This window comes from Delphinapterus leucas, chromosome 18, assembly GCF_059928025.1.
Source record: "Delphinapterus leucas isolate spDelLeu-1000000601 "Yukka" chromosome 18, BTC_Dleu_Yukka2, whole genome shotgun sequence".
NCBI lineage: Eukaryota > Metazoa > Chordata > Mammalia > Artiodactyla > Monodontidae > Delphinapterus > Delphinapterus leucas.
Window position 1 is genome coordinate 55,530,895 of NC_143146.1, and position 127,465 is coordinate 55,658,359.

The 127,465-nt window shown below is 40.6% G+C and overlaps 1 protein-coding gene across 3 annotated transcripts; it reads right to left on the reverse strand.

Annotated features, from left to right (window-relative positions):
• Positions 1–19,483: 19,483 nt before the first annotated feature.
• EPSTI1 (epithelial stromal interaction 1) lies at positions 19,484–119,886 on the reverse strand. Of its 3 annotated transcripts, XM_022574911.3 has the most exons (10): positions 119,604–119,874; positions 103,084–103,142; positions 100,396–100,479; positions 96,087–96,160; positions 87,958–88,041; positions 78,347–78,420; positions 63,485–63,578; positions 31,985–32,058; positions 26,909–27,008; positions 19,484–20,027 (listed from the first exon to the last, which is right to left on the reverse strand). In XM_022574911.3, exons 1-10 carry the CDS (start codon positions 119,780–119,782, stop codon positions 20,019–20,021), a joined length of 831 nt encoding a protein of 276 aa, XP_022430619.2. In that variant the 5' UTR covers positions 119,783–119,874; the 3' UTR covers positions 19,484–20,018. The 3 variants fall into 3 exon arrangements, with proteins under 3 accessions (XP_022430619.2, XP_089755636.1, XP_022430620.2); XM_089899510.1 differs by lacking the exons at positions 26,909–27,008; positions 31,985–32,058 and having other exon boundaries at positions 119,604–119,882; XM_022574912.3 differs by lacking the exons at positions 19,484–20,027; positions 26,909–27,008; positions 31,985–32,058 and adding an exon at positions 50,839–52,709 and having other exon boundaries at positions 119,604–119,886.
• Between the last annotated feature and the right edge of the window lie 7,579 nt (positions 119,887–127,465).

The window sequence follows — 127,465 nt, forward strand, 5'->3', positions numbered from 1 at the left end:
TGCTAAGTGCAATAAGCAAGTCAACAAGAAGGGCAAATACTGCATGATTCCAATCATATGAGGTATCTAAAGTAGTCAAACTCATGGAAGCAGAAAGTAGAATGGTGGTTGCCAGTGGTTGGGGGCAGGGGAAGAAATGAGGAGTTATTGTTCAATGGGTATAGAGTTTCAGTCTATGAAAAAGTTGATAAAAGATGAAAAAGTTCTAGAGATCTACTGTGTAACATTGCACATAAAACTAGAAGTACTGTGCTGTACACTTAAAAATTTGCTAAGAGAAAAAAAAATTTGCTAAGAGGGTAGATTTCATGTTATGTGTATTTTTAGCACAGTAAAAAATTTTAGGGACACATCTACATCTTAATAAATGATTTTATAACCAAGAAATTATTCATTGAAATTTTTAAATTCACTGAATAGGTTACAGAAGAATCAGCTCAAGACAAAATTAGTTAACTCCAAATACATTTGAGGAAATTATACAAAATACAGCACAAATAGAAAGGAATATACAATCTGCAGGAGGGAGTAAGAAACAAAGACTAGAAAAAAAGGTTTAACATATATCTAGTAGGATAATAAGAGAGAATGGTGAAAAAGCAATATTTAGGTCTGACTACTCACAGGACTCTATTCTCCTGGACACAAAGTTTGGCCCGAGGGTGAGGATATGTTGAAACATGTCTAAATAGAGTATCTCCTTAGGGTAGATATATGATGTTGGGAGATTTAAGAACTTTTCACTGGATTGCAAGGTACAATGTCAGAATCAGGGTATTGTGCTTTGGGTGGTGGGGGGTAGAGACACGTGCAGCATGAGATGGAAACTTTTATAATTCCGTAACTTTGTTCCATACCTATTTTATTCTTTCCTTCAACAAGTTACATCCAGGGGGAACCCAAAAAACAAAAGCACACACTTCTGAGCATGCACTGTGAACCCAACACTTTCCTAGGCAATGGGAATAAGATGAGTTAAGACCTGATCCACGGAGAATCAGAACATCAGGGGCTGAAAGGGACCGAAGGCAGCCTCCTGGTGTCACATTCAGAGCTCCTCTGCTCTGTCTTCCTCCCTCACAATTCTAGAGCACCGTGTGCCAGGCATGACAATGATTGAGAGCTAAATAAAGGTATTTTAACCTCCTCTAGACCCTGGTTTGAGTTCATAATGAAATGAAATGCGCCAGCCTCCCTCTGGTAGCCAGGGTCGCTCTCCCCGTGCTCTTTTGGCAGAAGCATCTCATTTGAAACAGCTTGGCCTCCCTGGGCTCTTTGTAAGGATTGGTGGGGATGAGTTTTGATGTTTTACGATTGTTGTGAAAAATCCTCTGCTCACAGCCTAAGAGAGAGCAAGGCCATGCATAGAGTGGGGGCCAAATCATCAGGCACTGGGCACGCTGGAACCTGTAGCCAGATGACCCTGGATGGCAGTGGGGTCTGCTGAGTGATCAGGACGGGGCAGCAGACACAACGATTAAATAGGGACTGTTGAAAATGAAAGAAGACACTGCAAAATAAAAAAGCACTGCCGTACTACACTCTAAACAAAATGGATTAAAGAATCCACTTAAATCCTTTTGCACTTGAGTGAAAATTCAAGTAAGTCAGCTCAAAAGATTTCTGGATCAGCAGCTTACCTTCAAGGCGGCTAAATGTAAGTTGCTCTTTCTTCCTAGAAATCATTCCTTTAACTTCATTAGACATAGGGTGACTTTTTAAAAAATTTGCTTAGAGACAGTCTTAGTTTATATCTGTGTGTCAGGTTTATCTTTTTCAGCACCAGTTCCGGATTTTTTAAACAAAGTATTATTATTAGCACTATTATTATTATTTGCATTAAAGTTAGCCAGGATGGGCTTAGTAGACTTCCAGTGAGATGCTGTGATGTGACTCTCAGAGCTCCCATCAGAACTGAAAGACTATTCCCTAACTGCCAGGAGGGGCTTCTGGCAGAAAGCCCCATGAGGCCACACCCCCTTCCCAGGGTACCCACGCCCAATGACTGGTTTATGTGAAAGTACAAATGTCCAGCCCCCTCACCCAACTTCAGAGCTCCCTACGGGGTTGGCCCATGTTGAGGCTGCCTCATAAGCCAGCTTCTCCTTCTGCCCAATCCTCCTGTCTTTTCCGAGCCTATGGTCCCAAGAGCACTCCCTAACAAACTCCTGCACCCCAGTTTCCATCTCAGCAGGCCACAGCCTCTGGCAGTCACCACTTGGTGCTTTTACTTCCTACCATGGGCTTGCCTAGTAGCATATGAGGCACAGATAGCGTGTTCTCACTCTGGTTAAATCCAAGGATGCTGAGATAACCCATCTCACTTTTCCCAATCTTATTCAGCCACAACACGTGACGGACAAAGTGATGCCCAGACGGCTCTTCAAAGAAGGATGTGCTGCCTAGCTGTGGGCAGTGCAGTGAGCAAGACGGCCTCTAGCTGTCAGCTTCAGGGAGTGCCTCAGCTGCAGAGAGTGGCCCCACCAAATGTCATGCCCCTTCCAGGACAGCCCATACTTGGTGACCAGGTGAGGTGTGCGTATAAAGATCCAGCCACTTGGGCCCTATATGGGACACCTCTGATGGGCCACACTCATTCCAGAACTCCCAGCCAGGTTAGCCAAGGCATCGTCAAGCCTGCATTGAAGTTGGACAGCTCCCTCTGCCCAGTCTTGCTTTTCCCTCTTCCTTTAGTGGAACCCCTTGAGCCCCAAACTTCCTCTCAGCAGCTGCTTCTGGGTAATTCAATCTGCAACACAACACCTCTCTTTTCAGGACAGCTTATGGGGTGTCCACTTAACAAAGAAAGTGTGTTAGGAAACTAGCAGCTAGGAACAGCTCCTTCCCATCTGGGAAATGGAGAAAGAAGATTTGGTGTTGCTGCCTCTGCTGGCCCCTGGGATACTAGCCAGTTGTGGGGAGAACACTGTTTTAATTTGAGAGATGCCTGCTATCAGCAGGCCACCATTCGTGCAGTCTGTGGAAAACAAGTCTAGGTATATGTGAAATATTTATGGAAAATAAAGACTGAGTAGTCCTCTGTCCCATAGAAAATAGAAAGTAATATAACTGCTCCTGCTACAGTGGTATGCTGCATAAATCTACAACTATTCTGTATTTATTTGGTAACACTTTTAAAATTGGCAACAAATATTTTCACATTAATGGGCTCAAAAAAATGAAAGGGACTGTTTAATCAACAAATACTCCATTCATGAGAAAGTTGATGACAAACCTATAAATTTCAAAATGTTTATCAACACTGACGACCTACCATGGGGACCATATAATACCACTGATTCCACAAAATTCAGAAGACACAAAAATGCTGAAGCATCAACACCAGCTTCCAAAGATTGTGCCTGAAGACAGTGACCTAACACATACACTTTTGGAAAGCATGTGGCAAAGCAAGACTTTGCATTTAGACCAAATAGCTGTTTCTCTAAATTCATTTTACTCTAAATATTAATTAATATATAACATTAACTTTATTCCAGTTTTCTTGTGCACATACCAAAATTGTAGCTGTTAACGCACTGGCTCCAACGCAGAAACACAATTAAGTGATGCCACTTTCACATCAGTGTAATCAGGCCCTGTGTATTGGAAAACGATTATTTTTCAATAATGATTCAATTTTTTACATGTCATGGTACCAAAGTAAAGTATTTGGAATTTCATCCTGTGGAAAGTAAAACATTTGACATTCCTAGAGCGAGATGCCATTATAAACTCTGTTAAATGAATCAGTGTTACTGTAAATTCAGTGTTTAAAATGTTCAAACTAAAGTTATCCTTGCATAACAATATAAATACAAATTTTGATGGAGCATAGTGCCATGGTAAAACCATGTTCTTTCTAAAGAAATTTATGGAGTAGAAATGTGCATGGCATTGGGTGTGCTGCAACATAATTTATCTTTGCACTCAAGTTGTCAAATAGTAGCAGTAGCTATAAAAATTTATAAATATTACAACATATACATAGTTAGAATAACTGAACTACACATTTTTTGTGAAACAACCTGATTTTGAATACAAAGCAGTATGTGTTTTTCTCCTTGCTGGCTGCCATAAGTAGGATTAGAGATATTTGAGCCTTTGAAGAAATAATTTATAAATGAATCTAAGTGCCCTATAATGGTATTGAACTCTATATAAATGAGCCTTCTAAATTTGGGCTATATTTTTCCAAAATAGTTTTGGAAAATTTCTTATCCACATTTTCAATGAATGAAAGATCAAAAAGCTCCAGTTTTCCAGACTTTCAGAAAATGGGGATTATTGGTAACAAGGTATTAAAAACAGCAAGACACTAAAATTGGTCCCCATAAAGAAAGGAACTGAACAAATTAAATGGTGAGAGCTCGGTAGAGGAAACAAGATGGTGCAGTAGAAGGACGTGCTCTCACTCCCTCTTGCGAGAACACCAGAATCACAACTAGCTGCTGGACAGTCATCGACAGGAGGACACTGGAACTCACCAAAAAAATACCCCACATCCAAAGACAAAGGAGAAGCCGCAATGAGACGGCAGGAGGGGCGCAATCACAGTAAAATCAAATCCCATAACTGCTGGGTGGGTGACTCACAAACTGGAGAACACTTATACCACAGAAGTCCACCCACTGCAGTGAAGTTTCTGAGCCGCACGTCAGGCTTCCCAACCTGGGGCTCCAGGAACGGGAGGAGGAATTCCTAGACAACCAGACTTTGAAGCCTAGTGGGATTTGATTGCAGGACTACAACAGGACTGGGGGAAACAGAGACTCCACTCTTGGAGGGCACACACAAAGTAGTGTGTGCATCGGGACCCAGGGGAAGGAGCAGTGACCCCAGGGTAGACTGAACCAGACCTATCTGCTAGTGTTGGAAGGTCTCCTGCAGAGGCGGGAGGCGGCTGTGGCTCACCGTGGGGACAAGGACACTGGCAGCACAAGTTCTGGGAAGTACTCCTTGGCATGAGCCCTCCCAGAGTCTGTCATTAGCCCCACCAAAGAGCCCAGGTAGGCTCCAGTGTTGGGTTGCCTCAGGCCAAACAACCAACAGGGAGGGAACCCAGCCCCACCCATCAACAGTCAACTGGATTAAAGTTTTACTGAGCTCTGCCCACCAGAGCAACAGTCAGCTCTACCCACCACCAGTCCCTCCCACCAGGAAACTTACACAAGCCTCTTAGCCTCATCCACCAGAGGGCAGACAGCAGAAGCAAGAAGAACGACAATCCAGCAGCCTGTGGAACAAAAACCACATTCACAGAAAGACAGACAAGATGAAAAGGCAGAGGGCTATGTACCAGATGAAGGAACAAGAAGAAACCCCAGAAAAACAACTACATGATGTGGAGATAGGCAACCTTCCAGAAAAAGAATTCAGAATAATGATAGTGAAGATGATCCAGGACCTCAGAAAAAGAATGCAGGCAAGATCGAGAAGATGCAAGAAATGTTTAACAAAGACCTAGAAGAATTAAAGAACAAACAAACAGAGAAGAACAATACAATAACTGAAATGAAAACTACACTAGAATCGATAGCAGAATAACTGAGGCAGAAGAACAGATACGTGACCTGGAAGACAGAATGGTGGAATTCACTGCTGCAGAACAGAATAAAGAAAAAACAATGAAAAGAAATGAAGACAGCCTAAGAGACCTCTGGGACAACATTAAACACAACAACATTCGCTTTATAGCGGTCGCAGAAGGAGAAGAGAGAGAGAAAGGACCAGCGAAAATATTTGAAGAGATTATAGTCGAAAACTACCCTAACATGGGAAAGGAAATAGCCACCCAAGTCCAGGAAGCACAGAGAGTCCCATACAGGATAAACCCAAGGAGAAACATGCCAAGACACATAGTAATCAAATTGGCAAAAATTAAAGAAAAAGAAAAATTATTGAAAGCAGCAAGTGAAAAACGACAAATAACAATACAAGGGAACTCCCATAAGGTTAAAAGCTGATTTCTCAGCAGAAACTCTACAAGCCAGAAGGGAGTGGCACGATATACTCAGAGTGATGAAAGGGAAGAACCTACAACCAAGATTAATCTACCCAGCAAGGATCTCATTCAGATTCGATGGAGAAATCAAAAGCTTTACAGACAAGCAAAAGCTAAGAGAATTCAGCACTACCAAACCAGCTCTACAACAAATGCTAAAGGAACTTCTCTAAGTGGGAAACACAAGAGAAGAAAAGGACCTACAAAAACAAACCCAAAACGATTAAGAAAATGGTCACAGGAACATACATATCGATAATTACCTTAAACGTGATTGGATTAAATGCTCCAACCAAAAGACACAGGCTTGCTGAATGGATACAAAAACAAGACCCATATATATGCTGTCTACAAGAGACCCACTTGAGACCTAGGGACACATACAGACTGAAAGCGAGGGGATGGAAAAAGATATTCCATGCAAATGCAAATCAAAAGAAAGCAACACTCATATCAGATAAAATAGACTTTAAAATAAAGAATGTTACAAGAGACAAGGAAGGACACTACATAATGATCAAGGGATCAATCCAAGAAGAAGATATAACAATTATAAATATATATGCACCCAACATAGGAGCACCTCAATACATAAGGCACCTGCTAACAACTATAAAAGAGGAAATCGACAGTAGCACAATAATAGTGGGGGACGTTAACAACTCACTTACACCAATGGACAGCTCATCCAAAATAAAAATAAATAAGGAAACAGAAGCTTTAAATTACACAATAGACCAGACAGATTTAATTGATAATTATAGGACATTCCATACAAAAAGAGCAGATTACAGTTTCTTCTCAAGTGCGCACAGAACATTCTCTAGGATAGATCACATCTTGGGCCACAAATCAAGCCCCAGTAAATTTAAGAAAACTGAAATCATATCAAGCATCTTTTCTGACAACGCTATGAGATTAGAAATTAATTATAGGGAAAAAAAGTAAAACACACAAACACATGGAGGCTAAGCAACACGTTACTAAATAACCAAGAGATCACTGAAGAAATCAAAGAGGAAATCAAAAAATACCTAGAAACAAATGACAATGAAAACACGACAATCCAAAACCTATGGGATGCAGCAAAAGCAGTTCTAAGAGGGAAGTTTATAGCTATAAAAGCCTACCTCAAGAAATAAGAAAAATTTCAAATAAACAATCTAACCTTACAGCTAAAGGAACTAGAGAAAGAAGACCAAACAAAACCCAAAGTTAGCAGAAGGAAAGAAATCATAAAGATCAGAGCACAAATAAATGAAATAGAAACAAAGAAAACAATAGCAAAGATCAATAAAACTAAAAGTTGGTTCTTTGAGAAGATAAACAAAATTGAAAAACCATTAGCCAGACTCACCAAGAAAATGAGGGAGAGGACTCAAATCAATAAAATTAGAAATGGAATAGGAGAAGTTACAACAGACACCACAGAAATACAAAGCATCCTAAGAGACTACTACAAGCAACTCTATGCCAATAAAATGGACAACCTGGAAGAAATGGACAAATTCTTAGAAAGGTATAACCTTCCAAGACTGAACCAGGAAGAAATAGAAAATATGAACAGACCAATCACAAGTAACGAAATTGAAACTGTGATTAAAAATCTTCCAACAAACAAGAGTCCAAGACCAGATGGCTTCACAGGTGAATTCTATCAAACATTTAGAGAAGAGTTAACACTCATCCTTCTCAAACTCTTCCAAAAACTTGCAGAGGAAGGAACACTCCCAAACTCATTCTATGAGGCCACCATCACCCTGATACCAACCCAGACAAAGATAGTACAAAAAAAGAAAATTACAGACCAATATCACTGATGAATATAGATGCAAAAATCCTCAACAAAATACTACCAAACGGAATCCAACAACACATTAAAAGGATCATACACCATGATCAAGTGGGATTTATCCCAGGGATTCAAGGATTCTTCAGTATATGCAAATCAATCAATGTGATATACCATATTAACAAACTGAAGAATAAAAACCATATGATCATCTCAATAGATGCAGAAAAAGCTTTTGACAAAATTCAACACCCATTTATGACAAAAACTCTCCAGAAAGTGGACACAGAGGGAACCTACCTCAACATAATAAAGGCCATGTACAACAAGCCCACAGCAAACATCATTCTCAATGGTGAAAAAGTGAAAGCATTTCCTCTAAGATCAGGAACAAGACAAGGATGTCCACTCTCACCACTATTATTCAACATAGTTTTGGAAGTCCTAGCCACAGCATTCAGAGAAGAAAAAGAAATAAAAGGAATACAAATTGGAAAAGAAGAAGTAAAACTCTCACAGTTTGCAGATGACATGATACTATACATAGAGAATCCTAAAGATGCCACCAGAAAACTACTAGAGCTAATCAATGAATGTGGTAAAGTCACAGGATACAAAATTAATGCACAGAAATCTCTTGCATTCCTATATAATAATGACCAAAAATCTGAAAGAGAAATTAAGGAAACACTCCCATTTACCACTGCAACAAAAAGAATACAATACCTAGGAATTAACCTACCTAGGGAGATAAAAGACCTGTATGCAGAAAACTATAAGACACTGATGAAAGAAATTAAAGATGATACCAGCAGATGGAGAGATACACCATGTTCTTGGATTGGAAGAATCAATATTGTGAAAATGACTACACTACCCAAAGCAATCTACAGATTCAATGCAATCCCTATCAAACTACCAATGGCATTTTTCACAGAACTAGAACAAAAAATCTTAAAATTTGTATGGAGACACAAAAGACCCCAAATAGCCAAAGCAGTCTTAAGGGAAAAAAACGGAGTTGGAGGAATCAGGCTCCTGGACTTCAGACTATACTACAGAGCTGCAGTAATCAAGATAATACGGTACTGGCACAAAAACAGGAACATAGATCAATGGAACAAGATAGAAAGCCCAGAGATAAACCCATGCACCTATGGTCAACTAATCTATGACAAAGAAGGCAAGGATATACAATGGAGAAAAGACAGTCTCTTCAATAAGTGGTGCTGGGAAAACTGGACAGCTACATGTAAAAGAATGAAATTAGAACACTCCCTAACACCATACACAAAAATAAACTCAAAATGGATTAGAGACCTAAATGTAAGACCAGACACTATAAAACCCTTAGAGGAAAACATAGGAAGAACACTCTTTGACCTCAATCGCAGCAAGATCTTTTCTGATCCACCTCCTAGAGTAATGGAAATAAAAACAAAAATAAACAAATGGGACCTAATGAAACTTAAAAGCTTTTTCACAGCAAAGGAAACCATAAACAACATGAAAAGACAACCCTCAGATAGGGAGAAAATATTTGCAAACAAATCAACAGACAAAGGATTAATCTCCAATATATATAAACAGCTCATGCAGCTCAATATTAAAAAAACAAACAGGGCTTCCCTGGTGGTGCAGTGGTTGAGAGTCTGCTTGCTAATGCAGGGGACACGGGTTAGAGCCCTGGTCTAGGAGGATCCCACATGCCGCGGAGCAACTAGGCCCGTGAGCCACAACTGCTGAGCCTGCGTGTCTGGAGCCTGTGCTCTGCAACAAGAGAGGCCACGACAGTGAGAGGCCCACGCACTGCGATGAAGAGTGGCCCTCGCTTGCCACAGCTGGAGAGAGCCCTCGCACAGAAATGAAGACCCAACACAGCAAAAATAAATTAATTAATAAACTCCTACCCCCAACATCTAAAAAAAACAAACAACCAACCCAATCCAAAAATGGGCAGAATACCTAAATAGACATTTCTCCAAAGATGACATACAGATGGCCAAGAAGCACATGAAAAGCTGCTCAATATCACTAATTATTAGAGAAATGCAAATCAAAACTACAATGAGGTATCACCTCACACCAGTTAGAATGGGCATTATCAGAAAATCTACAGACAACAAATGCTGGAGAGGGTGTGGAGAAAAGGGAATCCTCTTGCACTGTTGGTGGGAATGTAAATTGATACAGCCACTATGGAGAACAGTATGGAGGTTCCTTAAAAAACTAAAAATAGAATTACCATATGATCCAGAAATCCCACTACTGGAATTATGGTTTTCTCTGAACCAGTTTGCAGGGCATAAGTTGAGACACAGATGTAGAGAACAAACGTATGGACACCAAGGGTGGAAAGCCACAGGGTGGGGCGGGCGGTGGGGGGGATGAATTGGGCGATTGGGATTGACATGTATACTCTGGTGTGTATAAAATTGATGACTAATAAGAACCTGCTGTATAAAACAATAAATAAAATACAATTCAAAAATTTTTTTAAAAAACCTAATACTAAACTTTCTTTGGGTTATTTGTATGGAAATATGTTAATATAAATGTTTCAGATATTCCATGAAATTCCTAAAAATCTTATATGTTCTGGTATAAAGTTATAAGTCATAATTCTAGTTATTTAAAATGTATATCTCAGAAATAACTAAATTTCCTTGTCGACTGCATTATTATGAACTTGCATCAAATCTTTAACCGTGGTCATTTTTAAGTCTGTTGTCATTTACAGACAGTTCTGGGTGTACTCTGACGCTTTTGCCAAAATGTTCCTATAAAAGGGTTTCATCTTCAGGGAATTCATGTTAAAGACTCTGACAAGTACAGGTTTCTGGTAACTGACTATACGGCTGAACTGAATGAATAAGCATTTTCAGAACTCTAATGGAAAACTGATGAATTCATAAAAGTGTTAACAAAGATCAAGATGTAAAAAAAAAAATTAATTACATGGGACTGAGCGAACTGATGAGGATGATTATAATTTTTGTGACTTTCTGTTTGAATGAAAAAAAATGTGATGTAAATTTATGTAAAAAGAACTTAATGTAAAACAATGCCACTCTTCTCACATATTTTCTCTTGTTTTGGAAAATATAGATATTTTCTGTTAAAAACGTGATTTATGCTGACACGTAATAGGTTGATTCTTGTTATTATAAATGAATTAATAAATATTTTTAAGTTTCCAAAAATAAAAAAAAAATGGTGACAGCTCAAATGATGTGCAAGATTTAATTCTGAAATTCTATAACTGCCCTTTGGAATATCTCACATTGTAGAAAGAATGTTTTTTGTTTTTTGTTTTTTTAAAATACAGCTCCTATCTTTCCTGTACCAGACTAGGGGAAAATTGAGAACTAAATTTTGCAAAATATAAACTTGGCAAAATAGAGAAAACTCATTTGACAAGCTTTGCCTTGCAAAAATACTTTCTGAAGGAAGGTATTCTGAATGGAGGTAAAAACTACCCTTGAAAATACGTTAGAATTGAGAATATCATCCACTTAGAATTTGTTCTGATCCTATGAAGTAGACTAGGGAGTATATTCTCCAACATAATATGGTCTACAGTGGTCCAGTGAGGGTGCGTTTCAAATTTCTTAGCCACAAAATGTAACTTCAAAGAAAATTTCAGGTAATTTTCTTTAAAAATTTAACACAGCAAGACCACATGGGGGAAAGAAAAACACATTCTTCAGAAAAATAAAGTAGCAGGGTATTTGAGATACATGTGTTTTAAGAAACTCATTAAAAGGGGGGATAACTATTCTGATTCCTTTTTAATATTGACTTTTCACTATGAAAAAAAGAAGTTTTAAAAGTTTACTTTGAGGTCGATCGATGGATGTGGTGCCGTCCCGCTCACCGGGGCCGGGCCTAGGCCGCGCCAGACGATGGACGGACGTTCATGGCAAACTGGGCCGCCCTTCTCGTTCTGCCCGGTGCCCCTCGCCTCTCCTCCGCGCCGGTCGGTGGTGTCGGAAGGCAGGGGTGCGGCGTCCGGCCCGAACCCCGGTCTCCCGACCCCAGCCTCAGAGCCTGGGCGCGCCGGCGTCCTCTGCCACTCTCGCTACGCCGCCTCAGCACGTCTCGCGAGAACCACGCGCCGAGGTGGGGTTTAGCTGGGGCCGCGGCGGCGGGATGCGTCCCTCGGTGCCGGAGTACGTCCTGCCTGGCCCTTGGCGGTGTTCCTGGAGCGCTCCAGGTCGGCGTTCAGGTGCCGGAGACCAAGCGGTGGCGTCGTATCCTGTTCCCTGTGAGCCCTTCGGGTCCCCACTGCGGCCGTGCTTCCGGTGAGCAGCTCTCATGGGGGGGTTGAGACGGTAAGGGAGGCACGGCTGTCCCCCTCGTGGGGCTGGGTACCACCTCGTCGCGGTAGTCCTCACTGCGTGCCAGGGGGCGGGGCGGGGGGGAGACTGTCAAAAGGTCTCCCTGCTTAGGGGAGTTAGGTGAGTCAACAAATGCGCACGTTGCTCAGAGCCTTGCACTGTAATCCATTCAGAACCGGAGACATCCGCGCACTTACAGCCTCTGCTGGGCTAGCAGAGATCCTAAAATGCCACAGTCGCTTCCTTACAAGATTCCCACCGCTTCCGTAACACCATGGAAGTGAGGTGCGGGAGGCAGGAGGACCAGGTAGTTCTTTCTGACAATGGCCTCTTTAAGACATACCGAGTGGGCTTCCCTGGTGGCACAGTGGTTGAGAGTCCGCCTGCCGATGCAGGGGACACGGGTTCGTGCCCCGGTCCGGGAAGATCCCACATGCCGCGGAGCGGCTGGGCCCGTGAGCCATGGCCGCTGAGCCTGCGCGTCCGGAGCCTGTGCTCCGCAACGGGAGAGGCCAGTGAGAGGCCCGCGTACAAACAAACAAACAAACAAAAAAGACATACTGAGGGACCAAGTCAGGTGGATGGCAGTAAATTGAAAGAAAGGGTACAACTGCTAGAGATATTGTGGAAGTCGAACTGATAACCCTTGGCAGTAAGTTATGCATGGATGAGAGGGGAAAAAAGACGGCTGAGTCCTGCAAGAGTCGATGGTGTTCTGTAGGATGGTGATAAAGTAGGGAGGAAGAAGAGCGAACACTTTTTTTTTTTTGCGGTACGCGGGCCTCTCACTGTCGTGGCCTCTCCCGTTGCGGAGCACGGGCTCCGGACGCGCAGGCTCAGCGGCCATGGCTCACGGGCCCAGCGGCTCCGCTGCATGTGGGATCTTCTCAGACTGGGGCACGAACCCACGTCCCCTGCATCGGCAGGCGGACTCTCAACCACTGCGCCACCAGGGAAGCCCAAGAGCGAACACTTTTAATATTGAAGAGCAAGGGTTGAGAGAGCCTTTTTCTATTTAATACTAATTTAGCATTTGACATTCCCTTACCTCGTACACTTCTTTACCTTTTAAGAGCACTTAGCCCATCCAGTCCAAAAACTGTCCTGTGAAGTAGACATGGAAGTAAGAGAGTAGTCCAGGATTTAAACATTAGTGGCTGACAGAGCTAGACTCTCACGTCTCCTGAGTGGTTCTCCTTTCTTTTTCCCAGATGCTATGGCTCATGGCATTGCTAATGATCTGTAGGCATTAAAGGACAGGCATCACCAGCATCCTTTTTGAATTACAAATAGGCAAAGCCAGCACTGGTTTGTGCCAGCAGCTGCCAGTGGCAGGGGCTGAACGGACTAGCTTAGTCTGGTAGCCTCGTCCCAAGAATTTTTCCAACCTTGGCTGCCACACTTGGGGTTGGTCAGTTAGCTATGAGAAATCCCAAAGCATCAAGAGAAGTTCTTTCAGAGTGTTTCTCCTCTCATAATTCTGATCTTCCCACTTCCTTTCACACTGAGCAACAACTGTATTAGTCCCCTAACATAGCTTTCCCCCTCACTCTCTCTTTTTCTCTCTCTCTTGCCCCCCTTCCCCCACTTCTCCTTCTCCCTCCTGTCCTCCCCTCCCACACACTTAACCACAACCACTGCCTTGCTGTGGGTTACTTGCCCTAAATGTCCCTGCACCCAGTCCTCTGCCAACCACCATCATACTTACTTCTCTTAATCTTTGAAAATCTTAACTCCTCCATCAAACCTATTCACTTACCAAATATTCACTGAATCCCTGTTATGCGCTAGGCACCATTCAAGGCACTGGGAATACAGCATTGAACAAGACAAAGTCCCTGAGCTCACCAGGTTTAAACCTATAGTCTTTAAAACTCTTTATTGATCACATCAGGGCTCCCTGTCCTCTGAAATACCACAGATTTTGTCTTTGTGGTCACATCACCATCAACACATTCACCCAGGCTAGAAATATGTTCATGGGTGGGAGGTGAGCTCCATGTCCTCTTACTCTGCCATCTTGGTCTCTCTCCTCTTAACTAGAGACCCAGGCTAGAAATATGAAACTCATCTCTCACTTGTCACTCTCCATCTATATTCAGTCACTAACAAAGTCCTGGTTTTTTATATCCTAAGAATTCCACATGCCTATTCTGTTCTCCCCATCTCTACTCAGTGCTCTAGCTTAGGACTCTCATCATGGGTCATTTGGACTGAAGCAGTCACCTCTAACCAGTTGCTCTGCCTCTGGTCTTGTCTCCCTGAAATCTGCCTTCCATGAGATCTCTCATGATTTATTTAAAACAAAAATCTAATCAGGTCCATTCTCTGCTCATAACCCTTCAAGAGCCCAAGCTACTTGATATGGTACACAAAGCCCTTCGACTTCCATCATGTCTTACACTTCTTGCCTCATTGCTTTACATAGTTCCTATCTCATTTTTTTCCTAAGTTCTCTGTGTGTGTCTGTGTCCCTAACTCAGAGTTTTTTCATGGCTGGTTTTGACATCTTTGTAGTCTTCATGCCTAGCACAGTACCTGGCATATAGTATCCCCTTAATAAATTTTTAACTGGACTGGGTTTCTACTGTTGTTTTGCATCTATATGTATGTCTTAAGTTTTCATGGGTGTTTCTTCTGCAACCTTACAGTGCATTTTGGGGGGTAGTCATTAGAACTATTTACAAATGTTCCTGTTCTCTTCTTCCTTCTGGGAACATTGTAGAATTGTATTTCCCACTCCCTTTAAAGTTGGGGATAGCCACGTGATTTGTTCTGGCCAATGAAATAGGAACAATAATAGCGTGCACTATTTCCTGGGAAAACATTTAATTACCCAATAGAAGATACTGCTACTATCTCTTGCCCTTGCTGTAGGGGAAGCACACAGGGAAATGGAGGCTTCATCAGCTCGGGCCCTTGAGGGACAAAGATGAGCAAAGCCTCTTGCTCACCTATACTTGAAGTGTAGCATAATCAAGAAACAAATACTACCAATCCACTGAGATACAGGGATTTACTAAGGTCGGTCGCAAAGCCTTGTCTATCCTGACCACTCCATTCCCTCAGGACAGGAACGGTACCATTTATCTTTGTGTCTCCATGATGCCATATTCAAAACAGACTAGAGGGACTTCCCTGGCGGTCCAGTGGTTAAGACGTCACCTTCCAGTGCAGTGGTTGCAGGTTCGATCCCTGGTCGGGGAGCTAAGATCCCACATGCCTCGCAGCCAAAAAGCCAAAACATAAAACAGAAGCAGTATTGTAACAAATTCAATGAAGACTTTAAAAATGGTCCACATCAAAAAAAAAAAACTTAAAAAAAGACTATAAATATTGTATTTAAATAATTCACAATGTGCAATTTCAGATATATCTCTCTCATCTGTTTCTGCTGTCTCATTACTAAAGCACACTTTCTGCTCCATTTTGGCACAATTCTGGTTTCTAAAATATAAAAATTAAAATTTCTAACCAGTTCATAGTCCAGGGTTGATCACTCACGTAACATTTTGTGGAGAATGAGATGTCTACCCTCTGATGACTGAGTGAACAATTCCTCCAGCTCAGCTGTAGCAGTGCTCTTCGGGGAAGTAAGGGAGGCTGGAGCATGGGTATGAAGCTCTGAGTGGTAGGGCAAAGGGATTATAATAATCAGCTTACTAGGGGAAGTGAGTGTTACAGCGCAGGTCTCCCTGTATCCTCTGCCCCAGCAGATGGCACAATAACATGTAATAAAATTTTTCTGCCATTTGCCTTTATATGCCTTAAAAACCCTCCGTTTTGAGCATATGATTCTGTGAGGAAAAAAAACATCCTCTTTCTATGATCCTTTTTAAATGCCACTGTTAAACAATGGACTATTCAAAAAGAAAAGGGGTGCAACACAGAGCCTCTACCTGAAATTCCTAACGTGTACTAATTCTCTCTGTAATCCTTACAGTAACTTGAAAGGCATATTTTTTCTTCCTCATGTAAGTATATTATTCATCACTCCAATCTTATTTCATGGACATTGGCCCAGAGCTACCTACTATGTACATTGGTTCATAGAATTAAAAACAAAAAGCCCACAGCCTTCTTACTATTTTCTTCTACCTATTAATAGTTCAAACACAATGTCTGTTTCCTCCTCTGGCAGCCACAGCTCCAAACACGCCCTTTCACAGGAGAAGGTCCAGCTAATCGCAGCCCATCTGTTTCATATTCTGGAAGTTAAAATTCAGCCTGCAGGCACTGTCTCTATGATTTATGTTTCCTAAAATCAATTAAAAATTTTTAGCTAGGGTTATCAAAACTTTGAATTTTAACTCGAAGTTTTCATTTTTATAAATGCCAAGTGCTTTATTTTGGAAGGAAATATTTCTATGTTTACTATAACTATAATGTAATTTCATAAAGATACTTTCTAAAAGACAAACAAATCTTCAAGTTAAAAATCAGCTTAGAGAATTTTTAAAATGTTTAACAAAATCAATCTATGGAAGGAATCTAATTTTTTTCAACCTAAACAAAGTGTTTAGGGACCACAGGAAATATTTCTTCAGTGTAAAAATATATAAAACAAACCTGTGAGCTCAGGTCTACGCTATGAACGGAGTAAGATCTTCTGCCCCATATCACCCATAACTACACCTAGGAGAAGGCCTTAATTTTCTCATTGGGTGGGTTGCTGCCTTGCTGCACATTTTAAAATCTATCAACATAACACCAAGAAGAAACCACAAAGGAAAAAGAATGATACATCCCCATACACAAATATTTAAAACCCAATACTAAATTAAATACTAAATTAAAAGATTTATAAAAATTAGAATATTTACAACGTAATATCTCAACAGAGAAATCTTTTACAAATCAACTATACACACACACACACACGCACACAAAAGAAGATAAAAAATGACGAGTAGACCTAAGGAAAAAGAAAAGAGGAGTTAAGCTCTCCAAATGACATTTTTCACTCAACATATAAGGGAAGATTTTTTTTTTTTACATCTTTGTTGGAGTATAATTGCTTTACAATGGTGTGTTAGTTTCTGCTTTATAACAAAGTGAATCAGCTATACATATACATATATATATGTATCTCCTCCCTCTTGCGTCTCCCTCCCACCCTCCCTATCCCACCCCTCTAGGTGGTCACAAAGCACTTAGCTGATCTCCCTGTGCTATGCGGCTGCTTCCCACTAGCTATCTGTTTTACCTTTGGTAGTATATATAAGTCCATGCCACTCTCTCACTTCATCCCAGCTTAACCTTCCCCCTCCCCGTGTCCTCAAGTCCATTCTCTATGTCTATAAGCGAAGATTTTTAAAAAATAGTAACAGGATGAGGGAGGGTATAGAGCATACTTCTGGTGGCAGTAAATACTGATGTCAACATTTGGGAAAGTAATTTAACTACATATATTAAAACCCCTATAAATGTGGATTTCCTTAAAACCACCAGTTCTGGGCTTCCCTGGTGGCACAGTGGTTGAGAGTCCGCCTGCCGATGCAGGGGACACGGGTTCGTGCCCCGGTCCGGGAGGATCCCACATGCCGCAGAGTGGCTGGGCCCGTGAGCCATGGCCGCTGAGCCTGCGCGTCCGGAGCCTGTGCTCCGCAATGGGAGAGGCCACAACAGTGAGAGGCCCGCGTACCGAAAAAAAAAAAAAAAAAGTTCTAATTCAAGGTATTTGTCCTCATCCAATCATTAGACAAGTATCTGTAAGGACTTTATTGCAGGGATTTTGATACACATACAGATAAAAATATCTGGAAGGACGCATACCAAAATACTAAGGTGTGAAGATCAACAAATAAAACCTGAAAAAAAACCATCACCAATTTTTTTCCTTTTTATTACTCATCTGTATGTCTCAAGTGTCTGTAACAAAAACTTACTTTTGTAACAGTTTGTCTCATTTTTATTCTCTTTTTCAGAAAATGTACTTTAAAAGCATAGAAAAGGTGATTGGAACTTTGGGATTCCTATCCAGGGTTACCCAAAAGTCAAACTGTATTCCAATCAAGAGCAGATTAAATATGAAAAGCAAAATGGTAGGCTCCCTTACACAGCAACTCTTGCTTCATTTCTGGTTACTTCTACCTACACAGAGAATTGTTCAAGGAAGGTGTTTACCATCCCATATGTAGTCGAGATAATTTGGGCCATAAAGTCACAATTTTCCATACCTGCACAATGATTTTTTTTTATGAGACCAGACACCTGAACAAAATCTTTGGGAATGCAGGATATGGCAGGCAGTAGAAAGGAAATTGACACCAACTTTCCTAAGATTCCCCAAAGTAAGAAAGCATCTCTTTCCCCTACATTGACTCCAGGTTACACACTGGAAAATAGCGGCAAGTGAGGAATGCCAAGCGTAGACACAAAAACCAGAACATGACCATGGACTGTGAGGTAGCCAGGCTGGCAGGTGTAGGACTGAAATGGCTGCATGCCACAGCAGTAAAATGCCTGTGACATCCACACACCTACAATCAGTTTGGCGGTGTTTCCAACCCAGGCTGAGGGATTTCATTTTCCCCATATTAGGCAGTGACAAAGATTTAGATGGACCAAACATTTTATATTACTGTCAACAGCACTAACGTAGGTTCAGCTGGCAGAAGAGAGGGAAACCAAGAGTGTCTGCATTATTTTCTCCAAAGAAACGAGCTGAGCACCATCTGCTGTCAGCCACCACCACCATCACCACCACCCAGTGCAGCTCTTTCTGTACCACACCCTCACCCCACTTCTGTGAGCTCCCTCAATCTCGGCCCAAGGACCTGAAATCCCAGTGTTGCCCTAAATATACGTTTAGAAAGTTACTTACGACAGAGCAGTTGGTAACACAGAAGATCTCTTAAATGCTGCAAAGTGTTGTCTACTCGTGTCCAGCTGCAAAAATTATCTACTCTTCCAACCTTCCTTCTAAGATTACATGCAATGCTACAATGCTTCGCCTACATAACGTGGGGGGATGGGGGTGGCCAGACCATACAGTGTGGAAAACCAATATTCTCACACTAGTGTCTATAAACTGGTTCAAGTTCATAAAAGTAGAACAGGAAAGCCTACTGAATTAATAATAGGAAATAGGTTGCATGAGCAAAGACAAGTTTCCAAAATACCTACAAACCACACGTGGTATCTGTGTCTAGCCGATTTTTTTCACGGCCTTTCAGGAAATGAACTATCCCACTCTGAAAAACCAGAAGAACAGTATTAGTAAGTCAGTCAAGACCAAAGCCAACTCCAATAGTGATTATAGTACTACATTTGATCTCTATGGACTGTAGAGGAGAATATAAGAATGAGACCCCTCAAGAGCTTTTCATTAAAAACCAAAAGCCATTTATACAGAAGCAGTTCAAATTTTATTTATAAATTTGTTTAAAAGCATATAAAAGATTTATTTTTTTCTTTTGCTCACATTTGTGCCCTGAATTAAGAAAGTAGGGATTCAAATCTAAAGGTGCCAAAGCTTCCCCAAACCTGATCTGAGAATTAGATAAGAATTAGCTGTTTAGAGAGACAGGCATGCAGCACCCACAGCTCTCACTAACCTGAAAGCATCAAATGATTCCCTCCTTTTCTATCTTACTAACACGTCTATAATTATACTTCCAATACGAGGTGAAACCAATTAGAAAAATAATGCAGCATTTCACTGGCAGTAGAGATTAAATATGAGTTCAGTAATCAGCTCCTACAAACATGCATAAATAACGACAGGGAGAAACCAGTCATCCCCAGCTGCTCAGCTGAGTGGGTGGGCAGTTGAAGTCAAGGTAAAAACAGTGAGGCTGAACAAAACTGCAAGAAGGAAAAACATCTCGGGTGGTTTTTCAAGGTCAGTTGACAAAGGCCAGTTGTAAGCAAATATTTCTCATATATCCTGGAAGAAAAAGAAAACAAAAATTAGTACCAGCAACAAAATTCAAAGCCTTTGTAAATCCAAAATGAAGTTCCTCCAAAAAACACTCTACCTGACTATTTTTTTAATGATTTCAAGTCCCAGTGAAATGATTTAATTTTCCAGTTCCATTTTGAGTCACAAAATGGTCTCTGTCAACAATGTAATGGCTTATTGAATGACAGCTCATCAGCTGTGTTCTGAGACATAGGCTAACACGGGTCACAACTAATAGTGTTCACAAATATTGTCACCCACCTCCATAGTTACAGCAAGGACAGGGCAAATGTAGTACGGGGCAGAGCAATTTAAATGGAACTGTGTGGAGTAGAGGCACACTGTATTATACAGCAGGAAGGTGACTTCTAAGGGGACGTGGAGGAAAGGAGACAGACTTAAATGAGTCCCCACCCCCCACTATGTGCAAACAGTCATGACATCTCCATCAGGCCTCCCAGACTGCTGGGCCAAGGTACACCTGGGATTCAGACTACTGGTGCTCTAACATTCTGGGAAACTAAAATTTCAGGTTGCCTCATGGGTCATGGCAAATGCTTAACCGCCTTTGAAGACACTGGAGTCAGCGTTGCAACAGCATCTCGAAGGGTCTCACCTACTGGTATCAGAGAAGGGATCGTTTGAAGTGATTCTTTAAACATCCTACCCTAGATGCATCATGAAAAGTAATAAAGGACTCTAGAAGACCAAAAACAAATTTTTAATATAAAAGCAATTTTAAAGTATCAAAGAATATGGTACTATGGAGAACAGTATAGAGCATCCTTAAAAAACTAAAAATAGAATTACATATGATCCAGCAATCCCACTCCTGGGCATATATCCGGAGAAAACTATAATTTGAAAAGATACATGCACCCCAGTGTTCACTGCAGCACTATTTACAATAGGCAGGACATGGAAGCAACCTAAGTGTCCATCAACAGAGGAATGGATAAAGAAGATGTGGTACCTATATACAATGGAATATTACTCAGCCATAAAAAAGAATGAAATAATGCCATTTGCAGCAACATGGATGGACCTAGAGATTATCATGCTAAGTGAAGTAAGTCAGACAAAGACAAATATCATATGATATCACTCATATATGGAATCTAATTTTTTAAAAATGATACAAATGAACTTACTTACAAGACAGAAGCCGACTTACAGATATCTAAAACAAATTTATGGTTACCAGAGGGAGGGAAAGGGATAAATCAGGAGCATGGGATTAACACACACTACTATATATAAGATAGATAACCAACAAGGACCTACTGTATAACACAGGGAACTCTACTCAATATTCTGTGATAATCTATATGAGAAAAGAATCTGAATAAGAATGAATACATGTATAACTGAATCATTTTGCCGTACACCTGAAACTAACACAACGTTGTAAATCAACTATACTCCAATAAAATTTTTTAAAAATAAAAATTATAAATAAATAATCAAATAACAAATATGTATTAAGTAACCTGAGAAGAATGTGATTTAAATTAGAAAAAGCTTTAAAAATAAAGATCGGTCTAATTTTTCTACCCAAAATATGCTGATCAAAGGCCTACTACTTAAGTGTCCATATGATGTTTCAAGAAACAAGTTTTTCTTTGGCTTTCATCATAGTTTTATCATATTTTCTGCCTTCCTCCTTTCTTTCTCTGTCTTTGGCTTTTTACTGATTCCAGCATATCCTCCAAGCCCCATCTGTGAGCCCTCCTCTCTCATTCCTTGTAGGAGCTTAATTGTCATCTACCAACTTCTAAACAAATGCCACATTCTAAATATATTCTGTATACTAACCTCTTGTCCACTTATTATTTATAAAACATATCCACACTAAAAGTTTAGTTTATAACTTTTCTTATTTTTGTATGGTGTCCTTTGATGAACAGATGTTTTATTTTAATGTATATTTATCATTTCTTTTTAGTTTATACCTTGGGTCTTATGAAATCCTCCCTAGCTCAATTTTATAAATAGTCTATTTTCTTCTAGAATTTAAAAAGTCTTCCTTTCTATTTATAAGCTTTACTCTACCTGGAATTGATTTTTTTAATGATTTCATGTGGGTACTCAATTGTCCCAACAGCATTTGTTGAAGAGTCCATTTTCCCCTTATGATGGGCTCTACCTTTTGTCATACAACAAAATTCTAGAAATAGTTGGGACTGCCTGTGCCAATTCTATACCATATTAAATATTTTATTAAGTCCCATATGTACTTCTATATTTTTAGGAGTGAATTGGCTATTCTTGGTTCTTTGCTCTGATTAGAATTTAACTAAATCAACGGATTATTTGAGACCTCATTCTTATCCATTAACAAGGTAAAACACCATTTATTTATTCCTTAATGTCTTTCTATAAAATTGTATATGTATTTTAAAGGTAATATACATCTCTGGTTTTACCTTTTTATTAGGTTTTTTTGTTGATTCTCTACGCGTAGAGACAAACTTAGTTCTTATATATTGATCCTCTATCTACCAACATGGCTAGGCCCTTGTTTATTCTAATAATTTTAATATAAATTCTTTTGGATTTTCTCAGTAGATAATTGTATCATCTGTGATTTATAAATATTTTCCTTTTCAATGCTTATATCTGATTCAAAAGAAAAGCTTTTGATGTGTTTTTATTATAGAACTTTGATCCCTGTATTAGCTAAAGAAATTTCTTTTCTATTCCTAGTTTGCTAGAAGTTTTTACTGCAAATGAGTATTGAAACTTATCAAGTGCTTTCTCTGTATCTATTGAGATGATCATATGGTGTTTCTCCTATAATTTATGAGGTAAATTATCTCGGAGATTTTTTGGGGTTTTTTTTGTTTATTTGTGATAAGCCAAGCTTGTATTTCTGGGATGAATATAATTTGATAAGGATATACTATGCTTTTTTTAAGAAATTCATAATTGAATCTGTCAAAATTTTGTTGTGATTTTTTTAATCTATGTTTATGAGTGAGACTGGCTATAATTTATTTTCTGTATAGTCTTTGATTTTGATTCATAGTTACATTCACCTGCTTAATCCTTTGGAAGAATACTCCCTCCTTTTCATTTATCTGGAAAACATTCTAGACATTTGGAATAATCTGTTTCTTGAACATTTAGTAAAACTTTTCTGTAATATGTGTAGGCCTGGTTTTTATTTTATGGGAAGACAGTAACTAATCTAGATATGGTTTAAATCATTTTGAATTCCCACCGACAAAGTGTGAAAGAAACTGTTTCCCCCATCTTGCCAACAGAGTATGTTGTCAGTCTCTTGTGCTTTGCCAAATAATAGATGAAAAATGATATTTTGGTTTAATTCTTAATTTGTATTCTTTTTGTTATAAATTCATTGGGTGCTTTAATTTCAAAGATTGTATTTTTTTATTCCTAGAAGTTCTGTTTTGCTCTCTTTGAAATCTTCCTGGTTGTCTGTATCTCTTGTTTTTGCTCATCGTTTCAAATCCAATATCTATTCCATCAAATGTTTTATACATAGTTACTTTAAATTCAGTATCTAATCATTTTATTATAACAAATCATTTGGTTCTAAATCTCTGTCATTTTGGTGACCTCAGCCACAACCACATGTTTCCCTGTGCTTGTGGTAAGTTCCAGTCACTGTGTTATGCTTGGGATATATCAGTGAACAAAACAGTCAAAGGGCCCTGCTCTGATGGAAGAGGGAACATAAATTACCACAGGGAGAGAATAAGAGTAATTAGTCAACAAAACATCTAAGAAAATGATGTTAGAAAATTAGGCTAGAAGTTGCAGAGTGCTACTGAATAAAGAAATGGAGACTGCAAAGAGAATGACAAGAGCCTGGGGTAAGGGCACAGGTGGCAGCATTAAATGAATGGCCAAGGAATTCTTGGAACGCAAGAAAATACTTGAAAGAGAACAAATCGTTTGGACACTTTGGAGAAGAGTACAGAGGGAGCAGCCAGTTCTTAAGTTTTCAAAGAACAGCCAGAAAGCTGGCATGGCTGGGAGGAATGAGGAAGAAGGGCAGTAGGAGGAGAGTGCCAGAGGAGTAGAGTGGGGTCTAGATCATGGAGCCCCTGTAAGGATTAGTAAATAGAAATCCTTTGGCTTTTACTCTAAGGACTTTGGCTTTTACTCCAAACATTTGGAGAGTTATCAGAGCCATTGGAGGGCTTTGAGCAGAGGAGTGACAGGGTCTGACTTATTTTTCAGTCTCATATTGAGAACAGACTCTAGGTGGGTAAGTGTGGGAGCAAGGAAACCATCGAGGAGACTATTTCAAGAATTGAGATGAGCAGTGATAGAGGTTGGGATCTATTCTGAAGGAAGAGTCAAGAAGATTTGATGATGGGTCAGCTGTGAGGATGTGAGAGATGGGTTGTACTGTTATGCAAACAGGAAAAAGTGCAGATAGAGCATTGGGGTAAAGAGGATCAAAGGTGAAGTTTTAGACATATTAAGGTTGAAATGTCTATTAGACATGCAAGTAGGGATGTTGGGTAGACAAATGGATCTGCAAGTCTAGAGGAAGAGGTCTAGGCTGGAAATTGAAATTTGGGAGTACAGAGCATATTGGTATTTAATTTCATGAGAATGAATGAGGCCATGAAGGTATTAAATGAATGTAAAGAAGATGGTCCAAGGTGGATCCCTGAGGCACTCCACTGTTAAGAGGACAGAAAGATACAGGGGATTCAGCAAAGGAGAACAGAAAGGAGTGGCCACTGAAATAGGTGGAAACCCAGGAGAGTACAGTGTCCCAGAAGCCAAGTAAAAAAGAGGTTCAAAGAGGAGGCAGTGATTCACCATGACAAATGATGCTGATCGGTCAAAAGATGAAAATTGAGAAATAACCATTTGATTTTGTAATGTAGAAAATGTCAGTAACCATGAGAAGAACACTGTGGTTAGACAGATATGGTCTAAATTCCGATTAGACTGGGTTTAACAGAAAAGGGAGGAAAGAAATTTGAGACAGGATAGATACCTCAAAGTTTTTCTCTAAAGGGGAACAAAGAAACAGGACAGTAGCAAAAGGGAAAGGGGCTTCAATACATAATGTATATTTATTTAAGTTTTCTGCTGATGGGAATTTTCTAGTCAAGATGACAGCTGACAGTTCAGGAGAGAGAGAAGAACATTGTTAGAACAAAGTCCCCCAGTAGGTGGAGGAGATAGAATCTGGTCCATAAGGAAAAGCAGACATAGAGGAAGAGATGTGTGTAGGTAAGTGAGGTGGAGATGGGAGACTGCGCAAGTTCTTACCTTTGTGTCACTGCTTCTTTCACGCAAGGGAGAAGCCAATATACACTTTGGACTTGGATATGCCTATCTTACTAAGGAATCTTCAATCATTCTCACTCACATCACATCGCGAGAAAGCAATGTTCCTCCCTTTTTATCTGTGAGGAACCTAAGTGGAGATTCACAGCTCACTTACCTAAGACCTACCAATAGTCAGTGGTGAGCCAGACTCCCATATCCTCATTCTCCTAACAGCAGCCCATGCAGTCTTCATTTACTCTCTCCCATCATCTTCCCTTCAATCCCAGGTATTTTTCTATGTATATGTACCTTCTAAATTGGTGGTGGTGGTGGTGGAGGAATTATTAAGTAGAGGAGAAAATATACAGCAAGTTTCCAAGTCCTGTCCAAAAGCTGAGTTTCAATCACATTTCACAACTTATAAATTCTATAAACTTGGATAGTCTTAAATTCACAATGCCCTATTTTCCACATGACTCTTACTCGTGTATTCTTATAAGTCAGTAATATGTCAATTTCACACAAGATGCAAAGACACTGTGTTTTGATTCTTTTTTCTCTCTTGTACATTGTCCCTATTCTGAATGCCATAGTGATACACATGAGCATACCTTATAAATAGACACATCCACTGTGCATTCTCTACAAATTTGTCTACACTTAATTATCTTCAATATATATATACATTTTTGAAATCTATCCATAAATTTTAACCACTAGATGCATTCCAAGGAAACATGCATATAAGATTTCTAACAGATTGTCTTCTCAAAAATGATCTTTTGTCCATCAGGTATTTGTTAAGGGGTGATCTCCTCTAGAGTTTCCAGGTCAGCAAGCATTTGATTACTTTGTTGTATTTTACCAGTTTAAAGGTTTCTATCCATTCTTTTTTTTTTTGAGTAGGTACATATACACTTGGGCTTCAATTAAATTGTAAAACCCACTGTAGTTAGTTTTGATTCTGTACACATTGGAAACCCCACAATCCCATACATTCCAAAGCTTTGGTGCTGTTTCAATAATATATTGTGCACACAAAACACATTACACACATATTACAACACAGTTGCAAGGTTTTCTTCACGGAAATCTGTAAGAACATTTCATTTTCAAAAAGTGCATTTTGCTGTAGGGGTTTTTAAAAATCATTTTGTAGTGAAAAATTAAATGCTGGTTTCTTTGACGTGCTAGTTTCACTGAAAGAATATATTACAAGAGAATGCTTACTATTTTTATAACCATATGTCACTGAAAATCTTCCTGAAAAAAAATGTTCATTTGTTTTTGTTTTAGGTCTGGGCAAAGGGTGACTTTTTAAAAAGGCTTGCAGTCCAGGCAATCACACAGCAAACAAAGGGCAGGTGTCATTTTTTATTGTGATTGGCATTGACTGGAGCTGAAATCAGGACCTTCTCCATCTCTCAGAAGCTATTGTGGAATTTACAGTAATCACCCTGGCTGACTGCCCATCACACAGCTGAATAGCACGCCAAAAAAAATAGTATCTGGGGAGAAGGCCACAACGTATTTTTAAAACTCTCATTGTTTTTATTCTTCAACTTTGAAAGATTTTTTTTAGAAAAAATAAAAATAAAACTCACCCAGCTGTTACCACTATTCATATTCCAATAGCCTCCAAAGTGCTGGAGGCCACCTGGCTGACTTTCACCTTGGAGTCGGTCCAGAAAGGCATTATTTACCCTTTAAAACAATGAAAGATGTGTGTAAGTGGAAAGCTTGCTGCAGGGCTGAGAGATTTCTGAGAACCTAATGTGCTGTCTGAACTGACTGTGGGGACTGCTGCCCCCATTCAGCTCAGAAGAAATCTACAGACACTTCTTTTCACGTTAACCATATGACATGCTGTGAGCAGTCCTTTGGTGGAGCCGGTGCCAGTCTTGCCTCAGACCAAAAGGGGCATAAATTCTTAACTTCAGAGTTTCACTTACCCACCTCTACCAGTTCTACAAGAGCCTTGGTCACCCAAGCAACCACACCCCTCAGGGCCATGCCAGGAGTGAACCCCAGAAGCTGAGGAAAGATGGAAGCTTCAGCAAGAACTAAAACATAAAGAGAAACCAAACATAGCTCTGTGGTGTTGTTTTTACAAGACATGTCCCTCCCATATATCCTGTACCCCATTGCCAGTCTTGCTAAGGTAAATCCCATTAGTGAAAAGTAGAAGGAAAATAGGAAGAGAGTGTGGGAAAAGGGAAATATCAGAAGAAGGAAGCCCAAACTTTCAAAAGAAGGGAGGGGTACATTTTTCCCTGATGTTTGGACATACTTGCAGCAACCAATTTCAGAAATTAAGTTTAACATATAGGAGGTAAAACGATAAAGGCAAGAAGTGATTCTCATAAGGGTCAGGATAAGGTTACCTATAGGATGATGGTTATATTCTATTCCTGGAGCTGGTTACCTGGATGTCCATTTTATAATTAATCATCCTAAATATTCATTTCATGGACTTTCTGTGTGTTATATCTTACACTTTTTGAAGTTAAAAAAGAAAAAGGCCACACCATGCTCTGAGTTGCCCATGTATGGCTGAGTAGAGTCAGGGACATGGTGGCTGGAGAAATGGCATTGTAACAGGTACCCTATGATGTGAACGGGTTATTGAGGAACAGTGTCATGAAGACCATAAGCTTCTCAGCAGAAACAGAGTGCCTGGAGCACAGCAACCACTCAATCCATGCTTGTGGAAGGGAGGCTAGGCAGGACCCAGTCAAGTTAGCCTCCTTTTTAGTCATGAAGTTTAGCGAATGTGGTCATGGTGGGTGGCTGTAAGTCAGCGACTGTGGGAGATTTGGGAACTTTGAGGATAATGACTGCTGAGTGGCAAAGTCAGAGGCTGGGGGTTTGCCTAGCGGTCTTGCTCAGTGTGCCAGCTAAAATGCCAACTGCATGTTGACCCACGTTAGTCTCTGGCTTATGGGGTTGCTGCTTTCTCCTCAACTCCAAGCCGCATCTGGCAGTGGTCACATCTTAGTTATCAGAAGACTTTTTTTAATCTCTCACCATAAAATCTACCCAGGTGCCATATTCTGGTCAGCCTGGTTCACTGCAGAACTGAATGTTTAAGTCACCTTTTCTAGACCTCTCAGCATGCAGGTCGAAGTAAGATACTTGAGCTGGAGACTTGAATATTAAGGAAGACAGAACTGACCTTGATCCCCCTAAAACTACACAACCAGTGGTATGCTGGGTGGTCCATACGCCTGGGGCTGTTTTTATCCAGTCTTTTTGTCAGTAACAAAGATGGGCTTTCCCTCAATATCCCCCCCATCCCACCCCACATCCAATCCACTAGAATTCTTGTTGGCTCCACCCACTAGACACATCCTAAATCACCCATTTCTTTTGATGACCACCATTCTAGTACAAATCCCTGTCGTCTCTCATCTTGCTTCTGCCTCCACTCCTGCCCTCTGCAATCTGTTCTCCATACAACCACCTTACTATAAAAGGGATCGTGCCTTCCGGAATTTTGTTTAAAACCCTCCCATGACTCCTATTAGTCTTAGAATAAAATCATTGGCTTACAGAATCTTCTATTTCCTGCCTACCTTTCTTACCTCATGTTGTATTATTCTCTTCCTCACCATCTATATTCAAATCATTTGGGACTCAGAAAGACCAAGCTCATTCCTGACTTAGGGCCTTTGCTTTTGTTCCTGTGCTTGATAAGAGGGGGCATTCCATTGCATGATTTGCGCCCCCCCATCTCTATGTGACCAGCTCTTGTTTTTGGATGTCACCTCTTCATTGAGGAACTATCGTCTTCTCCAGTCTCTCTCTTAACATCACTCTGTGTCGTGGTCCTCCTGGTGTGTATCACTGTCTGAAATAATCTCGCCGTTAAATTGTTGACTTCTGTTTCTTTCCTCCAGACTGTAAATTCCATGCAGTCAGGGACCTTGTCTGCCTTGTTTACGCCTATTCCCAGTGCCTAGAACAAAGGCTTCACAGAGTGTGCCCTGATATGTAAGAGGTGAATGAATGAATTGTCCAGGTGCATGGTCCCCACCTCGGCCTGCTTCTGTGACTGCAGCTGCATTGTGAAATTTCCCATGGTAGTGAATGTAGTTCACTGTCCACTGCACTCAATTCACTCAAACACTTTGAAGATGGATAACTTGTGATGCACACAAGGTGATGCGATTCACTTTTAAGCATGTTACTAAGAGGACAGCAGAGTGGGTCAACTAGAGATCATGGGTGGTAAATAGATTACCCTTTTCAATTTCTATCAAGAATTTGTAATAGGGAAGAATCTTTTGTATTCTACTACAAGTTAATCACTAAAGGGATGTTGCCAATAAGCTTAAATTATACAGAATGGCCCATTTTTGAGAACCCTTCCTCTCAGATAATGAGGTAAAATACCTGTTTAGCTCACAGAAAGCATCCTGACCAGGCCCACCTGTGAATGACTGCAGGGAGGAAGAAATTAACACATCCCCTCTGGAGGCTGACGGGAACCAGGAAATGTTTGACTTTACTCCCTCCCTTTTTAGTACAAAAGAAGCCTGAATTCTAACTCAGGCAAGATGGTTCTCTGGGACACGAGTCCACCATCTTCTCAGTTTGCCGGTTTCCAAATAAAGTCGCTATTCCTTGCCCCACCACCTCGTCTCTGATTTATTGGCCTGTCATGGGACGAGAAGTACGAGCTTGGACTCAGTAACAAATTCAAATAGGGGGAAAAAGGTACCAGTTTATATTTTTGTTTACTAGTGTTAGAAAATACATACATTTCATTGCTGTCAAGCTAGTGCTCTGAATTTTCTTCTAAGGATAAAAATTATTGTTCAAGGATGGTTCAAGTTTCAATAAATCAGTTCAGTTCATTCCAGTTTCCAGCTTGTGGCCCAGATCCTTTCAAGTCCTTGACCACAGTGCTCTGTCTTTTCCCACTGGAGCTTCAACTTTCTTCTCTTACTCAAAAAGTTACACTGGGTCAGATTCAGGTGCAATCAGGTTCAATCTTATGGGATTCATTGTAAAGCTTATTAGGAATCTACAAGCTTTCTATTATAAAACTCAGGGCTGCACTTTCTGCTATGTGAACTTCCAAACAGTAGGAAACACACTGTCTTTTTGTCTCCAATAAAATTATGTCCCTGGAGAAAACCTAACTTATGTCCCGTATGCTCAAACTACATAGTCTGTATTGTTGCCCTCAGCAGGAATGGACACAGCTATTTTATGCATTAAGAGACAACTGAACGAGTATTTTCATATAACATAGAAAAGCTCACTATAAACTCCAAAGGACAATACAAACATAAGCTTTTATCAAAAGCTGATAGAGAGCATAAAATATGTTTAAAGACTTGATCAGTTGTTTCAGAACTGATTACTGAGTTTATTATCCAGAGAGATTTCCTATTGGATTAAATTTGGATCTACATTTAATTAGAATCAATAGAAAGAATAGGAGATGTAGGAAATAAATAGTGCCACCAATATTTAGGTATTCAGCAATAAGGAAATAAAGAATAAGGGTCAAGGTTCCTGTAACAAAAAAAGTAATCTTTTCCACCTCTAATCAAATACCGCATTTTTATTGGGTGTCCATTGAAGATTAATTTCTTAGCAATGGGACCTATTAATGTGACATACCACTATCTTTAAAATGCTTAAAGCTTTATAATCCAATTCTCAGAAATTCAGAGAAATAACTGGCTACTACTAACCAGTGTTATAGAAATACAATATCAGGTTTTTTAATAGGAAGACTTTTAAAGAGAAAAAAAAGTAAAAGACTAAACTAATTCATGACCTACTTTATTATAAAATAGGTAGCAGTAACAGTTCCCCTTTACCCAACAAAATAGTCTAACCAGTGTATCAGAGTTTTTATGTTTCCTTATAACCAGAGAAGAACACATAAATTCACATTTGATATTTTAAAACTGTTCTGACTGGGCGATAGAAGCAGAAAAATCCAGTCAAAATAATATGAGTACACATCCACAGCTCCTTTAAATCATAAAAGCCTTTACATTAAATTCTTCTCCTGAGACAATCACACTGCAGTAAACTCAAATAACCCAGCTGCTCCCTAGGAAAATCTAGAATAATGATATCTATGGTAGTTATTAGCACTGGTCCAACATCAACATGATATTCTGGGTACTCTTACTGCCTGACATTAGAAATAAGATAGAGACTATTAAAAATTACTTACTGGTTCTATTTTAAGATTTTTTTCCCTAATATATTAGTCAACATAAAACAATTTTAACGGTAGTTCTTGTCTGAGCTTTTATATTCAAGTATAAGTATCTTGCCATCTGTACTAGTTCAATCATTCTAAAGTAGTCTACAAATGGTAAAGCATCATATCAAAGGATTAATACGCTTTGTTCCATGGAGGGAAAATTAAGTATGACCTAAATAAACATATAGCTTGAGAACTGATTTCACTTTCTAGTGTCAATTTATGCCACCAGTTCAGAAGAATTGGATATTGTACGTGTATGTGCGTGTGTGCACGCATAGCAGCTGGCATCCTCACACATACCACACCCCAATAATATAAAGATTAAAAGGTAATATACATTCCAAAACTGTATTCAATATTACTTTAGTGTTTCCCCAAAACATTGAAAAAACTTTATAGGTAGTGTTTTAACCAAGGATGCTCATTTTTTTGCCATTAATACCTCCTGTGTTCAGCCTGGTGGATTTTGGCTCTTTCTTCCTCCTCTTGCTCTCGTTTAAATTCCAGTAATTCACTCTAGGAACAATGAAATTTTAAAATATGGTTTTCAATTAACATGGTTGTACAGAAGACACCCAAATCAATTAAGTATTTGACCTTAGCTGGTACAATATTTCATTTTTGAAACTTTTACTTGAGTACCATTTCCATGTGAAATTATTTTCTTACACAACCAGGTAGCAAAAATAATTGTGCCTTAGTCAAATAATAACTCTGTGAGTGTAAACTTGTGAGATTAAAAAGCCAATGTGCATGTTCAAGATATTAGACCATTCAGTACAACGTAACACAGAGGAAAACACAATGTGAGCCAAACTCACCTGTGTCTTACAAAGAAAAACAAAACAAATTAGTTCCTTAACGAATGTTACACAATACTATTTCTTGGTAATTTCTCTAAAAAAAGCTTCTTTTTCCCAACAAATTCATGGCTACTTACAAATATATATTGGACTTGATTCTGTAGAGCAATTCCAAAAACACCTTCCATTCTGGAGAATAATACTCACCTATCATTGACTGGTTACTTCATATACTAGCAGAACTTTGGACTCCCTGAAGAGGATACTTTGCTTCAAATAGGAGATCATGTTACTAAAACTAAATCTCTAGTTTCTGACATTCTGATTATATTCTTGGAAGAGGCAACAACTTCCACACTCAGTTACTGTGTTTACAGTATTAAACCAAAGAACTAGGTGCCAGAGATTCTCAATACTCAACTGCGTACATCTTGAGGCAGACCAAGTTATAACCTCATGTCAAAGACAGAAAAAAGCAGAGGGAAGTTATCAGGCCCATGTCATAAGTTAGTGCCTAAGTCAAAGAGGTTTTCTGAGAGAGAAAATATTGTCACCTCTTGATAAACACATATGAACACATGTATTTTTTTAACCCCCAAACTTCCATGATGAAAAGTATAAAATAAATTCAAAGTTCAGATTGACATTTTATTCTTTTAACTATATTCAAAGGCCTTCCAATATTCTATAGTCTCCAGAATAAAAAGACTGGTTTCTTATACTATGATAATCCAAATATGCTACTCATTAATCCCTAAAGCACATTATTTAATTCTAATTTCTACCTAGCACCAATGACAAGGGTAAAATTGGAGACTTTTCTAAATAACTGAATAATATTCATTTAGCCACTTCACAAGTACTTATTAAATACCTAGATGCCAAGCCTTGTGCTAGAGACTCATTCTCTACAATGGCATAAAGTCTTTCATTTTAATTTTTGTCGCTATATGAACATAGTTTAAAAGTCTACCAAGCAACAGTACTACTTATACTAGGCTTATATTAAAATAAAAGAAGCTCCAGTCCTCTCCCTCACCCACACAATCATGTTCAATTTTTGTGTGTGGTTTCATCTGTCATTTATCTCCTTCAAAGCATGAATATTCTATTTCTTAATTTTAAAAAAAATAGTATTTTTTTTGGCTTCCTACCATGGAGAAGATTTATATCTATATTACTACGTCCATCCCAATTCCAGCTTCCCTTCCTGGTACGCAACCATCCTCATCCCTCATCCTTACAACTTTTTTTTTTTAAACTTTCAGTGAGGTGGGGGAAGGGTCCTAGGGGTCTTACCATTCCTGAGTTAGATTTCCAAGTCATCCTTCTTTCAACCCTAGCCCTCAGCGATACCAGCTGCCTCCAATTCCACACTTGTATCGGGACTGCTTCAACTTCAGTGTTACCACTTCTTGAAAATGAGTTCTGCCTTTTCCTGCTCTACTTTCCAGCTTGAAATTGTGCTGATATCCTGGTTTGTTTGTTTTTTTTGCTCCAGCCTCCTGGCCTGTTCTTTTGTTCTACATACTGGCTTATTGTGCCTTTTTAAAAAACATTTCGTGGGCTTCCCTGGTGGCGCAGTGGTTGAGAGTCCGCCTGCCGATGCAGGGGGCACGGGTTCGTGCCCGGGTCCGGGAAGATCCCACATGCCGTGGAGCGGCTGGGCCCGTGAGCCATGGCCGCTGAGCCTGCGCGTCCGGAGCCTGTGCTCCGCAACGGGAGAGGCCACAACAGTGAGAGGCCCGCGTACCGAAAAAAAAAAAAAAAAAGAAATGAGGGAGAACCAGCTTCCCCAAATATTAAAACATGTCATGAAACTACAGTAATTTAAACAATCTGATTGAGTCCAGGTAAAGACTTACTACATGGAAACACAGTTTACCATAAGTTTTTGTGCTAAACCCTTGCAGGAGAGATAGTTCAATGAATGATGATGGACTAGCCAACTACTGTGAGAAAATTAGGACAAGATCCTTTATTTTTATATCAAAATAAATTTTATAGAGCCCTAGGATTTGAATCTAAAAGATGGAACCACAGAAGTTTCCAAAGGAGGCATGGGTAAGTTTATTTATAAACTTGGAATGAGGAAGGTCCAGAAATCATAAAGGAAAAGGATTAATAAATTTGGCTGTATGAAAATTCAAAGCTTCAATTGGGGAAAAAAAAACTTAAAAAAATGTTTATGACATACATAGGCTAATTCAATTATTCTTTTATTCAGTCATTCAACAACATCTGAGTGCTTATTATGAGGCAGGCTTGGATCTACATGATGGAGAGATGATAATGAACAAGATAGACGAGATCCTTGCTCCTTAAGAGTTTATATTCTGGAAAAAAGGAAGCCCAAGAATAGGTGAGAAAAATACCCGCCCGTAATCCTATGCAGAGGATTAAACACACTGTCGTGAGGCTCAGTGGCTCAGTTCCTATTTTAGATGGAGTCTCAGGGAAGGCCTGAGGAGGTAGCTGAAGACCTTATATATAAAGACCATATATATATTTATATATATATAAACCAACAAGGAAAACACAACCACCAAACAGAAAAAGGCCAAGGATAGGAGGAGGAAGTTGGCAGGTAAACTACAGACTGCCTGTAAATTAAAAATAGTCATCATCTTCACACAAAGTCAAAGAAATATAAATCAAAACAATGAGATAAAATTTTTCTTCTATCACAGCGAGAGAAACTAGAAAAGTCTGATAGAGAATCAGGTACATCCCAGCACTTTGGTGGAGTGTCGAAGTTAATAAAAACTAATTTAGTTTTTGGAGAGCAATAAACATTGGTATGTAAAATGTACACATCCTTTGCAGAAGTGTTCAAAGATATGTATAAAAGGAGAGGCAAAAAAAAAAAAAGGAGGGGCATACTTGTATTATTGAAACAGTAAAAGTTCAGGAGAAAGTCTTAATGCACATTAAGAAGGACCTGGCCCAGGAAGGCAGACCGTCCACACAACAGAGTACTCTGCAGCAGTTACAGAGAATTAGATAGACTGAGGGGGGTGCCTGTGGCGAGATCTCTAAGACACATTAAATAATAAAAGTCAGTTTACAGCAGTTTTGTGGGGGACTCTTCCATGTAAATAGAAAAGATACACATACATCCATTTTAACTCATATGCTGGTGTACATCATATTTTAGACATTTTTATGGTAAACCACATACTAAAATGCTAACTATAACTATCACTGGAGATAAAAGCATAGCGAGTAGATAGGCAGAGGAAGGAAACTTTAATATAAGTAGTGGGTTTTTTTTAATTTTTGAACCATGCGAATATATTACGTCCTCAAACCATCAAGAAGGTTTATCTGTGTGGGAGACCATTTCTGTTTCTTTATGCTTTCCTTTATTTAAAAATCCCAGTGGATATACAGTTTTTAATATGTAAAAATGTAAAAGAGCAAAATACTACATCATGAAGCCAAGGACTCTCAGGGAAGAAGTAAAGAGGACGGGAAGAGAATAGCACGCAGCATCCTGTTACAGAGGCAAGGACAGGGGAGAGGAGAAAACAGAGCAGCAGGGAAGGGTAAGGGAACCGATGAGGCATCATCATGCAAGACCACTGCTCCAGGTGGCAGAAGCGGGGGCTCTAGCTCCACTGCACTCAGGATTATTATTCTATAAGCAGCAAACCATATTTACTAGGGAGAGGCTGGTTTTCCTTTGGTGCCGCAAAGGATTATTTCAACTAATTAATTTGTTCTGCTGAACTGACAGCCACTGCAGCTGCATCTGCGTGCTTTATAAGCGTATTCCTGGTTCATTGATGCGGTTCTCACACATAAGTGCAATACCTCGTTGGATAGATACAAAATAAGTCATTCCTGTTCCAAGGACTGAGCTTTGGACATTAAGAAAATCAAAACACTCTAAGCCAGAGGGACATGACGCACAGCATCTGAGACATGGTCAAATCTTATCTCACTCAACACAAATTTGTGAAGCACCAACCGTTTTCCAGACACCTGGATTCAGGCTGAAGGTACAGAAGCAAGGAAGACCCAGCTCCAACCTGAAGGAAATCACAGTATAATGAGAGAGACAGACCCAGAAACAACTGTGATACAAAACAAAAAGATGCATTACTGAATACAAGTTCAAGCAACATGACACAGGAATACGAAGGAAGGGATGCAAATGAGAGACAAGGAATAAATGTTCCTGAATGTTCGACGTTTTAAGTGCATCCATGAAGGCTCCCAGGGGAAAGAGTGTGTGTCTTCTCACTGCTCTGCTCATCTCCCTGCATTCAGACAGAGCTCCATACAGAGAAGGTACTTAAGTACTAGGAAAAACAAAATATCATCTTGGAGATGCCAAGAGCAGAACCTCCTGCAAACACTGGTCAATGAGGACAACACTGCAAACGGTGCCAATTTCTGTGCCCACCCTGCCAGGATTGCTCTCACTGGAGGAAGGGCTGCCAGGGATCAGTGCTGGGGGCCCAAGCTAACAGCAAGAAGGAAAAGGGTCGCCATCTCCTGCTAGAGGTTATAGAAATCACTTCTCTGTGTTGCAGTTTACCAAAGGCTCAACTATACAACAAACAGGTGTGTTCAAGGCTGGATGCTTGAGAAAGCTGATGAGTTTAAAGGCATGTTCCAAAGCAAGGCTGTAGTAACTGGAGACTAGGATAGGGTCATTTTAAAATCATGTTTGAATTCCGGTGGGACGTGTTCTGACATGGTTCAGCTTGACTGCTTTATGTCAACATGAAAGTGCCATCACACGGGCAGGACATACTTCTCCCAGGAGAGAGTGTTCTCTGAACTCAACAAGAGGAAAAGCATAGTAGAAGCAGGAGAGTTAATGCCATGAAGTTCAAGAACCCCTACTTTGAATGATTTTTAAAACAGGAGAAGAGTTTGGGGCCGGGGACAGCTTAGAGGAGTCTTGGTTCTGTGGCTCCCCACAGTAGTAACTTTGCCCAGAAGAACAAAGATGTCCTTGGCTATGGGAAAAAGTGGAAATGACCTCAAAATATCAAGAGGAGACCAACCAAATCCAAGGAAGTAAATACTCATGGGTAAAGTAGGAGAGTGAAAAAATAGCATTAATAATGTGTACTCCTTTCTTACTAGTTATTGTTAATTCTATCATTTTAATATAAAGAAACTTTCAGCTTTCTGAAAAGTCTACTATTGTAGACTTTCAGCTACAATAGTCATTGAATCACACAGCTCTCTATCTCCCACCCATAAATACTTCCTATTAAATTTCTTCTAACTTAAGAAATTTTTTAAGAAACTAAATTTCTTTCTAACTTAAAAAATTTTTTTCTCATAAAATTTACTTATATTGTCAAAAATGTAGAAAATACAAAAACTATGAAGGAAAACATAATAATCACTCATTAAAACCCTCCACCCAGAGATAAGCTCCTTTAACATGTCAGTATATTTCCTTCATTTCTTGATTTACATACATACAGAAATTATAACTGCTTATCGACACCTCGAGTCACACTTACAGGCTTCCACATGCCAGGCAATAGGATAAACTCTCCACGTGCTCTCTCTCACGTAATCTTAGAAACAATGTCATGAGGTAAATAACATCACTATCATCCATAACAGATAAGGTTTAGAGACACGAAGTAATCGACACACAAAGTACCATAAGAAGAAGACGTAGGCTTCTAAACTCACCCAGACTCTATTTTATAATCTTGCCTTTTTTCAGTTTCACGTAGGTGAGCATATTCCTACGTCATTAAAACACAGTAGTAATTGATGCATTGTATTCCAAACTTCAAAATCTTCAAATCCTCTACTGCTGAACAAATTGTTTCAAATTTTCCATTAAGATGATTTTTAAAATAAACACTCTTACATAAACAACTTGTGTGCATCTCTGATTATTTCCTCAGAATAGATGTATACCTTTTAGATCTAATACTTTTATATTTAGGAAACTCTTTAGAATTTGGTATCGTCAGATAGCCCTTCAGTTCCCCTTTTACCAGCAGCAGTACAAGGGAGTCTGTAATGTTTTTTAATAGCTAATAGTGTAAGCCCTCCTTGCCCCAGCAAACATACAAATTATTATCCGTATTTTTATAAACTTCTTGTTTAATTCTGTGCTTATTCTCCCAGTTGAAGTGTAGATATAGTTTTTCAACCTACATCAAATTCCATTGAGATATTTATTGGAATTCCATTTAACTCACTAATTAATTTGGATAGAACTGTAGTTATTACAGTATTGATTTTACCACTAAGGGGTATCAACCATCTCTACTTTATTCAAATTTACTTTAATGGATCACAGGAAAGTTCTCAGGTTTTCTGGGGGGGGGTTAGGTTTGGGGGGTTTTGGGGGGTTCTTTTTTTTTAGGGATTGAGCCATTTTTTACATGGTTGCTTTTTAAATCTTTTTTTATTTTTTATTTAATTTTATTTATTTGTTTATTTTACTTTTGGCTGCATTGGGTCTTCATTGCTGTGTATGGGCTTTCCCTAGTTGTGGCGCATGGGTTTCTCATTGCAGTGGTTTCCCTTGTAGCGGAGCACAGGCTCTAAGTATGCGGGCTTCAGCAGATGTGGTGCACGGGCTCAGTAGTTGTGGCGCGCGGGCTTAGTTGCTCCGTGGCATGTGGGATCTTCCCGAACCAGGGCTCGAAGCTGTGTCCCCTGCATTGGCAGGTGGATTCTTAACCTCTGTGACACCAGGGAAGTCCCCATAGTTGCTTTTTGATGAGATCTTTTTATCCCCTATTTTCTAATTAATTTTTTGCTAATATTTGAGGAAGTTGTTGATTCTTACATAAATGTTTTATAACCAACTCTATTTGTTGTAAGTATTTTTCAGTTGATTCTCTTGGGTTGTACGGGCAGATTGCTGTCATCTATAAATTATTTATTTCCAATAATTAGACAAACTCCTTTTTTTATTTTTGTCTTATCAAGTTGACTGAAACAAGTCCCAAACCTTGTTCCATGCAAAACTGAAGGTTTTTTCCCCTTCACTAAAAAGAGTTTTTCATCAAATAACATCGAGAAGCACTAGATTAGAATTTGCAGAACAACACTGGTTAGTGGTAGGGGTTGCAAATACCCTTATGTTGTTCACTGTTCTAATATTTTACCACAGACATTAATGTTGGTTATTGCTTTGGAAGACTATATGTATCTTAAGAGAAAAAATTTTATTTCTAGCTCACTATGTCTTTTTAATTGATAGATTTTAACTTACCAATGCCCATTTTTTACAACTACAGAGGTAGTCAAATTCTTTTTCTCTCACGACCTATCATATCTGCAGTGATATGATATAAAAAGTTATAATATATAGCTAGTCATCTTTGCACTCCAAGAAAAAACCTTACTATGTCTTGGTAAATTATTTAAGAGAAAAAAAAATCCCATTAGGCTAGAATTTTCTTTCAGATGTTAATATCTATAAATCTCTGGGTGTGTATGTGTGTGTGTGTGTGTGTGTGTGTGTTTGTGTGTCTTCTCCCTTTACCAGGTTGTGACATCATGGGGATGATAGTTAAATAATATTAATTCTAAATTATTTAATCTTTTTCCTTTCTCTGAAACAATTCGTAGAACATAGAAAAACAATCTGTTTCTTGAAAATTCTGATGAACTTGCCTGGAAAATTATCCAAGTTTAGCTTGTTAGGGAGAAGTAATTCTCAGAAAATTTTAGAAATCACTCACATCTTCATTTGTCTTTATTTTAATTCTTTGAATCATTTTAGAGTTTTACATTTTCTCATAAAACCATTCACTTAATCCACATATTCATTAGCATACTATTATATAGTAATATAAACTTAATCTTTTCTAAAACTGTGGTTCTAGCCACTCATTTCTACTGTTGTGTAGAAACAGTAGAAATGCAGTTGTGTAATCTTTTCTTCATTAGACTTACCAGAGATCTGTTCATTTTGTTGACCTTATCAAAGAACAAGCTGTTGGATTTTTATAACAGCTGTTTCTTGAAGTTTTGTTATTAATCTCTGTTCTTAATTACTTCCTTCAGTATAGTTTATTGTTCTTGTTCTAAATTCTTAGGCTGGATACTTAATTCATTTCTGTTTTTAGTACTGATTGGATTTAAAGTTATGATTTTTCTTTCTCTGAGTAGAGCATCTCAGGGTACAGCTTTGAATGCATTCCCCATAAAGTGCTCTCACCACGATTTCTAGTGTATTCTATGATAATTTTCTCTGTCATTGAATAATTTAAGTACGTTCTCATTTTTTGGTTTGTTTTTACTTTCCAAATGACTATATAAAATCAATAACCATGCAAAATCAGTAAGTGCACTCAGCCTATCAGAAAAAATTTTTTGAATTCCTAGAAGGTAGAAAGGAGACAAAATAAACTATACGGAGAAACAAGCATGCAGGATAAACCGGGGCTGAGTTAGCTGTGTTTCTGAAGGAGATCTGGGAGGCATTCATGAAGATGACCAGTTGGAGAACTACACTGAGATGAGCTTGGCAGTGGGCTCTTCCCCTCCCATGCTTGTGTACATAGCAGCAAGCACTGACACGGCCCCTTGGGTAACAGTGAATGGAGGAAGGGTGTCTGAGCTCAGAGAAACAGGACAATGTCCCAGTACCTGCTGACTTTAGGAGAACAAGAGGCTGCCACACGCAGAAGACAGGCTCCTGTATATCTCACTTGGCCATGTGCCCAAAGAAACATGAGGAGATAACCAAGAATCACCAAACATTCGAGAAAGAAAACTACACGAGATAAAACTTAAAATGGAAAGGAAAAAAAGTACTGCTAAAATAGTAAATAGAAAATTTTAATGGTTGTATAATTACCATCAATGAAGAGATCAGAAAGACTACTGCACTTATAAAACGTGGCTATGAAAAAGTAAGTCAGCAACCTTGGTAAATAAACAGATTTGATGCATGTGCCAAGTAAGCAGAATGGACACTCATGAAGTAACGCAGTGAACAGGATGATCTAGCTCAAGGTTTCTTTCAGAATGCAACGGAAAAGGCCAAAGAGACAGGAAGTATAAGAAAAACAACTAAGAGAGATACAGAACAGATATAGAATTTCCGAAAGCCAGTTGATACATAACCCAGAAATGGACAGAAGAGACAATACAGGGGAAGAAATGTGAAAGGAAAATAGAAATTTCCCTGGAGTGAGATTTATATTTTGAGCTTAAATAGGCCAACCAAAGGTCATACAAAATTAAAAACACTGTGAAATTTCTTATGATGGGGAGTAAAGGAGAGGAGAGAAAAGAGGAAAAATAAATAAATGGAACAGAAAATTCAGAGTCAAGAAAATAAAAAACAGAAAGCATGAAAGAAAATGTAGTTAAAAAGTAAATTATGTAGGAGGGGCAGAGTCAAGATGGCGTACTAGGAGGATGCAGTATTCGCATCTCCTCACAACTAGGGCACCTACCAGGCACCAGTGGGGGACCATGGACATCTAAGGGGATGGGAGGAACCCCCAGCAACCGGGTAGGATGTGGGGCATGGGGGGGGTGAAGGGGGAGGAGAAGTGGAGGTGGGATGGGACTGGTGGCCCTGAGGGGCGGCTGGGGGAGGGAAAAGCATCCCACGCCCTAAGGGGCAAATTGGGGAACCATTGGGAGGGCAGAAGATCAAAAGGGAGTGTGGCCAGGTTTCCACTGTCCATTTGGGCCCCCAGGAACCTGCTGAGATCCTGGGCCTGATCCTCTGCCCACCTATGCCTCCTCCAGCTGCATGGATCCTGAGGGAGTGGGAGGGAAGGAAGGGGGAGCAAAAGTAAAGGCCGGACCTCCAGGACCAACACCCCTGAGGGGTGGTTGGGGGGAGAGGAGGAGTTCCTGCACCCAGAGGGACCCACCCATGGTTAGGGATCCAGCAGTGACGGGGGAGACCCTGGGGGACATGGTAGGGGAGGGGCGTGAAGGAACAGAAGGGAATGGGGGCAGTGCTTTCCCTATCCATTAGTCACCGGGAAGACTGTTGGGCACCCAGGCCTAATCCTCTGCGCTCAGAGCCACCCTCCTGCCCCACAGAGCCCAAGCCCCACCCCTACACCCCCACCCAGGGCCCCACCTCTACAATTGGAGACCCCCTCTGAGACCCCCTCAAATGCGCTGGGGCTAAACCCCACCCACACAACCTCACTCAGTGCCCTACCTCCAAACTCTGGAACTCCACACTCCAGAGGCCCTCCTTTTGACATCTGGCCTTTCCCCTTTCGTGCAGGTCCTAAGCAGAGGCCCTGCCCCATGCTTCAATATCACCCCGACTAGGCCCTGCCCCCTGCTAAAACGTCACGCCCCACCTACCTAGGTCCCACCCCACCCTAAACCGCACCCCTGCCTAAGTTCCACCCCTGCTAAACTCCACACCAAGCCAAGGCTTCTTTTTTTTTTATTCCCTCTTTTACATTGGGGTTCTGTTTTACCTTGTTGATTCATTGTTGTTGATTCTTTTATATTTTTATTTTTCCTAATAAATCTTTTACTTCTCTAATTTTATTTAATTCTTTATACTTTGTTATTGTGCTCTCCTTCTAGCATGTTTTTCCTCCCCCGTTTTTTTTTTTCTTTTTTCTGTTGTGGTTTTATTTTACCTTGTTGCAGTTGTTTCGATTATAGTTTTATTTTTCCTAATATATTTTTTATCTTTCTAATTTTATTTTGTATTTTAATTCTTTGATATTGTACTGCTCCTTTTTTCTTTCTTTCTTCCTTATTATTATTATTTTTTTTACCATGCCATGAAGCTTGCAGGATCTTGGTTCCCAGGCCTGAGGTCGGGCCCAAGATCCTGTGGTGGGAGCTCCAAGTCCAAATTGCTGGACTAACAGAGAACCTCAGAAATCATGGAATATCCACCAGAGTGAGGCTTCCCGGAGGTCCTCATCTCAGCACCAAGACCCAGCTCTATCCAACTGCCTGCAAACTCCAATGCTAGACGTCTCAGGCCAAACAACCAGAAAGACAGGCATACCGCATCACCGATCAAAAGAAAAAAAAAATGAAACAACAAAATGATACATTACAGAAGAAGAAGCAAGGTAAAAACCTACAAGACCAAATAAATGAAGACGAATAGACAAGCTACCTGAAAAAGAATTCAGAGTAATGATAGTAAAGATGATCCAAATCTCAGAAACATAATGGAGAAAATATAAGAAACATTTAATGAGGATCTAGAAGAACTAAAAAGCAAACAAACAGTGATGAACAACACAATAACTGAAATTAAAAATACCCTAGAAGGAATCAATAACAGAATAACTGAGGCAGAAGAATGGATAAGTGACCTGGAAGATAAAAGGGTGGAAATAAATTCCAGCAGAATTAAAAAAAACAAAAAAGAATGAAAAGAATTGAGGACAGTCTCAGAGACCTCTGGAACAACATTAAACACACCAACATTCAAATTATAGGGGTCCCAGAAGAAGAAGACAAAAAGAAAGGGTCTGAGAATATATTTGAAGAGTTATAGTCAAAAACTTCCCCAACGTGGAAAAGTAAATAGTCAATTCCAGGAAGCGCAGAGAGTTCCGTAAGGATAAACCCAAAGAGACACACACTGAGACACATATTAATCAAACTATCAAAAATTAAATACAAAGAAAAAATGTTAAAAGCAGCAAGGGAGAAGCAACAAATAACATACACAGGAATCCCCATAAGGTTAACAGCTGAACTTTCAGCAGAAACTCTGCAAGCCAGAAGGGAGTGGCAGGACATATTTAAAGTGATGAAAGGGAAGAACCAACAACCAAGATTACCTTACCCAGAAAGGATCTCATTCAGATTATACAGAGATATTAAAACCTTTACAGACAAGCAAAAGCTAAGAGAATTCAGCACCACCAAACCAGCTTTACAACAAATGCTAAAGGAACTTCTCTAGGCAAGAAACACAAGAGAAGGAAAAGACCTACAAAAACAAACCCGAAGCAATTAAGAAAATGGTAATAGGAACATACATATGGATAATGACCTTAAATGTAAATGGATTAAAAGCACCAACCAAAAGACATAGACTGGCTGAATGGATACATAAACAAGACCCATACATATGCTATCTACCCACTTCAGACCTAGGGACACATACAGACGGAAAGTGAGGGGATGGAAAAAGATATTCCATACAAATGGAAATCAAAAGAAAGCTGGGGGCTTCCCTGGTGGCGCAGTGGTTGAGAGTCTGCCTGCCGATGCAGGGGACGCGGGTTCATGTCCCGGTCCTGGAAGATCCCACATGCCGCGGAGCGGCTGGGCCTGTGAGCCATGGCCACTGAGCCTGCACATCCGGAGCCTGTGCTTCACAACGGGAGAGGCCTCAACAGTGAGAGGCCCGCGTACCGCAAAAAAAAAAAAAAAAAAAAAAAAAAGAAAGCTTGAGTAGCAATTCTCATATCAGACAAAATAGACTTTAAAATAAAGACTATTACAAGAGACAAACAGGGACATTACATAATGAACAACGGATCAATCCAAGAAGAAGATAGAAAAATTGTAAATATTTATGTACCCAACACGGGACCACCTCAATACATAAGGCAGATGCTAACAGCCATAGAAGGGGAAATCGATAGTAACACAAGCGTAGTAAGGGACTTTAACACCCAACTTTCGCCAATAGACATATCATCCAAAATGAAAAAAACACAGGAAACACAAGCTTCAAACAACACATTAAACAAGATGCACTTAATTGATATTTATAGGACATTCCATCCAAAAACAACAGAATACACTTTCTTCTCAAATGCTCATGGAACGTTCTCCAGGATAGACCATATCTTGGGTCACAAATCAAGCCCTGTTAAATTTAAGAAAATTGAAATCGTGTCAAGTAACTTTTCCGACCACAACTCTATGAGACTAGATATCAATTACAGGAAAAAAATTGTAAAAAGTACAAACACATGGAGGCCAAGCAATACGCTACTAAATAACCAAGAGATCACTGAAGAAATCAAAGAAGAAATAAAAAATACCTAGAAACAAATGACAATGAAAACACGACGACCCAAACCCTATGGGATGCAGTAAAAGCAGTTCTAAGAGGGAAGCTTATAGCGATGCAATCCTACCTAAAGAAACAAGAAACATCTCAAACAACCTAACCTTACACCAAAAGCAATTAGAGAAAGAACAAAAAAAAAAAAAACCCAAAGTTAGCAGAAGGAAAGAAATCATAAAGATCCGATCAGAAGTAAATGAAAATGAAATGAAGGAAACGGTAGCAAAGATCAATAATACTAAAAGCTGGTTCTTTGAGAAGATAAACAAAATTGATAAACCAATAGCCAGACTCATCAAGAAAAAAGGGGAGGGCTTCCCTGGTGGTGCAATGGTTGAGAGTCCGCCTGCCGATGCAGGGGACACAGGTTCGTACCCCGGTCTGGGAGGATCCCACATGCCGCGGAGCGGCTGGGCCTGGGAGCCATGGCCATTGAGCCTGCGCGTCTGGAGCCTGTGCTCCGCAACGGGAGAGGCCACAACAGTGAGAGGCCCGCGTACCACAAAAAAAAGAGAAAAACACAGAGAAAACAAAATTGATAACCCATTAGCCAGACTCATCAAGAAGAAAAGGGAGAAGGCTCAAATCAATAGAATGAGAAATGAAAAAGGAGAAGTAACTGACACTGCAGAAATACAAAGGATCATGAGAGATTACTACAAGTAACTATATGCCAATAAAGTGGACAACCTGGAAGGAATGGACAAATTCTTAGAAAAGCACAGCCTTCTGAGACAAAGCCAGGAAGAAATACAAAGTATAAACAGACCATTCACAAGCACTGAAATTGAGACTGTGATTAAAAATCTTCCAGCAGGGCTTCCCTGGTGGTTCAGTGGTTGAGAGTCCGCATGCCGACGCAGGGGACATGGGTTCGTGCCCCAGTCCGGGAAGATCCCACATGCCGTGGAGCGGCTAGGCCCATGAGCCATGGACGCTGAGCCTGCGTGTCCGGAGCCTGTGCTCCACAACGGGAGAGGCCACAACAGTGAGAGGCCCGCATACTGCAAAAAAAAAAAAAAAAAATCTTCCAACAAACAAAACCCCAGGACCAGATGGCTTCACAGGTAAATTCTATCAAACATTTAGAGAAGAGCTAACACCTATCCTTCTCAAACTCTTCCAAAATATAGCAGAGGGAGGAACACTCCCAAACTCATTCTACGAGGCCAGCATCACCCTGATACAAAACCAGACAAAGATGTCACAAACAAAGAAAACTACAAGCCAATATCACTGATGAACATAGATGCAACATTCCTCAACAAAATACTAGCAAACAGAATCCAACAGCACATTAAAAGGATCATACACTATGATCAAGTGGGGTTTATCCCAGGAATGCTAGGATTCTTCAATATACGCAAATCAATTGATGTGACACACCATATTAACAAATTGAAGGAGAAAAACCATATGATCATCTCAATAGATGCAGAAAAAGGTTGTGACAAAATTCAACACCCATTTATGATAAAAACCCTCCAGAAAGTAGAAATAGAGGGGACTTACCTCAACATAATTAAAGCCATATATGACAAACCCACAGCCAACATCATTCTCAATGGTGAAAAACTGAAACCATTTCCTCTAAGATGAGGAACAAGACAAGGTTTCCCACTCTCACCACTGTTATTCAACATAGTTTTGGAAGTTTTTGCCACAGCAATCAGAGAAGAGAAGAAATAAAAGGAATCCAGATGAGAAAAGAAGAAGTAAAACTGTCACTATTTGCAGATGACATGATACTTTACATAGAGAATCCTAAAGATGCTACCAGAAAACTACCAGAGCTAATCAATGAATTTGGTAAAGTAGCAGGATACAAAATTAATGCACAGAAATCTCTTGCATTCCTATACACTAATGATGAAAAATCTGAAACAGACATTAAGGAAACACTCCCATTTACCATTACAACAAAAAGAATAAAATACCTAGGAATAAATCTATCTAAGAAGACAAAAGACTTGTATGCAGAAAACTATAAGACACTGATGAAAGAAATTAAAGATGACATAAACAGATGGAGAGATATACTATGTCTTGAACTGGAAGAATCAACATTGTGAAAATGACTATACTACCCAAACAATCTACAAATTCAAAGCAATCCCTATCAAACTACCAATGGCATTTTTCACAAAATTAGAACAAAAAACTTCAAATTTGCATGGAAACACAGAAGACCCCGAATAGCCAAAGCAATCTTGAGAAAGAAAAGTGGAGCTGGAGGAATCAGGCTCCCAGACCTCAGACTATACTACAAAGCTACAGTAATCAAGACAGTATGGTACTAGCACAAAAACAGAAATATAGATCAATGGAACAGGATAGAAAGCCCAGAGATAAACCCACGAACATATGGTCACCTTATATTTGACAAAGGAGGCAAGAGTATACAATACAGAAAAGACAGCCTCTTCAATAAGTGGCTGGGAAAACTGGACAGCTACATGTAAAAGAATGAAATTAGAACACCACCTAACACCATACACAAAAATAAACTCAAAATGGATTAAAGACCTAAATGTAAGGCCAGGCACTATAAAACTCTTAGGGGAAAACATAGGCAAAACACTCTATGACATAAATCACAGCAAGATCCTTTTTGACCCACCTCCTAGAGAAATAGAAATAAAAACAAAAATAAACAAATGGGACCTAATGAAACTTCAAAGCTTTTGCACAGCAAAGGAAACCATAAAAAAGACAAAAAGACAATCCCCAGAATGGGAGAAAATATTTGCAAACGAAGCAACTGACAAAGAATTAATCTCCAAAATATACAAACAGGTCATGCAGCTCAGTATCAAAAAAACAAACAACCCAATCCAAAAATGGGCAGAAGACCTAAACAGACATTTCTCCACAGAAGATATACAGATTGCCAACTCACTCATGAAAAGATGCTCAACATCACTAATCATTAGAGAAATGCAAATCAAAACTACAATGAGGTATCACCTCACACCGGTGAGAATGGCCATCATCAAAAAATCTACAAACTATAAATGCTGGAGAGGCTGTGGAGGAAAGGGAACCCTCTTGCACCTTTCGTGGAAACTGATACAGCCACTATGGAGAAAATTATGGAGGTTTCTTAATAAACTAAAAATAGAACTACCATATGACCCAGCAGTCCCACTACTGGGCATATACACTGAGAAAACCATAATTCAAAAACAGTCATGTACCACAATGTTCACTGCATCACTATTTACAATAGCCAGGACATGGAAGCAACCTAAGAGTCCATCGACAGATGAATGGATAAAGAAGTGTGGCACACATATATATAATGGAATATTACTCAGCCATATAAAGAAGTCATAGAGTCTGTCATACAGAGTGAAGTAAGTCAGAAAGAGAAAAACAAATACCACATGCTAACACATATATATGGAATCTAAAAAAAAAAATGGTTCTGATGAACCTAGGGGCAGGGCAGGAATAAAGACACAGACGTAGAGAATGGACTTGAGGACACAGGGAGGGAGAAGGGTAAGCTGAGACGAAGTGAGAGAGTGGCATGGACATATGTACACTACCAAATGTAAAATAGCTAGTGGGAAGCAGCTGCATAGCACAGGGAGATCAGCTCAGTGCTTTGCGACCACCTAGAGAGGTGGGATAAGGAGGGTGGGAGGGAGACGCAAGAGGGAGGGGATATGGGGATATACGTATGCATACAGCTGATTCACTTTGTTATACAGCAGAAACTAACACTGTAAAGTAATTATACTCCGATAAAGATATTAGGGGAAAAAAGTAAATTATGTAGCAAGAATATGTGCAAATACACTAGCAATCACAATAAATGAGAATATATTAAAAGAGACTACGAAATTGGGTAAAATGAAAATCAGCCATTTTTCTCACTAGAAATCTAATTAGCCAAGTGACACACAGGGGTTAAGTGATGGAAAAAGAAGTTGCCACATAAATTCTAACAAGAAGGATGGCAGAAAAATATATTAGAATCAGACAAAATTAAAAGACCAAAAACATAAAGCTAAAAATCACTAAATGGTAAGAGTAGTATATTAATAAAAATCTGTACTAAAAGGTAGGCTTCTCATAAGTCTCATTGGTTGGAACTACTTCCCATATCAATGGCTGAACCAATCATAGTTAAGGAGACTAGAATTTCCATGATCAGTTAGACCATTTGCAAATGGATCCCTGGACTGATTTCTTCTGACTTCTTGGAAACACAGGCCATGGTTAAGTAGGATGAATACATGAAGGAAAAAAACAAGGTTTTAGGAGAGAATTAGGCAATCGACAATATTTTGTACACCACTCAAGTTATCACAACACACAATTTTTTCTTGTATAGCATTAATTACTACCAAATGATTAATCACTATAAAATAAAAGTGCAATGTTTTTTGTCTCCTTTTGTCCATCTTCTCCATGAAAAAGTAAAATTCAGGAGAGCAGGGACCTTGTCTATCCTGTTTCTAATTGGAGCATCTTGCAGAAGGCTCAGTACATAATAGGAGCTCAATACATGTTTGTTGACAGGATGGATGGATGGATGAATACTGGGATGGATTACTCTGAGATAGATCAACCAGAATAATAAAGTGAAAAAAAAAAAAGGGCTTCCCTGGTGGCGCAGTGGTTGAGAATCTGCCTGCCGATGCAGGGGACGCAGGTTCGTGCCCCAGTCTGGGAAGATCCCACGTGCCGCGGAGCGGCTGGGCCAGTGAGCCATGGCCGCTGATCTTGCGCATCCGGAGCCTGTACTCCACAAGGGGAGAGACCACAGCAGTGAGAGGCCCGCGTACCAAAAAAAAAAAAAAAAAGAAAAAAAAGCCAGAAAAGGAAAGTTTTATATGGTGTTAAATAATGTCAGAGTTACAGGGATAGAGGGATTGCAAAAAGACCACTGCATTGAATGTTCAGAAGGGATTTTACCTTTAGAGAGCAGTTTCAGTAAGAACATTTATGAATATAAACCAGAACATAAAGCATTAAGGACAAAGTGGGCAATAAAGGTATGATTACAGTAATATTACCTTTGTCCTTTTTGTTTGTTTGTTTTGGTAGAAGCAGAAAAGGTGTTAGCTCTGAGGATAGCAGAATCAAGGAAGGAGTTGGTTGGCTTCTTTATTTATAATGGCAAGAGTCAGCATGTTTGTTGACAAAAAATGTAGTAGTCAGTGGAGAAGAATATACTGAAGGTATAGTTTGGAAAAGGAATTGTAACTAAATTTCTAGAAGAGGGAATTGAATCAAATGTAAAATACTGAGAAGTTAAACTTAAGGAAGAACCTACTGTCACCAGAGACCAGAGTAATGTAAGAATGTGAAAGTCAGGGACATACAGGGCAGGATCAATGTGCTGTCACCTCAACTTAACCTAGAGAATCTACTCTCCAACAGTAGGTGTTCAATAAGTACTTGTTGAATGAATGGAATGAACAAACACATGAATAGACGCAATGATACAAATGTGTTATTTTCTGTATCTTCCTACCATAAACGTGATTCTTTTTTTTGAATTTTGTTTTATTTACTTTTTATACAGCAGGTTCTTATTAGTCATCAATTTTATACACTTCTGTGTATACATGTCAATCCCAATCGCACAATCCATCACACCACCATGCCCACCCCCCCGCGGCTTTCCCCACTTGGTGTCCATACGTTGGTTCTCTACATCTGTGTCTCTATTTCTGCCCTGCAAACCGGTTCATCTGTACCATTTTTCTAGGTTCCACATATATGCGTTAATATACAATATTTACTTTTCTCTTTCTAACTTACTTCACTCTGTAGGACAGTCTCTAGATCCATCCACGTCTCAACAAATGACCTAATTTCATTCCTTTTTATGGCTGCATAATATTCCATTGTATATATGTACCACATCTTCTTTATCCATTTGTCTGTCGATGGGCATTTAGGTTGCTTCCATGACCTGGCTATTGTAAATAGTGCTGCAATGAACACTGGGGTGCATGTGTCTTTTTGAATTATTGTTTTCTCTGGGTATACGCCCAGTAGTGGGATTGCTGGATCATATGGTAATTCTGTTTTTACTTTTTTAAGGAACCTCCGTACTGTTCTCCATAGTGGCTGTATCAATTTACATGCCCACCAACAGTGCAAGAGGGTTCCCTTTCCTCCACACCCTCTCCAGCATTTGTTGTTTGTAGATTTTCTGATGATGCCCATTCTAACTGGTGTGATACCTCACTGTAGTTTTGATTTGCATTTCTCTAATAATTAGTGATGTTGAGCAGCTTTTCATGTGCTTCTTGGCCATCTGTATGTCTTCTTTGGAGAAATGTCTATTTAGGTCTTCTGCCCATTTTTGGATTGGGTTGTTTGTTTTTTTAATATTGAGCTTCATGAGCTGTTTATATATTTTGGAAATTAATCCTTTGTCCATTGATTCATTTCCAAATATTTTCTCCCATTCTGAAGATTGTCTTTTCGTCTTGTTTATGGTTTCCTTTGCTGTGAAAAAGCTTTGAAGTTTCATTAGGTCCCATTTGTTTATTTTTGCTTTTATTTCCATTACTCTAGGATGTGGATCAGAAAAGATTTTGCTGTGATTTATGTCATAGAGTGTTCTGCCTATGTTTTCCTCTAAGAGTTTGATAGTGTCTGGTCTTACATTTAGGTTTTTAATCCATTTTAAGTTTATTTTTGTGTATGGTGTTAGGGAGTGTTCTAACTTCATTCTTTTACATGTAGCTGTCCAGTTTTCCCAGTGCCACTTATTGAAGAGACTGTCTTTTCTCCATTGTATATCCTTGCCTCCTTTGTCATACATTAATTGACCACAGGTGCGTGGGTTTATCTCTGGGCTTTCTATCTTGTTCCATTGATCTATATTTCTGTTTTTGTGCCAGTACCATATTGTCTGGATTACTGTAGCTTTGCAGTATAGTCTGAAGTCAGGGAGTCTGATTCCTCCAGCTCCACTTTTTTCCCTCAAGACTGCTTTGGCTTTTCGGGGTCTTTTGTGTCTCCATACAAATCTTAACATATTTTTGTTCTAGTTCTGTAAAAAATGCCATTGGTAATTTGATAGGGATTGCATCGAATCTGTAGACTGCTTTCGGTAGTATAGTCATTTTCACAATATTGATTCTTCCAATCCAAGAACATGGTATATCTCTCCATCTGTTGGTATCATCTTTAATTTCTTTCATCAGTGTCTTATAGTTTTCTGTATACAGGTCTTTTGTCTCCCTAGGTAGGTTTATTCGAATGTGTTATTTTCTGTATCTTCCTACCATAAACATGATTCTTCTCGTTTTCTTAAGGTAAACCACTGAAGTGATAAGGAGTAACAGACTCTGCCAGCCAGGAAATGCCTCCAGGGGACATTTTCCAACAATGACAGACTGAGCAAAAAGGGAGAGAAGCAAAAACAAGGTAAATATCCTTATATATTCTACCCTTATTGAAGTCCCTAGTGATGGAATTATCTATACGCTCGCACTTCATTTTACTGAAAGCTTCAGTAAGTAAAGGGGAATAATTTATGTAAAAAAAATGTTTAATCAATAACCAGAAAATATGTATGTATCAATATTTGTCTAACTCCATAAGAAAAACAAGATTAAGAAGTAAAAAGCTTAATTTTCACTGTCTAAAGTAACTGCTCAACCCGAAAATTAAATCCCAGATCTGATTTTCTAATCTGTTGAGCATTCTCTTTATAAAATGTTCTACTTTTAATGGTTTTCACATTCTGAATATATACACCAAACTTTATAAAATACTATTTAAAACTCACTAAAAGTTATTTTAAAGTAAATCATATCTACAATGATTTCACAACACTCCCCTCGCTATCTAAGTCCCTCAGGACCTAGGAATAAGTTAAAAGATCACAGAAACACTTCATGTGATTTAACAGACATTACTGAAAATACAACATGAGTGTATACCAGATTTAGTTTCCACATGCCAATTACTAGAATCTTACTATAACATTGCTTCTTTAATTGTGGATTTCAATATGAGGCCTTTGTCAGAAGAAAAAAAAATTGTTAAACACCAAGGGATAAAAATGTTTCATGGTTTCTTTATTGCTTATATAGTAGCTTAATAACTAAATTGGCAACTTACATTATTTCTTTCAACAATTTAATTACTACGTACTATGCACAAAACAGCTCAGCGACACAGTCATTTATATCATATGCTGGATGAAATTATGAAAGAGTAAGAAGTTGGCCACTTTGGGGAGGAGGGTAGCACTCAAAAGGGTCAAATTGGGCTTCCCTGGTGGCGCAGTGGTTGAGAGTCTGCCTGCCGATGCAGAGGATGGGGGTTCGTGCCCCCGGTCCGGGAGGATCCCACATGCCGCGGAGCAGCTGGGCCTGTGAGCCATGGCCGCTGAGCCTGCGCGTCCGGAGCCTGTGCTCCGCAACGGGAGAGGCCACAACAGTGAGAGGCCCGCGTACGGCAAAAAAAAAGGGTCAAATTAGAGCAACGACAATTAGTACATATTTCATAATATGATTTCCACCCACAATTGCTATAATAAGTTACCTTGTGCAACAAAGACATAATGGAAAAAAACCAAATTAAACGAAATCGAGGAACTCAGAATGGGAGTTAGAATTCAGTTAATTGTATAATTGAAGAAACAGATTTAAGAGACATTCTGGAAGAGGGCTTCCCTGGTGCCACAGTGGTTAAGAATCCGCCTGCCAATATAGGGGACATGGGTTCGATCCCTGGCCCGGGAAGATCCCACATGCCATGGAGCAGCTAAGCTCGTGTGCCACAACTACTGAGCCTGTGCTCTGGAGCCCACGAGCCACAATTACTGAGCCCATGTGCCACAACTACTGAAGCCCACGCGCCTAAAGCCTGTGCTTCACAACAAGAGAAGCCACCACAATGAGAAGCCCGCGCACCACAACGAAGAGTAGCCCCCGCTCACCACAACTAGAGAGAGCCCGCGCACAGCAACAAAGACCCAGCACAGCCAAAAATAAAAAAATAAATTTATTTTTAAAAAAAGATATTCTGGAAGAAATGACAGGATATCACCATAAACACAGCAAGAAAAAAGCTGGAAAATAAAAATGATGGGGAATATAATGGTCTTCAACTAGCTGAATAATTTATTTTGCTCTTTTAAAGGACCTGAAATGAAGTGGCCCCTTGGAGCTGACTCCCATCTTCCCCATCACTCCCAGCCCTTGTTGAGGAGCCTCTGGCACCACTGAGCCTACGTATCAAAGGCAGGTATGACCATCAAGTCACAACACTGTTTTTAGTTACATGCCAGAAATTTCATATCCTAATAAGGATTACCCTTGAAGTTCTTTTCTTAGGAGGTTCTGTATTCATTTCACTGATTCCTCTTGCTCGTTTTATTTGGAATTTTATGTTTTGTTTGGAATGCCTCACATATTTGTATATGTGTAGAGTATCCTTACTTTTCATTCTATGTATATTTTTAGATGAACATTTAAGCCAGTTTCATGATTTTGTACGCCTGCTTTGTTTGTTATGCATTATAGTAGTCTCTGGACACTATTTGCAATATCATATATCTTTGGTTTAAAAAACGGCAGTGGCATTGGTTATGTTTTGTAGATCATAAGTTCCCAAGTGTTCTATCATCTTCTCCATGAGATGCTGGCACCGACTACAGCAGACACACTGTAGCCCCTATGAGGCTAAGTATCACGAGAGTTTTGACCAGAAGGAGCCACCGCACCACCATACTCTTAAAACACATTCACATCTCACCATTTTTAACACCTGTGGGTTTTTTTTTCCCCCGGAATTTTCATGTATGTAAGAATTTCTGTTCCGAAACCCTTCAAAATTATCTAGTACCCCAAGCAAATAATTAGCAGTGGTTAATTGGGTATTTGAATACCTTCTGGCCATGTTCGTCCTTCATCTTTTGCAATATTTTAGTTCCTTTCCTTATAGAACCCATATAAGCCTGTCTTCTGGCCTGTAATGGTATAGGGAAAAAAATCATGGGAAAGGGGCTTCCCTGGTGGCGCAGTGGTTGAGAGTCCGCCTGCCGATGCAGGGGACATGGGTTTGTGCCCCGGTCCGGGAAGATCCCACATGCCGCGGAGCGGCTGGGCCCGTGAGCCATGGCCGCTGGGCCTGCGCGTCCGGAGCCTGTGCTCCGCAACGGGAGAGGCCACAGCAGTGAGAGGCCCGCGTACCGCAAAAAAAAAAAAAAAAAAGAAATCATGGGAAAAAAGCATCACAACAATGTACTGGTCTGCCTATCATGGGTCTGGTTCTAACAAATTAACCTCATGCTAAGCATGTAGTAAGCTCTCCATATACAGTTGCTTACTGAGTGATTTATGCATATGTCTGCAGATGCCCCTTGGGATATACAAAAAGAAGGTGAGTATAAGCACAGTCATCCAGCACATTTTAAAGGATGATCTAAATGTTTGTTTCATTAAGCTTTAAAAATATCCCCTCAGAGATAATCGACATAGTTTATTCTTTCTAATGAGAAGGGTTTGAATCAGAGGAAAGTTAAATATATTTTTCAAGAATATTCCGACTAGCTGTTAAATATCGGAGGCAAGCAATGGTGACACTGACTACAGAAGCACTGGCGTGTCTGCTGCCCATTAAAGCTATCCTTTTAAGCAGCATGTCAGCTGCTGATTGATACCATGTAATCCCAGAGATGCCTTTCTCTCTAGGTCTTTGCGTCCCTAATCTGTACCTGAAGTTCACTTCTCTTCCTGAGAGGGGAAGCAAAGCCTGTTCAGGAGCACAGGAGCCATCATTTCTGGCTGAATTAGGACCTCAAGGGGGAACCTCGGAAGAGCCAGCACACACGGTAAGATGTCCTTCAGTCCCAGTGACCCTCCACGTCGGTGTTCCCCCCATGGGCGCAGAGACCATGTGTGCTGGAATTTATGAGACTTCAAGTATCCTATCTGTTCATGTCACTTTCTCTCCCTCACATTGATTTGTAGCCTGCCCTCTGTAAGGCAGAGAGGCCAGCCTGATAAGCTAATGCGTAGGAAATCCATTGTTCTCATAAAACTACCAGCAGCATCATGGCAGCAGGTGACATATTTCAGGCCTAGTTCTTTGGACTAATAATCCATAAAGTTTATGTAGCCTGATCCCCCCTTTTCTCTTGCCATAATTTTTCTCAAGCACTTCTTAATTCATTCCCCCATTTCTGTCACTATAAAACCCATATTCCATCAAATAATAAGAAGCACTTGCCAGAAACGGAGCGAGGCTCTCTGAACTGTATCAGCTATAGCGCTGCCCATTAGGAAGGTGGAGCTCCAGATGTGTTCAGAAAGCCCACATATATCCAAACCCTGCTACGTTAGACAGGCACACATATCCTAGGACTTTGTTGTATCCATATCCTGAAAACAAGGGGACTGTGATAAGATATAAAGGAGGGGGAGTCATTCTCCAATGACCCCTTCTTTTTATATTAGAGAAGGTTAGTTTTTATCACAAATATCCCATACAAGATCTGAAAGGTGGGAAGGGGGCCGGGGGCACATCTTATATTCAAGGGACTAAAAGGGTGGGAAGGGGGCCAGGGGCACATCTTATATTCAAGGGACTAAAAGGAGGAGTAAGATAGTTAAAGCAGATATGATGACTTTATTGAGGAACCTATTTGTATACCTTTCTTTTAACCACTTTGCTGTTCTTTTATCAAAATATGGGTCCTAGTTTTTGAGTCAGAAAAGAAAATGGTTAGACACATAAAGTGTCAATGAAAAGGCCACAGAAACTAGGAAGTCACATGGCATCTCAACTACAAAGAGTTCAAAGTTACTTGCAGTCCTAATGCTTGCTGTGATCCCTGGGCAGGACAGGAAGTTTCTGTTCAAAAATAGGGGGAAAAAAACTTTTGATCACTATTTTTCTTAGTTCTAAGTCCCAGAAATTTCGATGTCATATTCACATTATTTTTCTATCATAAAATATTGATTTAACATATTAATAATAAATTTTTTGTTATTCAGCTAAAATATACACTTTTAGTCATCCTCCCCCACAAGCTATGCTTATAATATATTAATTCAGTAAGCAATATTTCAGCCTCCTATGCACAAGCACTGTGGTCAGACATGACCCCAGACCTCAAGTGCTTATAGCCTAGTGTGGAAGCCAGACAAAAAGATTAATGAGACTAATGATTATATATATATGTGTGTGTGTGTATATATATATATACACACACATATATCTGCCCCAAGTTCCTGGCATAGAGGTCCTAAAACCTTTGTAATTTCCTAAATGGTAAGAGCTTTAGGAGCATCTCTTGTTCTAATATTTCGTCTCTGACCCCATCCCTGACTCAGGGCTCCTTAAAATCCTCATAATTTCCTAAGTGGTTAGAGCATAATGAGCATCTTTTGTTCTACTGAGGCAGCTCCATGTGGGCTCCTGGATGACTCCTGCACGGGGGCTGGTCACCAGAAAGACTGAGCCATGATTAGAAGTTTGTAATTTTCAGTCTCAAACCCCCATCCTCCAGAGAGGAAAATGGAATTAATAATTGATCATGCCTGCATGAGGAAGCCTCCATAAAAGTCCCAGAGGCATGGGGGTTCAGGGTACCGTCAGGTAGGTGAACATATCCATATACCAGAAGGGTGACCAGACCCCAACTCCACAGGGACAGAAGTTCCTGCACTCGGGACCCTCCCTGACCTCACCCTATGTATCTCTTCATCTGGCTGTTCATCTGTATCCACCCCTTAATAAACTGGTAAACATAAGTAAGTATATAGTAGTATGAGTTCTGTGAGTGGCTCTAGTAAATTAAGTAAACCCCAGGTGCAGGTTGTGGGAACTTGTGATTTGTGGCCAAGTTGGACAGAAGTTGTGGGTACCTCTGGGGACCTACCACTTGCGACTGGCAACTGAAGTGGGGAGCAGTCTCGTGGGACTGAGTCCTTACCCTGTGGAATCTGATGCTATCACCAGGCAGAGAGTGTCAGAACTGAGTTGAATGGTAGGACACCCAGCTGGTGTTGCAGGACTGCTTGGTGGGGAAAACACCACACACACCTGGCCTCAGAAGTGTTGTGTGTGTGTGTGTCAGTGGGGCAGGAGTAAAGGAGACACTCAGGAGAGAAAGGACTGGGGTTTTTTCTAGCTCAGTATGCCAGGAAGTAAGGGGAAAAAAGTAGTCAAAGGTAAATTAGAGGAGAAAAAACTTTTACAAAAAAGAAGAAGATAAATCAAGGAGGCCTAAGATTTGAATAATAAGAATCCCATAAAGAGAAAATGAAGGGAAATAAATCGAAGAAATAACACAAGAAAATCATCTAAAACTAGAGATAAGTTTCCAGACTTAAAATGAATAAAAATGACCGTCCCACTAAGGCACAATATGAAATTACAGAATATCAGAAAAAAGGAGGTATTAAATTACTTCCAGGGGAAGCACAGAAAAGACCTCATGTAAGAACTGAAATTCAGATGGCCTTGGGTTTCTCAGGAACAAATAACTCAAAGTTAGCAATGCCTTCAAAACGCTAAAGGAAAATTATTTGCAATTTGAAATACTTAACAGAAAATTGCAAGCTAGGTGTGAGGGCTGAATAAAGACAGTTTCAGACGTGCAAGGGCTTGAACATACATCTTCTCTTGGCAAGCTACTAAATAATATGCTCCACCTAAACAAAGAAATAAATTTGAAAAATAGAGAACCAGAAATCAGGGAACCCAACACAGAAAAGCAACAAGAGCAACTCCCCAGATGATGTTACAGCAGTGATTCTCATCCTTGGCTGCAGAGTAGAATTACCTGGGGAGCTTTAAAAGCCTAAAGCCCAGGCCACAATACAGCAGGAGCTCAGGGGGTTCTGACCCAGGCATCAGGGAACTTTAAAGCTCCCGCCCCCCCGGTGATTCCAATGTGCAGATGAGGTTGGGAATCATTCCGTGAAAGGATAGTCCCAGAACCACAGCTGTGTAGGAGGCTTAAAAGAACAACCAGCACAGATTAAGTCAGGAGGGAGGAGGAAGAGAGGACGGACATTTCCAGAAGGGAAAGAAACCCGAAATTGACAAGTTCTCTGACAGGCACAAAGTGGAAAATTGTGTGGAAATTTTCATCAAGAGGCACTTTGTAGAACAGTCACAAAAGCTAAAGGAAGGCCATCAGATGTTCAAAGGAAACTAAGAAAATGCAAAAATAAAATGAAATTTTTTCAAAGTTCTGAAAGGAAAAAAATGTAGAGTATAACTGGCTTGGCAGTGAGAAAATATTTTCAGAGTCATAATAAAGCAAAGCCTTGAAATACTGAATGATTATATGGGGAGACCAGGGGAAAGAAATGAATAAGATCTAACACTGATTAATCAAGAGACAGCAATACACACGTTAACAGATATTTAGAGCCAAATAACAAAAGACACAGCTAAGGGAATGTGGCGGGATGAACAGGGGCCCCCAAAGATGTCCGCGTCCCAATCCCTGGAAGTTGTCAATGTTATACTTTATATGGCAAAAGGGACTCTGCAGAAATTGAGGATCTGGAGACCAGGATATGGGCCTGTGTGATCCAGGTGGAACCAATATATAATCACAATGGTCATTATGAGAGGAAGGCGAGAAGGTCAATGTGGAGAGAAGGTGAGGTGAGGATGAAACGTCAAGATTAAAGTGATCCACGTGCCCAGGAGCCAAAGAATGGTAGCAGCCCAGAGACGCTGGAAGAGGCAAGGAACTGATTTCCCCTCGAGCCTCCAGAAGGAACCAGCCCTACTGACACCCTGACCTCAGTCCCTTCATCCTCATGTCTGACTTCTGACCTCCAGAACTACGAGAGAATACATGTGTGTTGTTTTAAGCCACTAAATTGGCAAAAAATCATTACAGCAGCAATGGAAAAGTAATACAAGGAGTTTAAAGAATTGAAATGGAGGTAGGATTGAAGGGATGCAAGGGACGTATGCCTTTCAGTGTTGACTTTTTAAAGGTCACGTGACACATGGGTAAAAAATTAAAGCAAACTGCACTGAGTGTTCAGAATAGTGGAAGTGAGAGGATATGGCCAGACAGGCGGGAATTAGAGAGCAGTGCTCCTCAAACATTAAGGTGCACACAAATCACCCGTGGACCGTGTTAAAATGCAGGCTAGGGCTTCCCTGGTGGCGCAGTGGTTGGGAATCTGCCTGCCAATGCAGGGGACATGGGTTCGAGCCCTGGTCTGGGAAGATCCCACATGCCGCAGAGCAACTAGGCCCGTGAGCCACAACTACTGAGCCTGCGCGTCTGGAGCCTGTGCTCCGCAACAGGAGAGGCCGCGATAGTGAGAGGCCCGCGCACTGCAATGAAGAGTGGCCCCCGCTTGCCACAACTAGAGAAAGCCCTCGCACAGAAACGAAGACCCAACACAGCAAAAATAAATAAAAATTGACTAAAAAAATTTTTGGTGAATTTTTGAAAAAAAAATGCAGGCTGATTCAGGTCTGGAGCTCCCAGGTGATGCTTATACTGCTGGTCCCTGGAGCACACTTGGAGCAGCAGAGACCTAGACTGCAGGACCGCAGAGAGGTGAGTTGTGGGAGGTAGGGGAGAATGGAGGCACAGGAGGACAGAGGGCAGAGAGGGCTTTGTGCTTAAGCTAAGGCATTTTGACTTGATCCCTGAAGATATAGGGAGCCACTGGGCAGTGGAACAACAGGATGAGGTTTTTTTAAAAATTACTAGTCCCTGTAGAAGAGGCAGGAGGAAGCAAACCAGAGACGGGTTGTACATTAATTGTACAACTGGAAACATTCAGTGATCAGGACTGGGGAGGGTATGATGATGCTGGTACTTCTGCTTCCACACCCACCCCCAGTACAGAGAACTATATCCATCCATGTGTGAGTGGACACTGTAAGTTCTTCTTGTCTGAAGTTCTCCTGTGTGACACCCACAGGAATTTTCTTCTTGTCTTTTTCACTGACATCGTCATATGGCATTTATTAAATTCCCATCTGCCATGGCAGCCCCACATTTAAATAAGTGTAAGAAGACCAATTTTCTCAGGAAAGTTGCATTAGATAGTAAAATTTAAATTGTGTTTAAAAACACTTGAGACAGTGCGGCTCCTCAGGCCCCACCTAGATGGAGACCATGCAGTGCTCGCCTTCTGTGCACTGACCACAGTTAAGGCAAACTGCAGGTGTCTTCTTTTAACTTCGCGGAAGTGTCGTGTACATACTTGATTTTCCTAAAGCATTAAGAAATGGTTCTGCAGTGCATCCTCTGAGGACTTCTATGCATATGGATTAGACAGTATGAGAAGAATACGATATGGGTAAAAAGTCAGTTAAATATATTGAACACCCACAAATTATTCATAGTTTGGTGTCAAAACGGGAGCAGCTACTGAATGCTGTTGGTAAGGAGCCAATACTGCTCCATATTTCCTATTAATAGCTCTGAGGATCTTATGACTAAGGCACTAATCAATCCACAGAAAATGCAGCTCTGGGAGAGATTACTAATGCCTTGGAAGACACTATTAAAATTCTAGGATGATCTTGTTAAATTGAAGAAACGAGCCAAAATCAATAGAGCAAGCACACAGGTGTTTCAACCACAGAATTCAAGAAGCCCTCAAACAGAAATCAAGACCATCCTGCCAGCCAAACACCCAGGTGGTAAAGCTAGCCAACCCCTGCTTTCCCTCCCCTCCCCCATCATGAAAAGGCTATCCAGACAGATGTCATGGAGCGTCTCTACACGGGGTTTAATTCTACTACCTACAGCTTCTCAACTCCTTCCTCCAGCGCCCTGCAATGAGGGGAGAGGGATGATGGATTTGATGTGACTTGTGGAGCCCACACTAGTAAATTTGGACTTTGGAACACCGCCTTAGAAGCACGGAAAAAAGAAGAAGCATTTAGAGGTTTGTAGGTAAGAGGAGAATGACTTTTTCCCAAGGAGTGTCCTAATGTCTTCCTGACATTTTAAAATGTGGTCACTAAAGAGAAAAGGCCCTGGGTGGAAAGGAAGATCAGATGTCTCTAACAACCTCTCATTTACCTGCCCATACCCTGAAAAGCTAAGACTTTTTAAAACTTAAACCAATCTTTTCTTTCAACTACAAGGCTTTCCAATGGTCATCCTTAATGACACTACTTCCTTGCCCCCAGTTGGTCAGTCAGTAACCAAGCCCTGCCTCGTTCACCTCCTAAGTGGTTCTCTGACCTGCATTCTCATCTCCATCCTCTCACCCACCACCTTCCTTCAAGTCTTCATCATTGCTTGCCGAGGCTAATATAGAAGCCTCAGAGACCTCTCTATTACTTCAGACCCATCCTTCACCTGGTTACCAGTGATCCAGCGAAAATGCAAATCTGACCTTGAGGCTTTCCTGTTCAAAACTTTTCAGTACCTTCAGTACTGACAGAATGAGGTTCAAGTTTTCCAATGTGGCATATACATGTCTGCAGTGGTGTTCTACCAGAAGCACCATGAGCTTCCTGTGTGGGGCATCTCTGGAACCTCAGTGTCCGGGAGTTGCTGACAGCATCTTGTACCCGGGGTCAGGGATGCTACAAATCCTGCACTACCCAAGACAGCCCACACAATGAACCATCCCAGACTCCCGCAAGTGAGAAACTCTCCTCATGGCTACTGATTTCTTCTCCAGCCTTCTAGCTTGCCCTTCTAGACTGTGGCTACACAAAACTCACCCCTAACACAGCCATGCTTTTTCTGGCCATTATACCTTAATTCTTGCTTCTAATTTCTGACACCTGGAATGACTCTCTTCTGACTCATCTTTTAAGCTTCAGCTTTCCAACTGCTACATGCTCTACACTCACCACTCTGCTTTACACCTGGTTCTCTCCTTCACCTGACTAAGGTCCTTCCAGGCAGAAACTGTACGTGCTTGGTAGACCTTATATAAACATAAAGATTTGAGGGATGGATAGATGGACGGATGACTGGGTGAGACCAAAGGTTTTTCAGAGGCTGATGCTCAGTCCGTAATGTTGGCAACAAGTACAAGCATTGTTTTACAGCTGAGACAATAGTTGAGGTCAAAGTTTCAGCTCAGATCACCTGCCTTTACTTCCAAAATTCTATGCTGTACAGGTCACTCTCTGGCCTTAATCTTCATCCACTTTACAAAGTGCCAGATGGCACCCTGAATGACGTTCCACTTACCCAAGCTGAAGATTGTGGGTCACAAACAGCCACTGGACAGGTACCTCTGTGTGGCGACTGTGTGTCGAGTCTTCTCAAGAACTCAGCAGTTTTGCTAGCACAATCCAAATAGGTGTTAGTGCCTTCATCAAAGTAGAACTATCATTATTTATTGTGCCTTTGGGTACTAGCCTAGACTTTTATTGGGGGATGACTAAAAGTGTCCTAGGTAGAACAAAAGGTGAGTTTGCGGACGCGGTAGAGTAGAAAATCAAAACAAAATGCTATTGCAAGGCTGCATTCATAGTTTGAAAAATGTAAAACTAGGTTTGTGGAATATGAACCTGTGATTTCATTTTTTTCTGCTTCGTGTACTTTGACATGGAGATAAATGTCCTCTCAGATTCCACAGTATGGGGCCCTAATTTCCTATCTGAACATTTAAAGCGTGACACTCAGACTTCACTGTAGGGCTGTGGAATATCCCTCCCCTACAACACCTCACTCCACACCGGTGTCATATTAGGCCCTTCACCCTCCAGGGCTCTCTCTCCTAGTCATCTCACTGCCCTCGTATACTCTCAGCATACACAGAGCTGCTAATCCATAACTCTTAACCATTTATGAGTCATGGACCCTTTGGAATTCTGAAAGCAGAAACAGACCCTCTCCCTACACACACACATACACACACACACACACCCCTTTATACTTGGTTTGTACCTTCCACAGAAGGTAAGAAGTGCTGTCAGTTCTGGTCTGTATTTCTGGCATCTCTTTTTAGCTCTAAGAGACTGTGATAGATGGACCTAGACGAATCCTCTGTCTTAATAAGTTGCTTTTTCCTTAAAAATCCACCCCATCATCCCAGTTCCTCCCCTCATGTATGTCAGGCATGAATATTGGAATTGTTTCCCAGTCCTTACTGTAACAACTGCCCCATTCTGCTTACCAGTGATGAATTTCTGTTCCTTTGTCCTTTCCCCATGTAATTTGTGGGATTTTGATCCCCTTACTCCAGTATTCACAATCAAATAGCTCAGCAAGGCCAGACTTACACTGCACCAGACCCTTGCACCCTGCTCCCCTTCTGCTTCCTTCTTTGTCATCCCTCTGCTTCCCACTAATACTTTAGGCTGATGCTAAGATCCAATTTATCAAGCATTTAGGGCATGGGCATCAAAGGAGACACAAATGGTCTGGTAAAAATAAATGGTATCCAGTGAGGGGGGAGAATCAAAAAAGGAATTAGAAGTTAAAGAGATGCCAACATCACTTCAAATAATTACTTAGGTACAACATGGCACTTGAACAAGGTCAGAAGCTTGAGCTGGGAAAGGAAGAGCTGAAAGTTAAGTGACAAACATAACCCTGAGAAACACAAGGCTTCAGCAGCTGAGACAAGCGGGTTTTCCATTTGTCTAGGATTGCTTATCTTGCCCAGAATAGACAAGGAGACTAATGAAGTCACAGAGGCTGGAAGCTGCCCCATTGTCTGGGGCTTTATGAAGCCATCAGTCAAAAGTGCAAAAAGAAGAGTATTGCCAGAAGTTTAGTTAAGACTTCTGAATATCCTTAGCTGAGAGCAGACCGTGGGAGAAAGCAGTGAAAAAGAAGCACCATGATAATAAGCAAATAAGGAGCTTCAGACCAAGTAGGCTGGCAGCCCTGCATTGTGTTCCAACAGTTGCTTCTTACCTGCCAATGCCAAGCACTAAGCTGGCTGGGTTGCTAACCACCACGCGTGGCCTTTGTGCCAACGATCACTGCCCCACTCATGCCACAATCATAATGACAGGGCCACAGGACTGTCAGAGGCATACAAGTAGGGGCCTGTGAAGAATGGTGGATAACTCCCAAGTGATTAACTATACAAACAAGACAAGTTCCAAGTTACCAGGCTAAATGGCATTTTTCTACTATCAATACTGTAAATTCCACACATTGGCTGAACTGGATTGGAATTCCTGTAGGTAGTTATGGTCGTATTTAATAAAAAAATATATGAACCTCCTTGAGGGGCAAAAGGAGGAAGATCTACTGGATGGGAAATCCAACAAAACTAAGAACCCTGGACTCTAGCACTGAGTCACCTTTTCATGGGGGTTCTTTCTTTGTCACCACTGTGACTCTGCCACCTACTGAGGGGGGTGATCCTCTCCCACTTTATCACTTTGACCCAGGCATAAATACAGGATCCCTTCCTTTATTCTCCATAGAACAACTGAGGATGGACCACCAATAACAGACTGGTTTTGAAGATTTACTTAACTCATCTTCAACTCATGACACTTGTTCTTAGGGTGATGCCTATGGCTTATCCTAAAATGTCTCTTTAGGGTAGCATCACCTGGACATAATTCCATTGTAGCAGAGACTGCTAAATATCCATCAAAATGGAAGTTCTCCTCTTCTAGTCATACAACCTGACTACATTTCCTAGCCTCCCTTACTGCTAAGGCTGGCCATGTGGTTGAGTTTTGACCAATGGAATGAGGAAGTGATACACACCACTTCCAGGATGAACTAATAATAAGTTTCCTACGCATACACCCCCATACATTTTCCTCCTCCTTCTGCTGTCTGGAATAGAGGCAAACCCCAGCACAAAGTTGGAAGTCGTTTGTGTATTGAAGGTGGTAGCACTGCTAACAGTTTTTGGTGCCTGAATATCTGAGTGGAGGGGGTCTCCTCTCAAACCTGTTCACCCATGTCTTACGTGAGAAAAAAAAAATGCTCAAGCAACTGTTTATTTTGAGGTCTGTTGATCACAGCAATTAGCCAACCCTAGTAATACAACACAAATTTATATATACAAGAGAATTATCTCTCAATTTAGGTCATCAGTTCCACAAGTAGTACATAAGAAGAGGCCAAGAAGAGCTGAGGAAGAGTAGAAGAACAGAATTCTCAAGGATTAAGCTAGGCATCTTAGTTATTTCAGAACCTTAGTCAGGGGAGGAGAATGTGGGAAAGGGGAGGAACCCACCCATCCTTAAGCTGTCTTGGTATCAGGTCTAGGAGCTGCCTAGGCCCAGAGTATAAAAACGTGTACTCATTTATCCCAGTAGTTTGAGGACAGGTAGGGGTTTGGAAGGAGAAACTGAGGGTGAGAAAGTCAGGGAAGGAAAGGGATATGGCTGGTTATATTGCAATATGATGGAATATTAATGGAGATTCATCAATCAAAAAGTTTTTGACTTTTTTGAAAGGATAAAATATACGGGAAAGGCCACAGACAGTGAAATGTGTGTCTGTTGGCTCATTTAAATAGGACAGAAATGCAAAGATAATTCCTACAAGGCTTTTAAAAAAATAGTTAGAAAAGACAACTAGGGTTTCTAACGTTCATGGAAGAATCAGTTTACATGAAAAACAAACTTTTGGTTACCAAAGGGGAAGCGGGGAGAGGGATAAATTGGGAGTATGGGATTAACAGATGCACAGTACCATATATAAAATAGATAAACAGCAAGGATTTTAAAAAAGAATACGCTTAAAAACATTCACTTAGATCTGTAGGAGCTTGTGAATCAGGCTCCTGCCACTAATCACACCCCAGGGCTACAAGGTGCTACGCACCTTCCTCTACCTGGTTACCCACCAGGTAACCGCCAACTTTGCACCATGACAAGACACATAAGAACACACTAATAGGGACTTTCCCTGGCGGTCCAGTGGTTAAGACTTTGCCTTCCAATGCAGGGGGTATGGGTTCAATCCTTAGTTGGGGAGCTAAGATCCCACATGCCTTGCGGCCAAAAAATCCAAAACATAAAACAAAAGCAATATTGTAACAAATTCAATAAAGATTTTTTAAAAAAATAGTCCACATCAAAAAAAAAAGAACATACTAATAAAAATGTTAAACTACCGATTTTAAAGCTAGTCATAATTTAAAAGGTACCCTCACTGAAAAAATACCAGTGACAAATATCTCCCTGGTTCTTTATATCTTGCTGGGAGTGAATGGGGCAGTTTTTCCTTCTCTCACCTCCTGTCAGCTGACGCACAAATGCCAATGACTGCATGGTGCAGACGGTGATATAAATGAGTGAAGTGGGCCTAGATGGAGGGAGGGCAACGGGAGCGCGACTCAGTGATATTCACAGTACATACCAGGAACTTACTAACCTAGTATATACTAACCTAGTATAGTGCTTGACACATACCAGGTACATATTGTGGAATAAATGAAAGCACATTTCCTAATGTGAGATATTATCAATACATTTATATTTTTACCAGTGTAATAAATTAAAAAATTGTGTTTCTCTGATTAGTGAAGCTGAATATTTCATTTATTTATATTTCTTCTCTTTTAACTATTTGTTTCAAGCCCTTTACCAATTTTTCTAGAGTTGCCTTTTTCTTATTAATTTGTAAGCCTTCTTTGTGAAATTAAGCCTTTGCCCATTATTTTTGAGGCAAATAGTTTCTCCTAGACTATCACTTACTTGTAACGTAGTTCATTACGTCATCTATCATAGGTTTTTTTCTGTAGTCAAATCTGTATTTTTTTTCTTATGGCTTCCAAGTTGTGTATATAGCGTAGAAAGGAGTTTTACCACAAAATTATAAAAGCATTCTTCATTACATTCTAATTGTGCTGAATTAGTACAATTTGTCAAATTATCTGTCCTTTTGACACTGATTGAACAAATACCTTTATCAATAGCTAAAGTCCTAAATACTAAATTCCCATATACCCATGCCTCTATTTGTAGACTCTCTCCCATTCACTAAGTTTATTTATTACAATGCCAATAACACTTTGTTATTACTACCATACCTATGTTGTATACGATACCTGGTACAAGCTTCTCCCTGTCCCTTCAGTTTTTCAGGTTTGTCTATTTTTTTTTTAATATTTTCTCTTTAAAAATGTTTTATCAAATTTCACAAAAGGTCCTGTTTAATTTATGTATAAATAAGAGTGGAATTATCTTTACAATGTTGATTTTTTTCCCTTCTATAGTAAATAGATGATCTACACTTAATATTTTCATTTTATTTTAGGTATTTTATTTTATGTATAGGTCTATTAGACTTACACTCACCTGTTTTACAGTGTGGATGATTATCGTAAATGAAATTTTTCTTTCAATTATATTTTATAATGAGGTTTTGATGGTGTGTCTGATGGTGCAAAGACAGAAGTGTTTGCATATTGATTTTAGATTCATTCATGATAGTCAAACTATTTGTATGAGTTCTAATAATTTTTTAGTTGATTTCCTTGAGAGGTTTTAGGTGAGCAATCAGAGGCACTTATATCTCTTCCTTTCCAATATTTAAATTCTTTCTTTGTTAGAAATAGAAACTCTCTCTAATTTTCTATCTAAAAATCAGTATCAGTGATAAATAGCAAATGCCCTTCTTATCCTGTTCCAGACTTTACTGAGAAAGTTACCTTCTTCTTCTGTTTTCAAACCAACTGGGCCTATTGTCTTTTTTAGGTGAGATCAAACTACATTTTCCCTTCCATTTAGAGTTTTTATTCTATTCAGGTGTCAAGTCTAATAGCATATATTTTCCTAGGAAATAAATGTGGAAATCTCGGTTAAAAAAAATTAACAGAAGTAGGACATAGTATTTCTCTTCTCGAATTTTGGTTATACTTCCTTTCTTATCCTTGGAGTTCTTCCTTATTCCTTACTCAGACAAGTCAAAAGTTTATCTATTTTACCAGAATTTTCCAAATAAACCTAGTTTTTGGTTTAATTTAGTGATGATAAATTTTTCTATTCAACTTCATCACTTTTTCCCCTTTATTTATTCCTCCCTTCTATTTGTATTTATTTTATGGCTATAATCTTATCTTAGTAAAATGCTTAGTTATTTTATTTCCATTTTTTCTAAAAGCTTTTAAACTTCTGCATCTTCTAAATAATTTTGTAGTCACATCCCATGGATTTTAACATGGAATACTTGAAAATTTATATTCTCTTATTCCAAAGTAATTTGTAATTTCAGTTTTGGTTTCAAAATTTTTTATCCTAATAGTCTCCTCCCAGGGAACCTGAATCTTTAATTTTTTTATTTTTTAATTGAATAATTAACACACAATATTATATTAGTTTCAGGTATAAAACATAGTGAGCTGATATTTTTATACATTATGAAATGATCACTGCATTAAGTCTAGTGTGGTGACAGATGGTAACTTAACAATCCTTTAAAAAGGTAATTAGAAAAAAATTTTTAAGTGGATAGACTTTAAAATTTCTTATTGCTTAATTTCTAATTTTATTACATTTTTCTTAGGAATAGTGGCTTTATAGGATTTGGGGGTATTTTTGGAACTTACTGAGAGTCTTTGAGGCCTTAGTCATGGCCAATGGTAGTTAAGTCATATTTGTAAAGAATAGGTATTTTCATAAACTAGGTACAACACTTTGTAACTATGTCTATGTTATCATGCCAAGTCATTGTTATTCATATCCTCTATTCCTTATGAAGTTTTTTGGTTCACATGATGACCTATTAATTTCTACGGAGAATAAAAGGAAAATTTGACAAATCCATAATCTATATTACAGACTTCAGCAGTTTTTGTTTCATATATTTCAAATCTATATTGATATTTACAGTTCACGTTATCTTTGGGATTACATATTTTATGTGTATAAAATATTCTTTATCCTGTTGAATGCTTTTCATCTTGCATTCAATTTTGTCTCATATTAATATTGCTACATCTGCCTTCTTTTACTAGCATTTATGGATATATGTTCCATGCCTTTGTTTTCCAACTCTTTTGTTTTCTAGATATCTCTTAGAGTAGCATATAGCTAGATTTTTCCTTTTTTTTTTTTTTTTTTGCAATCCAGGAACTTTTTTTAAATAAGGAAATTTAGCCTATATACCTTTTTTGTGATTGTTGTCTTGTTGCTTATAAAACTTCCACCCTCTTTTCTGCCTTTTGTTGTAATTATCAATTTTTCATTTGATTTTTTTCTTCTTACGTTTTTGTTATATATTCTATTTGTACATACAATTAAACATATAATAAACACATAATTACTTATTTTTTTCTATCAATATCTGGAATTCACTAGCATTCACTCGTGCAAAAACAATAATAACTGTTTTACTTCCTATCCTTCTCTCTCCCTTGTGCCTCTTCCATAGCACTGAAATCCTCCATGATTTTAATTTCATCATGTTGATTCTTAATAATAAAAAGGAAAAAGAAAAAAGCTAATCATATATTTGGCTATAAATGTCATTGTCTTCTTTATTCATAATTGTTCTGATAACTTACATCTTCCTCTTTCTTGGAGTCCTTATTTGTTTGACCAGAGTTTATTTTCTGGCAGTTTTTTTCAGTAAAGATCTTAGAACTCACACAAAAGTGATAAAGTTGGCTGGCTGTGCAGGCAGCTTGTCTCCAGGATGGCGGTGGGGGGGGCACATATTCCCCCAGGTATAGTACATTTACCAGGAGCACTTTCCAGGCCCCAGGGTTTTCTCGTGTGTCCAAAAGTTCTTAGGCTCTACCCTTGGAGATAAAGGCCGGAGTCAGCTGGTCCCTCTCTCTTACTTCCTCTGCTATCCTTGTTTGGAGTTCCTTTATACTCTACCTTCTCCCTCCAAGCACTATGCTAGACTTCTTACATGGGTTATATTGATTAATCTTCGAGTTAGCAAATATTAGCCCCACCCCATGCTATATATGAGGAAACCTAGGCTCAATGTTAGGAGAGAGGTTAAAGTTTGAGACCAAGCAGGCAGTCTGATCCTAGATCTACCCTCCCAAGAGGAGCACTGATGGTACCAGGTTCCAGTGATGAGATACTTAAGTGAAACTATTTTGTAAATACGGCACCAGTCAACTTTTATCTTTAACCAACTATTAACTACATCCTGAAAAAGATAGAAGCTGTTCCTGACATCCAGGAGCTGCCCTGGCATTCACAGCTAAGCCTTGGTGTTCTCCTATTGAAAGTAATTTCATACAATATCAATATCAGAGGAGGTCACGTTATGATGGCGATGAATCATGAAAAAAAAGACCACTCCATGATATGTCTGAACAAAGAAAGATACATGAATCTTGTCTAAACCACAAAAGTGACCAAACACCCCAAAATTTTGGCTAATAGGAGTGACTACTGCTTATTTATCAAGTACAGTATTAATTAAAGTATCTTCCCTCCTTTTAAATAAGATTAGGATACCTGATACCTACTTTGCTCTACATCTGAAACTAACACAACATTGTTAATCAACTGTACTCCAATATACAAAAAAGTTAAAAAAAAAAAAGAGGGCTTCCCTGGTGGCGCAGTGGTTGAGAGTCCGCCTGCCGATGCAGGGGACACGGGTTCGTGCCTCGGTGTGGGAAGATCCCACATGCCGTGGAGTGGCTGGGCCCGTGAGCCATGGCCGCTGAGCCTGCACGTCCGGAGCCTGTGCTCCACAACGGGAGAGGCCACAACAGTGAGAGGCGCGCGTACCGCAAAAAAAAAAAAAAGATACCTGATACCTAATCACTATTACCCCTGCTTCCTGATAACAGCCAACCCAGAACAAAACCCTGCTTCCTCAAACCCTCTCCCGAAATCAACCCGACAGAGAGGCCCAAACCCAATCAGTCCTTTCTGACATCTTACTAAGCGGCTCACAATTCCCCCATCGTGCGGCTAGAGAATTTGGAATTTACTTCATAAGCAATGGGAAGTAATCAAGGCTTTTGGAATAGGATAGTGACATGACAAAAGCTGTGCTGTAGAAAATGAAATCTGACAAACATATAAGACAATCGAGAAAAGAGACTGTTGGCAAAGAGAGTAAGAAAGCCATCCCAGTAACTCAGAGGATGACTAGGAGACAGAAGCCATGATGCAAGTGGCATGTGATAAATACCTATATGAAGGTAGTGGCAGTGGGTATGAAAATGAGTTAACATTCACTAGGACATCTGCAGGAAGAATTGATAGTGGCTAGAAATTTTAACCATCAACATGATTTAACATTCAGTAGATAGGGATTCTCTCAGATTTCTGATAAACTTCAGTCTCATTCTGAACAAATAGAGGATTTTTGTACCTGTAAGTTCACTTCATTAGCATAAGATAGAAAGTTATGAATAGGATGACTTTCAGTTCACCTTACTGGGATTATAAAATGTGAGGTTGGATTTAAGCCTACCATATGGATAAGGGATCAATTTAGCCCTTAAGTGTCTTTTGGAAGCTCCCACGAAGGGCATTAGAAGTTGAGTGAGCATATTAGAAGACAAACTTGGAACCTAAGCGTGCATATTCAGCAGACCTGCCTGGATCCTCAGTTCTAGGAAACTAAAACAGATGAAGATGTGCCTCCTAGGAACTAATCACACTATCATTCAAATGGAAATTAAAGAGATGCGTGGTTCCAATGGCGGAAATGGAGAAAACTTCCCAACATTACCATCGGCAGGCTGAGCTCATGGTGGTGCTTGGCAATTTAGAAATAAGAAGGTCCTACTTTGGAATGAGCTTGGTTCCAAGGGCTTTTTCAACCAAGGTTTTAAGAACTGAGCTCTTCTCCCCTGGAAATATTGGTACCTAGGGGTACAGTCCAGCCAGGAGAGCTCACAAAAGCCCATGTACCCTACAGGAAGCTTAACTGTGGAGTTAATCCAGTGTTGGACCTGGAAAAGGATGTCCTTCGGGTCTGAGGAAAATCAGAGAAAGCAGACATTCTTCCTCAGTTTTTCTTTTGCTTCTTGCAGGCAAAATTTAGATCTTCCTTGGAAGAATCAGAAGTCAGTTTTGCCCAAGTCTTTATCTCTGAACTGACCTATTCTATAGTCTTCTCCACCGGCCCCCCGTGTAGCTACAGGGCTTATCACCCCCACCCTAGCCCGATAATCCTGACCTTGTGAGTACAGCACACCTGTGAATTACTCATTATCCCTGGTCCTCCAAATCTCAAGACCAAGATTTGGCTGCATTGCTCACAAAGTCACTATGTGACTTTGAATTACTCAACCCTCCACCTGTAAAATGAAGATGATATATCCCTAATAGGGTTGATCTAAACATTAAATGAAAAAATGTATATACTATGCCTAACACTGCTGACACTCCATAGGTTCTCAATAATACAGCAGCTTATTACTTTGAAATAACATTTAAAAGAGCCAAGCACTTTGTATATTTTTAAAACTATACAAATGTACAGTCTATTAAATGATTATTAGATATGAGTTAAAATTGTAAATGCTTAAAATATACCCAATTCTCACCTCTCCAGCAAATCCTTAAGAGAACATTGTTTTTCCTAACACCTGCACCCAAAATGCATCTGATTGCCCCATTCACATCTTACCCTAACCCCCATAACTCATTACATGGCCTCAAAATTCAAATCTGTCTCGACATCCATCCAAAAACCACATGGTGAGAAAGATGACTATGACTGAAAATAAATTACCATTTAAATTTCAAATGCTGAAATTTAAATAACCTAAATCACAACATCCTTTCTTTGATTATAACAAAACACACACACACACACAAAGGTTTATTAACTGTTACTTCAAATCCTCAAATCTACCAGCAATATTGACTAATTAAAAAGGCCATCCTGAAAAGTCACATTTGTCTTTTTATAAGTAGTAAGGAATGACAGAGTAAAATAATGGTGAAAACTATGCCAAGGTTAGAAGCCTATTTCTACCCTTCACCTTCATGCTCAAGAATCCTAGAACTGGGCTTCCCTGGTGGCGCAGTGGTTGAGAGTCCGCCTGCCGATGCAGGGGACACGGGTTCATGCCCTGGCCCGCGAAGATCCCGCGTGCCGCGGAGCGGCTGGCCCGTGAGCCATGGCCTCGGAGCCTGTGCTCCGCAACGGGAGAGGCCATGGCAGTGGGAGGCCCGCGTACCGCAAAAAAAAAAAAAAAAAAAAGAATCCTAGAACTAACTCTACACTGTGAAATTCGAGTCTGTCCCCAGCCAGAGTAGCAGACTTAATGCACCATTAATCTGGTCTGTTCTCAGCCGCCAACTGAAATAGTCACAGTCATTTGATTTTTAAGGAAAAGACAGTACTGCAGAAGTACATTCCAGAGGTCTTTTCATAAAAACCATCCCGTGTGCTCCATCTGCACATGCAATCTGCTTGTGTATTTTCAGCCAGCTTGCTTGGGCAGATTAATGCGTACAATTAGAAAGCAACCCCACAGGCATTCAATAAACTGCTTTCACTATTACACTCAGGAGAGTCCCTCTGGATGTCAATAAAAGCCTAGTTTTCTGCCTGTTAGCTAAATAATTGACAACACTAAAAATAATCAGAAGCAAATGAACGAAGTCAGGAACAAGGTGGTAAGAAAGAATACATTAAGATTCTCATGGTGGTGCCCCAGGATGATATCATGAGCTTTTTCTCCAGCAACTTGGATTTACAGTCTGCTCAAGTCCACGGTTGCCCTTCTCTACAGAAAACAAAACAAAACAAAGAACACCACTCCTAGTCTGCTATTTGAAACACACATATCACAGCATTGAAAGAATTCCTTATTTGTGTTTCTATTCTGTGATCCTTAGTTTGACAGCTTCAGGAGAATCTAATTTTTTGGTGAAGGGGATGGAATAGGGAACAGCCTGGTTGGTCTAGTGAACACTTTGTGCTGTTAAAATTCTAAGAGCTCTCGGACCTCCCTGGTGGCACAATGGTTAAGAATATGCCTGCCAATGCAGGGGACACGGGTTTGAGCCCTGGTCCAGGAAGATCCCACATGCTGTGGAGCAACTAAGCCCATGAGCCACAACTACTGAGCCTGCACTCTAGAGCCCACGAGCCACAACTACTGAGCCCGCGAGCCTAGAACCCGTGCTCCACAACAAAAGAAGCCACCACAATGAGAAGCCCGCGCACCGCAATGAAGAGTAGCTCCTGCTCGCTGCAACTAGGGAACGCCTGCACGCAGCAACAGACCCAACGCAGCCAAAAATAAATAAATAAATAAAAATTAAATGTTATACAGCAGAAACTAACACCATTGTAAAGCAATTATACTCCAATAAAGATGTTAAAAAAAATTTCTAATAGCTCTCCTATACAATTCTTCCACCATAAATTGATTCTAAGAAAATATGATAAAGGCTTGTTATAAGGATCCATCTTATACAAGAAGTTTCTTTCATATTTCTAGCTATATAATGGTCATTCATTTCATTAGCTATTGGTCTTTTAATATCAAAAGTACTTCAAAACAAAATACATATAAAAAACACACACATATACTTCTTCTTGTGTTTCTCAATAGGCTTTAACAATCAATTTGAGATACTTCTCATTTTTAGCCAACTTCTCTTTTTCTTGGTTAACTGGGACTTTTATGATAAGCAGAAGGAAGATCAAGAGTGAAATGTGCGTGTAATTGAATTCAGCTCCACTGATAGTGTGTGAGGTGCCTGAGGGTAGAACTCTTCTTTCTTTACAGAAAAAGGATGATCTCTAGTATTCAGTAAAACACAAACTCAAGAAGCTGGAGGACTAGAAAAAAAAGGTTTGATGACACAATCTCCCACATCCTTTAAAACTCCAAGAATCTCTCATCCTTCACTTTATCATGTTTAAAACTCCCCAGAGGATGGACTTGTTCCACTTCCCAGTCCTGTACCTAAGACCTCTCATTGGTAAGCAGGTCTTCCCTTTTCCAGTGTAAACAAGGATGCCACAAGATAAATACATTTGTTCTTATTGTGTCTCCAGGCTACAAATGCCCCCATGCCATCTGGGGGCACTCAACTCCTCTGATTGGCTGAGAAATCAACTCTCATCCATTCTCTACCAAAGAAGGGGGAGGCAATAATACCTTAACCCTTAGTCTATTGCCTGCCGCCCTGTATCTCTCTCTAAGACAGCCTGGTGTTTAGCTTCACACCAGCTTCCTTACCCCCCTTCTCCTGGTGTTTAGCTTCACACCAGCTTCCTTACCCCCATGTCTGCCTTAGAACAAAAGTGGGGAAAGATAACATCATTCATTAGCACTTCCACCCAACCCCATTCTATCTCCCACTCTTTTCCTGGTCTGGGTAGCGGAGGCCAGGTACCCAACTTGCTAATGGGCAAAATGAAGTGCTGAGAAATTTCTTTTACATTCCAACCTCTGAGTCTTAAAGCAAGGAGCTGTTGCTTACAGTAGAGGCAGGAGAATCTCAGCGGAATGAGAAAACCAGAGGATGCTGTACTTGGAGGAGGGACACACTTTAGGGTGTCACATATGCTCACCCCAACATTAAAATGATCTTAAATTCTACAGATGAGGTGTAACGACGGGAATAGATAAGCGGAGGCAGTCAGTACAGTCCATCAGAAAGTGGGAGACCAATAACTAGTTCTGGTGGAACCAGAAATCTCTAAACAGTCTCTAGAAAATAAGCTGTCTGATCCCATTCAACAAGAACCTCTGTAAGAAGTTACATTATCAAGTCCCCATGAAATTCAGTCACTTATATACCATTTTTTTAAATAAATTTTTTATAAGATTTGTGTGTGTGTGTGTGTGTGTGTGTGTGTGTGTGTGTGGTACACAGGCCTCTCACCGCTGTGGCCTCTCCCGTTGCGGAGCACAGGCTCCGGACGCACAGGCCCAGCGGCCATGGGTCACGGACCCAGGCACTCCGCGGCATGCGGGACCCTCCCGGACCGGGGCACAAACCCGTGTCCCCTGCATCGGCAGGCGGACTCCCAACCACTGCGCCACCAAGGAAGCCCTTTATAAGATTTTTAAAATAAATTTATTTATTTTATTTATATTTATTTTTGGCTATGTTGGGTCTTCGTTGCGGTACATGGGCTTCTCATGGTGGTGGCTTCTCTTGTTGCAGAGCACGGGCTCTAGGGCCGCAGGCTTCAGTAGTTGCGGCATGCGGGCTCAGTAATCGTGGCTCGCAGGCTCTAGAGCACAGGCTCAGTAGTTGTGGCGCACAGGCTTAGTTGCTCCACGGCATGTGGTATCTTCCCGGACCAGGGCTCAAACCCATGTACCCTGCATTGGCAGGCGGATTCTTAACCACTGCACCACCAGGGAAGCCCTATATAAGATACTTTATTTAATCCTTACAAATGGCCGATGGGAGAGATATTACCAACCCTAATTTTTTTTAGAAAAACTAAGCTTTAAAGAGGTTTAGTAGTTTGTCCAAGGTCACAGCTGGAGAATGGAGCTAGGATTTTGAACCCAAATCTGCTTGGTTTTAATTCTACCATATTTGGAATTAACCTAGGGACAGAAATATGGTTCTTTGGTTTTGTCTATTCTTTTAAGCAGTGTGCAAGTAACCTAGCTACTTAGAGCTGAACACAAACTTATCTTTAAAGCTTGTATAAGAGAGTAGATTATCTACATTATAAAGCACATCGTAGTTGCCCTATGCATGTTAGCTGTTGTAATTCACAAGTCATACTGGAAAAAGTACCTTGATGTATGACCACCAATTGGGAGCTTTGCTGTTAATTGTGAAATTATTTCTCAATTCTTGTTTACAATAATATAAGTCCTCAGTCCATTAGGTAAATCCCTAGTTCGTTTAGATTCTGCTTGCGTACTTCTTTCAAACAACATCTTCCTTATATTGGTGTTTTGGAAGTCTTCATAATCAAAAGTAACCTGGATCACCAAAAAGCAAGCCCTCCAAGTTATTTAGAATGGGGAATTTCTCAAATTTGGCAGTATTCTTTCTAATCTGTTGACTATTAAAGAATACTTTAATGAGTATAGACATCTCCAAACTTAGAACCTCACTTCTAGAGTTCAATTACATAATTAAAAGTCAACAATCCAACACCAGATGTTTTGAATAGTTACTATCACCTAGAATTTAAAAGCACAATGAATAATATGTCTATAAAAGGTACAAAGTTCTGAAAATATAAACTTACCATTGCTGATGTTCTCTAAAAGCTTCTCTTCTGAGGTTTTCTTGAAGTCTCTTTTTCTCCTCTAGTTTATTGCTCTGAAATTTCAAGTATCAAAGTGTAATCTATTAGGAAAGCTTTAAGCAGAATCATGATGTTAAAGTTACCCAAGGTCCAAAATCTTTAGGCTCAAGTGGCCTCAGTGGTCCAATATGGTACCTACCAGGGCTTCCAAGGTGATAACCCTCTCACAACCCATGTGCCCTACACTGAAAGCCAGGGGCTCCAAGTTCTTTCCATGGCTCCCCTCTCCCAACTTGATTGGTATAATCACAGAATCAGTATTTCACATTTTTACCTTAGTTCAGATGATAGCAACATTTATATCTTAAGCAGTGTTTTCAAAATTTTCTAAGGAAAACATGAAACTTCCACACCAATCATGTTAAATTAAAATTATAATAAATGATTAAATAGATGATATAAAATATGTATATATATAAATGGTTAAAGAGTTGATACTACATATATATCTCCACATTACAATAAAGCATTCAGGAAAAGATTTTCAATAAGCCAATTCAAATCCCTTCTGACTTAGAATGAGATACTAAAAGCTGTTGAGAGACTGAACAGCAAATGTCCAAAAAAAGCCATCTACTTGAATAGAAGAATCGTCTCATTTTTTAAATTAGTTGTTTGGAGAGTCTAGAGATAAAGAACTTCACATTTGATATTACTGTCACCATGGCTCTGGCATATTTTAATCCAACTTAATAACCCAGAAACACTTGTGTTTTTTTACTATGATACAACTTTCATTTTTTTAAATTTGCCTGTGAAAAACAAGTAGACTTCCTAGACAACAAATTTAATGGGGAGTTGAAACAAGTTCTACAACACAGGAGAGACTTGAAGTTTTCATTGAATCCAAGGGAGAAGTCAAGCAGCTGGATTTGCTTTAAAAAAAAAAAAAAATGACTTGTCCCTTAAGAAGACCTGTGAAAAGGGAATAATAGAAATCGTCACTTCCAAACTCTAACATAAGTTTAGCTCCATCTTCCAAAGAGAGGAAAAAACCGTTCATATTGTTCATTTCCATGAAAGTCTTCATTCACACAGAACTATTTACTCATCCCATTTTGAAAGGTAAAATGGATGATTTCAGTTTCAGAAAAAACATAAAGGAAATTTACTACAATCCAAGAGAATTGTAATACAATTCAACTGTAATTCAATTATAATACAAGGCAACTGGATTATTAATGAATCACAGTTCTAAGAAGCAAACTAACAGAAAGTTGTACAACTGAATAAACATGATCACAATCTAGAAAAAAATCCTGACTCATGAGACCAAAAGTAGTCAATTGTGATGAGTTCCCCACATCTCTGGGGGAAGAAAAGGGGGCTGGGAGGTAAAACACAGCAAGCAAGCAAGCAGTAGGTATTGATTAAACCAGGATTAGAAATGCTACTTAGAGAACAGTGAGAAAATCACACAAGCATTTAGAGACCAGGGCTGGGTTCCTTTAGCAAGGTCAGAAATTGGAACATGGATTTTCATCTCTTCACTAATAGATTATCATTGGACTCAACTTACAAAAACAGTTACTCAGTAGCTAAATTCTATCCAACAAAGGTCTGTTTATCCCTCAAGAGTTGATGGAGAAGTATTTTGCAAAATGCTGGAGTATTTAAGTATTCAATACCTACCACTGTGGTAGCTGTTTTAATACAGTAATCCAAATACTTAGATTTAGTCAGACTACTTATTTCTTTCCATTTAACAGTGAGTTAAGGAATCACCCAACCATACTTATACATATACAAATACATAATATAAAAGATCTAAGAACGTGAGGTCCAGAAGAAAAAATATGGACTGAGTTCTAGGTCCACCATCACTGAGTGACCTCAAACAAATCATTTAATATCACTGAATCTCACGTATTCGACAAACATTTATCAAACGCCTATTATATGCTCAGTACTATGTTCTGTTAGATGCTGGGAATAAAAGCAGAGCAGTGCCTACTCTGGAAAGTTTCAGAAGCTAGCTGGGAACACAGACAAGAAAGCCATGATGGCAGTGTGTAAAATATATTAGGGAATAGAGGTTTGCAAGTATGTAATATGAGTACAAAGAAAAAGCACAGAAAGTGGGCAATTGGGAAATGCTTTCAACAGTTCCACAGACATTCATTCAGTGCCTTCTGTGTGTGGAGACCCCATCCTGGGTTAGGGTTAGGGTTAAGGTTAGCCAAAATTTGAATAACATTTGGAATATGGCTTCTAACCTCGGGTTCATGAATAAGCTGTCTGATAGGAGTATGCTCATTTTTATGGAGCGTGAGTCCATAGCTTTCTTCAGATTTCCCTAGGGGCTGATGACCAAATAAAAGGATAAGAACCATGGGTCTAATGAGAGGTAGAAATTCTAGATAGAGACCGATCTTAAGCAAGAACTTTCCAGGAGGAAAAGGAGGTGATGGGAGCAAGGCTACTGCACTCCACTGTATGGTTTCTTACTGCCCAGAGGCCTAGCAGAGAGGTTAAAAAGGCTGAAATAGAGGCAGCATTCAGCTTACCAAGGCTTGCATCCCAGCATGGGGTGTTTCAGCACAGCAGAGGTGTCTTCTTCTATTTCTCACAAAAGTACCATCTGTCACCAATCTGAGCACCCACAGAACTGACTGCCTGGATGAAGAATCTGTTTCTAATTTGCACAAAGGCAATGATGGGATAGTAGTGGCCCTGAATAGGAAAAGGGCATTCCTATAACATACAATATTTTCAATATAGAAAGGCAGAAGAGAATATGCCAGTTCAGGAAACCCCAAGAAGCTTGTGGATAAATTCAAAGGGGTATGTAGTGAGATGCGTGGAGGACAAGGTTGAGAAAGTAGGAAGAGGCAATTATAAAGAAATTCATATGCCAAGTAAAGGAGTTTGGACTTCATTAAAGGCAATGATGAGCCATTATGTTATTTTAAGCAGGATAGTAAGCCGCTCACCCTGAAAGCAACACGAAGGATAAGCCGCAGAAAGGACCACAAATATAAAAACCAATGGTGTGGTTCTCACGGTAATCCAGGCCATAAATTATGAGTTCCAAATTAAGACAACAGGGACAGAAAAGAAAGGACAAATTCTAGAAAAACGTGGGGGACAGAAATAAGAGTGTAAAAAGAAATAGTAGGAGGTAGGCTATATTAATATAGAATGAGTCAAAAAAGGGGGGAAGATTACTGGTGACTATCATTTAAGAGCATCAGAATGAATATGAGGTCAGTTTTGAACCTACTGGATTTGAGATACACTGTGGCATATCTAGCTGTGATGCTTGGCAGGGAGGAGTTGAAAGCAAACCAGAACAGAGACACTTTGTTTTTAAGATGAGAGATTTCAGTATGATTATACCCCAAGAGAGAAAAACAGAAACAACAAGAAAGCTACAGGAGAGGGCTTCCCTGGTGGCGCAGTGGTTGAGAGTCCGCCTGCCGATGCAGGGGACACGGGTTCGTGCCCCGGTCCGGGAAGATCCCACATGGCCCGTGAGCCATGGCCGCTGAGACTGCGCATCCGGAGCCTGTGCTCCGCAGTGGGAGAGACCACAACAGTGAGAGGCCCGCGTACCGCAAAAAAAAAAAAAAAGCTACAGGAGAAAAGGAGGGTTAACTGATGGAGCAGCAATGTTCCCGGGGAGAAGGAGGAAAGATGGGATGGGAAGCACGGGTGGGAGAATCCATCATAGCAAGAAGGGAGAGCACTTTTTTATTCCTGCTGAGATGAGACGGGGGCAGATACAGCAAAGGAAGAGTAAGGAAACAGAAAAATATAGGTACTTCCAGCCTTGTGGTCTTTATTCACTAGAAGGTGGGAAATGAGGTCATGTGCTGAAAACGAAAGGTGATGATAAGAAGAATGTGAAAGGAGGAAGATGTCGGTAATTAGAGATGAGCCTAGACTGCAAAGGAAAGTGCTGTGCACTAGGAATTGTTAAAGACCCAGCTGGGAGGGAAGCCCAGCAATCTCGTGTGACAGGAAGAGCCAGTGTGTTTTTTCTCCAGCAACCCAGTTCATGTGGGTTTATTTAATTTAGAAATAAATTAAACCAATCCAATTCATGTGTAAAATAAAAATCCTCTCTGCCTTCCACACAAGAGGTTGATATAATAGTAGAGTCAAATGAATTAGGGCACTTCTTTACATGTATAATTAGGTCAGGGCACCCTTTTTCACTGCTTACTGAGCGCTACCCATTGTACAAAGAGATTTGCACCTATTGTATCCTTTAATCCCACCAGTCCCATTATTATATTATTATACCCATTTTACAGCTAAGGAAAGTGAAACATAAAGAAGCTTACAGCTCACCCTTTTTTTTTTTTTTTTTTTTTTTTGCAGTACGCGGGCCTCTCACTGTTGTGGCCTCTCCCGTTGCAGAGCACAGGCTCCGGACGCGCAGGCTCAGCGGCCATGGCTCACGGGCCCAGCCTCTCCACGGCATGTGGGATCTTCCCAGACCGGGGCACGAACCCCTATCCCCTGCATCAGCAGGCGGACTCTCAACCACTGCGCCACCAGGGAAGCCCTAGCTTACCCTTTTAGTACTACATCTGCATTTCAGAGATATCATTAACATCCCAAAATTATGGGATTAATAAATGGTGTCAATTAATGGGACCCTACTGCATTCCAACAACCAGAGGCTTAATGCCCACACCAGTTCATCCACAAAGAAATGCATGATGTAGGAACCATATTTCTGGGAAATACCTGAAAGTTTTGTTTTGTTCCTTGAAAGTTTTCAGAAATGGCAACTTTTCCCAGTTTATAAAAACAATATTGAAATAATTTCCTTGATGTTGAGTTTTATTCCTAAAACTGTTCTTAAACCGTTAGCCCTCGCTAGTACTTGTTTCCTAGAAATAAGCAACAAGTGTGATTTCTTAAAAACATGTATATGGGGCCTCCCTGGTGGTGCAGTGGTTAAGAATCCGCCTGCCAATGCAGGGGACATGGGTTCGAGCCCTGGTCCGGGAAGATCCCACATGCCACGGAGCAACTAAGCCTGTGCACCACAACTACTGAGCCCGCGCTATAGAGCCACAACTACTAAGCCCATGAGCCACAGCTACTGAAGCCCATGCGCCTAGAGCCGTGCTCCACAACAAGAGAAGTCACCACAATGAGAAGCCTGCAAACCACAATGAAGAGTAGCCCCCGCTTGCTGCAACTAGAGAAAGCCTGCGCACAGCAACAAAGACCCAACGCAGCCAAAAATTAATTAATTAATTTTTTTAAAAAAACATGTATATGGATGCATCTCTGCATCTAATATGCATACCTTGTTTTCTATGCTAATAGGAAATGAAGTAGGTACAAAGTAGCTCCTACTTCATTTTATAACATTAAAACGAACTAATGATGCTTCTCAGTGTCTACGTAATACACCGTGACTTCCAGGGCTCCACATAACTTCATCAGCTTTATGACTTTATAGTTTACTGGAAAGAATAAGGAAAGGCTTCGTTTGCCACTCAGATCCCTAGCTGATTTCTTGCCCTTTCTGAGGTTATGATACCCTAAGAGGTTGGGAGAATCAAATGAAAGAATTTGTAAACTATATAGCCCTATATAATATGATTTCAAACATATGAGGGTCAAAGGCAGAAGAAGATGAATCCAGGAGGTAGGGAGGGTCTCTGACATGGAATTGGAGATTTTTATTTTTTAAGCTCGTAGGCACTATGAAAGTCTGGAAAAAAATCAAATTATTAGTCTGCCATACAGATCTCCAGGAAGAGAAATTAACACACTATAAAACCACATGAGTTGTATTAGTTTTCTATTGCTGCTATAACAACCATGAACTTAATAGCTTAAAACAACATAAATTTGTTAATAATCTTACAGTTCTGGAGGTCAGAAGTCCAAAACGGGTCTAACGGGGCTAAAATAATATATTGATGTTGAGGGAAATTGGCAGACTCCAGTACCAGTAGCAGCTGTTATGTCCACAAGGCTTTTAGGTAGCTAGCAATATAAGTCCCCTCCCAAGACTACAGCAGGGTTTTTACTTCTTCCTACCCCCACAATAAGGACTCTATTTCCAGAATCACATCTTCTGTTTGCATGCTCTGCTACCCTAAGATGTCAGTCATCTATTTGTTCAGTGTAGAAGTTAGGGGTACCATAGTTATGGTTTTGTAGCTCCTACCCATAGGTTTAGTCTCTTTTATCCAATGGCTTTTCTCTGCTTCAAGCCAACAATGGCAGGCTGAGTCTTTCTACTGCTGTATCTCTTCATGCTCTCAATCTTTTCTCTCCCTCTTCCGAGTTAAGGACCCTTATGATAACACTGGACCCACCTGAATAATGCAGGATACACTCTCTCTACTTGAAAGTAAGTTGATTAGCAACGTTAATTCCACCTGCAAACTTAGCTCCCCTTTGCCACGTGACAGAACATCTCCCTAGGTTCCAGGGATTAGAATGTGGAAGAGGAGGAGAGGGGGCATTTTTCTGCCTACCACATGGGTCGTAATCTATTTTTAAATCAGTAAGTATCAGACACATAATGTGCCGGATAATTCATAAAATCCTTGCCCTCGCTGCCAAGCCCTCTGAAGCTTGGTTTGGGAATGCGGCAGGGCCGGGGGCGGAGGCAGTGAAAGGAGGACCTCTTTCCTTTCGGGGCAAAGCAGGGGCATGCTGATAAGCTTACCAACCAGCTCTAGCAGGGAGGAGGAGGGGAGGTTGATTTGCAGCATTTACCAATTTCTGTGGTGAAAATGCTCCTCATGCTCAGTTTCAGTCTACCAACATGAAGTCCGCTAGCCCACAAAATAGAACAATCCACTCTCATGAGCCAGTACAAGGAGGCCCCAGTATGCCACTGGAAGAATACATAACATCAACATACTCTAATGTAGGGAATACAAGTTTAACTGAAGCATCCCAGTGCCCTCTCCAAAGTTCCCCTCAACCCACAGGGTTAACTCTTCCTGGATCCCATTGACACGGTCAGAGGCTAAAGAGCTGGCTGCCTTTCATACCTTTGTGCGTATTAAGGACCCATATGTGCTGGCAGGGAGTACAGTTTACTCTCCCCTCACCCACACACAGGTGGTGACCAATCAGAAAGAGACCCAGTGTTCCCTGGTGACCCCTCCTGGGAGAGGACAAACTGAAGGTCAAGGGGGATTAAGATCAAGAGGCCAAGTTAGAGGTTCTCGGGTGGCAACAGGCTCTTAGATTCGACTTGGCTTATAGTTCCTGGACAGCAGCCATTTGCCTGAGGGGGACAGTGGTATTTTGTAAGCTGGTGTCCATGTGTGTGTTTGCTGTGCATTTTAAGGAATAAATGCTCCATAAGCACAGCCATTATCGCTTCCCTTGGCCATTTTCACACTGGCAATGTGAAGTATGCTATTTCTAGGTGGCTAATGTCCATTTTTCTTTTATCTGACACAAGCTATTAAATGGGCTCACATTTAGTATGAAAGGCAACAGATTTATATACAACAGGGAGAGCTAGGTCAGGGTGGCAGTCCGGGCCAATTAGCCAGAGAAATCAAGTCTGTGGAAGGACCAGAGTGGGCTGCTGCTTCTCTTGTAAGGCAATTTAGATTAATGCTCCTCAAAGCGGTATGTGTACAAGAATCACCTGGCGAGCTTGTTAAAATGCAGGTTTTGTTTCAGAAGGTCTGGGGTGGGATTTGAGATTCTATATGTCTAATAAGTGATATCAAGGCTGCTGGTTCAAGGACCACATTTTGAATGAGATGGATCTATACGTAGCAACTCCCTCTCCCTACCTCTCACTTTTGGACAAATTTATACCAATAATCATTACACTTGTCAGGTTAGAAAAGTCAACCCAGTTAAGATTTCTGTAGTTAATGATTGATGTACATCTGGTGTTATAGTATAACTTGGAAAGGGAGGGAATGCTGCTTTTACTCAATATTAAAGAAAACTGTTTCAGCCACTAACATTTCTGAATAGTATACATAATTTGACCAAAGAAAAAATGAGCTATAAATGACCCACAAGCCAGCTAATAATGGGTATTAAATGACAACTAATAAATCACTTTTAGGATAAAAGTCTACAACACAATTCTTTAGGATCTGCAAGCCCCTTAATTAAATTTGATGACTTTCTTAGTTGCACCTGAAATACAGAATGATTATGCTATATAAAGAGAATACCTTCTCTACAATCACAAGACTGAAGTGTGAACTTTCCTTTGCAGGAAAAAATGGGGCAGATGGGGGGTTGAATGGAAAAGAGTGAGGAATAGAGAGGTAGAAAGAGAGAGAAAGACAGGTTTTGAAAAGTTATTATGAGAATTTTTTCAATGAAGGTATAATAGCTGATGACTTGGAAATGAACTGCTGAGTCAAATTTAGTAAACAAAGTGCCTATACTCTTTTTTTTTTTATACCTCCAGCATTTCAATTCCTCATGTATAAGTCCAGTCTTATCTCTACCCCAGAGCCTACATCTTTACAGATGTAGCATCTCTACAGATGTAGCATCTCTACATCTACACATGTTCCCAGCCTTGAGAGACAAGGAGGTGGGGCTTACAGACTCATTTTACAGGAATAGTTCAGAGAGGGGTAGGGGCCTGTCCAAGGTCACACAGCACAACAGGACACCTTGCAAGAAAGACTTAGTTTGCTCCCCAGCCAGGTAGAGAGCTCCTCGGGGAAAGAAAAGACTAACACTCCTGCACATTCCACAAGCCATCAGCTTTGGGCTTCACTAACTCTAGTAAAAATATCTATTGCTTGGTAACCAGGTTTAAATTTTGACCAATACTCAATCTTTAAGAGGAAAAAAAGAAAGAGAAGGATGAAGAGAGATACAGACAGCAAGAAAAAGAATTGTGTTTTCATGACTTAAACCTGCAGCAGATGTCATACTTGGTCAAAGGTATCATGAGTCAACCTCTTGCCCCCAGACCTCCAACACTTAAAACCTACTATAGCTTAGGACTTTGTGGGGGATGGGAGCAGGAGGGGGGAGTAATAGGGATAGAAGAACAGTACATCCTTCCTTCTCTAGCAAATGAGCATTTTTAAGAGATTTTCCCCCCAAGCCCCAGAAAGAGTATCAAAACTAAAAACATCAGTTTGAGGTTTGAAATAGATCATATCACTAATGCTGAAATGTAAATGCATGCTTTTTCTTTATCAGTGAGAGAGGTATGTTCACCTATTTAACACTCACCCTGGAAAATTCAATATTTGGATATAAATATGATGGTGTACCACTGGTGGCCGTTGTTACTAACTGCTGTGCCTTCCGGCCAAATACACAGCTACTCCTTTGATCACTTACCTGGGAGGCGAGAGAGTGTGAAGACAAAGAACTCTAGCTCTGAAATCAGTCAGACTGGATTCAAACCCTACTTCTATTTACTGGCTACGAGTCCTTGGGCAAGTTATCTAAACCTCTGTCAGTTTCATTTGCAAACTTGGGTAATAAGAATATTATACACTTCATAGGCTCTTGTGAGGATTAAATACTTTGTATATGAACAGTGTCTAGGAGAAAACCTGGCACATCAGAAGCCCTCAGTAAATGCTGACTCACCATTCTCTCCAATGTCTTACCTTTTGTCTCTGAACTGCCTTCATTTTTTGGATTTCGGCTTCTTCAGCTTCCCTCTTGATTCTTATACATTCTTCTCTTTTAAGCTAAATTGTATTGAGATTACAGAAGACAAAAAGCAGTTACTATTTTTCAGTCTGAACCAATGGAACACAAAATTATGATGAAAGGAAGAGCTTCAAGATGGCAGAAGAGTAAGACATGGAGATCACCTTCCTCCCCACAAATACATCAGAAATACATCTACATGTGGAACAACTCCTACAGAACACCTACTGAATGCTGGCAGAAGACCTCAGACCTCCCAAAAGGCAAGAAACTCCCCACGTACCTGGGTAGGGCAAAAGAAAACAGAGAGAGACAAATGAATACGGATGGGACCTGCACCAGCGGGAGGGAGCTGTGAAGGAGGAAAGGTTTCCACACACTAGAAGCCCCTTCGCGGGTGGAGACTGCGGGTGGTGGAGGGGGGAAGCTTCGGAGCCACGGAGGAGAGCGCAGAAACATGGGTGCAGAGGGCAAGGCGGAGAGATCCCCGCACAGAGGATTGGTGCTGACCAGCACTCACCAGCCCGAGAGGCTTGTCTGCTCACCCGCCGGGGCGGGCGGGGCTGGGAGCTGAGGCTCGGGCTTCGGTTGGAGTGCAGGGAGAGGACTGGGGTTGGCTGCGTGAACACAGCCTGAAGGGGCTAGTGCGCCACGGCTAGCCAGGAGGGAGTCCGGGAAAATGTCTGGAGCTGCCGAAGAGGCAAGAGACTTTTTCTTCCCTCTTTGTTTCCTGGTGTGTGAGGAGAGGGGATTAAGAGCACTGCTTAAAGGAGCTCCAGAGACGGGGAGGAGCCGCGGCTATCAGCGCAGACCCCAGAGACGGGCGTGAGATGCTAAGGCTGCTCCTGCAGCCACCAAGAAGCCTGTGTGCCAGCACAGGTCACTATCCACACCCCCATTCCGGGGAGCCTGTTTAGCCCGCCACTGCCAGGGTCCCAGGATCCAGGGACAACTTCCCCGGTAGAACGCACGGCGCGCCTCAGGCTGGTGCAACGTCACGACGGCCTCTGCCACAGGCCCGCCCCGCACTCCGTGCCCCTCCCTCCCCCGCGGCCTGAGTGAGCCAGAGCCCCCGAATCAGCTGCTCCTTTAACCCCGTCCTGTCTGAGCAAAGAACAGATGCCCTCAGGCGACCTACACGCAGAGGCCGGGCCAAATCCAAAGCCGAACCCCGGGAGCTGTGCGAACAAAGAAGAGAAAGGAAAATCTCTACCAGCAGCCTCAGGAGCAGCGAATTAAATCTCCACAATCAACTTGATGTACCCTGCATCTGTGGAATACCTGAAGAGACAACGAATCACCCCAAATTGAGGAGGTGAACTTTGGAAGCAACGATATATTTTTCTTTTCCCTTTTCCTCTTTTTGTGAGTGTGTATGTGTATGCTTCTGTGTGTGATTTTGTCTGTACAGCTTTGCTTTTACCATTTGTCCTAGGGTTTGGTCTCTCCATCTTTTTTTTTTTATATATAGTATAGTTTTTAGCACTTGTTATTATTGGTGGATTTGTGTTTTGGTTAGGTTGATCTTTCTTTTTATTACTTTAAAAAATATACTTTTAATTATTTTTTTATTTTAATAATTTTTAATTTTATTTTATCTTCTTCTTTCTTTCTTTCTTTCTTTCTTTCTCTCCCTTTTATTCTGAGCCATGTGGATGACAGGCTCTTGGTGCTCCAGCCAGGTGTCAGGGCTGTGCCTCTGAGGTGAGAGAGCCAACTTCAGGACATTTGTCCACAAGAGACCTCCCAGCTGCACATAATATCAAATGACGAAAATCTCCCAGAGATCTCCATCTCAATGCCAAGACCCAGCTTCACTCAACGACCAGCAAGCTACAGTGCTGGACATCCTATGCCAAACAACTAGCAAGACAGGAACACAACCCCACCCATTAGCAGAGAGGCTGCCTAAAATCATACTAAGGTTACAGACACCCCAAAACACACCACCAGACGTGGTCCTGCCCACCAGAAAGACAAGATCCAGCCTCATCCACCAGAACACAGGCACCAGTCCCCTCTACCAGGAAGCCTTACACAACACACTGAACCAACCTTAGCCACTGGGGACAGACACCAAAAACAACAGGAACTACGAACCTGCAGCCTGCAAAAAGGAGACCCCAAACACAGTAAGTTAAGCAAAAGCAGAAGAAAGAGAAACACACAGCAGATGAAGGAGCAAGGTAAACACCCAGCAGACCTAACAAATGAAGAGGAAATAGGCAGTCTACCTGAAAAAGAATTCAGAATAATGATAGTAAAGATGATGCAAAATCTTGGAAATAGAATGGAGAAAATACAAGAAACGTTTAACAAGGACCTAGAAGAACTAAAGAGAAAACAAACAGTGATGAACAACACAGTAAATGAAATTAAAATTCTCTAGAAGGGATCAATAGCAGAATAACTGAGGCAGAAGAACGGATACGTGACCTGGAAGACAAAATAGTAGAAATAACTACTGCAGAGCAGAATAAAGAAAAAAAATGAAAACAATTGAGGACAGTCTCTACGACGGTCTCTGAGACATTAAATGCACCAATATTTGAATTATAGGGGTCCCAGAAGAAGAAGACAAAAAGAAAGGGACTGAGAAAATATTTGAAGAGATTATAGTTGAAAACTTCCCTAATATGGGAAAGGAAATAGTTAACCAAGTCCAGGAAGCACAGAGAGTCCCATACAGGATAAATCCAAGAAGAAACACACCAAGACACATATTAATTAAACTATCAAAAATTAAATACAAAGAAAAAATATTAAAAGCAGCAAGGGAAAAACAACAAATAACATACAAGGGAATCCCCATAAGGTTAACAGCTGATCTTTCAGCAGAAACTCTGCAAGCCAGAAGGGAGTGGCAGGACATCTTTAAAGTGATGAAGGGGGAAAACCTACAACCAGGATTACTATACCCAGCAAGAATCTCATTCAGATTTGACAGAGAAATTAAAACCTTTACAGACGAGCAAAAGCTAAGAGAGTTCAGCACCACCAAACCAGGTTGACAACAAATGCTAAAGGAACTTCTCTAGGCAGGAAACACAAGAAAAGGAAAAGACCTACAATAACAAACCCAAAACAATTAAGAAAATGGTAACATGAACATACATATTGATAACGACCTTAAATGTAAATGCATTAAAGGCCCCAACCAAAAGACACAGACTGCCTGAATGGATACAAAAACAAGACCCATATATATGCTGTCTACAAGAGACCCACTTCAGACCTAGGGACACATAAGACTGAAAGTGAGGAGATGGAAAAAGATATTCCATGCAAATGGAAATCAAAAGAAAGCTGGAGAAGCAATTCTCATATCAGACAAAATAGACTTTAAAACAGTGACTATTACAAGAGACAAAGAAGGACACTACATGATGATGAAGGGATCAATCCAAGAAGAAGATATAACAATTGTAAATATTTATGCACCCAACAAAGGAGCACCTCAATACATAAGGCAAATAATAACAGCCATAAAAGGGAAAATCAACAGTAACACAATCACATTAGGGGACTTTAACACTCCACTTTTACCAATGGACAGATCATCCAAAATGAAAATAAATAAGGAAACACAAGCTTTAAATGATACATTAAACAAGATGGACTAAATTGATATTTATAGGATATTCCATCCAAAAACAACAGAATACACTTTCTTCTCAAGTGCTCATGGAACATTCTCCAGGATAGATCATATCTTGGCTCACAAATCAAGCCTTGGTAAATTTACGAAAATTGAAATCGTATCAAGTATCTTTTCCAACCACAACGCTATGTGACTAGATGTCAATTACAGAAAAAACTCTGTAAAAAATACAGACACATGGAGGCTAAACAATACACTATGTAATAACCAAGAGATCACTGAAGAAATCAAAGAGGAAATCAAAAAATACCTAGAGACAAATGACAATGAAAACACGACAATCCAAAACCTATGGGATGCAGCAAAAGCAGTTCTAAGAGGGAAGTTTATAGCTATAAAAGCCTACCTCAAGAAATAAAAAAATTTCAAATAAACAATCTAACCTTACAGCTAAAGGAACTAGAGAAAGAAGACCAAACAAAACCCAAAGTTAGCAGAAGGAAAGAAATCATAAAGATCAGAGCACAAATAAATGAAATAGAAACAAAGAAAACGATAGCAAAGATCAATAAAACTAAAAGTTGGTTCTTTGAGAAGATAAACAAAATTGAAAAACCATTAGCCAGACTCATCAAGAAAAAAAGGGAGAAGGCTCAAATCAACAAAATTAGTAATGAAAAAGGAGAAGTAACAACTGACACTGCAGAAATAAAAAGGATTATGAGAGATTACTACAAGAAACCCTATGCCAATAAAATGGACAACCTGGAAGAAATGGACAAATTCTTAGAAATGCACAACCTTCTGAGACTGAACCAGGAAGAAACAGAAAATATGAACAGACCAATCACAAGCACTGAAATTAAAACTGTGATTAAAAATCTTCCAAGAAACAAAAGCCCAGGACCAGATGGCTTCACAGGCGAATTCTATCAAACATTTACAGAAGAGCTAACACCTATCCTTCTCAAACTCTTCCAAAATATAGCAGAGGTATGAACACTCCCAAACTCATTCTACGAGGCCACCATCACCCTGATACCAAAGCCAGACAAAGACATCACAAAGAAAGAAAACTACAGGCCAATATCACTGATGAACATACATGCAAAAATCCTCAACAAAATACTAGCAAACAGACTCCAACAGCACATTAAAAGGATCATACACCATGATCAACTGGGGTTTATCCCAGGAATGCAAGGATTCTTCAATATACGCCAAGTCACTCAATGTGATACACCATATTAACAAACTGAGGAGAAAAACCATATGATCATCTCAATACATGCAGAGAAAGCTTTTGACAAAATGCAACACCCATTTATGAAAAAACCTCCAGAAAGCAGTCATAGAGGGAACTTACCTCAACATAATAAAGGCCATATATGACAAACCCACAGCCAACATCGTTCTCAATCGTGAAGAACTGAAACCATTTCCTCTAAAATCAGGAACAAGACAAGGTTGCCCACTCTCACCACTATTATTCAACATAGTTTTGGAAGTTTTAGCCACAGCAATCAGAGAAGAAAAAGAAATAAAAGGAATCCAAATTGGAAAAGAAGAAGTAAGCTGTCACTGTTTGCAGATGACATGATACTACACGTAGAGAATCCTAAAGATGCTACCAGAAAACTACTAAAGCTAATCAATGAATTTGGTAAAGTAGCAGGATACAAAATTAATGCACAGAAGCCTCTTTCATTCCTATATGCTAATGATGAAAAAACCGAAAGAGAAATTAAGGAAACACTCCCATTTACCATTGCAACAAAAAGAATAAAATACCTAGGAATAAACCTCCCTAAGGAGACAAAAGACCTGTGTGCAGAAAATTATAAGACACTGATGAAGGAAATTAAAGATGATACAAATAGATGGAGAGATATACCATGTTCTTAGATTGGAAGAATCAACATTGTGAAAATGACTATACTACCCAAAGCAATCTACAGATTCAATGCAATCCCTGTCAAACTACCACTTGCATTTTTCACAGAACTAGAACCAAAAAAATTTACAATTTATATGGAAACACAAAAGACCCCGAATAGCCAAAGCAATCTTGAGAAAGAAAAATGGAACTGGAGGAATCAGGCTCCTGGACTTCAGACTATATTACAAAGCTACAGTAATCCAGACGGTGTGGTACTGGCACAAAAACAGAAATATAGATCAATGGAACAGGATAGAAAGCCCAGAGACAAACCCATGCACATATGGTCACCTTATCCTTGATAAAGGAGGCAAGGATATACAATGGAGAAAAGACAGCCTCTTCAATAAGTGGTGCTGGGAAAACTGGACAGCTACAAGTAAAAGCATGAAATTAGAACACTCCCTAACACTCAAAATGGATCAAACACCTAAATGTAAGGCCAGACACTATCAAACTCTTAGAGGAAAACATAGGCAGAACACTCTATGACATAAATCACAGCAAGATCCTTTTTGACCCACCTCCTAGAGAAATGGAAATAAAAACAAACAAATGGGACCTAATGAAACTTATAAGGTTTTGCATAGCAAAGGAAATCATAAACAAGACGAAAAGACAACCCTCAGAATGGGAAAAAATATTTGCAAATGAAGCAACTGACAAAGGATTAATCTCCAAAATTTACAAGCAGCTCATGCAGCTCAATATCAAAAAAACAAACAAGTCAATCCAAAAATGGGCAGAAGACCTCAATAGACATTTCTCCAAAGAAGATATACAGATTGCCAACGAACACATGAAAGAATGCTCAACATCATTAATCATTAGAGAAATGCAAATCAAAACTACAATGAGATATCATCTCACACCAGCCAGAATGGCCATCATCAAAAAACCTACAAACAATAAATGCTGGAGAGGGTGTGGAGAAAAGGGAACCCTGTTGCACTGTTGGTGGGAATGTAAATTGATACAGCCACAATGGAGAACAGTATGGAGTTTCCTTAAAAAACTAAAAATAGGGCTTCCCTGGTGGCACAGTGGTTAAGAGTCCGCCTGCAGATGCAGGGGACACTGGTCCATGCCCCGGTCCGGGAAGATCCCACATGCCACGGAGCGGCTAGGCCCGTGAGCCATGGCCACTGAGCCTGCGCGTCCAGAGCCTGTGCTCCGCAACGGGAGAGGCCACACCAGTGAGAAGCCCACTTACCTAAAAAAAAAAAAAAAAAAAAAAAAAAAACTAAAAACTACCATACGACACAGCAATCCCACTACTGGGCATATACCCTGAGAAAACCATAATTCAAAAAGAGTCATGTACCACAATATTCATTGCAGCTCTATTTACAATAGCCAGGATATGGAAGCAGCCTAAGTGTCCATCAGCAGATGAATGGATAAAGAAGATGTGGCACATATATACAATGGAATATTACTCAGCCATAAAAAGAAACGAAATTGAGTTATTTGTAGTGAGGTGGATGGACCTAGAGTCTGTCATACAGAGTGAAGTAAGTCAGAAAGAGAAAAACAAATACCGTATGCTAACACATATATATGGAATCTAAAAAAAAAAAAAAATGGCCATGAAGAACCTAGGTGCAACATGGGAATAAAGACGCAAACCTACTGGAGAATGGACTTGAGGATACGGGGAGGGCGAAGGGTAAGATGGGACAAAGTGAGAGAGTGGCATGAACATATATACACTACCAAATGTAAAATAGATAGCTAGTGGGAAGCAGCCGCATAGCACAGGGAAATCAGCTTGGTGCTTTGTGACCACCTAGAGGTTGGGATAGGGAGAGTGGGAGGGAGATGCTAGAGGGAAGAGATATGGGGATATATGTATATGTATAACTGATTCACTTTGTTATAAAGCAGAAACTAACACACCATTGTAAAGCAGTTATACTCCAATAAAGATGTTAAAAAAAATTATGATGAAAGGCAAATTACAGTATTTTTTGTGCTATAGCGCGCCATGATTATAGGTTGGTTCTTCAAGCTACTTAGATCACAGAGGATGGTCAGGACACATTTGCTGCCCATGAAATTTTTTGTGTTTCTTCCTTGGTCTCTGTCTTTCTGTCTCCTCTGTCCCCAACCCACCTCCACCAGGTTGGAGAGAAGAAAGGGCAGATAATTTTTGCTAATTATAAAACTCAGAGTTTACTGTTAAAAAAAAAAATTGCTGGAATATTAAAAATTTTTGTAGTACTTTCAGGACTGGAATGGAGTAAACAAATCCATGTTCTTGGAAACTGAATATTCTAAACATAGTAGAGACTTAAACTAGGGGGGAAAAAAACCCCTTTACCAAAGGTCTCACTGACTGATAGACAGCTTGGGTGAGAATTTGCAGTATTTATCCCTTCACTTCTCACATCCTGACTTCTTTGATATCTGAGACTTTCCTTTGCAGTTTGTTTGAAGGTTTTATGCTTTTGGTAAAGTTACTGTGTTATTTCAAGGTTACTTTCAAAGTGCTGGTACTCTAATTTATTGCCAAATTTAAGCTAAAAGAGATGGATTCTGACCTTTTTCTGGTATTTAGATTGTATCAGTTGAAGTTGTTGTCTCTGCCTGACTTCAACCTCTGACTGGTTTCCACCTAAGGGGAAAAAAAGTCATGAAGGTGAAACATGAATGTTAAGCTGAATTGTCAGCCATCAAAGACTAATTAAATACATGATAAGTCTACACCATGAGTTTCTTTAACATTTTCATACCCCTGGAAATAAGGACATAACTGAAACCGAGTTCCTCTGCCGAGTTTATGATTAACGTCTCCACCCAAAACGTTACTCCCTTTCTTGTCCAACACCTGTTCTCCTCAAGGTTAAGGAGTATCAAAGAAAAGGGGGAACTGTAACTGAGCAAGACCCTATGGGTTCTTCCCGGGACAGACCCCTCTCCTGTATCCTCTGCTTTAGCTCCTCCCTGAAGTACCTAGAGAATAGTACCTGATGCACATTTCCTGAGTTGTTTTACAGATGCTAAAACCAACATCAAATGGAAGATGTAACCACGTGATGGCCATGAGCACACAGCCCCCAAGCCTTCTGGAGCCTAAGGATTGATAATGTTAACCCCTGTGACACAGCCAGCCCTGTTACCTCACCGTCAACCAATCAGAATTGTGCACAAGCTGATCACTCCCCTCCCTCACCTGGCCTTTAAAAATGCTCTCCTGAGACCCATCGGGGAGTTCAGGTTTTTTGAGCACTAGCTGTCCCCAACTCCGTGGCTTATGATGCCTTACTGCACCGCACTTCCCTTCACCACAGCCCAGTGTCAGTAGCTTGGCTTTACTGCGCATGGGTGAGCAGGCCCAAATTTGGTTCGGTAACATAACCAGTTTTTTAAATAAGACATTAAACAATAGTAATTGCATAAAAGAGAAAGAGCTGGACAGAAAGATAAGGCCATATTCCCCCAAGAAGAGGACAATGCTACTAAGGTTTTTCAATCACGTAGGTATTCAAGTTTTTCTTTAGACTGAAATCACACCTGAAGGTCCATGCTAAATAATAAGAAATAGTGCTCTGGAAATTCCAGAACATTCTTTCTGCTAGAGTATGACCATTCCTTAACCTAATAAAGATGATGATCAGTGATGCTTCCAATGTTTTTCTTCTTCTGACTCTATTGCCCTGTATTCAAGTAACGAAAGCTCAGGAAAGCCTCAGAGGTCTTGCCATGAGACGAGTATACAGTCTTTATAACGCAGTTTTTAAAAGTACAATGGGAATATTCTAATTAAAATTGATTGTCAATCCATACTATTTATTGTTCTTTTCTTTAGGTGTTCAAGAGAAAAATATGGATGTTAGGTCATTCGTCTGCTCTCTCTTAAACCTATAATAACTGGGGGCCAGAAATCCTTGCAATTTGACAATCATCTAAGAATTACTGTTTAGGGATTTCTCAGTGTTTATGCAAGCTTGGCGTGCATATTTTAAAGATTCCTTTGAAATAATTCTCCGGTGAATTGGTCACTAAAATTGTCAGTTCTCTGAAAGATTCACTTGCACAGAAGATGCAGTAAAACAATTGCATTCATCATAGTTGTTATAATTGAACAGATAAAGACACCACAGAGACTTCTGAGTCCCAAAAGCTCTATAATACCTGTATGGTCTTGGCCCTAAGGAAAGAAACAGTGAGGGCTATTGAGGCTTTTATCTAATGTTACAGGCACTTTCAGTATCTCCTAGAACCATTCCAATATTTTACGGGGTAGAGGAATAGAGGAGGAGTTGAGAATTTAAAAATGGAGACAGTTGGACGTTCCTGGCAGTCCAGTGGTTAAGACTCCATGCTTCCACTGCAGGGGGCACGGGTTCAATCCCTTGTCAGGGAACTAAGATCCCACATGCCACGTGGCGTGGCCAAAAAATTTAAAAATTAAATTAAAAAATAAAAATGGAGAAAGATGGATAAGCATTTGCAGGTTTTCTTTAAAACTCATCTCAAAGTTTAAAACATTCTAGAATTCTTTTCTACTCGCTACCCTCTTCCCCCTTGACCATTCCTAGGTACACCATATAGCAGAACTCCTGCTCTTTTTTGGTTAAGGCCCCAAGACAGTAGGCACCAACAACTCCAAACCCCCAAGGCAAGTACTTGGCTCCCTAGGCAGGATCTGCAAGGGTGTAACTGAAAACCAGTTTGGGGAACCTTAATTGGCAACTACCTTCAGTCTATAAAAGAGGTTAGCTACGTCAAAGGAAGGTAGAAATCAGGGAAAAGATGTCTTTGTGAATTTCATCTTCTCTGTGTATGTGTTTGGGGAAGGAGGAATCTTCACATCAATGTAAGTAAGAGAGATTTAATGAAAATCACTTGAAGGGCTCAATCTGTGTCCCCAAGAGACTGAGGGACCTCGTGGACCCATGCTTAGGAAGGTCAGAACAAAAAGGCACATGGCTGTTCTCATGTGGCTACTCAGACTGGTCATAAAGAAAAGATGGCTGCAGGGCAAGTGGCCTGTATTCCCAGAGTTTGTGGGAAGAATGCACAAGTGTTTCCTGCACTCCCAATCTGGTTGTCATGAAAGAGAATGCCAATCTAACGTCATCTTAAAGGGGCTTGCCCTGGATTTCCCTGGCAGTCCAGTGGTTAAGACTCTGCACTTCCACTGCAGGGGGCGCGGGTTCGATCCCTGGTTGGGGGACTAAGATCCTGCATGCCGCACGGCATGGCCAAAAAACTTAAAAAGGGCCTTGCCCATGTGGGCCACCCAGAGGTACAATGGAGCTCTACAGAGATAGTCCAGCTACCAAGAGCCAGCGGTGAAGCCAAGCACTGCCAGCAGGAAAAAGTATCATATCTATCAAGGAAGTCCAGGTGAGAGATGGCTGGCAGGCAAGGAGGGACTCTGAAGAACTCCAAGAACCCCAGGGGCGAGATGCACAGTAAACACACACCAAAACTTGAAGAAACTGGGATCGGTGCACTATGGACCCTAACCTCTCCTTCTCCCTTTCACCCATGAGGGGTAAGAATGTGGGAACAGTGGAGTCAATAGTGAAAAATTCAGCCACACCCCATTTCCTTTGCCCACTCTCTATCCAAAACAGACCTGGGCTGGAGCAGGGAAGAAGCTTTAATCTCTATCAGTAACAGAGTTTTGATCAGTATTTAGGACTATACTTAATTACTGAAATGACACTGTTTTTATGCCTAGAATTAGCTGGACAACTTTATTATTTGAGAAATACCAAAAAAATCTAATCTCATCCGAAGAACATAAGAAAAAGTAGACCCACATAGCTGGTGTGAGGGGGCCAGTTAGGAAGGACAAAGCTCTCTCCAGGTTGCACCCCTCAAATGCAGCTTACTCAGCAAAAAGGTGACACGAGATTAACCCCTCTCATGAAATACAGCGGGATGATAATGATAACACTATTACTTGCACTCACTAAATGATTACCAAATTAGGTTATTTTCACCTACATCTTGGAAAAAAATACTTCTTGACAACTACTATGAGGGACTTCCCTGGCAGTCCAGTGGTTAAGACTCTGCACTTCCACTGCAGGGGGTGTGGGTTCAATTCCTGGTAGGGAAACTAAGATCCCGCATGCCACACAGTGCAGCCAAAAAAATAAATAAATAGATAAAAAACACTGTGAGAGTAAGTGGCCTCTGACTCGTAACACATTGGTGTGAACTAAATCTGTGTGTCTAGCCCTTTAAGCTCTCAGCTGCTACTGGAAGAGAAAAGAGAAGATGTGAATGATTCCCATTAGAGGGCTTCCCCGTTGAATTATTCAAACACCAGGCAAAGGCAGCACAGACAATTCATCACACTGCCACGTGTTCCAGAGGCCCAAAAGTCTCTATTTGCGAATTAAAACACAGGCGATGTTCTCTTTATACCCACCCTGTGTCCCCAGCTCACTCGCATCTTAGTGTTGGAATTGACTCTCCATTCATTCTTTTTCCCATAACCAGTTAACTGCCATGATTAATATGCTTGTGATAGCACTAATCAGGATGGGAACAAAAGCTACGACAGGGCATATGCAGCGCCCCAGGTAAGATTTCTTCAGAGCTGATCAACTAAGAGGCTTTAAATTATTTGGCAATTAAGCCATCCTTCTACGCCCACATTAACTGTGGCATCATCCCTTTGCTACTTGCAGAAAATCAGAAACAACAGTATACCTGCATACTTTTGACTTTAAGTGCATGTTTCGACATTAAATGCATTCCATTTCAAGCAGCACAATGGTCCAATGACCTATAACGTACATTGAAAGACAGATGTGGGCAAGGTGCTAACAGGATCCTTGGGTGGCCCTGTCCTTCCGCATTCAAACAACTGGCTTGCTGGCTTACCTAGCTGCATGGGTGCCAGGTTAATGGGCTTCGTCCTTTGTTGCTCCTTCCACCTCTTCAGGTCCTCCAGCTCTTTTGCAGCCACTAAGCCAGGTGAGAAATATCAAATCATCAATTATTAGAGCATGAAAAGGGAAATGCTCCCTTGAAAGCATAACAAACCACCATCAGATGGACAATTAACTACATGCAAGCATGAGTGGACGCGATATCCAGGAAAGGAAGACACCACCCACCCAGTCCTAACCCCTTGGAGTCACCCTAAGGCACTTTCTCTCCAAGAGTCTGCACAGAAGGTTCAAATTTGAAAACAGGGGCTTCCCTGATGGCGCAGAGGTTAAGAATCCACCTGCCAATGCAGGGGACATGGGTTCAAGCCCTGGTCCGGGAAGATCCCACGTGCCACGGAACAACTAAGTCCGTGCGCCACAACTACTGAAGCCCATGCACCTAGAGCCCTTGCGCCTAGAGCCCGTGCTCCACAACAAGAGAAGCCACTGAAATGAGAAGCCCGCACACCACAACGAAGAGTAGCCCCCGCTCGTAGCCCCCGCTCACCGCAACTAAAGAATGTCCGCGCGCAGCAACAAAGACCCAACGTAGCCAAAAATAAATAAATTTTTTTAAAAAATTGAAAACAACCTGAACTCCTACTAAATAAAGAAGTTCAGTTTTTCCTCCCACTCTGGCATTTTTCAAACCCTATATCATTTAATGTTAAAAGTTTCCTATAGCGAGTGTGTGCAAAACATTCATGTGTCAATAAGAACTTTTCACACACAGTAAACACAAATCCCCATAAAATTCTAATGCCCGTATTCACTTTATTTTAAATATTCCCCAAGCTTAATGTAACGAGGAACGAGGCCTCTCAGATTCCTGGCACTTGGAACCACTAGGCTGAGCCTACTCCATGTAGAGCAGTGCTCATTCCCCAAATATACACTGACTGGCAGCAGGGGGCGCCAGAGATACTAGTTCTGTTCTTCCAATGTATGCCCGAATCTCATTAGAAGTGATTATTTCAAACGTCCATTTATAATATTTTTTCATTATTAGAGGGAAAAAAAACTTTCTGAAACATCTCAAAAATCCAGACTGCACTGAGGCTTAAATTCCTGTTAACTGTTTAAATCAAAAACTTGTAAAATGCCAGAATCTTTGGGATTCCGTTGGTCACCTGCAGGCAGCGCCCACAGTCACTGTGTTAGCATAGATGTGATTGTCATACTCTGCACAGACTCCGATGTACCACCCAGGGGCCTACCTGTCCAGTGGAGACCTTTATGGAGCTGCTTTCCTGCTGTGCCCTTATGTCCATTGGTCATTACAAAATTAAATTTCCTATTAAGATCAAGATAGGAGAGGCACAGACTCTCAGTGCTAGCCCCACAGTTGACTTGAACAAGCCTCAGAACTTCTTTGTGAATTAAATGAACTTTAGTTCTCCTTCCAACTCTAAGGTATAATACTGTAACTTTAAAGGGTAGCATTTATTTTACTGTACAACTTCAGTTAAGCATGCTATATGCCCACTAGGTACAAGGAGCACAAAAACAAGTAAGATGTAGCCCCTGCCCTCAAAGAGCTTATAATCTAAAGAAGGAAAGTGAAGTCACAAATAAAAACAGCTGAGGGTAGACTCTGATAGTTACAAAATTATGGGAATACAGAGACTGAAAAAAAAAAATTCCATTAAGAAGGAATGGGACAGGGACTTCCCTGGTGGCGCAGTGGTTAAGAATCCGCCTGCCAATGCAAGGGACATGGGTTCGAGCCCTGGTCCAGGAAGATCCCATATGCTGTGGAGCAACTAAGCCCATGCGCCACAACTACTGAGCCTGAGCTCTAGAGACCACGAGCCACAACTACTGAGCCCATGTGCCACAACTACTGAAGCCCACACCTAGAGCCCGTGCTCTGCAACAAGAGAAGCCACCCAATGAGAAGCCCAGGAACCGCAACAAAGAGTAGCCCCAGCTCACCGCAAGTAGAGAAAGCCCACGCACAGCAACAAAGACTCAACGCAGCCAAAACTAAAAATTTATAAAAAAGGAATGGGACAGGTCTAGAAAGAGACAGATTATTTTATAATCTATTTCATATATGACTTGTCTCTTTCAAAAGTGTTCCAAGTCCTGTAAGGACATCTGCAGTGAGCCGAATTTTACAGGAACTTGATAGGTGTGAAACTGTTTAAGCCCAACAGAAACCTCAGGTTTATAACCGTGCAATGAGCTCTGCTATTAACACAGAGAAACAAATTTAGAAGCACTAAAATAGAATAATTTTAAAAGGTATAATTAAAACTGCCAAAGTTGGGCTTCCCTGGTGGCACTGTGCTTAAGAATCCACCTGCTAATGCAGGGGACACGGGTTCGAGCCCTGGTCTGGGAAGATCCCACATGCTGGGGAGCAACTAAGCCCGTGAGCCACAACTACTGAAGCCCGCGTGCCTAGAGCCCGTGTTCCGTGACAAGAGAAGCCACCGTAGTGAGAAGCCCGCGCACCGCAATGAAGCGTAACCCCCGCTCGCCAAAGCTAGAGAAAGCCCACATGCAGCAACGAAGACCCAACGCAGCCAAAAATAAATTTAAAAGAAAATTATGAATAAAGTAACAAAAACTGTAGTTTAAAAACAAAAAAAAGAAAATGAGAAATATTTTGAATGGTAAATAATATACATACTCCGTTGCATCTCATTTCTTCGTTTTTCATTTGGTATTATCAAGGTATATGCACCTGTGCTAGAATGAAGAGAAAAAAATGGATTATCTTGAGAAATTATTAATGCATATAAAGCACCATACATTCTTTCTGATAATATACTGTATTTATGATCAACACCATCAAATAGGTACTAGGAAAGATAATATTCCTTTTAAGACCCAGGTGTGTTCTCCAGGAGCTTACAATCTATCTGGTAAACTAAAACAAGTGCACACGGCCACATATGGAAATATAAAGCAGTTGATGGAGAATGACAAGTGACTTCTTCAGGGTCAGCTCTTGGTAAACTGTCTTTGTAGGGATCCGCTATGCCTCCAGGTGGCGCTCATGGGCACATCCCTTTGAGATGACTGGCATTCTCTTCCATGTCACCCACTACAGGAGTACAGGAAACACTCTCACATTTTTGGCTCCCACACACTGGGCGTAGGGGGCCATCTGCAATGCAGCCACCTCCTCCTGATGACCCATCTGAGTGGCCACATGGCCACAGTCTTGTGTTTTGGGGCTTTGACTTCTAGGCAGGGGTCTGCTGGGCCCCTCATTCTCCTGGGGACACAGGTCGAGCATAATCAGGAGTTCAGAGAAGTAAGGAGTCACTTCAATTCTCTGGGGTGGGGGGGGGATGGGGAGCGGGGACCAGGGACCAGGGAAGACTTCACTTAAGCAAAAATATTCACCACTAAGGTTCAAGAAGTTGTTAGAATATTGTGAGCTTTTGAGGGCAGAAATGGTGCTTGAGGGATCCATATATGCCCAGCCCCTGGCACAAAGTAGCTGCTCGATGAATGTGGGCTGAATTGAAATGAAATGATGCCAGAGACCCAGTCCATGAGTCTGTGCTGGGGGGTGGCTCTTTGTGATGATACACGTAGTCCCACAGAAGTATGAATACTTCATAGAGCAGAAACATAAGCACAGCAAGACTGCAGCGTACATGCAGGTACAGTGTGAGGGGAAATGTTACAGATAAATACAATCAGCTTATAAATGTAGGTCTTTTTAAAAAAATCCCAGATACTCTTAGAAGTCTTTGTCCAACACGGAACATACAGTTTCAAAGGACAAATTAGCGAAGATTGAATAGTAGAGGCCAAAAGCTCTGATTAACAGAAGCCATTTCTTCCTTATCTCATTTTCCTAGCAGTAAGCCTTCAGCCAGCTTCAAACTGGGCTTTAATTTTCAAGTTGCACATGGGAGGTGTGCAACCACCTCTGCATGCAAACAGGGCTGCTGGATGCCCAATTACCTAACGTATATCAGCAGACGTTGCATGTGTAGCCTAGCACGCGTACAATGGGATGAATACAAAATTAGGAGGCTGCCGCTGGAAATTAATCCCCTGTCCATTGCATATTCTTTGTTCACCCTCAGAAAGATTTTTCACCCCTCAGTTGTCCACAGTTTATAGAAGCTTAGGAGCTTCAGTTCTGTGGGTAGTACCTGCAAACTTGAGTATGATGCAATAGTGAGCCATTCTTCAGAGCCTTAAAGATGAAACGAGACACTGGATTTAAATGCCAACCATGAAATGACTGCAGAATCATCAATGTCCGTTAACATTGTGGTATGGAGCTTCTCACCATACCAGGGATTTGACTACACTGCAAATCAGTAGTTCTTAAACTTCAGCATGCATCAGAATCACTTGGAGGGCTTGTAAAATGTTGAGTTTCTGATTCAGTAGGTATGGGACGGGGGGCATCTATAACTTGCATTTTTAACAGTTCCCAGATGATGATGGTACTCTTGACCTGGGGACCACACTTGGAGAACCAGTGCTGTAGATCAATCAAGCTGTCTTCAAACATTTGGACTAAAAGGGAATTGAGGGATTAATAAATCATTGATAAAGACACAGACGTTAAATCATATGCCAAAGATCATGAGGTTAATTAAGCAATAGTGCTGAGACTCAAACCAAGCACTTTTGACTTAGACCAGGTGGGTGTCTGGAGCTAAGTATTCAGCTCAATGTAGAAAACATAAAATATGACTGTCCTTAACTTCGGCCTCTTAACAGACTTCCAAACAAAGTAAATCTACTTAGCCAAGCACCCATTATGGACTTGTTATGTTAGGGGCTTATGAGGCATGAGGGGAGATACAAAAAAACAGACACCAACCCCTTTAACAGAGCTTACACTTTAATTAGGAACAATTCATAAAACCACCAGAGCAGACCACAAGAATATTCAAACAAGCCTCAAAGTGGGATGATGGAAGTAGTCAGAGATGCAAGGTGGAGGGGAGTCAGTGAGACCCCAGAGGAGTAGAAAATTTCAGAGAAGAATAGCAAGTTGAGGCTTAAAGGATAGGATCTCAAGGGGCAAAAAGGGTTTCTGTGCTAGCACTTTGCTAAGAGAAGCTTCACAGAGAATTTTCCAAGTTCCATGAATCTCTCTTACGAAAATATCAGGAAAGGTCTGAAAAGAAAAAACAGTTTGTAAAAGATTTTATTCTGCAATATCTAATCCGATTGTCACAATATCACACTAGAATCTTTCGTCTTAGGAATAGTTCTGTGGTCAATCTATGGCCAACATGTGTAGCCGACAAGTACCCAGACAATACAGGGCCGTGAAAAAAGGGGGAGAATTATCTAGCCTTGAAATCAGAGGCTTTTAATCGAAAACATTTAAACATAACCCCAGGCTCAAGGACAGTGGTCCCAGTAATAAATGTTTTATGTTAGAGAATTCCTTAGCAACCTTCTTAGCAATATTTTATTGGCTGAAAATGTCAAATCTGAAATATAATATTCAGAAGAAAGCATTGCCAAATAATGGAGCCTCTATTCCTCTTCCTTCCTATAGGAAGAGGAGCTTAAGTCTCAGGATCGGCTTTTTATTTTTTAATATCCTGTGGCAGTGCATAATGCCTGGGTAGATACAAATATTCATCCTTTCTCTCTTAGCTTTCCCTTGACGTGAATAACAAGTATAACTTATTCATGCTTTCAGCCAAGTAGTTTCCACCCACAGCAAGGGCCTCTGCTGTTTTAACCTCCATGTCATTCCTTTCAACAGCCTGACTCTCTTTTTTTTTTCTTTTTTTTTTTTCCGGTACGCGGGCCTCTCACTGTTGTGGCCTCTCCCGTTGTGGAGCACAGGCTCCGGACGTGCAGGCTCAGCGGCCATGGCTCACGGGCCCAGCCGCTCCGTGGCATGTGGGATCCTCCCGGACCGGGGCACGAACCCGAGTGCCCTGCATCGGCAGGCGGACTCTCAACCACTGCGCCACCAGGGAAGCCCCCAGCCTGACTCTCAAACATACTGATGGAGACAAGCCCAACCTACCTGTATTTAGTACTCTGGTCATTTCCTGATTAAGCAACATGCAAGCCACTGAAATAAATGTATATCTTTGAAAATGAGTTTCCTTAATTACCTCATTGAAATTTAATGAAATATCTCCATTTGTAAGATTATTTTCACTTTCCAACAGCACACATCCATGAGATACACTAAGGGAGAACGTATAAAGAACAGCGTAAGACAGAGGGAGAAGTGTTTTTCTGTACCATATATTTCTTAAATATATATATTTAAGAAATCTCTTCCTTGTGAGGTCTCTCCTGAGCCACACAACTGCCTCTCTGTGCACATTCTTGTGCATTTTTATAAGGTCTCATCAACAAGCACTCTATGAAGAAAATGGTATGTTGGAGTCATGAAGAATATCTTGGCTGGCTGAAAGTATCACATAAATACATCCTGGTGTGTGCAAACTGCAGCAGATGTAATTTAAATTTCTAATTAGGAACAACACTGGTTTGAGTAAAAAAGAAATGCACTCAGGAGCAAAAATTCAGAAAGAGATTAAGTGACAAACAGATAATTTCAAGCAGAATAGTAGACACATAAAGTCTGCTGTCCTACAAAAGATTGGTTTGAGGTTTTCATAGTTCAAGAAAATCTTATCCTTGGGTGAAATTGAAACAAAGGAAAATTTCTGGTTAATCAAAGGCACTGGATAGAGATTTAGATTCTAGATATGTTTTTCTATATTGTCTTTTTTAATACTGTCTTCAACATAGGACTCTGAAGCTTACTGTTTTTAACCAACATGAATCAAACCTTATGAGGCACTCAGGTTTGCAAAACTTCTTTTATAAACAGACCATATTCCTAAGAAAAAAAATACCAAGATCAGACTGAGTAAATCATCCTTGTCCCCTAAGCCCGTCACATCAGCCCTGATCCTGCATTCCACATCTCTGTTGCGGAAGGACTAATGAATTCTCTTTGGTCTCAGAGCCTGCAGAGCCCCAGACATAGTCTGCACACCCAAGAGACTGATGTGAAGCTGGTTAGTTCTATAACTCACAGCTTCTGTTGGACCGCGGAATAGATGCCCAGAGGGCTAAACAGACACCCAGAAGGAAAAGATAAACAAGAGACCACCAGGTCATCAGGGCCTTTGTTCATAGGATACCTTTATGGAAAGTAGAAAGAGGTACACACACACACACACACACACACACACACACACACACATATCCATCCCAGGATCCTCACATAGGCCCATGGTTTAGTGAGAGGTGGTAAATTTATGCAAATTAGAAAAAAGTGCCCCTTCTGCCAGGTGGAGGTAACCCCACACTAAGGCAAATGATTTGGTACGTATTTCGGCTTCAAATTACTACCTTAGCCAGGAAAGTCTGTATAGTTACCAACTGGCACAATCATACAGGATAGACCTGAAAGATGTTGCGCTTCTTCACTTGAAACACATACATGTAAATGATACAAGCTATGAAAAAAGAAGCAAGAGCGCTTCCCTGGTGGTGCAGTGGTTAAGAATCTGCCTCCCAGTGCAGGGGACACGGGTACGAGCCCTGGTCCAGGAAGATCCCACATGCCGCGGAGCAACTAAGCCCGTGTGCCACGACTACTGAGCCTGCGCTCTAGAGCCTGAGAGCCACAACTAGTGAAGCCCCAGCACCTAAAGCCCATGCTCCGCAACAAGAGAAGCCACCGCAAAGAGAAGCCTGTGCACCGCAACAAAGCGTAGCCGCTGCTCACCACAGCTAGAGAAAGCCTGTGCGCAGAAACGAAGACCCCACGCAGCCAAAAATAAATAAATTAAAAATAGTGTATATGTGTCGATCGCAATCTCCTTAAAAAAAAAATAAATAAATAAAAATAAGTTCATCTATTAAAAAAAAAGCAAGAAAGATTCACTCCAAAGATACAAAGAATATATATGAAATATAATATCGGAGAGGGTCACCATATTTATGAGGGCAAAAACCAGTGATGGAAGTAGAGATGGGGACCAATTGGTAAGTATACTTTCAAAATGTATTAAATTGCTTCCTCAGTAAAAGTAACTACAAGGAATTCATATTTTCAGAACATAAAGATGTCAGGTCTGGGATGTGATTTGAACCTACTTGCAAGCTAAAGTTAGCCTAATAGTTAGGCTGTTACTATTTCATGGATGCTGGTAGACTTTATTACTCATGGCATGGCATCAGCATATTTATGTCTGTCCTCTCTGGCTCCAAGTCAACATGATGGATGCTGCACACACAGTGTGTTTGCATTGCGGCTGAGGAACACTGAATTGTGGAATCCACCATTTTTATAGCAGACAGTAAGCAAGCCTGGTCTTTGTTCTGGGGAGAATGTACCTCATCTCTCAAGGTTCCCAGCTACACAACAACCCTAAGAAATAGTCCAGGTTAGAGTAGTCAGGTATGCAATCTTGGCATACCCAGAAAGACATCTAGAGTGCAAAAGGCCCAAGGAGGACTATCTTTTCCAACAAGAGAATATTTAAGAATGGCTTAGTGATAAGAAAATTGGTATTTGCATAAAAACACTTATCAAATTGTTATACATTTTCTATTATTATTATTCCTCTTATTATTATTGTTATCATTAGGCTAAGCTCTGAATATGTCCACATGTCTTAAGCACTGCTCCTCAAGGCCATCTGTAACTTAAAGGAGAAAACTAGAAATGCAAGACATAAGGTACTTATATCTAAATATCCACATAGAATATTTAAAAATGAAATTCATCCTGATTTTGAAATAAACATATGCTCACATAAGAAAATGCAGAAAATTATCTTTAAAACATTTAAAAGTCACTCATAACCCCACTCCTCAGAGATCTCAATTACAGTGTTATTTGGGTGAATTTCAGTTCAATCTATATTCTGTACATATTACACAGTTGCAATCATATATTAAGTCCAATTTTATATGCTGCTTTCACTTATAAGTGGTTTTCCCAATTATGCACGTAACAAGCTTAATATTAAATGGCTACATAATATTTCACAACATCAATGCACCATTAATATAACCACTCACTTAACCATTTCAGTTGTTTCAATTGTTCACTATTATAAACAGTCCTGCAGGATGTGCAAAGCATAAAACGAAGATTGCACAGAACATTATCCAGAAGAAAACCCTTAATAGTCCTCTAAAATCAATACTCTGAACAGGAATGTGGACTACATTTAAAATTTTCTTCCGTAGATATTCCATTTGCATTTCCAAAGTTCCAGTGACAGTTTGATCATATGATTAATTTCTGCTCTTATGCTTGACTCTCCTCAATTCCTAAACCAGAATAGATGCTGGCCTACCTAACCATTCATTCTCACCACCTCCTTACTAAAAGCACTCCTATATTATTCAGGTTAACAATGTGCTCCATTAAGACTATAGTCCCCAACCTTCTTTATAGCCAAATATGACTGTGTGATTAAGTTTGGCAAATTGAGATATAAGGGGAACCCATTGAGAAGGATTTCTAGGAAAGCTCCATTAAATGAAGACAGACAGATGGACAGGAAAAGCTTTTTGGTTGCCCTCCCCCCCTCCTGGAAGGTTGAAGTGTAAGCTGGTGCTCAAGCAACCATCTTGGTCAGTGAGGCAACTTGAATATGTAAGACATGCATCAGAAACAGCAGAGCAGAAAGAAGCAATCTGTAAGACTACCACACTAGTGGTAATCTATTGCCAAACTGCCCTGCTTTGAACCCTAATTCTGTTACTTCCTAACTATAACTTTGAGCAAATTAGTTTTTCCATTCTTTCACCTGTAAAATGGGGATAACAAATATCTATCTCTTAGAGTATGAAGTGCTTAGAACAAGGCTAGGAAATAACAAATGTTCTATTATGATTGCCTATTATTTGTACTCTATCAGCCCCAGACTACCTACCTTCACACTTACTTTATAGGAGAGAAACAAAGCCATCTATGCTTAAGACACCTATTTGGAGATATCTATTTTATTATAATAATTATATATAACATATTATGTATAAGACACTTATTATTACTGTCACCTTCTATTGGCAGTAGAAATTGAAGGGCATAATGGCTCTAAGTCTTTCTACTTGGATTAAAAGTCAAAAAGAACAACTTACACTTTAAAGATAAAGAGGTCCTTATATCAAACAGCTTGAAGTGTTTATTTCTAAGGATCTGAATTGCAGGGGACTTTTCCTTTCTGTATTAGTTTTGTAATGTTTAGTTTTTTGGGTTTTTTGGGGTTTTTGGCCGCGCTGCATGGTTTGTGGGATCCTAGTTCCCCGACCAGGAATTGAACCTGGGCTACGGCACTGTAAGTGCTCAGTCCTAATCACTGGACCACGAGGGAATTCCCAATGTAATGTTTAGATTTTTATAACAAGGAGATATGACTTTACTTTTATAATCATGAAAAAATATTCCAAGGACTATTAAATGAGAAAATATTTAAAATAAAGATTTCTTAAATCAGGGGTTCAGATTTTCTTACAGGGCTAGGTAGCACAGGATTTCCGCTCTCACTGGTCCCCTAGCAAAACAAACACTGGGCAATACCAGCCCTTGAGTTTTAAGGATGGGAAATGTCTTCAGTTTTTCTACAGGACTTTAATAAATTGCCTTTTAAGTGTTCATGGTGGGGGGGAGGGTGAATTACAAACAGTACAGAACAAAGGAACCATCACTGGCTGATTCTCTGATATAGAAGACCCTTCAAATGCAGTCTTCTCCCTTTGATGATTTTTTTCCTGTTAAGGTTTTGTTTCAGATTCAAATACATTCTGAATAGATGCAATTAATCTTAATAGTATAACCTTACAGCACTCTACTGGCTTTGAAGTAAGTAACCTTACTGTGTAACTGAGCTAAGTTTCTTTTTTCTCATTTCTGCTATGCTTCTCAACGATTATTATAGGTATTATGTGTTTTCAAGCTTTCATCATCCTGTTGATTTATTGCTTCACTGTTTCAGCTGTCAGACTTTTTGAGAAATGCCCACTCATTTTTGATATTGTATTTGAACAAAAATGATTGCTCCCCAAGACTTAGCAGAATTCAAATGCATACCACATTAAGGAGTGGAATCTAGTGCAGAAAAGTTGGAAATTCATCCTAAACAGGACCATAATTTCTCCCCTCCTGTATAAACAGGAAGGTAAATTTGACCTAATCAAACCAAAATGTCTTTTCTTTCCATCCATTCCAACAATCTCTTCTGCCATGCAAAGAACAATGCTTTGCTTTTCACACTGTAGGTGGTAACCCACTAATGGGCCATGAAATCAACTTAATGGGTTTATTTTTAATGAATAAGAATAGAAAATGTCGGGCTTCCCTGGTGGCGCAGTGGTTGAGAGTCCGCCTGCCTTTGCAGGGGACACGGGTTCGTGCCCCAGTCCGGGAAGATCCCACATGCCACGGAGCGGCTGGGCCCATGAGCCATGGCCGCTGAGCCTGCGCGTCCGGAGCCTGTGCTCTGCAACGGGAGAGGCTACAACAGTGAGAGGCCTGCGTACCGCAAAAAAAAAAAAAAGAATAGAAAAAGTCAAAGTCCATCACATATAGTAAGGGTGAGAACTGTTTTCTGACATTTTTTCAGTTATATATAAACTCACATATGACCTAGACCCATACATGTACTAGGTCATGAATGTCAAATGCATTGCTAACTTTAGGCTGTGGTCAGAAGTGTGAAAGATCTCTGGAAGGCAGTATGTGGTTTAGGTTGCTCAGAAACAGTGACAGTGAGAAAACTGTTCTAATGTAAGCCAACCAAGCTGTCATGAAGAAAAGCAGCAGAGAAAACAGGATCGCCACAGAAACTTTGCTCCTACAAACTACTTCTCTATCCAAATCATTTTAAAACTGTAAATAAATGTCACATTGCTGATTCTATAGTACCACTCTCTTCAATCTACAGGAATTCTATTTTCTTGATGTGAAAATAGGACCACTGATAGGAAATTCATGAGCTGCACTGTCACTCCCTCCTCCAGCCCCATCATGTTCAGGATCCAGACTTTGGTAGATAGACTCAGGTCTGAGGGCTGGTTCTGTGACTAAAAATAAAGCCATGAGACCTTAGGAAATCATACACTCTCTCAAGACTCAGTTTCTTCAACAATAATGGGGCCAAGTGTTTACTGTGAAGAGAAAAATGAATTATATGATGCGTGTAGCACAGGGTCTAGCACGTGGTTATAAGTTCAAGACATAAAAGTTCAAGGTACTGATTGTTATTTCGGTTTTAGTCCCTCGGAGTACCCAGTTTAGCTACTCTAGGTCATAACTAATTTCCTTTCTGCTACCACAGTACTGCAGTGCTTTGTCACATTTCTTAATTCTAAAAGCAGTCAAACAGAGGCTTCCAAAGAGCGTGAGACCTAAAAGCAGTCCAATAAGGAGAGCTCTACTGATTAGTTTGGTAGTAGAATCTGGCCATAGAGACACCTACCCAGCTCACTGAGTCATAAAATTATCATTGAGTTAAACACTGTCTGTTGTTTTACAAACTTGCTGAATGCTTACGAGCCTTGCCTGGAGACTGAGTTAAATAGTTCCCTAATGAATAGCTATCTATATTCAGCCATCAAGAAGATTTCTCATTAGAATCAATCATAGATTTTTCTCTTCCTAGGTACCATTATTTCAGAGCACTAAAATGAACTCAGGCATCATTCAGTTCTCCATCTCCAAGGAGGGGTAATAACCTGATGCTTTCATGCCATTTAACAGCTACAGGCAAAAGCTTATTTTCTCACTGCTGTAAGAGGAGACAGAAGAGAAATCTGGGGCATTTGCAGTGAAGAAAAAATAGGGAAAGCAGTTCCTGTAGGCTCTCATAAGTTTGTAAAAACTTGCACTTCATTTAAGACTATTTTCTGTGGCTAGTTCAGATTCAAGTAAGCTGAGTCAAGAATGACTTAAGTTTTTGATGGTCTGTCTTGGGTATAAATTATACATCAGGATTAAGAGTATACTCAACAATGATTAAACAGTGATGTTTATAAAAATGGAACTAACGCTATAACTTAATGACTATGTTATCATTTTTCCCATCTGATATCTCATCTTACATGTACGAAATGTTTAATACTAAAATAACATAGTAGGGCTTCCCTGGTGGCCTGGTGGCTGAGAGTCCACCTGCCGATGCAGGGGACACGGGTTCGTGCCCCAGTCCGGGAAGATCCCACATGCCGCGGAGCGGCTGGGCCCGTGAGCCATGGCCGCTGAGCCTGCGCGTCCGGAGCCTGTGCTCCGCAACGGGAGAGGCCACAACAGTGAGAGGCGCGCGTACCGCAAAAAAAAAATAATAATAACACAGTGTTCTTTAAGAGAGAAAAATCAGGAATTGGCCATTAATAAGTGGGCTTACCAAGCCATTCTTTTTAAATACATTTTTTTTTAATTTTATTTATTTATTTATGGCTGTGTTGGGTCTTCGTTTCTGTACGAGGGCTTTCTCTAGTTGTGGCAAGCGGGGGCCACTCTTCATCGCGGTGCACGAGCCTCTCACTATCGCGGCCTCTCTTGTTTCGGAGCACAGGCTCCAGACGCGCAGACTCAGTAATTGTGGCTCACGGGCCTAGTTGCTCCGCGGCATGTGGGATCCTCCCAGACCAGGGCTCGAACCCGTGTCCCCTGCACTGGCAGGCAGATTCTCAACCACTGCGCCACCAGGGAAGCCCCTAAGTCATTCTTTATTCTCCCTTCACTCTCCCTTGAGAGTTTGAGGATGAAGGGGAAAAAAAATGTATCAGTTACCAGGGTTAATTTCTTCCCTGGAGCACAACGAACTGGGCAAAGTATTGAAGTTAGAGGAAGGAAACCAGGGAATGTCCCCTGAGCCCCAAGGGACAAAATAAGGAAAAGGAGTGGATTTCCCCAGGACATATAGCACTCCCAACAGCCATGGTGTCTAAGCTGCTGTTGTCAGGGGTATGGTGTATCTTAAAGGCTGTGTCAATTTGGGTCCTCGGAGGAGTAGACATCAAGATGAGATTAGACAAGCAAGAGATTTACTGGGAGGAAGGCTTGTGAAGGATAAAAGGTGAGCAAGCAGCAGTAGGCAGGGAAAGCCTTAAGAACATGAGTAGGTCTGACACCTGTGAAGGGAGAGAGGGAGGATTGAGTAGGAAGAGCCTCAGACTGGTATACGGTTCTGAGAAAATCTTGGATAGGTCAGTGGGGAGTCTTCTGGCAAAAGCTGCCCCATAAAGGAGTCCCACCTGGAATGCTCAGACACTGGTGGGAAGAGTGCAGAATAAGAATGCTCTCAGAGCAAAGGGTACAATGGATTCAAAAGGATGGCAACTAGAGCTGTCAGTTGACTGTGCTCCCCACAGTAGAGTCTTTTGAAGATCTGAATAGCAAGCTTCCCTGGCTGCCATAGAGGCTATTTAAACTACCATGGTATAATAAAGTTTAAGTATTCAATCACTGTCCCTGGTTCCTGGCTCAGAGCTCCTTAAAATCCTCGGAATTCTAAGTTATAAGAATGTCAGGACTTCCCTGGTGGCGCAGTGGTTAAGAATCCACCTGCTAATGCAGGGGACACGGGTTTGATCCCTGGTTCCGGAAGATGCCACATGCCACGGAGCAACTACGCCCGTGAGCCACAACTACTGAGCCTGCGTGCCACAACTACTGAAGCCCCCGTGCCTAGAGCCCACGCTCCCTCAACAAGAGAAGCCACCACAATGAGAAGCCCACGCACCACAACGAAGAGTAGTCCCCGCTCACCGCAACTAGAGAAAGCTCGCGTGCAGCAACGAAGACCCAACACAGCCAAAAAAAAAGAATGTCAATTATATGCTAAAGAGATGATTCCTGGTGGGGGCCCTAGATAGCTTCGGGATGGGAGCTGTTTGCCATAAAAAACAACCATGTGATTAGAGGGTTAGAACTTTCAGGTCCACCTCTCCCCCAGCTCTGGGAAGGGGAGAGGGGCTGGAGATTGAGTTCAATCACCAAGGGCCAACAATTTAATCAATTATGCCTATGTGATGAAGCCTAAATAAAAATCCTCAAACAATGAGGTGTGGGGAGCTTCCAAATTAGTGAAGACATCCAGATGCTAGGAGGGTGACCCACCCAGAAAGGGTATGGAAACTCTGTGCAAACCCCCTCCCCATATCTTCCATTTGGCTGTTCCAGGGCTGTATCCTTTATAATAAAACTGTAATTGTAAGTATAGTGGTTGCCATGAGTTCTGGGAGTCATTCTAGTGAATTATCAAACCTGGGCACGGGGGGAGGTCATGGGAACCCCCAAATCTGTAGTCAGAGACGTGGGTAGCCTGGGGCCCCCCTTGTGGCTTACTCCTAAAGTGGGAGCAGGCTTGTGGGACTGAGCCCTTAACTTGTGGCATCTGCAGCATCGTGAGTAGCGTCAGAAATGAATTGAATTATAGATAACTGGTGTTGCAACAACGTATTTGTCAGAAAAAAACAAAACAAAAACCAAAAACGCTCACAACTCCTAATTATCCTATAGATCACAGTTCAAACATCACCTCTTGGGAACACTTTTCCTGCTCCCAAGACTAGCTCAGGCCCTGGCTTTCCTTCACAGTGCATGTAAAGAGTTACTCATGTAATTATCTGATAACTGTCTGCCCCATCAATTAGACTGTAAGCTACACAAGGGCTTGTCTTTCATTGAGTAGCTATTTTTTCCTGTATTTCTAATTAAATATCCAGAGCTAGAAACCCTCTCTTTTTATAGGGTTGTTGTGAAGATTCAAAGAGTTAACATATGTACGGGGCTTCCCTGGTGGCACAGTGGTTAAGAATCCACCTGCCACAGCAGAGGACACAGGTTCGAGCCCTGGTCCGGGAAGATCCCACATGCCTCAGAGCAACTAAGCCCATGCGCCACAACTACTGAGCCTGCGTTCTAGAGCCCGCGAGCCACAACTACTGAGCCCACGTGCTGCAACTACTGAAGCCCGCGTGCCTAGAGTCCGTGCTCCGCAACAAGAGAAGCCACCACAATGAGAAGCCCGTGCACCACAACAAAGAGCAGCCCCCGCTCACCGCAACTAGAGAAAGCCCGCGCGCAGCAACAGACCCAATGCAGCCAAAAATAAATAATAAATAAATAATTTTTTTAAAAAAAAGAGTTAACATATGCAATGCACTTTCACAAACATAAATACATAAGTGCTTGCCGTTATTATTGCTAATCTTTAAGTCTCTACAGTTTTTGCTATAAAGTTGGCCACAAATATGTTAAGGTAAACTGAGTTTAAGTTTACCTTAAGTCTCTACAGTTTATGCTATAAGTCTCTACAGTTTTTGCTATAAAGTTGGCCACAAATATGTTAAGGTAAACTGAGTTTGTATACAAATTATGTTAAAGTTAACTGTATAGTGAAATTCCACATTATGGGTTCATTTTCAGAATATCTTTATATTTCCTTCAAACAGCATCAAGCTAGAGGACCACCTTTAGGTACGGTTATAGACAAGTATCTGAACAAAGTGAAACTTGCCTGTATTGCTATCATAGGCAAGAGCCTTTTGCCCAGAATTGGGTAAAATGAGGTAAAATTCCCTTCCAGGAAAACCCATGCCTTAGTCTTATATTTATCTAGAGTTTGGGGGAAGGGTAAAGGATTACTTTGGATTAGAAGTTTGTGTGAACTTTTTTTCTCTTTAAATCTGTATAAATAGCTTACAATATTTAAGATAAAATCACAAACTGAAAAGAATTAGGAAATCCAATATTTATTAGTAAACACTTTACTTAAATCCAAATATAGTTAAGGGCTCAGCCTTGCCTTAGATTCTATTAGAGGTCCTCAGGAATCATTGTAACAACTTGCCTTAAAGTCTCTCTATATTTATATGTAAGTCAGCGTTTTAAATCAGTGTGTTTTTACAAGGCATAAACACTTCAGGGTGACAGCACAGTACTTGGTCAATAAACAGTTGTTAAATGAATTCAAGGCTATCAGCACCCAACATTTACTGGATACTTGTTTTCTGCCAGGCATGAAATTGTTTTATGGATACACAGACACACACATACACAGACTCTGAGAGGTTGGTATTATCTCACTTCACCTAATGAGGACACTGAGACATAAAGTAGCTGAAGTTCAGAGAGTAAGTAATGGCAGAATCAGAACTTGAACCCAAGTCTGCCTGGCATCAAAGCTCCTCCTTTTCCCACGGTGGGGCTTCCCTAATGAATAAGTGGAAGGATGCGCACAAAACAAGGTCAAAGTTCAACCCTTTAGCATATAAATAAGCTCTTATTGAAAGTGAACAAGTGAAGTTTCACTATTAAGCACTTAACTCTATCCTTCCTTTTTCTTAATTTTCTATCAGAAAATGCTTCTAATTTCTCTCCAAGAAAATAAATCTTAACGGCATTTTTTGGTCAGTTTTACTGAGATGTTATTTGCCATTCAACAATTTTCCTTGGTTTCCTGCTTCCATTAAAGGAGACAAGCAAGAATAAACAGTAGATGTAAGTGACTACTGGAGATGTAAGAAGAATTCAGAGTGGTCCAAACAGGATCTTACTTGTTATATACATAGAAGGAAATGTATCTTATAATGTTCTGCTTATTGCAACTGGTTCACATGAAAATAATGAGTTCTGTGAAACACCACTGAACTCACCCATGTATTCTCTCATGGTCTACTGGCAAATTAGAAATCACAAAATGTAGTGAGGTCTTCAGATACTGAGGCCTGGAAAATTAATTAGAAAACTGCCCCTTTCTGAGTAATTTAGTCCAGCAAGATTCTGGGGTAATTTACAATTAATTTACAAATAAGAAAAAAGACAGATGCAACTGCTAATGTTTATGAGATGTTATGAGCTTGCAATTAAATGATTATGTCTAAGTAGATCTTTAAAATAGAAAAAAAAGGCACATAGAGGGTATTCATCATCAACGTGAAACCATACATCCGTGACCTCTGTTACATCAAATGCTACAGCTTACAGAGATATACTCAGAATTAAAGGACTTCCATTACGGCCAGATATCCCCCCCTTCTTCTTTGGGCCGCACCGCTCGGCTTGCAGTATCTTAGTTCCCCACCATGGATCAAACTTGAACCCGCCATAGCAGTGAGCGCGCAGAGTCCTAACCACTGGACCGCTGAGGAATTCCGCTCCGCCCCGCCCCCCCAACCCCCATTCTGAGTAGGAAAGAAATGCAGCAATCTCTAATTGAAATCACCCAGATCACCCACACCACCTAAGGGCAACCCAAAGCCGAATAATATTAAAAAGCCTGGTACTTATGAATTCTTTCAAAAGTTAAGGGCTGAAAGAAAATCTGTTTATTGGGCATAAGGTTATATACTGTTCCTTAGAAACCAAGGTTTGTCTTTCATGTAACTAGAAGTTGATGAAAAGGGGGAACTGAAAATGAAACCATCTGGAAAGTTCCAGTTCACAGAAGCAGCACTTCAAAAGCAGTAATGTCTTTACAAACCCTACTGTTGGATTAAAGCATCTCATTCCATTGGTGGAAAAGGATCACTGACACTTTACATAATAAATGTTTCCAGGATAGTAACTGTGGTCCCTGAAGCAAAGACCAGGAATAAAGGCTACCTACCTGTTCCTATGTAGAGCACTTATCAACACCCGCGGCAAGAAATACTACACACACTCACTTCCTCTCCGGCTCAGTCCTCTGGTCCTAAGAGGCTACTTTATCCGGGAGTTTTGTTGGAATGTAGGCTCCTAGAGGCATCATTTGCATTTCTACCCAATAACACATTCTCTCTTCACCCTTACCCTCCCAGCTGATGTGAAGATAATATTTAGGGCATCAGTTTTTTTTAAGATAGGAAGGGAAGAAAATATTTTCATACTATTTAAGAGCATGAGTTCTGGAGATATCTGGAAAATTAGCAAGAAGCCTAGGCAGTTACTACAAAACCAGTAGTAGCCTAGTCCTGTAGCCAGCCTTGAAGAATCAGGAAGGTAGTGTCCTCAAAAGGAACGCGGGCTCGGTCGGATGTTCAGTAAGGATCCCGGACCGGCACACTCAATTTATAAGGTAATTCATGTCTGCTATTGTTTAGACAAATGAGCCTGCACTTTCTTAGAGACCCTGTAATGGGGCCCCTGTGGTTCAAACTTAGGTGATCTGAGAAGAGCCTGGGCGCCTGTTTGGGGTCTGGGCTTCCGCCCCGCAGGACAGGTGATTAAATACTTACAACCTCCGGCCCGCGTGCTCCGGGCTCTCCCGCGAAGGGCTCTCGGGAGCCTCCTCCAAACCCCGCCTGGGGCCCTCCGGCGGGCCCAGCTCCCCGCGCCACGCAGCGGGGTCCCGGGCCGGGCGGGAGGAGGCGGGGGCTCCGAACCCGGAGCCCTGCACCCCACTGCGGGTGTACATGGTCCAGAGCCCGCGGGGCCCGGGCCGCCGCCGCTGCGGGAAGGATGAGGGCCGAGCTGAGACGCTTCGCGGGTCTCAAGATGCGATTCCGAAGAGCGGGAGCGGCGGGTTTAAGAGCTGAGTTTCGATTCCTGCTACCACCCGCGGGCTGCCCCGCCCCGCCCCGCCCCCCAGGACTTCCCCGACCTTGCTCCTCCCTGGCGCCCTCCGACCTGATCGCAGATGACAGCGCCGGCCGCGCGCCCCGCCTGGGATGTTGAATGGAGCGCGCCTGGCCAGCTACAGGTGAGTTGGTTTGAGGTCTCACAGCCACCTTAAAGGGTGATAAAGTTATCTATGATCAATCACGGAGACCTCATGCAAGCAGGGAGTAGGGAGTAGCCACCAGGTAACTGAAATCCTGAAAGACAACTTAGGACTATTTAACAGGTCACCCTAATTTGAGGTTTCTGCAGGATATTTGAGACGGTGAACAATATATTAACCTTCAGATTCCAGAGATTAGGTCAATAATTAAAATTATCTAAACAAAATTTGGCCTTTTATCAGTTTTGACTGCTGTTTGGTTTTTGCCAAGTATTTTCTTTTTTTAAATTTTTTTAAAAATTTTATTTATTTATTATTATTTTGGCTGCCGTTGGGTCTTTGTTGCTGCGCGCGGGCTTTCTCTAGTTGCAGCAAGCAGGGGCTCTTCTTTGTTGCGGTGCTCAGGCTTCTCACTGTGGTGGCTTTTCTTGTTGTGGAGCATGGGCTGTAGACGCGTGGGCTTCATTAGTTGCAGCACGCAGGCTCAGTAGTTGTGGCTCACGGGCTCTAGAGCACAGGCTTAGCAGTTGTGGCGCACAGGGCTTAGTTGCTCCGTGGCATGTGGGATCTTCCCAGACCAGGGCTGGAACTCGTGTCCCCTGCATTGGCAGGCGGATTCTTAACCACTGTGCCACCAGGGAAGCCCCTTCCAAGTACTTTCAGGTTAAAGGAAATGGAAAGTGAAATCAAAAGTGAAAGAAAAAGCAGAACTGGAGCAGCAAGCTGAGGGGAAGGCAGAGATGATTCTCTACGCAGCCCTGTTAAGTGATTGATCAGACATTAAAGAAATTTTGATTAAATACCTGCTCTGTGCAAGACATTGGGCAGTAATTCAACTATGGTATGGGAATAGTTTAAAATATGGATTTGCAAGATTCTATAGGTCCGGGGGTGAGTCCCTGCATCCAATTTTTTAATAGCTCCTGGATGACTCTGATGTGTGCTGCGATGATCACCACTGTCCTTTGTGTAGCTGGCTACCCAAAGATAAAAGAAGACTCTTCCCTCACCCAACCGCTACTCTAGAAGACGCGTAAACAAACGTTAATGCCACCATGGGATAAGCGAAATAACAAGATGTGTAAGGCTATTGGATGTTCAGGGAAAGTAGGGATTAGCCCTCCGAATAATTCAAAGAAAAGGGACATTTGAGAATGACCCACAAAAGTCAAGGAGTTCACCAAGAAGGAGGCACAATGCTGGAGGCTTGTGGCTTACACTGACAAGGTGTGTACCTACTCCAGGTGGGGGCGGGATGGCTGGAACACCCCAGCCTGTAGTCATCAAGCCACTTAGGAGTTCGATTGTTTTGCTTATATTACTGGTGCTTAGAAAATAAAGACAAACACATGTTTGATAGCTAGTGAAAGATTTCAATGAATGGTGGGCAGTGTGTGGAGTAGGACAGGAGAGGAGAAGGTAAAGGCAAGGGACTTGTTAGGGAAGGAGGTCAGGGTTTCTATGCCACCTGCAGCGTTAGAGGTCTGTCAAGTAGACCACGGGTTCTCAAATGTCAGAGCCCATCAGAACCACCTGGAGAGTGTATTGAAACAGACTTCTGGAGCTAACCCTTGTGTTTCTGATTCAGTAGGTCTGGGGTGGGACCCTGTGGGGTATTGTGAGGAGTAAAGAGTTAATCTACATCAGTTGTTCTCAAATGGAGTTGACTTTGCCTCCAGCAGATATTTGGCAACACCTGGAGATCATTTTTATTGTGAAGCCTGGAAGCGGGTGGAAGTGGGGCTATTGGCATCTAGTGGAGGCCAGGGATAATGCTAAACACCTTACAGTGCACAGGACAGCCCCTCACACAGAGAATCATCCTGCCCCAAACGTCAGTAGATCAGGTTAAAAAATCCTGACCTACACAATATGTCTAGTTAAGAACCCCAGTAATTTAATGGTTGCTGTTTTTATGGTGACCTTAAGGTTTTAGCTTTGTAAAATGGGTAGGTGGCACAACCATGCATCATGAATCAGGAGGAAGGTGAGAGTTTGAGAACATTTGGGTTGGAGGTGACTGCAGGGTGAGAAATGCAAACAATGGATCTGGGTGGCCTTTCTGGAGGTGATCTTCAGAATCTCTTCTGCTGGGAAAATACCACAGAAACTTCTTTTTTCAGAAGACAAAGTAGTTGTTTTGGTGGTTGCATTAAATTCAAATTTTGAGTAGGGAAAAGCCCATTAGGGGAAAACCAGTTCTGTTAAAGGAGCTGGTAATAGTAATACTGACTTCAGGAATGCATTTAGTTGACCATATTTATTTCACAACACAACCATGTAACACACCCACGTTTCAAACATGAGATAGAAATAGAAGATAATGGGCAAAATCTAAATTGCTTATTCTGTTCACTTCTAACTTTGCTACATTCTCAAAGTGCTTTTAAAAATGTGAGTATGTTTTCTAAAATGTGAATAGCAATAGACATCTAAAAGCTTCTTCAGGGTGCTCAACAGTGAGTCATCCATGAAACTATACACAGAGAATCCTAACGGTGCTACCAGAAAACTACAAGAACTAATCAATGAATTTGGTAAAGTAGCAGGCTACAAAATTCATGCACAGAAATCTCCTGCATTCTGATACACTAAAGACGAAAAATCTGAAAGAGAAATTAAGGCAACACTCCCATTCACCACTGAAACAAAAAGAATAAAATACCTAGGAATAAACCTACCTAAGGAGACAAAAGACCTGTATGCAGAAAACTATGACACTGATGAAAGAAATTAAAGATGATACAAACAGATGGAGAGATATATCATGTTCTTGGAATGGAAGAATCAACATTGTGAAAACGACTATACTACCCAATGCAATCTACAGATTCAATGCAATCCCTATCAAACTACCACTGGCATTTTTCACAGAACTGGAACAAAAAATTGCACAATTTGTATGGAAACACAAAAGACCCCGAATAGCCAAAACAATCTTGAGAAAGAAAAACGGAGCTGGAGGAATCAGGCTACTGGTCTTCAAACTATACTACAAAGCTACAGTAATCAAGACAGTATGGTAGTGGCACAAAAACAGAAATATAGATCAATGGAACAGGATAGAAAGCCCAGAGATAAACCCACGCACATATGGTCACCTTACTTTTGATAAAGGAGGCAAGAATATACAATGGAGAAAAGACAGCCTCTTCAATAAGTGGTGCTGGGAAAACTGGACAGCTACATGTAAAGGAATGAAATTAGAGCACTCCCTAACACCATACACAAAAATAAACTCAAAATGGATTAAAGACCTAAATGTCAGACCAGACACTATCAAACTCTTAGAGGAAAACGTAGGCAGGACACTCTATGACCTAAATCACAGCAAGATCCTTTTTGACCCACCTCCTAGAGTAATAGAAATAAAAACAAAAATAAACAAATGGGAGCTAATGAAACTTCAAAGCTTTTGCACAGCAAAGGAAACCATAAACAAGATGAAAAGACAACCCTCAGAATGGAAGAAAATATTTGCAAATGAAGCAACTGACAAAGGATTAATCTCCAAAATTGACAAACAGGTCATGCAGCTCAGTTCAAAAAAACAAAAAACCCAATCCAAAAATGGGCAGAAAACCTAAATAGACATTTCTCTGAAGAAGATATACAGATTGCCAACAAACACATGAAAGGATGCTCAACATCACTAATCATTAGAGAAATGCAAATCAAAACTACAATGAGGTATCACCTCACACCAGTCAGAATGGCCAACATCAAAAAACCTACAAACAATATTTCCTGGAGAGGGTATGGAGAAAAGGGAACCCTCTTGCACTTTTGGTGGGAATGTAAATTGATACAGCCACTATGGAGAACAGTATGGAGGTTCCTTAAAAAACTAAAGATAGAGCTACCATACAACTGAGCAATCCCACTACTGGGCATATACCCTGGGAATACTGTAATTCAAAAAGAGTCATGTACCACGTTCATTGCAGCTCTATATACAATAGCCAGGACATGGAAGCAGCCTAAGTGTCCATCGACAGATGAATGGATAAAGAAGATGTGGCACATATATACAATGGAATATTACTCAGCCATAAAAAGAAATGAAACTGAGTTATTTGTAGTGAGGTGGATGGACCTACAAACTGTCATACAGAGTGAAGTAAGTCAGAAGGAGAAAAACAAATGCCGTATGCTAACACATATACATGGAATCTAAAAAGAAAAAAAAAATGGTTCTGAAGAACCTAGGGGCAGGACAGGAATAAAGATGCAGACGTAGAGAATGGACTTGAGACACAGGGAGGCGGAAGGGTAAGCTGGGACAAAGTGAAAGAGTGGCATGGACATATATACACTACCAAATGTAAAATGGATAGCTAGTGGGAAGCAGCCTCATAGCACAGGGATATCAGCTTGGTGCTTTGTGACCACCTAGAGGGGTGGGATAGGGAGGGTGGGAGGGAGATGCAAGAGGGAGGAGATATGCGGCTATATGTATATGTATAGCTGATTCACTTTGTTATAAAGCAGAAACTAACACACCATTGTATACTCCAATAAAGATGTTAAAAAAATAAAAGAGTGAGTCTTCTACTGGCTTATCACCCATTCTCTCACCTTATGTGTGTGCATTTGTATGAGAAGATGGTCTGGCCTTTACATGGGTTATCCTGAGGTGTGCGCCTCTGTAGCAATGCTGGTGGAGAGAAGCAGGGAGAGTAGGGAAGGTTCTGGATCCCCATCACTGTTTCCACCCTAGTACTTTAGCCATTATCTCTTCTATACAGTGGAGTGCTACCTGATTTTTGTTTGAAGCAAGAGTTCCAAGGCTTTAAAAGTTTGTAGCACCACTATATTGGACAATTGCCTATATGTTTTAAGGGACCTGGGGAACACGTGAAGTCTAGTGAGATTGTTAAATTGCCTGAAATTTGGCCAATTAGAGATTTGTTTAGGAAATGGTTTTCTTTTAAAATAGAACTGCCTCTGGGAAATAATCATTTGTTCTTTCCTTTAGGTAAAGGAGTTTAATCTGAGCAAAAGACATTTTGGTTGGGGAAGAGGGAAGCTGACTGAAAAAAGGAGGATTTCAAAAGCTGTACAAAAGAAAATGCTGTAAAATGAGACATTGTCGGGAAATGGGAATTCAGGCCTCAGTGAGCAATTTTAGCTATAGCCCAATGAGCAAAAATTACATCAAAAAGAATCTTCACCTACCTGGTCTAATGCTAACATCCAAGTGTGTCTTTATTTTCTGAGGAAATAAATGGGAATATATATCTGATTTTTAAATCAGTTGCCTTAGATTATTCCTTCATTAGTGTGAATAAATATATATAATTAGAGACACATAGACTTGGCTTTTTCTTGTCAAGTGTCCCGTGAAAACAGTCTGAAAACTCTAAAAAGTCTTGCTTCCTTAAATTTGATTCTGCAGTAGAAAGCTAGATTAATCCAATAGATGTAGGACAGCAGTTATTCTAAAGCTTTTTTTTCCTCTTCTAACAAAGGAGCTATGTGAAACACCTAATACTTGGCATCTCCTCATTTTAAGTGTGTGTGTGTGTGTGTGTGTGAGTGAGTGAGCATATTTCTATCATGACAATTTCATATTCTTTAGAAATTCTTCAAATTTGTAACATAAAATCAGGAATTCTGAAGTAATAAGTCACCTTAAGTTCATGTAAGAAATATTTACTGAATGGTAAGTATATGCCATCTACTCTGTCAGACCCGGGCACTACAGTGGGGAACAAACAGAACCTTGTTATTCTAGCTCCATGTTTAAGATTATCTAACTACCACCTATTTTAGGAAACAGAAATTTAGAGAGGTAAAGTGACTTGTCAGCATTATGTAACAAAGCTATGGCAGAACCAGAACTTGAATTTAGGTCTTCTGAATCCAAGTCTAGCTTTTTACATTTTGAAAGGTGGTTGTGACAAAATATGTTTTTTGACAAAATTTGGAATTTGGAACGTTTCTCAATTGTTATAATTTTCCCAAAGAGCAGCTGTATATTATTTTCCAAAGCAGTTGTGTCAAAGTTTCTAAACCTATCAGAATCTACATTCATAAAAGCCTTAACATGCCAATATGCAATCCTATAATTACATGATCAAACTACCTATACGACAGTACTTTATATAACATGTCAAATTTTCATGAATAGCAAACATGCTAATTTTGGTTCAAATTCCTTTTCTTTAACAGTGTTAAAATAGTTAGCTTTATAGTGTATCACAAAGAATTCTACTTAAAAATGGAAAGATGTACATTTGTTCCCTCTATTTTTCTGATGACAATGTGTCCTGTCACTTGGGAAAATAAGGAATATAGAAATGTTTTCCGTAATATTTCTTATCTTCTGGAAGGTGGCTGAATTGAGTTGTTTGTAAATTCAAATCTGAGGAATAGGTAGTTGCTTCCATCTCTGGGTTCGAACACTGTGTAGTAGCCTTCACAAGGCCTCTACTGGCTGCAGGGAGAAAGGAATCTCCTTTAACTTTGGAAAAACTTCTGAAGACTCAAGTCAGTGGCTTAGGGGAGAGATTCCCCTGAACTGGTTCTTTACCTATGATGAATGATGAATCAAAGAGAAACTCTCTAGAGCACTTTTTTTATCCAATCACTGTGCCTTTTCCAAAAGTGCCCCCTCTTAGGGAACTCCTAACTGTTCTGATGCTTTAACCCTAAGCCAACTCTGTTGTGAGCATTCACAGTCCTTTGTAAATATCACTAGGTCATTAAGAGAGTGTGTGGTGCTGGGAGGCGGGCTGGGGGAAGCAAAAGACCTGCCCTTGAGACCTGGCAGTGCCATTTAAGAGTTTTTTGACCTCAGGCAACCACTAAAACGCTCTGAACTTTGGTTGCTTCATTTGTAAGATGGAAATATTAATCATGATACCACCTGTCCAATCTACTTTTAGGGGTTTGTGAGAGCCAAATGAGATAACATATGTGAAAGTGGTTCATAAATTGCACCTTGATGATGTATAAATGGAAGTTACTTTTTTTTGAGCTGTCAACGCAAGAGGTTTATATATGTTTTCTAATAATACTTAAATTTGTCAAAGAGTTCTTAACTCCAGTTCCAGCAGCTCTTGGCTTGCAATTGCTAAAACATTACAGAGCTATATCCTTAGTGTGTTTTATCTTGAAATCTCTTTCAGAATAGAAATAAAGCAGTATATAGTTTTACCTACCAACATATAAATGCCTGGCACAGAAGTACAGTCCCCAGTGAAACTGGAGCTCTTTTGGCATAACTGGAAGGCACTGAGCACTTCATAGACATTTTGTGACACTGTTGCATCTCTAATCCCTTCTGGAATCTGACAAGTGTTCCATTTCTATGGATAAGACCTAGGGTTCTCCTATCTGACTTGACTTGGAGAAGGAATCATATTAGAAATT

What these genes read in the sequence shown, in the direction of transcription:
- EPSTI1 (XM_022574911.3), bottom strand. Translation starts at nt 119,782, where the DNA reads ATGTACACCCGCAGTGGGGTGCAGGGCTCCGGGTTCGGAGCCCCCGCC. An exon ending in AATCTAAATACCAGAAAAAG is followed by an intron (nt 88,042 to 96,086) that starts GTCAGAATCCAT and finishes AATACAATTTAG; the next exon opens with CTTAAAAGAGAAGAATGTAT. An exon ending in ACCCACAATCTTCAGCTTGG is followed by an intron (nt 32,059 to 63,484) that starts GTAAGTGGAACG and finishes CATTGTTCCTAG; the next exon opens with AGTGAATTACTGGAATTTAA.